General features: G+C 34.9%; 5 protein-coding genes across 9 annotated transcripts; 1 reads left to right on the forward strand and 4 right to left on the reverse strand.

The window, feature by feature from the left end:
• Positions 1-26,411: 26,411 nt before the first annotated feature.
• Positions 26,412-54,071, reverse strand: LOC128228302 (cathepsin O-like). The gene is made up of 9 exons (XM_052939538.1): positions 53,915-54,071; positions 53,581-53,680; positions 51,367-51,472; positions 34,388-34,453; positions 33,765-33,921; positions 32,573-32,691; positions 30,593-30,753; positions 28,357-28,449; positions 26,412-27,944 (listed from the first exon to the last, which is right to left on the reverse strand). Exons 1-9 carry the CDS (start codon positions 54,020-54,022, stop codon positions 27,904-27,906), a joined length of 951 nt encoding a protein of 316 aa, XP_052795498.1. The 5' UTR covers positions 54,023-54,071; the 3' UTR covers positions 26,412-27,903.
• Positions 38,084-41,911, reverse strand: LOC128228301 (uncharacterized). The gene is made up of 2 exons (XM_052939537.1): positions 41,371-41,911; positions 38,084-40,465 (listed from the first exon to the last, which is right to left on the reverse strand). Exons 1-2 carry the CDS (start codon positions 41,706-41,708, stop codon positions 39,121-39,123), a joined length of 1,683 nt encoding a protein of 560 aa, XP_052795497.1. The 5' UTR covers positions 41,709-41,911; the 3' UTR covers positions 38,084-39,120.
• LOC128228303 (40S ribosomal protein S3) lies at positions 54,066-62,621 on the forward strand. The gene is made up of 5 exons (XM_052939539.1): positions 54,066-54,151; positions 54,552-54,776; positions 54,959-55,053; positions 60,714-60,901; positions 62,390-62,621. Exons 1-5 carry the CDS (start codon positions 54,122-54,124, stop codon positions 62,581-62,583), a joined length of 732 nt encoding a protein of 243 aa, XP_052795499.1. The 5' UTR covers positions 54,066-54,121; the 3' UTR covers positions 62,584-62,621.
• Positions 62,622-64,181: 1,560 nt separating this feature from the next.
• Positions 64,182-110,180, reverse strand: LOC128228300 (rho guanine nucleotide exchange factor 17-like). Of its 4 annotated transcripts, none has more exons than XM_052939535.1 (23): positions 110,089-110,180; positions 106,224-108,398; positions 101,014-101,091; positions 96,984-97,160; positions 96,171-96,287; positions 86,757-86,849; positions 85,390-85,557; positions 85,033-85,083; positions 83,233-83,336; positions 81,921-82,009; positions 79,718-79,830; positions 77,929-78,044; positions 77,218-77,309; positions 76,196-76,269; positions 75,444-75,646; positions 73,675-73,919; positions 72,906-73,032; positions 72,437-72,523; positions 71,592-71,659; positions 70,981-71,129; positions 70,383-70,557; positions 69,795-69,968; positions 64,182-69,205 (listed from the first exon to the last, which is right to left on the reverse strand). In XM_052939535.1, exons 2-23 carry the CDS (start codon positions 108,342-108,344, stop codon positions 68,898-68,900), a joined length of 4,929 nt encoding a protein of 1,642 aa, XP_052795495.1. In that variant the 5' UTR covers positions 108,345-108,398; positions 110,089-110,180; the 3' UTR covers positions 64,182-68,897. The 4 variants fall into 4 exon arrangements, with proteins under 4 accessions (XP_052795495.1, XP_052795496.1, XP_052795493.1 ...); XM_052939536.1 differs by having other exon boundaries at positions 70,383-70,554; positions 110,032-110,176; XM_052939533.1 differs by having other exon boundaries at positions 110,032-110,176.
• Positions 110,181-123,178: 12,998 nt separating this feature from the next.
• LOC128225820 (neuroendocrine convertase 2-like) lies at positions 123,179-142,421 on the reverse strand. Of its 2 annotated transcripts, none has more exons than XM_052935717.1 (13): positions 142,162-142,421; positions 141,813-141,908; positions 140,154-140,240; positions 137,483-137,632; positions 136,525-136,604; positions 135,699-135,796; positions 132,916-133,103; positions 131,843-132,034; positions 131,638-131,741; positions 130,478-130,584; positions 130,121-130,238; positions 129,609-129,931; positions 123,179-129,355 (listed from the first exon to the last, which is right to left on the reverse strand). In XM_052935717.1, the coding sequence occupies exons 1-13, from the start codon at positions 142,342-142,344 to the stop codon at positions 129,054-129,056; spliced, it is 2,028 nt and encodes a 675-aa protein (XP_052791677.1). In that variant the 5' UTR covers positions 142,345-142,421; the 3' UTR covers positions 123,179-129,053. The 2 variants fall into 2 exon arrangements, with proteins under 2 accessions (XP_052791677.1, XP_052791676.1); XM_052935716.1 differs by having other exon boundaries at positions 140,154-140,258.
• Between the last annotated feature and the right edge of the window lie 1,758 nt (positions 142,422-144,179).

Consider the following 144,179-nt stretch of genomic DNA (forward strand, 5'->3'; position numbering starts at 1 on the left):
AATAAATAACATCTCACCATGATAATCATGAAAATGGTTTTAATTGTCTCTTTAATCTTGCATAAATTATACCTACAGAAAAAGTGATTTAATAGCTTGATCCTGTTATAATTAAGAGACTTAAAAATGATCAAGAAAATTGGGAATATTGGTGAAAATGCATGACAATTTCTGGGAATGTAAACAGTAAAAATTATTTATATTAACCTTAGTAGATAAAAACATAGCTAAAAAGGTAGGATATGACCCTAGGACCTTATGCATTAAACTTGGAACCTTTATTCCATAGAGCTCACGATCAACTTAAGATGAGGGGGAGGGTGGATTAGTGGTTTAGGTGTCCACCTATCACCCTAAAGGTCAAGGGTTGGATCCCCACCAAGAGGAACTTTCTGATGAGGGTGATCTAGTGGTTGAGGCACCCGCCTCTCGCCCTAAAGGTCAAGGGTTGGATCCCCACCAAGAGGAACTTTCTGATGAGGGTGATCTAGTGGTTGAGGCACCCGCCTCTCGCCCTAAAGGTCAAGGGTTGGATCCCCACCAAGAGGAACTTTCTGATGAGGGTGATCTAGTGGTTGAGGCACCCACCTCTCGCCCTAAAGGTCAAGGGTTGGATCCCCACCAAGAGGAACTTTCTGATGAGGGTGATCTAGTGGTTGAGGCACCCGGCTCTCGCCCTAAAGGTTAAGGGTTGGATCCCCACCAAGAGGAACTTTCTGATGAGGGTGATCTAGTGGCTGAGGCACCCGCCTCTCGCCCTAAAGGTCAAAGGTTTGATCTCCACCAAGAGGTTTTGGTTTCTTGGTTTTTCAAAATGAACATCAGAAATGGTTTCTACCAAACTAACAACTTGAGTATGCTCTAAATGCTTTCAGCTTTTGTCATAGTGAAGTTGGAAGAAATTAGTACATACTTGCTCAAGATAAACATGAGTTTGCGTAAATAACGGAAGTTGTTAAAATTTGACCTCTAAGTCCAAAGGCAAAGTGTGAACTTAAGCTAAACTTGAAATGTTTATTGCAAATGGACATTTTTATTGAATTTAAAAATGAATACTTCCAAAAATTACAAATATTCAGTATCGGACATAGTTGAGCACCATTGGCACTTGTGTTCAAACAGTGTTCTTTCAGCTTATTTCTTTAAACTGAATTCCTTCCATAATCTTGATTTTACTAAATAAAAATGTATTTATTGTGATTATGATAAACATGTTTTTTGTTTAAAGCCCAAAAAGTCTTTAAAATGTAAACATTTAAATACATAAACTAAACCAAAACAAAAATAGTGAGCTGCTTAATTCTGTAAAAAGGGATTTAAGATGTTTCAAGAAATTTGGACCTGGCCCCAATTTCTTGAAACTTCTTAATTCTCTTAAGGAGAACAGGATTAAGCTAAGCTCACTATTTATGTTTTTCAATAATTTGAGTAATATTTACTTCTTTAAGAGATTTTATACTTAAGATAGGAATTATCTTTATGAAAATCATAATAATCCATCTTTCATTCATCCAAATCCATTTTCAGTATGTATTTAGGCTAATTGAAATTAGCGAAACAGCTTAAGAAGTTTCGAAAAATTGGGGCCTGCGATGTTTAAAATTTCTTACCAAAACAATGCTTGCATTAAATCCACCTACGTACGAATTGTCATCTTTTAAACATCATCAGAGGCCTCTGAAAAAAATATTTCAAAACATATATTACAAATTTACATTACACATACTAAAACTTTCACCATGAAATCATAAAAACCGAATTGATCATCAAATATTTAACAGCAAACTTCCTTTAAAATTATTTACATGTAGAGACAGCTTAGTTGTAAGATTGACACTAAACTTCATAAAATTGACAAGCATCTATAATTAATTCTGATTTCTCATTAATTTTTAATTCCATCTTGACAAATTCTGATTGATTATTCAATATTTATGTATATACGTTTTGTAAGTATGATGATCATGCAAATCATCTTTCTAGGAATAATGAATATATAATCCGAGGATGGACACACCTGCGTTCAAAAATATCAAATATTCAACTTTTTTAAGTCAGCTAAAGTAAGAATCACATTTAAGCGTTTTAATTGACAGTTTGCTAAAAAAAGTTACTTATGGGTCTTATTCGATAACTTCTTCAGTCTGAGTTTCAGACTCAGGCTCTGAAAAATGAATTCTGAAATGCTTAAAAATACTAAAAAAAATAACTAGTTTTGAAAAAAGATTGTGCCTGATTTTAAGACTGATTAATTTAACAAATACAGCAGTTTGTACCATCTTGACTCCAATAAAAGCATGATAAAATTTTGCATTTCTGAATTTCAAACCCAGACTCAATAGGTAAGTGAATATGATGGACCCTTGGGCCATGATTACAGTCTCATGTCTGAGTTCAGATTCAAAAGGTAAAAATGCATATCTTAATTCCATTGTTAGTTAGTTCTACTTCAGTATTGATGATGGAATTTGATAAATTACATTATTTTTTGAGACTTATTCTATTTTTGTAATATGGATGGATTTAAGATGATTCTTTGTAATGTACATGTATGTGCTTTTCTGAGTCTTAGACTAGACTCAGACTTGAGACTGGTCATAGTCATGGCTCCTGGGCTCAGCACAAGTTGTTTGTAAGGCTAAAACTAGCAAATACTATCTTTACTTATAAACATGTAAAGGTTTGTTTAACTTCTACAATTTACCAGCATCACTAGCCGAACCCAATGTTTTTTCTGATTTTCTTGGTTGGTAAAGGGGGCATAACACAAGACATAATTTAACCAGAGTGAATGGAACTTGGTATATATATGATTGTAAGCATGTGTACCAAATTTGAAGCTACTTTCTTTAACAGAGATATGATTTTGTGCAATAGCCAACAAAGATTTTATTTTTATATGAAATATCCACCATTGCCACTGATAACAACATCAAGGCTATGACGCAAAAAAGAAAAATATGCCACACTTTATAAAATACTTAATATCACATGTCCAATGCAACCTAAGCATTTCCTAACATCTTCGATGTAAACTTTTTGTTCAGCTGCGTCTTTAACCTCCCGTCTTTAACCTCCTGTGTGGCCAGGTCTCCGTCATGGTGACAAAATACTGGCTCTAGATCTTCCCTGAAATGTAGTGAAATCATTACTGTCATACTTTTGGACCTAAAATATAGAACCAGAATGTAGAAGACGCAGACCAGTTTTTTTTATATTTAACCCATTAAACATTTATTTTTTTCATAACAATGACAGCACTGTTGCCATCATTGACAATGACAAACCAAATCTTTAACAATTCTAATTCCTTGATTTTTTTCAATTCCAAAAGCAACAACGAAAAGCCACAAATGATTATTCTACTGAAATGCATCACATTATTTAAAAAATAAAAAAAGGCCATTTGGACTCAACATTTTTCTGTTACAATAAAACTTCAGAAAGAAATTGTCAAGAAAATTTCAGCTTGGCAATAAATCTGAAAAGGCTTCAAAATCTACATTATAAAAATTCACATTACTTTAACAAAACATTTTTGACATGGACCATGTTTTGAAGAAAAAAAAATGTCACATTGAAAGATTAAAACATTTTCTTTTGCACTGTAGATGACATTGACAATAATAATGATAATTAGACAAGCAAAAAACCTTCAGTAAAACAATTAGAAGTTCACAAAAACTTGCAAGAAACATGTTCTTACATCTTTATTCAATTAATTACAAAACATTACAGTAATAATTACTACTTTATTTTTTGCTTATGAGATTGATGTTTATTTTCATGACATAAAGTTCCATACAGTTAGTGTTCACACCCATGCCTCCCAACCAAATTTGGGTGGGCGGGTGGGTGGGGGAAAAGGATACTCCCCCTAGAAAATTTTAACAATTTCTAGTCAGAAGTGGTGCATTTAGGGCTGTTTTCTCCTACATTGAAATACTGAAATGAAAAGTTAACTTAGACAATAATGTTTTGGGGGTGCTCACTGGGATCTGTTTTAACCATATATTGCTAGTGCCTCTGCCACTCGGCAATGGAATCATCGAAAGGATTCATGAGGAGAACAGCAACCAATTTTCCATTTCGTCTTTTATTTGTTTTATCAAGTGAGTTGGCAAGTATAAAGTCATTTGTAGTTACACTTGGCGAGTTAATAAATATTTTTATTTCACTACCGGCTTTAAACTTAGTTCAGCAGTTGGGCTGCGTTCTTCTAACATCAAAGTTATGGCTAGGTGAAGCAAAAATAAGCAAATACTCTTACATAGACTTAAAACTTTCACACTTACAAAAATCTTACACTTACATCACAAAATATTTCTGCTATAAAGAAGAGAGCTGAGGAGAGAACGCTGCGCAGGGCTCATCTTTAAGCTGAACAAGGGGCATAACTCAGTAATTATTAAGGCCAGAATAATAGGCCTTCCTACATATGTGCAAGTTGTCTCTTGCAAAATATGTACTAAGTTTCATTTCAATATCTCAAACCATTTTTGAGTTATGGCTAAGATGAAAGTTTTTGCAGGCCGATGACAACATATAACATCAAGGCTGTCACAATATGTCAACTTTTTTTCTTCAAAAAGGAACCCCAAAACAGACAAGTTCAAAAACAGGATCCTTTTATAATTTAACAGAACCCTGATTGTTAACATTTTGTGCTGATGAGGACATTTTTGATGTTTTGTCATCATCTGACACCTTTAATTTGAACAGCAAAAATTATTGTGATTGCCAAAATGAAAGATACCAGCATATCAGAAAACTCACACATAAAATAATCTAACATCTTGGTTTATGAACTCCTGTATAGAAGGAAGCTAAAAAAAAGGGTTCTTAAGTAAAGATAGAGCACTTCAAAGTGTCACCATTGTGTGTACATTGCAAGCAAAAACTTCTGAGAGATCGTACCAAAATCCATTACATTTGGATCAAATTGCAAACCCATCATAACAAATATCAACATTGACATAGGTCTACTTAATTTTAAAGTTCTATAGCTTCTATTATTAAATTTCAGATCAAAACGAAATCAGTTAATTTGCACTGCGGCAATATCAATATTTTGACAAGTTCACCATATTGTAAGGTGAGGCTTTAGGTCACCGTGGATTAAAGTGTCCATCCGGTAGAAACGAGGGGCAAGCAAACAAAATGTAATCCACGTTTTGTCACAGTTTATAATTAAACAATCTTAATGTGTTTAGATGACGATTAAAACACTCTGTGAAGAAAAATGGATTGAAGCGCTAAGATCTTTGATAAACAATTAATTTTCAAACTAATTGAAATGAACAATATCTGCTCTTTTTTCAGGGATTATTGAACATTTTCTTTCAGTAAATTAATTTTTAAAAGGATTCACAATTTTTAAGTGATTTACAAAAGACTAGAAAGTCTTTTTGTTATTGCGAGAAATTGCTGTTTTCACAAAGTATTATATTTGTCTAAATGGCAAAAAAATTAAACCTTGAAAGCTCAAAATCATACGGACATGCATGTTTTGCCCAATGAACCATAAAATGTGGTATACAGGATATAAAATAAATATCAAAAACCCCTAGATTACAGTACTAATTAAGTGTCATAAAAATTGGTCCCACAATGCACTGCGTTTTTGACTTATCCAATAACACAGACCAGATTGTATCAAAATTTATTCAAATTTATTTTGGCATTATTTTCGGAAGATATTCAAATGGATACAATCTCAATAAGGTTTGTTGAGTTTCGATGAGGAACAAATCGTCAATAATATTATCTGATCACGCTCTTTGCAGTTTTTCTATACATTCGGATTCAACAAGTTTGTGATGACTATCTTCAAATAATTGAATAGAGAATCGTCAAATCAACGCGGAACCGTTCTGCAATTCAGAGTCGATAATAACTTCGACCATGACAGATTTGTGATCGAGATTTAAAGTTTAGATTTTATGTGTTTAATGAATATGCTTTAAAGTCGTAAAAAACATTTTGAAACTGATTCAAGTATTATTAAGTATGTAATTATACTTCATTATCAAATAACCTTATCTTCCGACATTGATGGCCTTTCATAAATTATTAATAAAGTACCATAGTAAGTCAGCCAAGGTTTTCAATAATTTTCGCAATGCATTACAACAGTTAACAGTATGGCATTACCTTACAATAATAAAACTTCATGTCTGTAAGAAAGTATACAAAATCAAAATGACACTACAAGTAACGAATTGAGACAATTTTGAGCCGGTTTTTGCCACACGTCAAGTAAGAATTACAAGCGAGTGTGAATTTAAGCTGATGCCAAAGCTTGTTCATTTTAATTTGTTAGTCTCTGATATTCAGGTGCTATAACTTAAATAAAATCAAAGAAGGAGTTATGGCTGGTTACAGACATGTGTGTTTTTATTGGTAAGATGTGTACTAAGTTCCATATTCATATTGTAAACATTTAATAAATTATGGCCAAGTTTTTACGCAAAACCAAAGGTAATAAAAAACCCCACAAGATTTGTTCTTCCGATTTTCCTTCGGAAAGCAGACAAGCAAGAATTTTGATTGACCATGCGAATTTCTGAAATACAGCACCTTACATAAAACTTCTTCATACGGTTCATATACTACAGCTTAAGACCCAAACAGCTCAATGTAACCACACTTATTTATCAAATGATATCATTCAAAAATGACATTCGATCTTTTTCAAGGGTTTACCAGATTATTATGGAGTTTTTGTGGTCCCCGAGCCTAATTTATATTTGAAGAACACTCATGAGTTGTCGAAAAGGCTCTTTCCATCTAAAAGGTGTAAAATCTCTCTTTTTCATAAAGACTTCATTGTAACTTCCGACCAATGATTTATATCGAAAATTATTTTCGAGTGTTGTATTTCAGCGCTTCAAAGAGATAAGAGGCATTTCCCTGTAATCTAATTTGATAGAAAAAAATACAGTAATTCTGACTTTTACATACACTTTGTTGTTCGTCCTTCAATGATAGATTCAGTATGTGATATCACCCATTTGTAAATAAATTGAGTCAATTGACAAATTACATAAGGGTTATACTAAATTGCTTGTTTGAGTTCATTAAGGTCTGCCTGTGACAATTGGCTGTGTTATCGCTTGACAGCTAAATGACCATAATGGTGTTTTTAAATAAGGTAGAAGTGACTGTAATTTACAGCCACATCTTGATACTATCAGAATTAAAGAAACAAAGTGAGATATATAGAGAATAAATGTTTGTTGCAGTGTAAGATCGCAATATATTTCACTGAGTGAGCATAAAAAGCTATATTTCACAAGTGGCGAAACCACAAGTGAAACTGTACTTTTGTTGTTCATGAGGTGAAATTTTATTGAAATCTTTCTTTTTATTATATGCCATAAAAGGATATAAAAAGACAGTTCATTGTGGATTTGTGCCAATACTGTATGGAACTTGACACCATTTTGTTCATTGATATCTTTGAAAAAATTCTCCCAGCTCTGTGCATGCTGAAATTGATTTGGGATGTGAAAGCTAGCTTCAATTTCAAAACAGTGAAAAATATTAATTTGATATTTTAACTGTTTAAAACATTGAAATATCATCTTTATTTCACTGAAAAATCTCGATAAACCACCTGAAAAGCATATTAAAGAGGAGATCTAAGTGCCATACCCGAACTTTCACAAACAGATCACTTGGTTCTTTAATGTGCCCAGTGTAAAGCACAGATACATGGAATACAACTTTCCTGGATTTAAATAAGTACTGAGTATTCCAAATTTCCTAGTACTACTTTAAAAGCTGAGCTGGGACCAATTTTAAGCGTCTTTCAGTATAATGCCGTTTGGAATTGAACCCATGACCTTAGGCATTTGAAGTGAACGTTTAGCAACTAGGCACTCAGGGCAGTACAGTGCAAGAAAGAATTTTATTTATATGCCAGTGGGTGGCAGTGAACTAATGACAATGCTTCTCCATATTTACTCATATTATCAAGGGGTATAACTCAACAATTATTTTAACCAGAGTAATAGAGCTTGAATCACAAAAAATGTTCTTATAACATGTATCATAGTTAACATATGTACCAAGATCCATGCTTATTTCTTTTTAAAGATTTTCAAATTTAATATGACCAACACTATGACCATGTGAATGAGCAGATATCAAGGCTTTTTTTCTTCAAAAAAAGCAAACGAAAATTGAAGACAACCAAATTTCTTACTAGAAGCAACAACCCTAAACCAGCTAGAACATGTTCAAGAGCTTAATACATATTGTGCAACAGTCCATTAATATGTCCACTACTATCAGGCATAATAAAATTGTCAGGAAGATGCCAACAGTTTTACTCTCAAACACAGAAACATGATCAAATAAAAATCACACCTTGTAATTAAGCTCCATAATCTATTGGCAAATAGAAATAAGCGGAAATGAATTCTAGCAGACAGTTGCCAGAGGGCCAGAATTTGATAGTCCGGTGAGGGTATCAGTGATATTAACACATTTGTATTTGGTCAGTCAACATGATTTTGTGCCAATATCAAAGATTAGATGCTCATAACGGGGAGGTGTGTGACACATTGTAATATGGAGTTGAGTAAAATATCATATCATAGCAACACTGAAGTGGGGGAAACTGACCGCTGGCCCTTTCAGTTTGTGTTAACAATTGAGATGTGAAAGCCAAAAGCTCCTACCTGCTTCTACATTTAATGGCATTTAGAATCTTTTGCTTTCATCTTCGGAGATGGTCACTCTGGTGTCAGTCAGAATTAATTAAACTGAAGATTTGGAGATCTGTTGATAGTTTTTGACACTGTGAGCTAAAATGTAGTGTAAAGAGCTTCAGTCTGAGACTTTCTGGTCTTTTGATAAGGGGTATAAGCCAATGCAAACAATGCAAGAAAGCTGGGTACCAAGTTCTACATGATGAGAAGTCAAAACATGTATAAGCATTGACTGTCTGTCCACTCAGTAGAATCTGCTTGAGGAACATAAATCACTCTGGTTAGATTGTGCTCTACCGAGAAGGGAGGATAGAGCTTAGATGAGGCTGGAAGAGCTTTTCTGAGGTTTACCAATCAAAAGTGACAGCAGAGAAAAATACTTCTTATTAGATGAAATTTTATTTTAAGCAATTTTGGTACAAACAATTTATTAAAATCTGACCAAATATTGAAGCAAGGTGATCTTTTTATCAAATGTTCTAGGAGCAGAGATATTTTGAACAGTATGCACCACTACTGATAATCTCTTGAGATCTGCTCATTCTGGAAGCTTGGGGGCCCTTTCATCAAGAGTTCTAAAGGGGTTTCCCGACATTTCTGCACTGCTGAAAATGTCTCCTAGATACAAAACCATTCCAAGTAATCTTGATGAAACAGCCTCTCCTGATGTATTCCCATTTAAGTTGATGGGCTAGACATCAGATGGGGCAAAAATCAACTAATACAGTATTTCCTCAAAACGAGCCAAAATTGTCAATTTGAGCTAGTAGGATGCCGATAATACATCCTTATACATGGTTGAAATAATAAATGCAACAATCATGATGCTGTCCCATCTGTGTTTCCCCTTTTAAAATAGTGCATTATGGTTTCCCAGTTTAAATCATATCTGTTAATGAGTACAGATAAATATACGGACGATATTTCTAAATTACTGGGATTTATGTGGTAGACTACCCCAGTCAATTTCCAAATGGAGAAAAGCGCAAAAATTGCAAAAGATGCATGTGTCATAAGTGATGTGATACATCAGTAAGTAAGATTCAATTAAGGAATGAATTGCAGGGTTGATGTCATTATCGGGGTATGAAGGCAATTGGGCTGGTCAAAGTGTGTGGAGTCTGAAGGACTCCAGCCCAATTGTGTTCATATCCCCGATAATGACATCAACCCTGCAATTCATTCCTTATATTTACACCAATAGTTCATTATTTCATTCAAGAATTGTTAAAAACAAGAGCTGTCACAGTATGTGACGAATGCCCCCGAATGTGACATTGACCTATGAACAAGGTCAGTACATGAAAAGTTGATCTTGCCTTTACGTGTCAAATACATATGGCAAGTTATTTTAAATTGCCTCTGAACATAAAAAAATACCACCCATACTTGACAACCTACACTGTTATGTCCTTATATTCACCATTCCATTATGAATAAACACTAAGAGCATCTTTCACCTTAAAGGTAGGGACATGGGTCTTGTACCCGACATGTCGTCTTGGTATGTCAAACACATGTGGCAAATTATTTTAAAATCTGTTCATACAAGAGAAAGTTACAGCCCGGACACGACAAACTATACTCTGTGTCCTTATATGCAGCATTCCATTGTAAATAAACACTAAGTGTGACCTTCAACTTAGAGGTAGGGACATGGGTCTTGCACGCGACACATCGTCTTGGTATGTGGAACACATGTGGCAAGTTATTTTAAAATCTGTCCATAAAAGGGAAAAGTTACAGCCCCGACACGCCAACCTATACTCTATGTCCTTATATTCACCATTCCATTGTAAATAAACACTAAGTGTGACCTTGAACTTAGAGGTAGGGAAATGGGTCTTGCACGCGACACGTCGTCTTGGTATGTGGAACACATGTGGCAAGTTATTTTAAAATCTGTCCATAGAAGGGAAAGTTACAGCCCAGACACGACAACCTATACTCTATGTCCTTATATGCAGCACTCCATTGTGAATAAACACTTAAGTGTGACCTTAACTTTAGAGGTAAGGACACAGGTCTTGCACGCGACACGTCGTCTTGGTATGTGGAACGCATGTGGCAAGATATTTTAAAATCTGTTCATACAAGGGAAAGTTACAGCCCGGACACGAGTTATCGGACACATGGACGGACGGACAGACGGACGGTGTGATTTTAATATGCCCACCTTTGGGGGCATAAAAATACTTCATTTCATTTAAGAAATCTTTTCAGTAATGCTTTCTTACCCATTCTGTAAATAGAACGACCCAACTGTAACCCGTAACATTTTTTTCAAATGACGTCACAATAACACTGGAAAAGATGAACCACTTGAAATCACTTTTAAACGTAAAATTGAAACACTTTTGGCAACAATATGTTTAAAATATAATAAATTAACACATACTAAAATGTTGATTTATATTTTACTGGACCTGCTGACAAAATACAAACAATAACAAGACCAAAAGTGTTCATGTATATTGTTATGTGATGAATTGCCATTGATTGATAAATGCAATTGCCGAAACGCAGTTCATTTAAGGAATGGAAGTTGAGGTGTAAATATTGCGTTGTACACGATGTCAATTTTTACAATTTTCCCTTTTTCTTGCAATAGTATCATCTGGTGTCTAGCCCTTTTAAGATGAATAAGTGCAATCTACTAATTTACTATTTCCAAGTCCATACAAATATGTTTAAAGCTACTGGCAAGCCAAACAGACAGTATAATGCGTATGTTTTTGAAAGTTAATGACCATAAATGGCTACATCTGGCAAACACACCTTAGTGCAGAAAATCGATTTTAGAAGCTGATATGCAAATATAATCCCTGTAGACATGAATTAATATTCTGCCATTAGGTAAAACAAAGCCAAATGCAATTATAATTCAAAACGTCAAATCGTGGAGAACACCTGCAACATCAGATCATTTCGCTTCATTACTCGGGTAAAACCATTGACCGTGGTTATACTGTAAATGTTTATGACTTATTGCTTCCATACGAATTATCCTATTATGCCAAAGGCAAAAATCAAGATGACCATGATGGAACTTAGAGATAAAATCATTGACTCCGCAGAAACAATGGCCGCCAATGCCTTTGGGCGGTCATTAGAGAAAGCCTCCATTTTCAGCTCTTGACTAACAGTCTATTCAGACCTATATGACTGACCTACGTGACAATAAAACGACGGTCAACGAAGACATTAAAATTAAATGACCCAACCCCTATATGTCATGACCACACAATACTAAAACTTAATTAAAAGCTTCCTACTTTCATCATTTGATACGGTTAGATCTACAGCAAAATTTCAATTCACATTGAAATGTGTAAATTAAGTTTTTCAAGCTTTCAAAGACGTGGATTACAGGACACTTGTCTTAAACACCTGACGATGACAGATTCAAGTTCTTACTTTATTTTTGGAGATTTTGCGTATAAATTTCACTTTGATGTTGAAGGTTCTTCTTTTTCTGAAACAAATCCATGGTTTATTGGGGCTTTTGTCAACTTTCCGCAATGTCATCTCCTGCAATCCTTGATTAAAGAGTATAAACCAAAAAAATCAATTTGAACTTAGCGTAAGTAATACAATATCAGATACTTGCGAAGTTTGCATTTTTTTATGCACAGCTGCGATACAATAGTTTGTTCATGGCTTCCACTTTCCAAATATAACAATGTTTTAAATTACAAGTCACATTTGGACATTCAGTGAACTTTATTGGTACTCTTGACATGCATATGAATTTGGTGAATTTCTGTAACTCATGGCTTGAATAAATGTAAAAGAAGTATTGATAAAACAGCCTAAATCCTGTTCTGGGGTGATTGTCATCATGGGAGTCATTCTCCAGAATTGCAGACATTCAAATACTTCTTAGATTTACAGCAGAGGCTTTTAAGTCATCATGGACCTCAGAAAATCCTTCACCTTCATCAATGATGGCGCTATGCAAGGGCAAACAAACCGAAGTAGAATGTTACTGATACCTTAAATGTCATATTAAATGCACCATGTGCATGTCTTTTTAAGAACCCTGCGCTAAAAAAGAACCAATTTTCCCTATTCAGCAACTTTTTAAAATCCGTTAAATTTAAGTCAAAAACATGAAACAGATCAGTATCCGCTGCATGTTCATGTCACAGAATCAGAAGATTGACCTACGAAAAGACCCCTGGCACATCTATTAGGGCATGAGTGTTTAGAAGAACATTTACGGTACTCCCTTTTGTCCAATAAGACAATTCCATGAGCTGTGTTCAAAGAGCTAGCAAGATGACAGAAAACTAACCATTTTTGTTTCCAATTCTTTCAGAAAAAAGCAGGGCTTAAACTTTTAAGTTTTTGGCAATTTCCTCTTTAAATACAATATCTTGGCAATGTCAATGATTTCAAATCCTTGGTCACATCTTTCAGGATGGTCAAATCCAGTGTACAAAATGAGTCACTTCATTTCATTTCAAATAAATAATAAAACTGAGGCACAGACAATGCTAGATTACATCAGTGAAATGGACGAGTGACTCAAAATGTTACAACTTTTAGATTTTAATCTGACTTCTTAATAACCACAAGAAAGGAATCCGTTAGTTTGTAACGAATGTGACAATTTTGAACACTGACGGCACAAGTTATTCATTTCTAAAACAATACCCTACAAAAAATGATCAGTGAGAAACTGTGACAATTATCTAACAACAGATCGCTAAGCAGGTGTAAAAATGTTTTAAGGACAAACAAAAAATACTTTTTTTAACCAAAATACTTTTTAACCTTAAAGGGGTCACAATATAGGTGATGATTTTTTTTTTTTAAATTTGATGCATTTTTATGTTGATCTCATTAATGACTTTCATAATTTTCCAATAAATATAATATATTGTGCCCCTTAAATCATGGAGCAGTGTTATAAATATGCAGTATATAGGTCCTTGGATTATCTAATAAAATGAAGAAAACGCATTGAAAACAACCAACAGGTTGCGCCACATATCATAATACTTTTAAATATCATATGCAAAATTGACCTTGACCTTGAATTATCCTTGAAAAATACAGGAGCATAATGACAGCCAAAAATCAGAGATATAAGTGACCTTGACCTAGAACATGCATATGACCTTGACCATTAAGTGCTATTTATGATGAACAATTCAAGAAGTGCCTTAAAGCAAGTGCACACAATATATAAAAGTAATAGGTGGGAGTTGTTCTCAATAAATGTTAGCAATTGAAATTTTGAGACATTGTTGATATCTTTACAACTAAACATCTTCAAATATCTTAAACTTCAAATACATTAATGAACTGAAATAAAGACAGTTCAGATTCAGTTAATCTCCTACACATTCAGTTTTTAATAACAAAATGGTTATTGAAACAAGCTTGGGTTTGCAAAGACATTAAAAGTCTCCTGAAACAAATAAGATTAGTAAGCTTGGCTTTTTGAAGTGAAACATTACACTGTGAACACTATTACGATAATCATCATTTTGTAAGCAAATTATCGAGAGACCTTTATTGTCAAAATTCATCACTAAACAGCTAACGATTAAGTATCAATCACTGCGCAATATTGACATCTGATTAGGCGATGGGTTGAATTATCTGGGAAAATACAAATTTAGGCTTAAATTGGCATCAAGTCAAGCAGATGGCTAACACAGAATTCATAAAACCATCTACTTGTTTTCATCAAAGTTGTACGCGATATTATCATCTTCTTTTACAATAAACACGCATTTGCATGAAATGCACAGGGTACAAAATTTTTGAAATAATTAAGGGATTGATTACAATAGTGTTGAGCATAAATGATAAATTATTAACACTCGTTAGCATAAAATGAATGACCAGGCATTCAGCTATACAAAGCTATATTGTCAATTTGTGCATTAATCCAAAAGTGTGCAACGGGAATATAATTATGACATTAGGCTGCTGTTGGATGTTCCGTTAGGACAATGCCAGCACTGATTTTGTATACCAATGAAAATGGGAGCATTGCTCTGGCTCAACACTTATCGAAGGTCATATGTGAGAGTTGTTTACAGTTATCCTTTGAATTTATATTACAACCATGTCCTACTATTTATTGATGAAATATACTCCCTTTACTGGTCAAACTGCATGGTTAAATAATAACATGCCTCAAGTTATCTTTTCCGCTTCCTGGAAACAATTGAACTGCAACCACATGCCACAATGCTCGCTCATTTTTTTCTCAAATGGGAAAGGGGCATAACTCCAAAATTATTTTATTAAATGAGTCTAGCTAACATAATTATATGGCGGTGTAACCCCCATCCCCTCTTGCGTGTTAAATCGATCCTTCATTTTTTGTCTGAATCTTGTGTTGCAAATAATATTCACCATTCTTGAGTGTCTGCATAACAAATAATGCTAAATTTGAGTTTTTATGTACCGCATACTCTGTAAAAAGCGCATGAGTACAGTGGCAGTATCCCACTGTCACTGATTAATGTCATTGGAAACTTATGTACTAAGTTTCATTATCATGTATGCAAAGGTTTGTGTTATACACACAGGTAAATTTTTGCACAAGTTTGCCATGACTGACAATGACACAAAGGCTATGATACAAAATAAAATTCTTCAATTACTTTCAATCATTATTGAACGTCAGACAACCTTGCTGTTAGAAAGTATCAAAATTAAAACATACAATATAAATGAACTTGATTACTCATAAATTACACAAATAAAAGGGAAATAATGATGTTTTAAAAAGCTAAAAACTGATAAATTGGGCTGAAAATTGTTCATCAATCAATCGCTTTCCGACGGTCCTCTAATGAAAGCGGCCCTATCATTAGAAACTTATTACACTTGTAAAAACTTCACTTAGGATAGGTATAATGAATATCCCGATTTCAAATCTTCTCATCAAACAGAAAGACGATATCTCCAAATAGACATTTGAGACCAAATTTCAGCTGGCATCTCAAATTATTCTGACACGCTCTTTCGTTACTGAGATGACAAATAATTTTAATGAATCTGAGTTGTTTTTTTCACTTTTTGTGCATCAGTATCTCAATAATTTAAATAACTGTTTAATCTAATGATGTTATATTTAACAAAGGTTACCTTACATGGTATGTAGATGCAGTCCTTAGTTACCATTTTTCTCAGTTCATTACGGTTTTAGCACTTGGTTTTAAAAAAAATACTGGATGTTGCAGAAAAGCGACACGGTGCCATCAAAAGGAGAAAGGGCTTATTGTATTGGGCTGTTTAGGACTTGAAAACAGTTTGAACTTGAAAGAAATGTTAGGAACTGTATTTTATTGAGGTAATATTAGGTTTCAATTGGCGAATATGTAACGTTTGTATGTTTTTATAATAATATTACCGGGGGTATAAGTTTTAATCAGAACAAAAGATATATTTGACAATCTTAAGAATTTATTTCTATGAAAGCAGAAGGGTGCACATGCGGGTCTCCATGAGGGCAGAATGGTGCTACCCAAGAAGGGGCAGGGTGCAGCACCCTTATAGCCCAATAAAGATATCCTGGTATAAAAATAATCCTATTAATTGGTAATAATGTTAAATTTTGATGCCAGGTCACTGAATCCATATACTTTTGGTATCACTTGAGAGGATATTGCTTACTAATTACTATTTAATAATAAAAAATCGATGATTGAAAATACTTTACAAATCAATTATCGGTAATGGCAGTTTGTATGATTTGTTCCTTTTATCAACAGCAATCCGATGTGGAGTTACGGATTGTGCAATCTTTGTAGGCTATAAATGTGTATTTGTAATAGTTTTCTTCATATAACTCTTACATTTTCTTTCTCTACACCCTGCCAAATGCTAGGAAACCATACAAAAACACTGTAGCATCACCAGGCACCCAAAAGTCATGTTACTGTACATAGTACACCTTATGCCAAGGGACATAATTCAATGAGTAATTATCAAGAATGATAGCCCTTGCAAAATTTTATGTATATGTTTATTTCAATAAGGCAATGCCCTAGGCTTATCTGTACAGAAATGAACATTTATTTTGAAAAAAACTGGCCGGCAAAATGAATTGTCACTGTTAAACTTATTTGTGCATTTTGATTGGATGGGTGTGACATTATTTGACCAATGGTAAAGTTCAATTTATGGTATTTTATGAGTTGAATTTCAACCATTTTCACAGGAGAATAATGATAACAGAATTCTATGCTTAAATTTTACTTTGATACCTCATATCTTACAATTAAAATGGAGAAAAATGGAAACAAGGATAAGGATAAGTTCATATTTTTCATGAATTCATGCATTTATAGTATGATTCTTTAGACGCAATTTGCAAACGCGAAGAAGAGCTCCATGGATTTGCAAAAACGCATTTGAGCAAGAATGCACAAAAAAACATGAATGATTTGATCAATTCTTCAATAAACAAATAAGTGTTGTTACGTAATTTTTCGTATGTGTTTTGCGTGCGACAGCAAACGCCATTCACATCAAGGTCATGACAATACTTTAACAATTTTATCAATTTAAAGTGATAGTGTCAAATATTCTAAACAATTATTTATTGTCATCTTGATGGCACAGATGTGAGAGTACTTTACATCAACAAATCATTTTGCATTGAATCCTTAATATTAAAAATGAAATTAAAACTACATTGATAAAACAAAGAGAACAGACACTAATCCTTGAAAATCGCGCACTTCATAAGCTTATGATAAATGATGATAAAATATGAAAATTTGCCCAATAATTCCGCAGACGACCAATAACCCCCACTGTCGAAATTCTCCTTTAATCCGGATTTCCCATTACGGAGTGAAATTGACCCCAGATAGAGGCTACGGGGAAACGCACCGTCAGAAAAACATCCCAGTTTATCAGATTTGTATCAAAGTTGGCGTACCAAATCTTCGGGCTCAAAAATTAATCAATGTTTACTCATTTATCTTAATAGACTTAATTCTGCGTATCCTTTCTGTAAGGGATAGGGGATAACTTTTGCCACTCTTGCTTTTAAAACCGACCGATCGATTCCTTTTTATTAGCATAGCAAAAGAAGAATGCTTGCTGATAAGGTTCATTGTCGGAGGATCCATCGATAGAAGGTCCAACGGGGGATGGTGTGAAGTATATCTGAAATTACCACGGATAAATGTCATAACAGGTGTCAACATTGTCATAAGTACACTTATTACCTATCAATAAGCAAACAAAATAACCTTCCTAGTTTTGAAGGCAATATGGGCTTACTTTTTAAGTAAGACACATATTTTGTCACTTAATTGTCACCTTCAAACTATTACATAGGTCAAAGATAATAATTTATCTGAAAGGTCCTACCGGTACTTTATTTTGTACAGGAAACACAAACTGTCAGGTCTTCTGCCTTGCTGAGGAAATATTTCATTTTCCTCTCCGAGACATTTGGCCATTAGTGCAGAACTTTGTTAAAGTTAACAATATTGTTAGCGTCATCATTGATAACTTTCAAATCGTAACTGCACTGAAAGTTTAACAGATAGTTGTTATCTGCTGTATTTCTAACAAAACTTGAGATAACTGTTTCAGTTGAACTTACATTAAGATATGCAATTTCATTAGCAAATATTCCACGCGAACAAATTAACAACATGTTGTTAATCACATTGTTAACTTTGACAAGGTTCTAAAGACAGAGAGCCCATTGTCACATAGCGCTCTGTTAACCCAACTAACCCCTGGCTACCAAAAAGCAGCTTTGTTTTTAAGTCACATATAATGCAACTCATCCCTGGCCACCTAAAAGTAGCTTTTTTATAACACATATAATGCAAATCAACCGGGCTACCTAGAAGAACGGCAACTCACCCTTGGCTACCTAGAAGTAGCTCTTTTTAAGACACATAATTTTTATAATGCAACTCACCCCTGGCTACCTACAAGTAGCTTTTCTTAAGTCACATATAATGGAACTCACCCCTGGCTACCTAGAGGTACCGGTAGGTCTTTTTTAGTCACATATATAACTCAACTCACCCTAAGCTATCTAGAAGTAGCTCTTTTTAAGTCACATATATAACGCAACTCACCATTGGCTATCTAGAAGTAGCTCTTTTTAAGTCACATATAACACAACTGGCCCTTGGCTACCTAGAAGTAGCTTTTTTTAAGTCACATATATAACGCAACTCACCATTGGCTATCTAGAAGTAGCTCTTTTTAAGTCACATGTATAACGCAACTCACCATTGGCTATCTAAAAGTAGCTCTTTTTAAGTCACATGTATAACGCAACTCACCATTGGCTATCTAGAAGTAGCTCTTTTTAAGTCACATATATAACGCAACTCACCATTGGCTATCTAGAAGTAGCTCTTTTTAAGTCACATATAACACAACTGGCCCTTGGCTACCTAGAAGTAGCTTTTTTTAAGTCACATGTATAACGCAACTCACCATTGGCTATCTAAAAGTAGCTCTTTTTAAGTCACATGTATAACGCAACTCACCATTGGCTATCTAAAAGTAGCTCTTTTTAAGTCACATGTATAATGCAACTCACCATTGGCTATCTAGAAGTAGCTCTTTTTAAGTCACATATAACACAACTGGCCCTTGGCTACCTAGAAGTAGCTCTTTTTAAGTCACATGTATAACGCAACTCACCATTGGCTATCTAGAAGTAGCTCTTTTTAAGTCACATATATAACGCAACTCACCATTGGCTATCTAGAAGTAGCTCTTTTTAAGTCACATATAACACAACTGGCCCTTGGCTACCTAGAAGTAGCTTTTTTTAAGTCACATGTATAACGCAACTCACCATTGGCTATCTAAAAGTAGCTCTTTTTAAGTCACATGTATAACGCAACTCACCATTGGCTATCTAAAAGTAGCTCTTTTTAAGTCACATGTATAATGCAACTCACCATTGGCTATCTAGAAGTAGCTCTTTTTAAGTCACATATAACACAACTGGCCCTTGGCTACCTAGAAGTAGCTCTTTTTAAGTCACATGTATAACGCAACTCACCATTGTCTATCTAGAAGTAGCTCTTTTTAAGTCACATGTATAACGCAACTCACCATTGTCTACCTAGAAGTAGCTCTTTTTAAGTCACATGTATAACGCAACTCACCATTGGCTATCTAAAAGTAGCTCTTTTTAAGTCACATGTATAATGCAACTCACCATTGGCTATCTAGAAGTAGCTCTTTTTAAGTCACATATAACACAACTGGCCCTTGGCTACCTAGAAGTAGCTCTTTTTAAGTCACATGTATAACGCAACTCACCATTGGCTATCTAGAAGTAACTTGCCCTTGGAAACCTAAAAGTAGCTCAATTTAAGTCACATATAACACAACTTGCCCTTGACTATCAAGAAGCTAAGCTCTTTTTAAGTCACATATAGGCAACTTGCTCTTGGCTCCCTAGTAGTTAGGGTCTTTTTAAGTTACATATGACTCATTCTTGTTCTTTTATGAATTTCTACTGGCTATAATAAACAAATAAATAGCGCTGTTATAAAATATAATAACTTAAAAACAGGAAGGTTATGTCTCTGTTTTTATTGCCAGAAGATATTTTTTATGACATTCGACCTTTCAGTTTCCACTTGAATCTTCCTATAAACAAAATGAAGCAATTAAAAAACTTTAAATTGACAGCACTTTCAGTTCATTTTTAATCAAGGACGATAATTAATAGGTGACACGTCCCCCATTTTCTTCAGACCCTCATTAAACGGCAATTATCTACTGTGAAGTTCAATGAAGATTAATCGAAAAGTAACATGACTATTAAAAATTATCAACTTGAGCTGTCAAATTATCTACAAGGTCAATTAGTCAGAGGAAGACAGACCACAGGAAGAAAAACAGGTATGTAAAATGTTTTTCATTCGAAGCAATAATGGCTTATCAGTCAAAGTTTGTTATATGCTCATAAGGCATTTTAACTCTCAACTGACAATATGGAGAAACACATTGAAAGTAAGGATTTAAATGGTATTTAGTTAGTTAGTTAGCGGTCAGTTAATATAATATGGAATCAATTATTCAAGACATTAATAGGAATAAAAAATTCTTAAAACTGTTTGCTGGCAAATGCATATGGACAGTTTTCCAAAAATTGGTCTAAAGTTATGATTTTTTTTATTGGGCCTAGAAAATTATGTTTGTTTCTGGTTTTATGCCTTAAAATGGTAAGGTAGATACTTCTATGGTCGGGCAAACAAATAGGGTAGGTCGGGAAACTGGAAACAAATACATTTTTTTTTTATCAAACACCAACATATTATTTTGTCTTTTACGTCTGTAAAATAATAGTCAAAACATCAATAATTATACTAGTGTCATTTCATTATCATTATTATTTTTGACTGTTTAAAATTCAAGAAATCTAATAACATCGTAACTGTTCGCAGCCAGAAATATCTAAAAAATTGACATGAAAATCTACCATGGTCACTCCTTTAGAAAATGGTATATAAATCAACAATGGGAGTTTGATAAACTATAATCTTGCTACGGGGTGGCAACATTATTATTCATATGATTTTGATAGATCGTCCAAATTGATGAGCAGGATACATATTTTTCTCAGGATTTGCCGCAAAAGCCTCACAGTGATAAAAGTGTCAAGTGAATGAGATTTGATCACAATATGATCTCCGCATTAGTGCAAGATATTCATCATATTGTTTGATGGACAATGGGGAATGGACATTGCTATACTGCGACCTTTACCGATTTTAATTCACACCTAGATCAAATATGAGTGTATAATTTGGTATGAAATATGTAAATGTATCATATTATTGTTGCTGGGACTGTGAATTTAGCTGCAAGGAAGTTTGGCCAGTTCAAAGATGGGTCAGATATACTCGATAGGGTTGGTCTGCGTTACAATCAGTGACAATGTTTATACTCGCGGCGTTTTAATTTCAGGAAATGCATTCATCCAGTTCAGTTCTTTTTTAACTAGATTTTGCACCAATCAACAAAGACTACCGGTAATCATTTCTGCTTTTAAGCTGAACTATTATTTGAAACTATGAAGAGTAAAATGTGGCAAGAAGTGTTATCTGCAAAAAAACATACTATAGTAAAAGAAGGTCAGAAATCATGGCTATCACAATACCTCAACTTTAAAAAACTAAAAGGGGCATAACTTAGCAATTATTAGAGACAGAGTTATGGGCCTTACTAAATACTTGTATGAGTATTATCTTTAGGAACATGTGTACTAAGAAAGTTTCATTTGAATAACTTCAATAACATTTTTTGATTTTTGACAATGTTAAAGCTTTGAACTCTGACAACGACGCCCAAGCCGACAATCTCTTACAATATACTGACTTTTTTTCTTCAAGCTAGATGCCAACAAGTGACATGGCTGGCCTTGTTGAAAGAGTTTTGGACACAGACATATTTCAACCTCTGACCTCTAAGCATGACCTTGACCTTTGAGGTACCGACCTGAATCTTGTGCAGGACATGCCACATCATCTTGGTGAACCTTCTTAGCAATGGTCAAAAGACTGGTTCAGTCTGGACGGATGCACTACTGCACTGATCCAAGGATGCAGGCAGTACATTCACAGAACCACTATTGTGAAAACTATGTCTCGCTCACCTCAGAAGGGCTCTACAAAAACAGACGACCTAATAATTTTTCAGATCAATAATCTACACACAATATTAAACGGAAGCACGAGAATCGCAAAAATTAAACCACCACATAAATGAGCTTATAGTTATTGAGATCAATAATCTACACACAATATTAAGTGGGAGCATGCCATACGCAAATATTAAACCACCACATAAATGAACTATTTAGCGGTAAAAATGGTGAAAATGGTTAGAAACTGAGGACTGAAAGAAAACACATGCCGACAGTGTGCGGTCAAAGTGAGGGTGACGCTATGAATTGGACAACATGTGTACAGTTCAGTTTCTCAAACGAAGCATGCATGAGGCTAATAACTTCGAAAGGTAGCACATGCTCAAATTTGTTAAGAAAACAAAGTTTTGGTGTCCTTAAATGACCTTGAATATTGTGCTCATACAAAAAAAAAATACGATTCAAATATTAGCTTGAAATTAATGGAGTGTATATCTGTAAATGTTCTGGCCTACATTGATCTAAAAAACAAGAGAAAATAGAAACAATGTTGTTTTTCACTGAAATTTAACATGAATCTTCTGGGCAAAAAAAAAAATCATATAATTTTGCTTAATATTATTTTTACTCACAAAACCCTTTAAAGCTGTACTCTCATAGAATGAGTTTGTTTGTTTTTTAAATTTTTGTCTCAGAATCAGCTGATTTTGGCATCAATGCCTTCAATGCACTCATATGATAACTCACTATGGAACAGACCTCAACTGTTAGAAAAACGACCAAAAATTCCATTTTCCAAAAGCATTAGTAATGTTCAGCCAAACAACATCAATTCTTTCGCCATAAATATGAAAAACGGCGACGTTCCAGCCAAGTTCACAAAAATTGGCTCATCTCAAAACATTTTTTTTTTTTAAAACTCAATCTGTGAGAGTGCAACTTTAAAATAATACCACAGAAATACGGGGTCATAAGGCATAAAAAATTCACATAATTGTTCATTGGGTACCCGGTACTTAAACATTGTTTTTTTTAACCTGACACCTGAAGGCTACGACAACACCTTGGTACTGATTTTTTTTCTGAAAAACAAACAAGTAAAAAATACATCCTGTTCTTGTTTTTGGAATAAAAGATAAGCTAAGAATCCAAGTGTTTTATGGGATGCCTTTTGAATAGAATTGCTCTGGTAATGTCAAGTCCCTTAAAAAGATAAGTTTTTTACTTAAAACTCAAAATATGTTCATCCGAAGAATCAAGTTCTTGTATTCTTAAGATGAACTACTCTAATCAATTACAGAACCTGTTGATTTGTAAGGACACTTCAGAAATATGACACTAATGGCGATCACCTACATGCGCACGTTTTTACGGTTGGTCTTAACACCCGCCACCTTGAAAACGCATTAAATCTTGGCCTTCTTTGAAACCAATATGCAGTTTTGAAATTTAAATGACTGACAGAAAATGTCCAGTAATTTAAATTTGATATTCTAAGTTCAAAACACTGTATGTCATTCGAGTATTCAGTATTGTTGTGTCCAGCTTTGTGTCCATTCTTCAACAGGGATTTTCAATTAACGGCAAATCTTTGGATGGCAGTATCAATTTAAATGCATGTGATAAAAACTTGAATTTCACATTAAAGCTTCCCGTGGTTTACCTATATGTCAACTAAGGCCCCACATACATGTAATTATAGACCTGGGTCAGTATTCACAAATGTCTGAGTTTGCGACTTAAAGACGTAGAAAAGCAGAATCTTCACTATGTTGTAAAAATGCTAATATATCTAAAAAATATCTCAAAAACAACAATACTTTTAACCAAAATGCGCTTAAAATGCAGAAAAAAATGCAGAAAAAAATGCACTTAAAATGCAGAAAAAAATGCACTTAAAATGCAGAAAAAAATGCACTTAAAATATTTGGCAGGAAAAATGCACTAATAAAGCAGAAAAAGTGTGCTTGTAGTCTGAAATAAATACACTTTTAGTGCCGGATAAAAAATATCCTTCAGTCACAAAAAGTGCATTTTGTTTTTGTTTTTAATTTACACGGTTAGAAAATATATGCATAAAATATGGTGCAAATACTGCTGGTTTAATGCAACAATTCTTTGAGAATACTGGAGTGAAGATGCTATAAATTGTTGTACCTGTTACAATAATCTGTTCTTCGATCAAACAAACATCTTTTGTAAAATTTCTACCAGTATATAATAGATATTTTGAAACGACTCAATTTTCTGAGCCCAAGTCTCAAACTCAGACTCGAGACGTTTGTAAATACAGACCCAGAGTCTACATTTCCTATTTTAGGGTCTGTTGTTTTTTGTTCAAATTACCTCTCAAATTATTTGTTTCTGTTTAAGGCTAAAAGCTTTCTTAATAACTACATACATTTATTGTAGCGTTTATACATTTGTACATATATCTTTGCTCAAAGCAAATTCAATGAATTTGTAAGTCGCATAAACGCTGATAAATTGCTATTAAGCAAATGAACTCTAAATTTATGAATTTTCTTTATTATACTTACTTCATGCACTTGAACAAACTATGAAAGATTTTCGATTGTCTGGTTAGTGCAATGGTTAGCGTTCTCGCTTCTCACAAAGGGGACCCGGGTTCAAATCCCAGCCTGGGCGCATGTGAGTCTGGTTAGGTGTCACCAAGCAGGACAAGTGGGTTATCTCTGAGTACTGTGGTTTTCCCTCACAACACAAGATCACACTCTCGCCTAAAATCGTGCCAACGAGAGTGATTAATATAATGTTGTAATAACTTGTTCCACAATCGTTGTAAAGTAAATATGTTTAAACTAACATTCACTAATATCATGAATCTATGTTTGAGAAACAGACTAAGAACTGCAAATATTTCAATGTATTGGAAAATAGTTTAGATAATATTCTTCAATAAAAGATTTGTTATTTATGGTGTATCTGTTATTTTGAACATGTTCAGCAAATTTCACTTTAAATGATGACATAATAGGAATGCAACAATGCAAAAAAGATTTGAATTACTGTGTCAGAGGCTGAAACTAGTTTATTAGATTATAGTGTGATATCCCAGAAACTTTAGACATAAATTCCTAAAATAAATTCTTTAATTCCTAGAGGGAAAACTCAACCTCTCTGCATTTGACACAATAAAACCCTAATATTCTTCACCTGGTGTTATATATGCACATTTAATTGCAAATTGTGATGAAATTGCGCCTTTTAATTCTAAAATACAGGATACTCTTCCATTAAAGCACTAAAGCCATCATTTTAAACTGCAATTACCATGGTAATGTTAGGACAGAATAGACGTCATTTTCAGCCATCAGCGATTTCCGATGCACAACGAAGTCGTAAAATCAGCAACATAACACCAGCATTTGAACTTTTTCAGAAAGAATAACTGCAAAATGCGCATCATTTTAACAGCATCGGTATTAAAATGCGCTCCTACGAAAGAAAATTATTACAATCGTCTAAAAGGGATCATTACCATTAGCAGACATATGAAACTTTACAGTTGTTATTAAACAGATCGAATTTTGCTGACAAGAAATACAATATTATTCACTTGAAACAGATCAAAGAGCAGGTAAGGGTCATCCCTTTAAGAAAACAGTGTGCTTGATCAAGATTAGCCCCTAAAGTGACAGGGACCCTATGAATCTGATATCAATATCGATGTCTTAAAGGGTATCGCAGGGTTCAATATTGAAATGACCTTTGTGTCATCATCGTCTGAAGGAGATTTAAAGAAATTTATCTGCTTCACTTTTAACGGAAAGAGAGTTCACAGATTATGAATATTTTGAAAGAAAATAATCATGGTCAAGCCTTATTTTGTAGATAAATCAGTAAACCATGAAGAGCAAATACTGTGGTGGATCTGTGGTCTTGTGGTAAATGACCAGGGGACACAGGCGGTTTGATCACTCGCCTCAGCACTAAAAAAAACATCTCCTAGGAGGAGCTTTAAATGGGGGACCTGTGTGATATTGCTATACACTGGTGTACATCAAACAAACAGAGAAGTTCTCACCACAGGGGGCAGAAATAAATTATTTTTATTTCTTTAGCATATACAGTATATATATATATATATAGAGTGTTTCTCTAACCTGGGCCCATATTCACAAACATCTTGCGTCTGAGACTTTAACTAAGAAAACTGAATTCTTCAATGTATCAAAATATCTATAAAAAAAAACCTGATTTTGACAATATGTGTGCCCGATAGTTGAATGGATTCTTTGTAACAGATACAGTAATTTTGACCATATATGCTTCTGTAATAGCATTTTTACATCAAAATTAAAATCTTGGCCAAATATGCTTCTGTAATAGCATTTTTAAATCAAAATTAAAATCTTGGCCATAAATGCTTCTGTAATGGCATTTTTACATCAAAATTAAAATCTTGGCCATATATGCTTCTGTAATAGCATTTTTACATCAAAATTAAAATTTGTCTCAAACTCAAGATATTAGTGAATAAGGGTCCAGGCCAATATATAATAAAAATACTTAAGTTTAATCCCAATCTCAACTCATTTACAATACCAGTAAGTAAGTCAACATGAAAAGTTCTTATATATAGTTCTTATATGTTTTTACACCTTATAAGAGCACATTCTATTATAGAATGTTTTGATTAAAACCTAGAGTCATGATTCCAATGGTAAAATATGAAACAGCCAAAAAATTATTTGAATACTATGAACTAATTTTTAACTATGACTCAATTATATTTTTTGCTCTAGAATTGTTATTTTCTTTGAAAAAAAAATTATCAGCATATTTTTTCAAGTATGTTTTCAAAAAGTATAAAATTATGTAAAATTTGAATCAAACTATGTGGTAAATTGAGTTGAATCTGAGATTTAGATTTGACTTGAGTTTTTTCGTTATATTGGGGCTAAGGCTACACATCCTGTCTGCGTCCTATGCCCCATGACCCTACAAAACTGATACTCTCACTGGGGCCAACTCCAGTGGCTTCATAAAATATACGTACACACAACAAATATTGCCAACAAAAAAATGAAATGAATTAAAAAAATAAATAATTGAAAACCCCATTTATATTATTGTAATAGCTAAGAGACTATTCTGGGAACACAATATGGGTTGTAAGGAACTGAAGTCTTTGTTATTTCCAAAATTAGTATTTATTATGTAAAAATAGTTTTTTTTTAATTTTAGCAATTTCTTAAACAGTATCAATAGCACCAATTCATGATACCAAATATATTATGTCATACAATCACAAACACAAAAGCATTTTACATACACTCTTCCTGAGTGCATAAAATTCATAAATAGCATAATGTTCTTGTCATAAAAATATGACTATGTTTACAAGGCACTGTATGGTTAAAGTTTTGTTTATGTCTTAAAAACAAATCCAGCTGTTCCGCACACTATTACTTTTTATTCCCTATATGGTCACATCACCTTATCACAACTTATCTGAAGGGGAACAACTCCAGCTAACTCCATTGTATTGATTGAGCAAACCTTACAGAGTTACCTTCCTTGCATCTACACACTGGGTCAGAGGTACACAGACACTGTTGACACTTCTTCTGCTATTCCTATGAAAAAGAAAAGAATTACCTTATTTTGAAATGTTAAATTCTGCTGTATTATGAATGTCAGATAACACATGCAAAAAACGTTCATAATAATATTGTACATATTGTTTCAAAGAAAAGTTTATGTAACTATTTACTGTATAAACACTATTGAGTGCTTATAAACTGTTTGATTTTTGATATTATGCAAAACTATGCAGGGATCTTTTTATTTAAGAGGTTTTATATCAGTGAATTTATACATAGGGCGAAACCAACCCCCAGAAGTTACCCCACCCACCCCCACATCTATTTACTACACCATATTAGGTGCTTACAAACCATGCATGATTATATTATGCACAATTATTCAGGGATTTTTTCATTGAAGAGGTTTTAATCTAATTGACTTGATACATAGGGAGTTACAAACCACAGAGGTTATCCCCCACTTTGATATACAGATATCCAGAATGTCCGAAGTCTGTACCCCAGGAATTCCGCACAATGTAATAAGGCACTGGACCTGCAAGAATTTTTTTTTAAGGATATGTAATTTGAACAGACCAAGACACAATTACATACAAACCGATGTCATCGTTCATCATCACTCATCATCGTTCATCATCACTCATCATCGTTCATCATCACTCATCAATATTTTTCTCAGATAATCAAGGATCATTACTCAACAACAATTTAGCTAGAGTTATATGTCTTGCAACAATATTCCTACTGTCATAGAACAGAATAGACATTTTATCATAGTGAACATCTGTACTAAATGTCCTGTTAATGTTTTATTTTATCGAGTTATGGTCGATAATTAACCTCTATACAAGCCAATGATGGCAACAAGGCTATGACAAAAGCTTTGACCTTTATCTTTGAAAAGTAAAAAAACCTATCATGTTTTACATGTTAAACAAAAATATTTCACTAAACCAACTGTTGTTCAAGTACTTCGGTTTTTAAAATTAAATTTTGACCTTTAAATACAATAGAAAGATGTAAGAACCAAAATTGTACCATTGAAAAATACCATTAACCTTTAAAAAAAAAGAAAAACAAGAGCTGTCACAGTATGTGACGAATGCCCCCGAATGTGACATTGACCTACGAACAAGGTCAGTACATGAAAAGTTGATCTTGCCTTTATGTGTCAAATACATATGGCAAGTTATTTTAAATTGCCTCTGAACATAAAAAAATACCACCCGTACTTGACAACCTACACTGTTATGTCCTTATATTCAGAATTCCCTTGTGAATAAACACTTAGTGTATCTTTCACCTTAGAGGTAGGGACATGGGTCTTGCACAGGACACGTCGTCTTCGTATGTGGAACACATGTAGCAAGTTATTTTAAAATCTGTCCATACAAGGGAAAGTTACAGCCCGGACACGACAACCTATACCCTATGTCCTTGTATGCAGCACTCCATTGTGAATAAACCTTGACCTTGACCTTTGAGGTAGGGACACGGGTCTTGCACGCGACACCTTGTCTTGGTATGTGGAACACATGTGGCAAGTTATTTTAAAATCTGTCCATACAAGGGAAAGTTACAGCCCGGACACGACAACCTATACTCTATGTCCTTATATGCAGCACTCCATTGTGAATAAACACTATGTGTGACCTTGACCTTTGAGGTAGGGACACGGGTCTTGCACCCGACACGTCGTCTTGGTATGTGGAACACATGTGGCAAGTTATTTTAAAATCTGTCCATACAAGAGAAAGTTACAGCCCGGACACGACAACCTATGCTCTATGTCCTCATATGCAGCACTCCATTGTGAATAAACACTAAGTGTGACCTTGACCTTTAAGGTAGGGACAAGGGTTTTGCACGCGACACGTCATCTTGGTATATGGAACACATGTGGCAAGTGATTTTAAAATCTGTCCATACAAGGGAAAGTTACAGCCCGGACAGGACAACCTATACTCTATGTCCTTATAAGCAGCACTCCATTGTAAATAAACACTAAGTGTGACCTTGACCTTTGAGGTAGGGACACGGGTCTTGCACCCGACACATCTTCTTGGTATGTGGAACACATGTGGCAAGTTATTTTAAAATCTGTCCATACAAGAGAAAGTAACAGCCCGGACACGACAACCTATACTCTATGTCCTTATATGCAGCACTCCATTGTGAATAAACACTAAGTGTGACCTTGACCTTTGAGGTAGGGACATGGGTTTTGCACGCGACACGGCGTCTTGGTATGTGGAACACATTTGGCAAGTTATTTTAAAATCTGTCCATACAAGGGAAAGTTACAGCCCGGACACGACAACCTATACTCTATGTCCTTATATGCAGCACTCTATGGTGAATAAACACTAAGTGTGACCTTGACCTTTGAGGTAGGGACACGGGTCTTGCACGCGACACATCGTCTTGGTATGTGGTACCCATATGGCAAGTTATTTTAAAATCTGTCCATACAAGGGAAAGTTACAGAGCCGGACGGACGGACGGACGGACGGACGGACAGACGGACGGACGGACGGTGCGATTTTAATATGCCCACCTTCGCGGCATAAAAAGGCATACATGAAGTTTTCAAATTCCAAATCATACATGTACAAGTCATCATAATCATATGATGATCATATGAGACATTATGCCCTAATCATATTGTGATGTCTAACCTGTTAAATCATATCCTACAATCTGTACAGCATGGTTGATATGACTCTCGCAATGATACTGGATTATCCCCCCTTGGTAGTTCTGCCATGTTTTAGCATCTACCGCTGCAACGACTGGCCCGGACTGTAAAAGCTCCAGCAAGCGATCCTCTGGCAAGCCCCTGGAATGTTATAGAAAGGTAGTCTTAAGCTAAATAAAAAATTAACTCATAGTGTATTGAGTTATTTGCTCTTGTTAGTTCTGCCATGTTTAAGCATCTTGCACAGAAACGACTGACCCAGACTGTAAAAGCTCCAGCTATCAATCCTAAGACAAGACCCCGGAATAACAAAGAAGAGGTAAATGTAGTATGTAGTCTTACATAAAATAAATATTTAACTCATAGTGTACTGGATTATTCCCCCCTTCATAGTTCTGCCATATTTAAGCATCTAATGCAGAAAGAACTTGCCAAGACTGCAAGCAATCATCTGATAACCCCCTGGAGTAGAAAATAGAGGAATTTACAAAATAGGTCATAACCCACAATAGTGCCAAGCCCATATAAGGAACGCTTTGATTAAGTCTGAGTTACGGAATCAAGCCTCAAAACCACATGTTTTTATTTTTATTCTTTCCTAGTTTAATGAATCTTTGAAAGTACTTATATATAAATATTTAATCCGTGGTGATAAGCTAACATAAAATATGTTGTGCTTTTGCTTTTTGTTCGAAATTTTGCATTTAATGGTGAAAACAACCCTATGCCTAATTATCATGTCTACTGTATTTCTCCACTTATAAGATGGGGAAATTGGGTCCCAATTTTAACCCGAAAGTAGGAGGCCCGTCTTATAAGCGTGGTTGTAAGAACTTCAGACAGAATCGAGTCAGAATCACTAATATTCAACATAAGGTATTCGACTGACTGATTTTTTGTCTGTTGATGACACCCCAATAAAAGTGACAAGTTCACAACCATCGGACTATGGCGATCATCTGCTTTGTTTCGCTACGATGAACACTTGATATCTTCTAATTGGCAAACGCTTGTTATTGGTCCAAACATGTGGTTGATCACAAAGACACATTTTGCTGCCTTTTTAATGAAAATATTTTGGATATTGTTTGCCTTGTTTTTTTCTATGTCCGAAATAAAACTTATTTTTTAAATAAAACTCTGCTGTCTGGCTATAAAAACTTGCTCCATAGAAGCCTGTGTTAGAACTTGAATATATACCAAACAAGTGCACCCTGGATTGGACATCAACACTTGTCTGATTTTTATCAATGACAAAGAAGCATAACTCACAATATTTAAAGTCTGACTTATGGGCCTTGCTACAAATGTGCATTTTGTATCTTGCAAAATGTGTACCAATTATTATTTGAAAATTTTGGGCTTTTTTGGAGTTATGGCCAAGGTTATGGTTTTGCACTATAATGATGCTGACAAAATGATGATGATGCTGATGACTATGATGATAATGCTACGGACAATGATGATGACAACAATGACAATGATGATAATGATACGGACAATGATGATGACAACAATGATAATGATGATAATGCTACGGACAATGATGATGACAACAATGACAATGATGATAATGCTACGGACAATGATGATGACAACAATGACAATGATGATAATGCTACGGACAATGATGATGACAACAATGACAATGATGATAATGCTACGGATAATGATGATGACAACAATGACAATGATGATAATGCTACGGACAATGATGATGACAACAATGACAATGATGATAATTCTACGGACAATGATGATGACAACAATGATAATGATGATAATGCTATGGACAATGATGATGACAACAATGTCAATGATGATAATGCTACGGACAATGATGAAGAAGACAATGACGATGACGCTATGGATAATGATGGTGATGATGCTGATAACACCAAGGCTTTGACAATAACTCAAAATAGTTTCATCAATAACGTGACAAGTGAATATTTTATACCTATTGCAAGTGTAAGACTTGACAAACACTTTAATCCCCCTTGTCTTGTTGGTGATGATTGTACAAAAGTCTGATTCGTCCCTCAGTGGATACACAGCCTCTGATACTAATGGTGTCCCCTGTGACAGAGAAACAAAGTTTTAAATTTGTAATAAGTCTGTGAAAGGAATTATCGTAAGGCCACACTGAATAATTCATTGTTTAGGATTTCATGACCAACAAAAATACCCATAACCACAAGTACTTTTTTTGGTTGGTGGTCTATTTTTGTTTGTTTGTTGTTCAATACAATACAATTACTTCCTGTGAAAAATCAATAGAAAAAATATGTTGAAGGATGACAGCCAGTGGACAAGTTTATATTGTATCCATGTTTTTTTTAGCTTAGCTTTTAGCTCTAAATGCTTAAAAACATATCCTATGCATCAGTATGTTACCAGAGAGCTCTTCTTTATACTCCCATAGCTAGTATTTTGATGCCTCGCAGAGAGGATGAAAGTTAAGAATATTACACTTCCCTTAGGATCATATGATATTAAAAGGACCAGTCTGTCAGTCCCTGAAGGTGTATATGGACCAAGATGTTAGTCAAGGTCCATTCACCTTTGGGGACTGACTGACTGGTCCTTATAATGCCATATGGCCTGAAGTGGTGTGTTATATTTCTTATATTATACCAAACATTTTAAATAACCATTCACTAATTTTTAAAGCACTTTTGATATGTTTTATTGAACAAATCAAATAATTAAGGTGCTCATTTTTCTTAGTTGTGAAAATTGAATAGCAGCACTCAGCATTTTCATGCCGTCAGCAATCCATGTGATAGTTTTGGCGAGGTCTGGACCGACCAAAATTATGATATGGGCCGCGAATGTCTTAAAACTTATTTTTCATTACAATACACTGATATACCGACCAACCTACATACATAAACAATGAGGGACACATGTATGTATGGTATATTTTTGCATATTAAACAAAACAGTAAAAAACATGTGGACTATTGGGGTGGGGCTAAACCTTTCCTACTCTTTTCCTATTTGGTTCAATTCTTTTTAACTGAAAATGCTTTTTAAAATCAGGTCATTGCTCTGATGTTGACCTCTGAAGTAGTGCTGCCTACCCAACACACCCACATAGACAAAAATAACAATATCATACAAAGCAAACTATATCAAAGCTGAAATACTTTAGTCATCCAATCGAGGGCCACACAGGTATCACCGCCACTACAACCCCAGTTTGGGTATGCGCAGTCAATTACTTCCTGTACAGCCAATGGGGTCGGGGCCTTTCCTGTTGCTATGGCATACATGCTTTCCACCGTCTCAACTGTGCTGAATGCCCTGGTTATGGGATATATAAAAGTTTTTTTATTTAAAATATAAAGTATTACTATGAACTAAAGTTGTTTATACAGCAGGGTAAGAATTTTGATTTTTTAGGCAATAGCATGAATTTCATTCCTATGTAAAATGCCAAACAAACTAAGCGTAAATCATCAGACTAGGGCGAATTTTGATCACTGTTATAGCTCAATGTTTTAAATAAAAAGTAGGTCTCTGAAGCAAAATTTCATGTTTTCCGAATGCATTGAAAATGAAAAAATGACATTCAATCTTAAAAAGATTTCTTTGATAAGGTTAATAAACCTAAGCTTCGTAAGCCAATCCTTAGGTTATATATGAAAAGCAATTATTTGTAGCAGCTTTTTTATCATACAGGTTCTCTTAATATTTCCAGATCAAATTCCAAAGAACCTTTATCCTTACCCTACTATACTTAATCTAAATCAAAACAGTGCACATGTACCAGCATCCTCCACATTTGTTCTGGTTTTTCACAGGGGAGATAACATTGTAGCCAAGTTTGGTCCTCCTGGAAACAAAGAGTGTATAAATGGTATTGGGTCAATCTCACCTACGAGTGTGCATCAAAATATCGTACGATCAGACTTTTCAGTCAAACATCTAGCAATTGTCACAAATTCATTGTCATATAAGTTATCAATATCAAATACACTGTGCCTAAACTGACCACTAAAACTCTTAATTTCAAAGTTGATATTAGAAGTGCTCATATTTATAAAATTTGAAAAAAGTGCTTGTATAATACATGCATTGATTAAAGCTCCCACATTTACACAAGTTAAGATCATTGTTTTGTATAAGATGCAAATTATGAGCAACGCCGCATTAAAGCTGAATTTTTTATTTGACGATGCAATTTTGCAAACCTAGGATTTGAGTTAGTGAACTAGTATTTTTAACCAAAAAGACCAATATTTATACTTATCGGAGATATCGTTCATACATAAAACCTGATCAACAGAAACTATTCTATTTGTGTGAGGTAAAATGAACATTTTATAAATACATCAGCTTTTCCAATAAGATCTGTCCCAGAGACCTTGTTTTTGACCCCAGATGACACACTTTATCATCTAAGATTTCATGAACACAAATATTTTTAAAGTTAATTAAAATTTAAATTTTTGAAAAATATGGGTCGATATGAAATTCATGATTAGGATGTGCGTTTATAAAATAGCAATTGAATTTAGTTGTTGACTGATATTGATAGGTTTGGTAAGCACAGAAATTTTCTTATGACATATTTCCTAAGATTTGACCTTGTGACCTATTTTTTAATCTGAGGTGACCCATATTCACAAATGTTTAAGACAACATGAAGACAAACATTCTGACCAAGATTCATAAAGATCTGACAAAAAATAATGAATATTTATGACCGTGGAATTCTTTGTCTTAAGATTTGACCTTGTGACCTAGATTTTGACCGGGTATGACCATACTAAAGAAATTTCAAGATATTATGCAGACAAATATATTGACAAAGTTTCATAAAGATTTCAAAAAAATTGTTGAATTTATGACGTGGAAATATTTTTCCTAAGATTTGACCTAGTGACCTAGATTTTGACCTGGGTTGACCCATATTAAAAAATATGCAAGATATAATGCAGACAAGCATTCTGACCATGTTTCATCAAGATTTGATAAAAATTGTTGAATTTATTACCGTGAAATATATTTTTTAAAGATTTGACCTAGTGACCCAGTTTTTGACCTGAGATGACCCATATTCACGAATATTCAAGATAACATGCCGACAAATAGTCTGACCAAGGTTGATAAACATTGGATAAAAACTCTTTATTTTATTACATAAAATGAAAACTTTAACACAGAATTGTTAACGCCCGTCCGACCGCATGCCCGCCAGGGTTTTCGCCTTTCTATACACTGTAATTTTTCGATGAAAAATCAGGCTAAAAATGAAAATTATGGCCCTTTATTATTCAACTTAGAAGTTCTGTTTTATGTTTTGCATGTATCCACTTTTAACTCAATATCCCAGCAAATGCATCATGTATTGCATTGAAACTTTAGACAAACTATCCAACCTACTTAATTGATTAAATTCGATAACTCTCTCTTGCATATAATGCAAATTATTGCCCTTTATTACTCGACTTAGAAGTTTTGGTTAAGGTTTTCAATGTGAGCACACAGGTTAGTATCTCAGTAACTACTTGATGTTTTGCATACAACGCTGCTCAACCATCCATCCTACTTAAATAACCAAGTAAGGTTACTGTATTTTGCATATAATGCAGATTATAAACAAAGAGTGCACAGCTGTGTGCTCTAAGTGCACAGACCTGTACTCTTTCACACCATGTGCATTTTCCCATCTAAAACGCAAAAGATATAAACAAAGACTGCACAGCTGTGCGATATATGCACATATCTGTGTGCTTTCTATGTTAAAGTTGTCAACATTGACTGCACAGCTGCGCGCACAGGGTGCACAGAACTACGTACTTCTCATGTTAAATGCACAAGATGTAAATAAAGTTATGTCAACTAAATGTAGCCATAGCGGACATTTGTACCAGAAAAGTTATTTAATCTTAAAAGATACAAATTAAGACATCATTAGTTCTGAAATTTATCTCATGTAAACATTTTAAACTGGTTAAATAGGTTTCTAAGGTAAATGATAGCTCAATAAATTTATTGCAAAAATCAAAGCAGCAAGTAAATGACTTACAAATGAGCATCATCGCGCGATTTTGAGCCTTTGGCCATAATTTTTACAAATGAAATAGTCATTAATAAAAATTACCCAAAATAATGATTTTTTCTATGTATATTAATTTCTTCCAGACTTCTTTCTTTCAAAGGTTTGTCATAAGTGCATCATTTTCTCAAGGATTTATGACCATTGGCTTACTCATGTTTCCATAGCAACTGTGGATTCCGTCCCAACATAATTTGACTGCAATACTAGTCTGTGTTTAAAACGGCCACATGTATTAAAAACAATAATGATTCATCATTTTTATCTTAATTTATGTTCCTTAAAGATTCTGTGATAAGAAAATAATTTAAATTATAAGCTAGTTGTAATATTATATGTTAATTTTGCACGTAATTTGAGTAATGTGCTTTCGTAACGACGTCATGTGAATGACGTCAAATTTAGTACTCAAAATGCGCAATACATGGTCTCACTTGTAAAAACGTATCTATGCAATTAAAGTGATAACATCATGAAAATTTCAGAATTTCTTCCTGAAATATCACTTTATTCAAATACCTTAAAACATTATAATAGCAATTATATGACCGAAGGCCCAAAATCGCGCGATGTGGCTCAAATGATGTGACAGCAAAAAACAAAATAATTATGGATTAAACTCACAATATCACAGATGACAAGTAATTTTCAGTTTTATTTATTGATGAATATGTAAGAATATGTAATAGTATGAATACTTAAGTAGGTAAGATGCAACATAATGTTTTAAAATAATTGTTGCATGGTTCATGGCTCTTCTGTTAAACACAGCTTCATGATGTTTGTAAAATTTGATGATGTAGCACACTTCAGTACTCGAGCCAAGTAATGCAGAACAGAGGCATCATGATGAATGAAATAGAAGACTGATCTCATTATTATGAAGTTTATAAATCTTTAAAATCAGTCTAAAAAGTCATACAATTTATAACTACAGTCTGCTCAGTAGCCTGCATAGGTACTTCAGCAAATTAACCGTACACTCTCGACTCATGGCAGCATATTAGATTGTGTCATCACGCAATGTATCTGATAATTGCTTTTTCTCCTTGCTGCCCTATCAGCAAAATGACACATTCACACCCTATGAAGCCATTAACAAGTAGCTTTCGTATCATAGTTAGTCAATTTACAATTTTTCAAATGAAGTTAAGCATGAATAGTTCAATGGTGATATTTTAAAACAAGAGGGCCATGATGGCCCTAAAACGCTCACCTAAGGAAAGGGCCACAACTCCTTGATAAAGCACTAATACAAATGTTGCAATTTAAACATATCTTTACTGATGACGATGCATTGTTTTATATTTGTAAAGGGTCATGTAATGAAGCTTCCTGTAAATTTTCATTGAATTTTGCCGGATAGTTTCAAAGATTTTTTTTAAAGCAAAACAGTAAGTAAGAGAGTCACCCAAGGAGGCTTCCTGTAAAGTTTCATTGAATTTGGACTGGTAGTATTAGAGGAGATGTTTTTTTAAAGCAAAACAGGAAGTTGGCCATTTCGTTGTTGTTCCTGTTGTTGTTGTTGTTGCTGATCAATCGTGACCCCTTGTTGTATTTTTGTAGAGTGTCATCAAAGGAAGCTTCCAGTAAACTTTCATTGAATTTGGACTTGTAGTTTCAGAGGACTTGTTTTTTTAAGCAAAATAGGAAGTTGGCCATTTTGTTGTTGTTGCTGATCAATCGTGACCCCTTGTTGTATTTTTGTAGAGTGTCATCAAAGGAAGCTTCCTGTAAAGTTTCATTGAATTTGGACTTGTAGTTTCAGAGGACTTGTTTTTTTAAGCAAAATAGGAAGTTGGCCATTTTGTTGTTGTTGCTGTTCAATCGTGACCCCTTGTTGTATTTTTGTAGAGGGTCACCCCAGGAAGCTTCCTGTAAAGTTTCATTGAATTTGGACTGGTAGTTTCAGAGGAGATGGGTTTTTTAAAGCAAAACAGGAAGTCAGTCTTTTTGTTGTTGTTGCTGTTGTTGTTTTTTTGTTGATCAATCGTGACCCCTTGTTGTATTTTTTTAGAGGGTCACCCAAGGAAGCTTCCTGTAAAGTTTCATTGAATTTGGACTTGTAGTTTCAGAGGAGATGTCTTTTAAAGCAAAACAGGAAGTCAGCCATTTTGTTGTTGTTGATGTTGATCAACCATGACCCCTTGTATTTTTGTAGAGGGAAGATTCCTGTGAAGTTTCATTGAATTTGGCCAGGTAGTTTTAGAGGAGATGTATTTTAAGCAATTGTTGATGATTGTTGACGGATGAACGGAGGGATTGCCGGACAGATGCCGGACAAAGACTGATCACAATAGCTCACCTTGAGCACTTTGTGCTGTGGTGAGCTAAAAACTACTTAAGTATTTACAATGAATATATATTTCATAATTATGATAACTTATTCATGTTTATCACTTTCCACTGTGTACCAAATTATTAACAACTGACAGTCTCTACTGTAGGTCCACCACCAGAATGTCATTCTGCGCTCCCCCCACAATAAGACCACCAGCCTGACTGCTGTACAAGACTGCCTTTGGAAAGCTGATGCCATCTCTCTGTCTGACCAGTGTGGCCAGCTTCTTTTTACCTTCTTGGTCAACCTGCACGATTGTGTGGGACTTAGTTGAACACACAAACACATGCCCACCCTCACTCACGTAAACACTTTTGGGAAAGTTGAAGTCTTGGTCCTTCAGTGTGGCTAGAATGTTGCCCTTGTTGTCAATGGTGATAACCTTCTGGTGGCTGGAGGCTGGAATGATGATGTTTGTGCCATCTGTGCTTAAGGCAAAGTGGTTCACTGTACATCGCTTGGTTGTGTCCTCATATATCTTCTTTATCAGTTTACCTCCAGTGGTGTAGAGGTTCAGGGCAGTGAGAGAGCCCACATACAGCTGGCCCCTATGGTGCCTGATGGAGAAACACCTATGGTCAACTGAGATCTTCCTGGTCATCTTGATCGTGCCAGCTAACACAGTGAGAAAGTGGACCTCTTGTCTGCCAGTCGCATCGTCCACAGCTACTGCCACTTGATCGTTTGAGATATGGCAGATGTCCCATGGATACTCGGGGAGATTACAGTGGGATGTCACTTTGTATTTGCTGTTTAATACCTTTGCTCTGCAATTGTTATTGTCTAACAGAACAATCTCTCCACCTGGAAGCTCTGTAATAGCAAGAATATCACAGACAGTGTGGTCTGTGCTTAATTTGGCTTCAAATGTTTTCTTTCCTTTCACCTTAAAAACCTGGTTAGTATGAAACAGCTTAATGCTCCCCAGTGTCGTCAGGTCTGACAGAAGTTGATTAGCTTCTGTGTCGGGCTTTAACATGACAGTCATCTCTGGTTTGGTGGCCATCTCCAGGAATAGTTTGTTGGCCTCTTCCATCTTGTCCTGGCATTTTCTGTAGCCAATGTAAGAGTGTGACTCACTGTCATTGCCACATGCTTGGATGGTGTCCAGTAAGGCCTTGAGCTGGTCATGTAGGAGGTCACAATGGTCAATATCCTTCTGTAGTGACCCATCCAGCTCAGCCAGGACACTGTCCATCTGTTCCACTGTCCTCTTCTCTAGCTTATCTAACAGCTGGTTCAATGCCTTTCTCAGGGCTTTGATCTTTGTCAGCATGAACTTGCCTGAAGCCTTCAGGGAGTTCTGGTTCTTATTTCTAGTCTCTCTCATCTGGTTCAGGCTGGCTGTTATCTTCGTAATATTGGCTGGGAGCTGCTTGAAGTCGGCCAATTTGTATACACCCTTAGCCAGGTCAGATATCAAGCTGATGCTTCTGCACATCCTGTTAGAATTATTAAAGGGAAAACATTAACTGATTAGTACTCATTTGCAATCACAAAAATTAAACTATCGGTACCCCAAAATTGGATTGCATCTTCATGCCTCTTTTTATTAGTCAAAATTAGGGATGTAAATGAATGGTATAATATATATATAGAATATTCGGTATATTTTTTAATCGAATATCTATTTGGATTTTTGATCACCAATGAATTTTTTAGAAGTTGTAGTAAACTATTAACATTTGTTATATAACCAACAATTTCCTTATTATTGTATGTCAAATATTTCCATTGCTGTCAAAATACAATTATTCATTGCAGAGTGTTAAATATATTCAGTCGGAACCTAGAAATGATATGAATATGCGTTGGTCTAAATATAGACAGTCAGAATTTCAAATAAACTGAGTTGACAAACACTTTTTAAACAAGTAATAGGTAAAAAACTTCAACGTTTGCAGACAAGTGCATCTGTCAGAGTTTGTTGGCAGGAATGAGGCAAGTCATCACTTTAGTGTGAAGGCTGATTCCTTAAATCCTTAATTGGCATGGTAATTTTTGATGTGCCGAAAATCATTTAAACTTACAGAACGTCACTTGTCTTGTGGCTAGTTATTGTACAATTACAAGGTCTATTTATACAACCCAGCGATGGGTTGCTATTGACATATGACACATGTGCAGTGTATTGTCATCCCGTTCTAGCCTCTGCTAATCGTAAAAACAAGACGTAAGAACTTTACAAACAACAGCGCAGCTGCAAGCACTAGGTTTATTTGCTCAACTTTGATCGAATATTGGAATATTCGTTTGCATCCCAGAATAATATTGGTATGTGCCTTTTAGCCTTTTATTTCTTCATGCTTACAATAAATATTTATGAATGGTAAAACTAAGCACTCACCTATGGTTTAAGGACACACAGAGGGTACAACAGAGCTCAGCATGATCGTCACAAAGCAGTTCCAAGACCTTGAGAGGGTGAAGGTCGCACATAACCAACGTGTCACCCTGCCCCACCCACTTGTCCACATCTTTACGTCCCAACACATTATGGCGCTTGTGTAATTTAGTATGGAAGGTCAGGCACTTGTCACAGTAATATTTTGAGCAGTCCCCACAGAAATGCTTGGCCTCGATATTGAGATTATCATCTTTACAGGTGGAACAGGAAAAGTCATGTATCTCATCAGAGGCATTTAACACTGAATCTTTCAATGATGTCCTATGTTTTGAAGCCATTTTGAGATTTATTTAGTTGAAGTATTCCACTTTTTCAAGTGTTTTTTTAATGTGTTTAAATCATTTCAACTTTTTTTTTAACATTTATCAGAACGTTTTGATCTCATCGCCTATTGTGATTTGAATACTTTATATCACTTTAGTCTTTACTTCCTTGATTCATAAACAGGAAGTTTAATACCTTCAGATAGTTGAGACAGTCCATAAGAAAGCTGTAAGATTGGGTATTACATTAAGCATGCCATTTGCTTTTGAAATAGCAGTGAATTTATAAAACAACAAGAGGCCCAAAAGGGCCTATGCTCTACTGGCATGGCTTTTATGGTCATATCAATCCAGAGCATGTATGTATGAGCAAAAGGCAACAGACATATACTTTATGTTTTGTGTTTGGGTTACCTGAAAAAGTAGCACGTTCAACATCTGAGCCCAGAAAGTATTGTAAGCAGATTAGTTGCATGAACTATTTTAATATGTGCCAAGTAAAAGTCATCTGACAAAAAAAAAAAATGCTTTCAAAACTGTACTCATAGTAAAAATTTCTGTAGTTTTAGAAGTTAAAAAAAGTTGGTCAAAAGGTCAAAGTCAAGGGCATCCTAGGACAACATTGATCAATTTGAACAAACATTCACAATCAATTGTGCTGAGATGGATGCACGAACACACAAAAAGATTTTCAAACCTTTCCAGATTTATGTTTACCAAACCTGTGAACCCTGGGTGTGGCCAGTAATGACACCAGGTGCAGAACTTAAACATTCACAACCAATTTTGTTAAGATGAATGTGCAAACTACAGAACTTAAAGCTAAAAAATGGCCTTTGGGCTTTCAACAAGAACAAGGCAGAGTAATTCACAAAATCAGCTGCAGAAGCAAAAAGCAAATTGTCTCTCAAAATCCTAGACTTGCAAATTGTCTCCCTTAACTCTAGACTTGAATTTACATGTACATGTAAACTTGGCTAAAAATAGAATTCGCTCATGCAGACCTGGCTAAAAATAGAAAGCATTTCTTTAAAACTTTCATGGCCTATAATCTAGGCATTTATGGACGGATCTGGCTGGTTTTCGAAAGGAACCGAGCTCTAATGGATATCTATATACTGAACCGAGCTCTAATGGATATCTATATACTGTACAAGTTTCATCGAGATACAATCAAAACTGAAGACTGTATCGTGTTCACAAGCAATTGTTTACAGACGCACGACCGCACGGATGCACATACTACGTACACATTACCATCGCATAAGCTCTTCTGGCCTTTGGCCAGTAGAGCTAAAAATATATGAAACTTCAAGTTGGATCATTCTAATTTGCATATACCGGTAATTCAAATTATTAGACTTACAAATTCTGGTTACGGTTTTGCATGTTAGGTAGAATAAGTCAAATAGAATACAACATCAACAAATGTTTCAATAATATTATCTGTGCCACCCTGAATTACTGACTGCTTTATGTTTTATCTATTATCTACTGCAGTCTTAATTTGATAAAATATGTAACATGTTTGACAAAGCTATATCGTTACTGCTCATTAAACAAATAAATGAAATTTGATTTCTCTATACCAGTTATAAAGATCATGTTTATTCGTATTTCCTCATATTGTTTGCACTCAAAAAAGGCATGGAATTCATTTTCAATTACCTGAATGTTTAATTACCTGAAACAATGTGAACAAATTTGACTTTCACATTGAACATTATTGTGTCTACCTATTTCAATGTTTAACTTGTGGCTTGAGCATCTAAAGTGCGCGAGCACTCGTCTGATTTTAAAAGGTGTGTCCATTGCTAGATATTTCTCAAGGGTTAATAGTGATTTAAAACACTGATAAGTGTCGCCTCCCAGGAACTAGTAGCATCATTGTGCCAAGGGACATGCAATTGTTTAAACTTTGCTTGAATGTAATAGAAACATATTTATATCTGAACCCAACCTACTTAACTAATCAAGTCAGTTACTCTTGTTTTATATGTAATGCAAATTATATATGGCCTTTTATTATTCAACTTGGATAAGGTTTTGAATGTAAAGCACATATAAGTCATTATCTCAGCAACTACTTGATGCATTGCAGTAAAACTTGATACAATCAAGTAAAACTCTTTGCACATAATGCAAATTTTGCCCCATTTTTAATTCACTTAGAAATTCTGGTTACGGTTTTTGCATAATCTAATTTACTGTGATCCATGCAATTGTTTCACTTAAACTTTCCAATGCTAAACTTTAAAGGGGCAAAATAGTCAAGCAGGCTGTCTCCAAACTAAGATGCTGATTGAAGAATATGCTATTTGCCACTCATACATGTATATTTTTCAAAATATGAAGAAAAAGTCCACTTACAAGGCAAAAGTTTGTACCAGAATTGGTACTTTTCTTTATAAATCCGCCATTTTGTTTGCAACCAAACATTTTCCTCACTTAATGTTTGTATCAACACAAATTACACGTCCTCCTTACCTGTTTCGCAAGAAATTTACTTGAGTGGAAAAGCTTTGAAGTTGAACTACATTGTTTTTTGCATATAGTTAGTTATATTTAATGACTTCATTGAGATATTGTACCCATATTTTGGTTAAAAAATAATAAGAAGTATTATTATAAATCACAATATAAAATATCAAGAATTTCTTTTCTTTCCTTTTACATTATATACAGGAATTTTAAGAAAAGTGTCCTCAATTCAGTAAATACTTGAGAATTTTCAAAAACTGGGGCAAGTTTTTTTTTCCAGCTAGTGGTTTTTATGTCTCCCCAAATGCATTGGGAGATATATTGATTTTACCCTGTACATCAGTCAGTCAGACAGTCAGTCAGTCAGTCTGTACGTAACACTTTGTTTCTGCTCAATAACTTGAGAACACTAAGACCCAGGAACTTCATATTTTGTATGCAGGTTGGTCATGACCAGTATATGACCCCTAGTGATCTTGAGATCAGTAGGTCAAAGGTCAAGGTCTTATTCATTCAATAACTGTATAAGGTAATGCATCCAGAAACTTCATGTTTGACTAGTAGATGACCCCTATTTATTCTGTGATCAGTAGGTCAAAGGCCAAGGTTGCAGTGACATTGAGGTGAAAAAAAAGAGTTTCCGCTGAATAACTTAAGAATGCTTACACCTAGGAACTTCATAATTGGTATGTCAACTGGTCATGACTAGTTGATGACCCTGATTGATCTTGGGATTGGTAGGTCAAAGGTCAAGGTCGCAGTATAGGTCGCAGTGACCGTGAGGTTAAAAGATGGTTTCCGCTCAATAACTAAAGAATGCTTGCATCAAGGAACTTGGTATGCCAGTTGGTCATGATTAGTAGATTACCTATTTTTTTCAGGCCAGTAGGGTTGCAATGACCTTGAGGTAAAATAACAGTTTCCACTGAATAATTAAAAAATGCTTAGGCCGAGGAACTTCATACTCGGTTTGCTAGTTGGTCTTAATTAGCAGGCGACCCCTATTGATTTTTAGCTCAGTAGGTCGAGGTCACAGTGACCTTCAAGTGAAAAAACAAATTTGTCCGTATGTCACACTTCTTTCTGCTCAATAACTAAAGAACGCTTGGACACAGGAACTTCATACTTAGACCCAGGAACTTGGTATGCAGGCTGCTCATGACCAGTAGATGACCCCAATATTTTGTTTACATATGTATATATATCATTATTATAGATTTTTGTTCTTTTCCAGTCCAAAAGTACAAATTTCATGTCCATCATCGATTATTTTTCACCTACGACCACACAATGGGGGAGACAAGAGCTTTTTCAAAATGCAATTTCTAGGGGTTTTTTGGAATGCAATAAGTCAAGATATTGTTATAGGCTTGCCATAGCCTTGGTGTTGTTGTCTGCGTTAGCTTGATTTTAGGATTGATTGCATTTTTTCTTGCATTAATGCTGTATTAACGCATTAGGGTACACCAGCAAATTACATGAACGCTAGCACTTCTTAGACATTTGAATGCGCCCCCTACTGTGTTCATACAGCATAGACACAAGAAATCTTGTATTTTTATTTTAAATCATTATTCCTTACAATTACAAATTAGCAGTATTTTCTGCAATTGAGTATTTGTTCGTAAAAAAATTGTAACTGACAACATACGTTTGTATAAAGAATAGCTGATTTTTGTACATATGACATCGCACTTATCCAATCCGAGCACAATATTGAAGTAAACAATGATGTCATAACTCCTGGCATGTTATACAATATGAACATCAAGTTATGTCTATACAAAGGACTAGGCGAATGTAAATATTGTCATATGTTGCTAGAGACAATATGCGCATGTACAGCAAGGCACATTACTCTAGCTTCAATGATTGTCACATTAAATTATGCCTTTGTTTAACATGCAAATAAAACAGATAAGAGATTTCCACTGCAGTGCTCTTTTTCCCAAAACTGAGTGAAAACTGGAACTTGTTTCACAATACACAGTGTGGATAAGGCTCCCACGTTTTCAGATTTTTTTTTCAGAAGTAAATCCTGTCTGTACACAACTTATACAGTAGATATCTACATGTTTCATTGAGTCATTGTACAAGTTATACGGATGAATGAACATCATGCAGGTATTATTCTAGTCATGTATAAATAGTCAGTATCCAAATTGATCTAATTGTTTACCTGTGTAACGTGCCGGCTGTATGTTCAATCGGTGTCGTAGAGCTTATATGGATCGCTCTTATATAAATTTTCCTCAGACTACTTTGCCTTATGATTGAAACAAATGATTCGAAAAATGATTGGTAAGTTTAATGATGAATGGCTTTCTCTTACGGGAGCTTATTTTTTGGCGATGCAAAATACCTGAACCTTTGTCAAAGCACAGATCGCAATGCCCTGTGGTCAACGCAGATGCCAGGTATGAGGCTTACTAGAGTTTTCTAGCCACCAGCTCTGTTCACCAGACTAGATCGCAATGCTCTATGTATCTGGCTACTTGAACTGGAATGCTAGATTACTCTATAAATGTCAAGTTTCTGGTGCCTTTTTATCCCACAGATTGCAATGCTCTGTAAATACTAAACAGCCAGAAGGTCAAGAATCTAATTATTTGCCTTCAAAAATGACGGTGGTCAAACACAGAATAAATCTTTCAGCTAAGCGACGCGGTTATATACTCCCCGGGCTGACGAGTTCATTATTAATAAAATATGTGTAAAACAGGTATAATACACTTTGCGAAAACTTGAAGGGAGACAGCTCTATTTTTACTAATACTCTTTATGAAAACAACTACCAGTTAATAAATAATGTTTAACATGATTCCTTTAATTATTATTGTGGCTAATAAAATATTTGTATGCAATAAATAAGTCTCACTCTGAAATGTAAAACTAACCTTTGAAATACATCGCCAGACATTTAACTTTGTTAATGCAAATGACCAATTTATAACAAAGGGTGGTAATCGTGCAAATGTGCCTTTCAGCTACACCTGTATATCATAAATCTTTGCGTAAATTAATCCAACAAAAAAAAAATCCTATCTTTCATTCGTATTTTCACCTTTAACACACAAGTTTTCACATCTTGATTTTCTATTTTTATCAGGGGTTCCTGTCAAGGGGGTAAATGTCAAACAATAGTAAAAATATCATTATTTAGAAATTCATGTTTACTATAGTCTATTTAACTTCAGGAACAAAGCAAATTATGGTAAATCAGCATGTTATAAGGCAGAATTTTAGTGACTGTTCATATTTACAAATATTTGTAGACCTGTTGGTGTAGCTATTTTCCTATTTTAACATAACGTTACTAAATGTTAATCTACAAACACTACAATAATCAAAACAACTTTAGAATGTTTGCAGAAATATGAACAAAGCCGAGTCAACCGTTTGCCTGTTGAATCTGCCATCGCTAACTACACATGACACGGAGAATACTGGGAATATTGTCGTGCGTGCTGACCTTTATCGTTACTGTGACCGGTCTGCAAATTTGTAAACGTTTACGGTAAAAAAAAACATGACATACATGGTAGTGTTATCATACTTCATTAATTAAGTAGGTTTGGAACGAATATCTAAAGTTTCAATGCAATACTTGATGTATTTGCTGAGATATTTACTTTAAGGTGCTTAGATGCAAAACCTTAACCAAGCTGTGACGCTGACAGCGACACTAGGGTGAATGGTAAAGCTCTCCTTATTCTTCATTACAGTCTAGCTAAAAATAATAGACCCACGAGCCCCTCTGGTAAATAACACTTCCTCCAAATTTTTTACACTTCCTTCCAATTTTTTAATATTATAAATATTAACAAGACCTGTCACAGAGACAACATGCCGTAGTTTATACCGGAGTCATGCAAAACCTTCACCAGAACTTCCAAGACGAACAATAAAAGAACCTTTTAATATATGCATTTTATACAAAACAGGGTAATCTAACTTGATTAATGATGGTCGATATGTCAAGAAGTTGCGGAGATATTTACTTACCGGTTTGTGTGGTTACATGCAAAAACTTAACCAGAATTTTTAAGCTAAATAATACGGGGTCAAAAGAGCATTATATGCAAAAAAGAGTTATCTTAATGGATTATAAAGTACCGGTTGAGAACTATTGCATAAAGTCTCAATGCAATACATCATGTAGTTGCTGAGATATCGACATCAACAAGCTTACATGCAAACTCTTTACTAGAATTTTTCACTTGAATAATAAGGGGCCATAATTTGCATTACAGGCAAGGTAGAGTTATCTTATTTGATTTATTAAGAAGGTTGGATGGATGTAAACTTGTGTCTAAAATTTTAATGCGAAACCTGTTTTGGCAGTGGTATTGATTAAAAGAGTTTACATGCAAAACCTTAACCAAGGTGTTGTGCTGAGGCCAGGGTGAGTAGTATAGCTCTAATATCATTTGAATAGTCAAACTAGAAACAGTTTGTGAGTCTAATTTTAAAAAGACAACATTCAAACAAAAAATAGGATTTTTATTTTCACATTAGACCACACCAAATTAATGTTTAGTTCCTCGGATTTTTGCCAAAAAAAATTGGAGCGAGCGATATATATTTTTTTTTTTGTCAGTTTTCATAAAAACCGAAGCGAGCGAAGAGCGAAAAATATATTTTTCCTTATATTCAATATAAATAAGAAAGATTGTTCAAAATAATTGCCCTTAAAGCCATTTTAATGCCATCTTGAACTGAACCTCTAATGGACATTGGGAAAATGTCGGAAAACATACTTTTTATTCATCCATGTTTAGTACAAACATTATATGGATAAATCTAATTTCTTATATAATTAAAACATACTTTAATATGACGATCATTCATAATAATAAATAACCCTGCTTTTAGTAAAGTTTGAAACGACTTATATAAATCTACCTGAATCAGTTTAACATAATATGCAACTGTATTTAGACATAACTTAGGATTGATTTTGGATTTGTAAAAAATGATCACTTACACACTGGCATCATCAAACATCAGACTCCATATAACATAGACTAAATTTTGTTTTTATTATCACAGGAAATGCAATGACATGTGCTTATTAAAACAAAAAGAACAAGGGTATTTTTCAGAGTACTTATTTTGGTTATTTAGATGTTTTTATGCACCAGCCAATTGTATACGCCCCCCCCCCCCCAAGTCCAGAATAGCGGGGACTTTGACTTCCGGTCTCTCAAAACCCGGGTAAAATACCCGACCTGCAGGGACACACTGCTGGTAAAATCCCTGCCAAATGGCCCCGCAACCCCGAATACCTATGTGAGGCCCATTCCCGACTATTTTCAATATGCCTCTGCTGTCCCTGGTATACCCCTGGAACAAGGGCGAGGGGTGGGCGGGGCAGTGGTTACAATTGACAAGTGCATTACAATCCCGGATTATGTTGCAAATAAAAACAAAATAAAGGTGATAAATTTAGGCTTACTTATGTTGAGGTATATCCAGACCAGTGTTTATATCGCTATTTGTGAAAAGATATTTGTTCAAAACTGTTGCTTTGTCAGAATATGATCAAAAATGAGCTTGATACATCAATTTGGACCATACAATGACTCATGTTCCAGTTGAGTTCACCTGTGACATCTTCAGCATCGTCGTAACGAGGTATGATGTTGGTCCCTTGTATTATGACTTGAATAAAATGGTACTAAGTTGATCATTCCGATTTCCATTTAAAACGAGTCACTAATTACGCAATATAATCGCTACCAGTCTCAGATACATATGCTTTATTGCATAATGATTGCTTTAAATAATGATCCTTTAGTGCATGAGACGATCAACAATGACTTCAAGCATGCTCAAAACATATTTATTGTCAAAAATAAGATTTAATTTCCAAACTTCGAGCCACATTGTTTATACCGGAAGCGGCCATTTTGATTGAATTTATTGAACCCATGCTAAACCGATCGATATACAGTATAAAAACACTACGCATCGGTAACTTCCCTTTACAAAAAGCGTAGAAAAATTAAACTTGATTATTTTTAGCCTTTTAATAAATTATTACCTGAAAAAAATCTGCTTGGCGATCAAAATGGAGGTGCGGGCGCACAAAAAAAATAAAAATATTTTTTTTACATTTTCAAAACTAGAGGCCCAAAAGGGCCTATGCTCTACTGGCATAGCTTTTGTGGTCATATCAATCCAGAGCATGTATGTATGGGTAAAAGGCAACTGACATATAGTTTATGTTTTGTGTTTGGGTTACCTGAAAACGTAGCACGTTCAACATCTGAGCCCAGAAAGTATTGTAAGCAGATTAGCTGCATGAACTATTTTAATACGTGCAAAGTAAAAGTCATCCGACAAAAAAAAATGCTTTCAAAACTGTACTCATAGTAAAAATTTCTGTAGTTTTAAAAGTTAAAAAAAGTTGGTCAAAGTCAAGGGCACCCTAGGACAACATTGATCAATTTGAACAAACATTCACAATCAGTTGTGCTGAGATGGATGCACGAACACACAAAAAGATCTTCAAACCTTTCCAGATTTATGTTTACCAAACTTGTGAACCCTGGGTGTGGCCAGTAATGACACCAGGTGCATAAATTAAACATTCACAACCAATTTTGTTAAGATGAATGCGCAAACTACAGAACTTAAAGCTAAAAAATGGCCTTTGGGCTGTCAACAAGAACAAGGCAGAGTAATTCACATAATCAACTGCAGAAGCAAAAAGCAAATTGTCTCTCAAAATCCTAGTCTTGCAAATTGTCTCCCTAATTCTAGACTTGAATTTACATGTACATGTAAACTTGGCTAAAAATAGAATTCGCTCATGCAGACCTGGCTAAAAATAGAAAGCATTTCTTTAAAACTTTCATGGCCCATAATCAAGGCGTTCATGGGCGGATCTTGCTGGTTTTCGAAAGGAACCGAGCTCTAATGGATATCTAACTACTGTACAAGTTTCATCGAGATACAATCAAAAATGAAGACTGTATCGTGTTCACAAGCAATTGTTTACAGACGCACGAATGCACGACCGCACGGATGCACATACTACGTACACATTACCATCGCATAACCTCTTCTGGCCTTTGGCCAGTAGAGCTAAAAATAGGAGTGGTAAATCCGCGGAACGAAATATCAATTTGGTGTGGCCTTAGGGAAAAAAGCATATGTTTTAGCATTGCTCAGAAAAAAATGGTACCAGTCAAGTTTCTGTGGAATGTTTAGCTGTTTCAAATGTTCTGGTGTCAGGGGTTTTCTTTTGACTGTATTTCTGCTAACTGGTCTCAGGTCACTCAAGAATAGCTCTGTTAAAACATAATTTACATGCTTGTTATAATTTGACAAAGCACAAAATTAATGGTGAATACTATGTTTTTATTGCAATCAAAAGTAAAATATTCCTGAAAGCAAATAAAACATTTGTAGGTAAGACAGTAAGAATTAAATATATAAATATAACAAAGAAAAATAGAGTAAAAAAAAAAAAGTGTTTGTCTTAAGTAAACAAATCTTAACCTTCACATTGTTGGTTCTTTTACAATGCAGGGTGCGATACTGAGACACGCAGTTTTCTGACAGGATTACAACAGCTAATTTGCTAGTGAACCTGCCGGGTCACCAGATAAAAACACTTTGCCAATGTGGTAATATCATATATATTTTAATTTTTTGTCCAATGACAAACAAAAATAATACAAAACTATGCTTTATTGAGAAATAAACAATCTTTTCATGTATATAGCAGATGCGCCTGGTGCAACGTCATTGAATGTATTTCAGGTTGGCATTCTCTGCACTGTTTGGTAAATAAGGTCATGGACCTATAAACCATGGATTGGCAACTGCCCCATATCGGTGAAACGATAAGAAATAATAATTTCAGGGTTTGAATTTAACTTTGAGGAGCACTCGCAAAATTTTGCGAGTGCATTTTGAGGCAACTCGCAAAATGTCAAATCAACTTGCAATTTTATTATTTGCTTTATTCCCTTATAATATTGTATAATTAAAGTAGAAATTAACACGTAAGACATATTATGAATATTAAAAAGTATCAATCTTGAGTGACTCGACTACAAGAACTTGTTGATGGCTTATTCTATTTGGGGGGTATGGAAAGACTCGTCTGATGCTGGCAGCTTTTTGATAACAAAGCTGTCCAATAATTTGACATTGTTCACTTTGTATATTTACCCTCGCCATCGGGTAATTTAATTCCCATTCGACAAGCACGCTACAAATTTCATTAAGTCTATAAGTATTAAAAACAATAAAATAATAAATTTAAAATAAAAAAGCAACAGTAAATGTAGCGTGGATACTTTGGACCATGAAATATATCGATCAACGAAGTCTATTCATTTTGACAGGATGATGGGGTTTACATATAGTGCGCAAAAGCGCTAAATTTAGCCAATGATTGAGCTAGGTGATTACGTCATTCGTATTTACTTTGTATTATGCACGCCTCGGAGCATCCCGGAATGATTCGAGATAAAACTCGGCCTTTTCCGTATTTGTTCTATTTTTGAAAACCTACTAGAGCGTGACTCCGTACTGTCTTCTTTATACCGGTAGTGTAAACATGCCACTAATAGGCTGTTTACACTCGACTACATAGCGGAATTAAGTTCATGTTTATTCTTCTTTCCTTTTAACATTTTGTGGTCTAGAAAAAGCCACTTGCAGAATTTTGCGAGCTTGAATAAAAGTCACTCGCAATTTCCAAATGTCGCTCGCATTTTGCGAGTATGCGAGTCTAAATTCGAACCCTGAATTTACCCACAATCCTTAGGGCGCGCTCGGAAAATTCCGCCTAATCTCCGATCGGTGATAAACGGCGATCTTCGGTTATTTCCGCCAACTCTGCTAATAATGCCTTGTTCGTTATAGATTTAATTATAATTAATAACTGTGATTTTAATCAGTTTCAATTGGACTATTATCAACTCAAATGAAAATACCGCGCATTTGAGTCAATTTTAATTAATGTTTTCCTACATGTATATATTCGGCCGATGTCGGACGTCTCGAAAATGACCACACAGTAAGATCTCGGAATGAAATCCCGCTGCACGCGTGAGTTTGAGAGTATCGCATTAACACAGATGAGAGTTGCCAATGCATGGTTTAAAGGTCCGTGATAAGGTACATATAGAGAAGCCAGTCTCATGACTATATAGTTACCCTTCAAAATACTTTTGCATTGCTTTTACAGTTAAACATAGCCACAATTATGCGTGAATAGAGAACGTTTTTAACATTCGGACATTCATTATAAGTTATGTTCTCTTAACGTAGAGTCGCAAAAACAAAAATTGTTCTAAGACTCTGAAGCGGCTGTTTCTATGGACTACAATTAAACAAACAACATTCTCTGGCTAAAAGCTACCTGATCCACTGAATTCTTTACCTTTAAACTGATCATCTGTCAATTGTGAAAACTTGGTATGACCATATTTAGCCTCACTGACACTGGTGCCAGTGGTGGTGCCTTTTGTTGTAAAATTTATCTGTAATAAAAAATACTTAGAACAATTAAGATTATATATAGTATAGAAATAAAACTTTCACATTTCACATTTCTATCAAGACAAAAAAAGTAATTTGACTATCTGTAAACTTTCAAACCTTAAATGTACATAGATCAAAGATTTAACTTCAATATATATAAATAATAGTGGTGTGTAACCCTGTAAATGTCAAAAAGCAATATTGAGGAATACACAGGCTTAAATTGTACGAACGTAGTAATCATGAATGCCTCCAATATCTTCATGATGTTGTCTTACAAACGCCAGGTTATAGTTGAAATGCCAAAGAGAAATGGTGACATAAACTAAAGTGGTCTGCATTTTGTTAACAACACGGATGAAGAGCGACCATAGAAGGTTTTCCGCGAAAATTCTGTTGCGCACGCCGCATGTACTTCCTTTTCCGGTAGTTGTTTCAAGATGACAACAAATATCAGCAAGAAGCGAAAGGTTTTAAGCTTAAACACTCATATGTTCGAATAAATGTTCTTATTAGTCAGTTATTAAATTAGTATACATATTTAACTAGACTGTCATACATCACAAAGAAGACATTTCATCCCAGATTTTGTGATTGCAACCGATATATCTTGGGCATGAACTATTCGTACTTTTATACATCCTCCATTTTCTGACAGCCAGTGCACTCATTTATTTAAGTTTTTGGCCTATAATGTAAACATCGGTATGACTCGTCAATGAGTATTATCTTGATTTGCTTCTTCATTTCCGTCTTTGATTTTCTCTCTAATGTTGACATTTCTTGTTCCACTTGTTAATTTTGATTTTTGTTATGTTTTTATTAATCATACAAGTTCTATCGAAGTAACGCAGTATACATAATTTTCAGTTCGTTGCGGACGGAGTGTTCAAGGCCGAATTGAACAACTTCCTGACCAGAGAACTTGCTGAAGATGGATACAGTGGTGTGGAAGTGCGCGTCACCCCAACCCGTACTGAAATCATTATTCTAGCCACACGCACACAGAATGTGCTCGGAGAGAAGGGCAGGAGAATCAGAGAACTCACATCTGTTGTACAGAAGAGATTCGGCTTCCCAGAGGGCACTGTTGAGGTAATGTCAAACTCGTCAGAACCTTGCATGTAACATAGTGCTGTGTAATGTTACAACATTAGAGCCCTTTTACCTAAGCAATGATTTTCTGTTTTTTAAAGATATATCTAACTGAACCAGTCCTCAGCAAATAATTTTTCAAGTCACTTGACAGCTTTGCTGAAAATACTGTTCTATTGCAGCTGTACGCTGAGAAGGTTGCCACCAGAGGTCTGTGTGCCATCGCTCAGTGCGAGTCCCTCAGATACAAACTTATCGGAGGCCTTGCTGTCAGAAGGTATATATATTTAAGGATAATCACAAGGACGAAAGTTTTCCATGATGTATCTAATTTTCCGGTATCTTAATGACTCAAAGTCAAAAAGCGTCGTTAATTTTTTTTGTACATCCATTGGGATTTCAGCGGGTGGTTGAAGTGTTGTTAATTCAAATAGAAGCCTACGAGTCTTAGTACATATTTTGTGATGATATTAAGGACATGTATGAATATTGGTCAATTGGGTCAAAAACTAGGTCAGATCTAGCTAAAGAACTTCAGTGAACATGTTATATATTACCTTTTTGGACGTGTTAGCTGAAGAGAATGCCGTAGTAAAATCCCATTATATGCATTCCTTAATTTAGGTCATAGTTGTGTTCAAATTTAATCACGTGACACCAAGATTTTCAGAAAATACCCATGTGACCTACATTTGACCTCACAAATGTAGTGTTTATTTTTTCAATTTTGAATAATTAGTAAATAACTAATTACAAATTTGGAATAAATCAATTGTTTTTACTTCTCAAAAGGTATTTTCAGCCTTACTGCAATTGGATTCAACTAAATGGACAATGTGAATCCGATACTATAAATAGAATCCATCTACGTCATCATGGTCATGTGATTGCATTGCATCATTGCACTCAATTGATTCTGGTTGACTTTACTATGGGGGTTACGCCATAACTTTAATGTGTTGTAAACATCAAAAAAAAAAATATCAACATTAAAGTTATGGAAGCCAGAACTAGGTCAGATCAGACAAGAGTAAATATTGATCAGCAATCCCTTACTTACTTGGTCTGTAAGGGCAATTTTATAGCCCCGAAGGCTAAATAGATACCCTTGCATCTTCTTCAGTAAACTGTCTCCACTTCCGGGTTTGTATCTCAGTAACTTTGTCTTAGTATATTGATGATATGTCAAAGCGGTTGGGTCGCCAAAGCTTATCGAGATTTGTTTTAAATGTAAGCAATGTTGTGCTGTTAACCAGTTCTCCTGGTAAATTATTCCAAGTAGAAACTGTTCTTATTCCAAATGCATTCATTCTTCTTCCTTTCTTGGCTTGTCTCTGATTCAGTTTTAGATTATGTCCTCTGGTACCAACATTTTCAGCAAATGTGAAGAAATTATTTATATCAATGTTGTCAATATTGTGCACTATTTTGTAAACCTGGATTATATCATATCTTTTACGTCGGTATTCGAGAGTTGTAAGATTTAATTCACACAAACGTTCCTCATACGTCAACCCTTTTAGCTCAGGAACAAGTCTTGTAGCTCTGCGTTGGACATTCTCTATGATCTGCTTACACTTCTTTGTTGTAGGGTAATAAACTAAATTTCCATAATCCAAATGTGATCTTATCAGTGCCTTGTACAGAGTTAAGAATAGGTCCTTGTTCATGTACGTAAACTTTCTTCTAACTAGACCAATTATACTATTTGCTTTGTTAGCTATATTGTTTATGTGTTGATCAAAGTTCAAATTTGATGTGAATAATATTCCCAAGTCTCTCTCTTGATTATCTCTAGTCAGTTCGTGAGTCTCACCATTTGTATCACTCATTGTATAAGTATTTATCAATTTTTCATTACCATATGTCACTACTTTACACTTATCTATGTTGAATTTAAGCAGCCACTTGCTACTCCACTCACACAAATTGTCAATGTCATTTTGAAGTTGGTCTTGATCCTTTTTGGATCTTATCTCACTATAAACCTTGCAATCATCTGCAAAAAGCTTACACAGTCCTCTTAAAACTTCTGGTATATCATTAACGAAGATAATAAACAATATCGGACCTAAAATAGATCCTTGTGGAATACCAGATAGTACTTTACTCCATTTTGAGGTACATCCATTTACATTGACACGCTGCAGTCTATTTGATAGAAAATTTCCTAGCCACTTCAATAGATTTCCTGATATACCGTAAGCTTCAACTTTCTGTAACAGTCTTCTGTGTGGTACTGAATCGAAGGCTTTCTGGAAGTCTAAATATATTGTATCAACTTGAATATCATTGTCTATTGCTTCTGTCCACTCTTCAAGCACCGACAAGAGCTGCAACACTGTATTTCTATTCTTCCTAAAACCGAACTGACAGTCAGACAGCAAGTTATTATAATCCAAATGCGCAACAAGCTTTTCTCTTACAAGCCTTTCTAAAATTTTACAGATACAGGATGTCAAAGAAACTGGTCTATAATTTCCAGGGATAGACTTATCTCCTTTTTTAAATATACAAGTAACGTTTGCCTTTTTCCAATCGTTTGGTACGTCTCCCGTAGACATCGACTTCACAAACAAGTCATACAATGGTAAATACAGTTCCTCAGCACATTCTTTCAAAAAGTAAGGATGGCAACTATCTGGGCCGCATGATTTGGAAGTATTCAATGTTTTCAAAATCTTTAACACATTGTCTGCACTAAAGTGTACATCATGAATAAAATTTTCTTTATCAACCTTCCGACTGAAATTGGGCATTTCTTCATTCCCTTCTGTAGTAAACACAGATGAAAAAAAGTCATTTAATACTCTAGCTTTCTCTGCATCACCAGTTATAGTATTCCCTTCCTTATCTTTTAAATCTGCAATTGAGGTTTTACTTTTAGTCTCTCCTTTAATAAAACTCCAAAACGACTTTGGAGACTTTTTGGTACTTTCCACAACACCTTTCTGGTACTTTCTCTTTGAAAAACGAATGGCTGTAGTTACCTGATTTCTAGCTCTACAATATTCCTGATAGTCTACATAACTACGTGAAAATGTAAATCTTTTCCATAAATGGTATTTCTTTTTAAGTTTCCTAAGACAATAATAGTCCATCCATTTGGGCTTGATTATTCCTTTCTTAATACTTGATTTTGGTATGTATGTATCTATACAGTGACCTATATGTCCTAGAATAAATTGCCATGCATCATCCACATTCATGTCCTTTATATCTTGCCACGAAACTTCTGACAAATATTTACGTATTTCTTCATAACTTCCTTTATAAAATTTTGGATAATTTGACTCTTCTCGTCTTCTTTCAATTTCACATGGTAATTTAAAGATCATACCAATATGGTCACTAGCACCCAAGCTATTACAATACTTGATGTCTTCAACCACCGACAGATTATCCGTAAAAATTAGGTCTAAACAGCTGGGCTCTTGTCCATCTCTGTACCGGGTGAAATTGTCAACATGTTGTGCTAGGAAGTTATCTCTAATACACTCCAAAAACAGAAAAGACGGATGGGTTTCACTCTTATTAACTGTCCAGTCACTCCAATCAATTTCTGGAAAATTGAAATCTCCAAGTATCATCAGCTTTTTGTAGTTTAAATTTGCTGCAGTTGATATAAGATCATTCAATTTCTTATAATTGTCCACACTACAATTTGGTGATTTGTAAACTGCACCTATGAGTATTTTGTCCATATTTTGCAATCTTATTTCACACCAAACAGATTCTAAGAAGTCACAATTTTTCAATACTTGACAATAGTCTGTTGGAATGTCATTTCTAATGTAGATAAAAACTCCCCGACTGTTTTCTTTAATATTACTGGTAAAACACTGGAAACCTCTCAGTTGATATTGACTTCTGTGAATGCTTGTTGCCATCATTGACTTTGGAAAAGTTTCTGTAATAACAATTATGTCTATATTTCCTTCAACCACAATTGTCTCCAATTCATCAATCTTGTTCAGTAAACTGTCAGCATTTGTATAATATATTCGAAACTCTTCTCCACTTTTCTTCTGATCAAGGTCATCAAATAAGTCTGCATCAAAAGATAGGTCAATGGAGTCATCATCCTGAACAGTATCCGCAGAAAACAGTACAGTTGAGTCAGAATCAGAATTGGAACTAGACACCTGACAAGCCTCAGCCTCAGAATACAAAAAAGTCGATTCAGATTCATAATTAGGAGTGTCACTCACCTCAATACTTTGATCTACATCCACTTCAATGTTCATCAGCTTTGTTTTATCAACAGTACTATTTTCAATTCTATTACCACTCTTTCTCTTTGAAGAAATTAAAGCGTTATCATGAAAGCATGATTTTTCATCTCTCTGACTAGAATTATCACTATTAGAACACAATTTCTTGTCTCTTGTTGAACTTATATTGTAACTTATAACACTTGAACTTTTAGAACAATTAACTGGAACATATTTACATATATATTTCTCTCCATCATGGTCATTGTCCGCCACCCCCGCCTCTCCCAGACTGGGAGGGGGGAAAGATTCTACCACCCTGACTTGCAGAATAACTGTGATCTCTGCCAGGCAACTTCACAATTCTCCCCTTTCTTATCGCCAAATTCCTCTCCTTCTTTTTCCCGTCTTCTCTTTTCTTGTCGCAAATGAAACGCTTCCTTCCTCTGCACTTGAGTAAGGTCAGGCGTGATAAAGACTCTTGAGTATTTCTCATTGTTTTTAAGCCCACTAGCTCTGCTCAGTACTTTCCTCTTTACATCAAAATCTCCGACAGTAAATCTAACAGGTCTGGGTTTGTCCCTATCCTCTGACATCTTCCCCAGTCTCACTACATTTTCAACTTCAATCCCCAAGTTTAACGTACCATTAAGGATGTCCAACACAGTGTCCAGGTCTTCTTCTTTCTTTTCACTTTCCTTCAGTTGATGGATCACAATATTTAATTTCTTCTCCTCAATCTCTTTTTCTTCAAACTTCATCTCATTAAGCACTTGTCTAATCATTTCCTTATCACATCCATTTGTTTCTTTCTCAAGGTTCTCCATTCTAATTTCCATGTCCGAGAGTTTTGCCATGATTCTAGTGGCTGTCGGCATGGCTATCCTGCAATGCGAGCAATGCCAGAGAACACTAGATTCCTTCCCTATGTCATTGAATAGAGATGACTTCAATTTAGAACACTTCAGGCAGAATGAGTTTTCACAGAAGTTGCAGTTTATGCACTTAAATTTTGGTCCAAACTCGGCTTGGCAATCTAAACATGCGCTCGGCTGCGACGACATGACGATATTTCAAGTAATTTACCCAAAATAAAATTAATCCAGAAAATTTTGATTAAGTAAACACAAAAATAGATGATTCTTCTTCAATATTACAGAGTTACTTATAAACATTCATCCTGCTACATCTTCACTTCTTTCATAATATTTTTTTTAACTCCAGCTTAAATGCGATTTCCGCTTCTATTGATTGTTTCTGAAATTCAAATAGAATTAAAGCTTAAACAAAACTTGTATATTTTTTGCAGGATATTTACAGTTAAGAGTTGTGGCATTGCTGGAATGCATAAACATGTTCAAATCATTATAAAGATCATACGCCAAACCACCCTGATATAAATATTCTTTACCTTTAAACCAATAGGAACGTTTAAAAGTCATATGATAACCTATGCAGTGCAATCACACATAGTCTTCAAATCATTTTATTCTTTTTTTAAGCAAAGTGCATAGTTATTAAAGGCAGTCGTTATCTGATATAAGCGTCAAATTAATTTGCACCTCTGACAATAAATTGCATAATAGGTTCACAAGTAACATGTGTCTTGTCTGCTTGTACCAGGCAGTGTCCAGAAAGGTGTGCTGACTGTTTTTGCATGAAAATGCCGCATTTTTCATAGATGACAATGATGCTGAAATTATTCATTAATTCTTGTTTGCAGGGCCTGTTATGGTGTTCTTCGGTTCATCATGGAGTCTGGAGCCAAGGGCTGCGAGGTTGTCGTGTCTGGCAAGCTGCGTGGACAGAGAGCCAAGTCCATGAAATTTGTGGACGGTCTCATGATCCACTCTGGTGACCCAATCAATGACTACGTTGATACCGCCGTCAGACACGTACTGCTTAGGCAGGGTAAGAAATGGTTTCTATTTATAATTACTTATTATTAGGACTATATGAAATGTAACAAGCAGAAATTGGTCTCAACAATTTTTTGAATTGTCAGTTTTTGGCATATCATATAACAGTGTGGTTTCAATAACTTTTGGGCTGATATTGGGTCCCATACACCAAGCTGAGGAATATGCTCAGTCATCGAAATTTGACTTGAATCAACAAGCCCGAATTATTATACTATTGCTTGGCATCAAATTTTTGAACAAGCCCTGCTATATAAAATTCAGAATTTGAGCAAGCCCGAAAGACATTTTACCATTGTAGGGCTTGCGGGCTTGTGCTAATTTCGACCACTGTATGCTGTTTTTCCCCAAAAAAATCCCCTTATTTCCAACAAAAAATTGAAGCTTTGATAAAATGAATGCAGGTCAAATGTAAATAAAAAAAGTAGTTAATTATTGACACTTCATTGTGTACTGTATTTTGATGCATGTATATTAGATCAATTTTCTCTGTCAACATTTGCAAAATCGCACCCACTCTCCAAATGAAAAAAACCAGCTCTGCATGTTTACCAAAAACAAACTTTAAATTATGTGGAAAGTACCGAAGACCTTTTAAACAACACACAATGGAAACCTCAGTTCTATTTTCAGGAAAAATAACATGACATCAATGATTTTTTGTTTGCTTTAGACATATTTACTGTAAGACCCTTATTAAAACTGGAATGGAGTTGCACATTTGCCAAGAAGAGTTATATTTTCTATGTATATTATTTGTGCTCTGCTATCATGATGATGTGGAATAGTTTTGTTCTCAATATCATGAAAGAATAAATAGCATCTATTTTAATATAGACTGGTGTAACTTAGTTGCGTAGCATGGCATGATTCTACTGATACGGTACTTTCAACACCATCTCAGTCTTTACTGTGAATGACGAAAATGTAATTTTTCTCTTCGTGAAAACCTGTGCAATCTGCAATAATTGCTTAGGAACCCAATTTTCTCCTTAAAACTGGCGCAATCTTTGCAGTAAATTACTATATCAAACCAAAAACTGGCATCGTTTTTTGCTTGTTTAATCCCAAAAGCGTAAATTTTTATTTAAATGTTCACTTATATGTTTCACAAGGCTGATTTGATCAGAATTCTTTTTTTTCACGCTCTTAGTTACTATGTAATAGTTAGATGACATGAAGTAACATTCAAATTATGCATGTGAGGAGTGAGTGCAGCGAACAAGTCCTTCTTAATCATTCAAATATTACTTCAGGTCATCTTACTGTCTTTGAATACTGCTTCATTGGCTGACACATTGTCAACGCAAATTCTGACGCAGGGAGTGTGTATCTGATGAGAGTCATTAAGCGGACCTTTTAATACCTGGGAAAGTTGAAATTCTTAATGATTAAGTCTAGTGCTTAATGATAGCATATCTGCAATTTCATTGGCTGAAAAGTAGATTGTATTTTAAATATTTATCAAATGTATTTCCAGGTGTGTTGGGCATCAAGGTTAAAATCATGTTGCCATGGGACGCTACTGGCAAGATCGGGCCCAAGAAGCCACTACCTGACCACGTCAGCATTGTGGAGCCCAAGGACGAAGTGGTGCCTGCCCAGCCCTACAGCGAACAGAAGGGCGCCAAGCCCCAGGATCCGGCCCAGCCGCCTCCACAACCCATCATGTAGACTGTACTTGTTATGTGATAAATCCTGACAAAGAGAAATTGGTGTTGTTGTTTTTAGATTAATTAAATGAAGCTGTGTAGAATGTTCCAAGGCATGAAAGAGAACTTTTTGGGGGTCAAATGAATATAAATTGGCTGTGTCATCATTAAGTCAAATGTGTAACATTATGAACATGCTTGAAGTGTCACTGCAGAGATTATGTTGAGACTATTAGTTAAGTATCCTATGTGTTGTTAAATATATCTTGCAAGACCTTTGACCATAGATATACATTTACCTTGAAGGTATGTGGCTGGAGCATATGCTTAGCATTTCTCTACTACTTGTGCCCTGTATTTTCAAAATCTTTCAAACAATACTCTTTGTCAAGTTATGGAGCTGGCACAAAAAAAATGCAATCTGACCTTTGAATCCTTGGTATGGCTTTTACCTTAGCAAGTGTATGTTGAAAAGTCGCACTGATATGAAGAGTATTTGTGCTCAAGTTGTTTCTAAATTCTAAAAGCAGTTCTGTTGCATTGACCTTAATATGTTCGAACAGAATGTGAACATTTGTGGAATCAACACAATAATGGCTCTGATATCTGACATTTGACACATCTGGAAGCATCGACTAGGTTTTACCTTTATATAGGGGAGTAAATCGATTTGTAGGTAGTTGTAACATTGACCTGTAGATAATTGCAATTAAGTTAAAGGTCAGTTGGTTAAAATCATAATTCTAGGGCAATTGCAAGAGGTATGGATTGATGAGAGCTCGAGATTTGGTAATTAACCTTTTTAACCAGGTTTTCATCTTACTCGCTTGGGATTGCTCTTGAGTGGGTGGAGTCAAGGTCACTGTTACTAAAAATAGAAATGGGTTTCCCAATGACTGCAGTTATAATTGATGAATAGTAATGAATGTTGGTGTGTAGGTAGCTATTGTGAAGAGCCAGTTTGGGATTGCTTTTGAGGCTATGTGGTCAAGGTCACTGTTACTAAAAATTTAAAGATACGTTTCCACCCAACAACTTGAGATAGAATTGATGGAAACTAAACAAATAAGGTATTTTAAGTCGAGTAAATTTCAGTTCCATCTCTTTTTGATAAAGGTAAAGGCTGCTACTTTTTCCCCGACTTCTACAATAAGAAATAAGTTGACTGTTCTGTTTGATTGTCCAAATTAAAAACCAGGATTCGTTGCATTGCGGTGCTTCTAGTCTTTATCTGAGAGAATAAATACATAAAATAGGTATTTGCTATCAGATGTGCTGTACCTACAAGAGGGGCCAGATGTGTAGGCATATTGCGATATGCGAGTACGGCCTACTAGCACACTACTTGTGCAACGATCTCAATCAAAATAGAACTATCTGTGACATTAAAATTCTAGCCACAGGTAACTTCGCAATTTTTAATTTGTTTCAAGGTTCTTATGAATAACAACAAATATATCGTATAGAACTGGAGTATTGTCTAATCATATATACCCCCGGTTACACAGGTTTATCATCTAACTAGTAAAGTCTCTCCATTGCTTTAACAGTTATAGCTATTTATATCGGGGGTGTTTTGGCATCATGTCAGTTGAAGGGTAAATATAAAGACTAGACCGGTGAACAATGTGGTATTTATTTCTGACATTGTGTAGTTCACAATACTTACGGTAACAATACATGTATAGGGACAGGGGGTATGTCTGGCACAAGAGAAACATGATCACAGAGAAACAGGCAGTTAAAACACTACACATTGAGGTACATTGAAACATATAAGATATAAAGGCCCGAGTATTCAGAACTTTGTTAAAATTAAAAATGGGCTTTTTGTTAAAGCTGCACTCTCACAGATTTACCATTTTTACAACCTTTCATTTTTTGTCTTGAAAAGAGCAAATTTTCGCGTAAATATCTGCAAATCAATAATTTAAGATTGCTGACAAAAGATCAGATTATAGCAGATTTTCATATTTCCGTTCGAAAATTAATGTATTATGGCTTAAACCATTACGGTTTGAGGAAAATGCATAAAACATCAATTTTTTAACTTAAATATAAAAATCTGCGATCTAATTTTTTGTCAGCAGTCTTATATAACTTGTTTCCATGGATTTTCGCAAAGATTGGCTCGTTCCCAGACAAAAAATGAAAAAGTTGTCAAAACGTTCAATCTGTGAGAATGCAGCTTTAAAGGTGAAAATTTTGATAATGTGTTCATATATTTACATAAAAAAACAGGTGAAACAGTTGTCTCAAGATATTCTTATAAATACTACAGATTAGAAGGGTATCCATTAAACTTCCAGTGCAGTAAAGATTTGAAAGTTAACAACAATAATTTAAACAAAGTTGTTAACTTTAACAAGGTTCTGAACAATCAGCACATGCAGTTTACATCATCATTGTTCACTTTCAAATCTTGACTTTACTGACCCGTTTCTAGGACACATTTGCGATCTGCAGTACTTTTCATACTCTTCAGCCATGCTTGTTTTATTCAAATATATCAGCACATAATGAAATATTTCACTTCTTAAACTTAATATTGATGCTGTTAACAATAACAAAGCTCTATAACATCTGCCCATTGTTTGTATTATGGCGTAAAAGTGATTGCAATTCTATATTATAAATATTAAATAGCTTTATAAACCATGAAAAAGTTTCCAATACAAATAGGGCTATGTTAAAAAAAAATATTAATCACTCCAAGAGTTAGTACAGCATGTCTGACGCTGATGTGATAGAAACACAATGGTCACTTTTAAAGATTGTATTATATTGACCTTTTAATTATTTTTTGTATTTTTATCCGGTGGACATTTACAAAAATACAACACAAAAGTGATATCAAAATGCCATCATTATAAAGTCATTCTTTTTAATGCTTGCTTATTTGCACCTTGGTAACTGTTAGTTTGAATTTTACATTCTAAAAAATCTAAAATGTTAATCATGTCATTTTAAAAGTGAAAAAATGTTGCATTTTTTTTTTTTTTATCTATTTGCATAAGTAGTTGAATTTTGCTATTAAAACATATGTAATAATACTAAAGGTTTCCTTGTATTATGAAAGAGATACAAATAAGAATCGTTTAAAACAAAAATACTTTAGGTGCATATAAAATGTATAAAAAACACTGTTCAGTTGATCAAAATCGAAATTGTTGTACATAAAAATACAGCAGCGAATAATTATAATGTCCTAATATGAAATGTTTCCTTTTAACACTATGGTTGAATAACAGGAGGTGCTTATAAAGCCCATATAAATTATGTAACCAGTAATTTGATAAAATACAAAGGCACCGTCTTTCAGAAATAACGCACAGTTGGACACAAATCATGGTACCATGAAAAGAAGCATGAAATTGATTAATAATTTAAAGAAAAACTGGTGAATTTGTTATAGAGATAGTGACAAAAATAAATTCTTAATAAAATGGCTCATTATCATTTTTTATACAAAGCAAGAGGTGAACTTTTGAGACAAATCTTAAACAATGCTGCAAAGTGAAACCCAAGCTCATTGCTGCAGTTTTTTAGTCACAAAGGGGCCAAATTCAAGAATCATTTGTCAGTCTTGCTTTACAAAAAAATTGGCCTAAAGGCCTCTGGGAACATGTGTACCAAGTTTCATCCAAATATCATTAACGCTTTTGTTTGAGCAACAGCCAAGGTTCAAGTTTTTGACAATGATGACAATGCCGACGAGACTGCAACCAACACAAAATCTATGACAATACATCAACATCTTATTCTTTGAAAAACAAATGAACTAAAAACCAACACTAAGGCAGTAAATTGAGACTTTAATTTTTTTTCTTCGCAAATCATCCTTTGCATTAGAGATTCCTTATACAGCACGGCTCAACTTAATCTACCTTCAGGTATTTTAAAATTAACAATTTTCGTCACTTAAAAGGTAATCAATTTTATGATATATTATTGCAGGCCACCGCCTGTTTTGTTTCAATAAAGACAGAACACGTAACAACAGTCGTAAACTCAAGACAAACTTAAGACAAAAATCACAGAGAAGAGAGCAACAACGTGAATATGGCTTCGTAAATAGTAAATGATTATAAATATCTGATCTACAATATATATAAATACGCAAAAAACCTGTATGTAAAACTCAACTGATTCGAGTCTAGGCTAGCTAGATTCATATATTTACAGTAAAATGTACATAATAAGTATATATAATTATGTTTAGAACTGTAAAAACTACACAAGGGCGCAGTACGGTACAAAAAACCATAACATATGTCAGTGACTGATTTATACATGTATTTTACATGTATTTCATAAAATACAAACATGTATATGTATTACGATATTCTACAAAACGAAATGCACAGAATATATTCACACATCACATCAAAAAAACTTGATATGACAGATTTTATGACATCGAAACAGGAAGGTAAATCGGCATTGACTAAAGGCATTATAGTTTTTTACATTTATCATTTAAGGACATTTAGTTAAATAACAGATCAAACAAGACTGCCGCGGTGTGAACAACAACGCTCGTCTGGTTAACAATGTCTAATAAGGGGCTTAACATGACAATTACTAAGGCAAGAGTCATGGGCAGGGTCAATCATGTGGATATTGTCTCTGGCAACGTAAGTACCAAGTTTCAGTTGAATATCCTGAACAGTTCTTGTGCATGCCCAAGGTCAAAGTCTTGTGGTAACCCCACAACACCAAGGCTATAACAATACCCCAACTTTTTTCAATGAAAATTTAAAAAAGACGAGTGTATAAAATGGCATACATAAAAACATTTTATATTCTTTAATTTCGTAAAATAAATGTAAGATTGCATAGAAAATCCTGTAGCACCATTTCACAGACTCATATTTATGATATAAAAATAATATAAATTAACATTAAAACCATCAAAATGTTTGAAGTATAACATATAATATAGCACCTAGATTCAAAATACTAGTTACAACCACAGGAGACAGTATCAGTCAGAAATGGTGAAAAAAATATGTTTTGGATATATATTCCAAATCATTTTTCAACCATCTCCGACTAAAACTGGCACCTATGGTTAACATGAGACAGATTATATAAAAATGGATTTAATTTTCTTGGTTACCACAGAATAAAGAGTAAAATACTGAAGAAGGATTTTTATGTGTATGCTTAATTCCAGGAACTAAACTCTTTTATGGATATCTCATTGTCGGCAACCATGGTACTTCTGCCATTACACTTCATACATACCGTGGGGAAATTGACTAACAAAATCTCCTTTATATGAATATGCATGAACCAATAAAACGGCATGTTACAATTAAATACTCTTCAATAACCCTTTACTGTCAGTTATCTCCACAGGCGAGTGGTCTAAATTGCTATAACTTGTAGTGATCAGGCGGACTCAGTTCAATTCGAGCTTTCACCAGAATACTTTTTCTACGGGAAAACATTAGTACAAGTGTCTGTGCATCAGAAGATTTCAAGAGCGGTTTCCTTGCAGAACCAATAAAATTGCCACATAAATTATTTCTGATTACAAAATTTTCCAAGACATATCTCCCACAGTACACAACAAAGCATAGCTCAGTAGTGTTACAGAGGTATTTGACAATGGGGATATCTTAAAAAACATTCTTAAACCATCTCTGACTGACACTGCCACCTATGATTAAAATGAGACAGATAATACATAAATGATCTTTTTGACATCAACATTTAAATGCAAAATTACTGTTAACACATGTATGTTATAACTTTACCATGTTTAAACAATATTTTTTTATATATAATTGCACGAACAATATTATTTTCAAACAGATATATGAAGGCTTCAGTAAATTTTTAGATGGCAATGAAACATGCATATTGCTATTTAAAGAAATCTTAGGTAAAGACTTTTATGTACATTATCAGAATTTGACTTAAAATACAATCATGACATATAATCTAAATTCATATAAAAAAGCAGTCATTTTTAAGAGTTAGTAAGTTGTATAAATATTAAAAATCAGATGGGTCATTCAATATCATAAGAGTTATTCAGATCTCCTAGTGAACAATTTTATTGTAAAAATTATCAAAAACAAACATCAACATTTAACAACAGTAAACAGTACAACAGGCGCTTTACTCTTCATGAAAGAGTATTTCTTATAAACATCTTAACCACGACTAGTTACAGCTAAACTTGATTACATTTCTTACAAAGTATCACCGACAATCAGTCAACCAAACAGGTGAACACTGCACATTACCACTTGCACCAATATATTTAATTTTATCATCTCATTTTCACCAAATTATTCCATACAGTCCCACAAGAAATTCTCATCAAACTTGCCACAAAAGTAAATGATTTGTACTATCATCCTTTCCTGCTGACTCGTTCACAACGTTCGTTCGAAAATCTTCGTAACCATCCCCACCACTTATAACCAACATCCTTGTCGCCAGTGCCGCGGTCATAGTAGCGACTGACGATCTACGCTTGCTGATATCATGTGGGGACGGGGGGTCTCGATTGTTATTTGCTGTGTCAGCACGGGTTTTCCCGCTGCCCAATATTGGTGGCATGTTGATAGGGGACATTTCGACGCATGTTAGGAATCGTACGTGACCTGTGTGACCATGAACACGACCTACAATAAAACAGAAATTGTAAAATTACAAAACTGACAAGTAACAAGAAATATTTTTCTTGCATATTGTAGTATCATAAAAACTTGTATTGGTTTGTTCAGTTTAAACTCATTGCATACTTATTTCTTTTAACTCAATTGTGAAGAAAGCTGACATCTTCTAAAATCACACTTGATTCCAAATCCTGGGTAGAAACCAGTTGTGATGTCCATTTTGAGAGGCCATGAGAAGATACCTCTTGTCATGATCAAACCGTTTGGGTGAGAGGCCGACATCTTTACCACTAGACCACCCTAAACTTGTGTTGAACTTGTACTTACTATTATGAAGCCAAGCAACCACTACTGAACTTTTTGCCCTCATTTGATGTAGTAGTATTGAAGAATTCTAAGTAAATTTTTGTTGAACTCAAAATCTAAAAGTTACTTGCTTTAGGATCTAAGGGCATGCCCCTACCCCCTGATTTTTTTTTTATTAAATTGAGCCTCTGTGGGTTCAAGATTGACAATTACAATTTAAGGAAACAATTGTTAGGAGCACTGTATTCTTATATAAGCCAAAGCCCACTTGAACCCATACAATACTTACCGGTGACTGTGGGTGCTGTAAGACTGCCCTTACTCGTTGTAGAGGTTATTTTTGGCACAGGGACAGTAAGAATGACCCCTGCACTCGTGCCAATCCACAACAGGTCCTTACACACCAGCAGCGCCGTGATTCTCAGGCAAGCTGCTTTGTGTTGACGGATTATGTCATCAGCAGCTATAAAAGAAATTAATTTAAAAAGTTTATTTTAACATGGATGTGCTTGACCTGGGCCAGCATTCAATATTGATCTTATCCTTATCTTTAGACATGCCTCAGAAATTTCACTCAGCATATTGGTCAGCTAAATATACAGGTCAATCAAAACACTTAAGATTCTAATGTTAAATTAAAGTTCAATTAAAGTTGGTTATTGAATACAGCTTCTGGCAGCTGAAGGGCTGAAATCATTTAGGCGATGGGTTTTGGGGACGCTTAAGATCGACAAAGGGGATAAAGCACTATGCCGCAGAAACAAAACTGGCTTTTTAAAAGCCCTTTTGAGGACTCTCCTGACTTCAAATTTAAAGCATACTAGAGTGTTAATACTAACAACAAATAAAGAAACAACCATATGTTAGCAATTCTTACATTGTAGTTTCTGATTGACAGCCAGCGCAATATTGACTTCTAGTAGAAACTCGAACGACGTCGCATGATACAGTAGCACCTTGGAACTCTGCTGGGCTGCTATCCACACTCCCTGGCCGGAGTTCACAATACACTGCACGCTGCGATTACTGTCCTGGTGCATTTGGAACGTCTTCTGAAATATCAAATTTTTTAGCTGGGCATAATTCACAGACACAGTATCTAATTTAAGTTTTTCGCAACCAACTGAAAACTGACTCCAAATTTTCTTAGGTTATCTTCAGTCAGTTGAGGCAACATATTTCATCTTTCATAATATTTATGTCGAAAAACAGCCTTTATATTTCACACATTTCACACTTGATAGTCAATTCCATTGTCTTGAAGTTGAACAGAGTAATTATGACAGACTGAAAATCATCAATCCTGAAATATTTGTTTGAATATGTTCTTATCAGGTTTATGGTCTTAAGACCCCTATTGAAATTGCTTAAGACATTTATACACATTTCAATGCAATTTGTACACATTCATACATTCAAGATATTATCCCTTCTAACAAACACATTCAATTCACTTCAACTATTTGGAGCCTCACCTCGATACTAAGTGTAAGTGGGTTTATCACACAGATGGAGTTTTGTCGACCACACCAGAGTTTTCCTGCCACAGCCAACATTCGCACTATAGGGCCCGTTACACTGCCGATCGCCCGTGTGTAGGGATTCTCTGTATCCCAAAGACCATCTAAAAAGAAAAAGGATGGTTTAATAGATTTTCGTTTAATTAATCATGTAGAGCTTAGTTCCAGTATTTCTCTGTCATATAAAAAATGATATTCAGTTTTCTGCAAGCATATTGATGGCTAGCTCGGCGTGTGGAAATGGAAGTTTGACCAATTGCATTTTAGACTGCTAGATTGAAATACTCTTACAAAAATTAGTTTTTTTAGCATTTTACAATGGAAAGTTTTGTTAACCATAATGAAATGTTTTGTTTTTGTTCTTCAAATCTTTCGTTCCACAAATACTTTATTATATTTTTTAGTATTCTTCAAAAACTTTTATGCCACAAATATTTTACTCATTCTCTCTCAACTTTAAACAAAAATGTGTTAGGCCCATGGGAGAAGTTTGAACTTCATGGATTTTTTAATTTTTTTTTTTCAGCTGCTTATGTAGAATTGTATCAAATAAATACATATCTGACCCGAGTCCCGTCTGTACACAATGAGATCACCGTTGGACAAGGAAACGAACACTTTGTTGTCCAGATAGCTGAAATACCAAATGGTCAATGGTTATTGCTAAAAAAACAATTCTTATTTTTTTATGAACAACCTACTGGTACCATTATGGACAATTATGCTCTGCAGCTCAAATTATGACTTTTATTCTCATTCATTGAATGGCATTAATTTTGTTTAAAGTTTTTTTCCATTTGACCAGGGGTTCTAACAGCTGATCAATGTCAATCCTGTAAAATAGCCGAGGGTCTGTTTGAGTATGAGAGATTCATACCCAAAGGAGGGTAAATGGGCTTAGACCACTTTGAACTTGTTTCCAAAGACATTTATATTCATTACTTATTCAGAGGTACTTCCTACTGTTCTTGATGCGAAATGTTTCAGCAATAACAACTTTAAAAGGGTCTGAAGTTAAAAGCACCCAATCCGGATTTCAGGATTGATCTTAAAATCTTCAAACACCTGTTTTGCTGAAGTTAGTATGCGCCTATTCTCCAAGAGCATGATTGAAATTCTTGCCTGCATACTATGAATCATATGAAGTTTTTGACAATTTTCTCAAGTTCATTTTAGACTGATTTCATAAATATCTTCAAACTCATATTTTGAAAAAATGGATCGGATTTTACTCTGATGTTTTTCACAATTCGTATTATCTATCATAAAGTTCCGTAAACACTTCATTTTATATATATCATAATAAACTGTTTCGTTCAAAAAATCTGACCAACACTTATAAATGCTATTAATTTGTTTGTGAAGTAATAATCATGCTCATAATGCAATCAAAATTATGTTTGCTACTCACAGTATACAGTAGACAGGGTAGCCCAGCTGGATCTTCAACTTGTTCTTTGTTGTTTTGATATTGTCTGTACATTGGAATATGTGAATGCTGGAATGAGAAAGAAATCTATTCAATAAACCAAGATTTTGTTTTTGTACAATTTTTAGCACAATAGTTTATGTATACACTAGTCTAAAAATGGCTTCGGCAAATTAGATTTCATATCATTTTGTAATATCTATTAGTGGAATACAATAATATTATTAAATTTCCTTCAAGTTTAACCTCTACAGATTTGCTTTCACTTTTTTGTTCAGTATATTGAGAATTGTTGACAGTAGAAACATGTATCGAGGGGTGAACATGAAATGATTCTATTAAAGTTAATTTAATAGTAGACATATCTTTTCACTCCACCTATCTGTATGTAGGCTCGAGTTTTTGGTGTGATGATTTTAGCTCATTTAAGACATTTCATAACTATACTCACCATCCATCCTCGGTCCCCAGCCACATAGTAGACTTGTTTCTATCCTGGTGCCAGGCACCGGTCGTTGTTATGGAGTCTGGCCCTCCCGTACTGCCAGATGATGTGGATGGACGCTTAGCATCAAAGTCTACAATAAAAAATAAAGTGAGTTAGCAAAACATTAACAAGATTTCTCAAATCTTAGTTCTGAGCAAAAAAATAGACTTGTTCCTATCCTATTGTCAGGCACCAGAACCACTAGAAGATGTGAATGTACTCTTTGAGTCAAAAGTCAGCAATGAAAAATATGGTGAGCTAATAATATACAGATTATTTTTTTTATATGAACCACGTGGTAGACTTGATCTTATATTGACTCCAAGTACCTGGCTGTGTTATCAAGGCTGGCCCTCCTGGACCAAAGTGAGTTGGGGATGGACTCTTGTAGTGGATGCGACAACAAATATGGCCAATTTACAACACACATTATTTATTCATGTCTTGACCTTCTGGACCATTTGACAATGTAGATGGACACTTTGAGTAAAAGTTTGCTATGAAAATTACTAGTTATGGTTATTTTGCCTGCCTCTTACAACAAAATTCACAGTAATGACTGTCTTTTTACAGCAAACAAAACATTTGATAAAGTAAAAGTTTGATTCATTACAGGTTTTAGTAGAACTTGCAACAAGCCAATTCAGCAGTACATTATTTCTACAAGAATACATTATCAAGAACATTACCACAGCTACCATCTCTAAAGTGCTTCCAATTTCATTTCACATACCTTCAACATATAGTTTACGAGTGGCAATATAATCATCGTCAGTCTCATCATCGCTAGAGCTCGAATCAGACTGGTACCCTTCCTCGCTGACCTCATCTACGGGGAAATCAGACGGGAAGAATTCATCAGGCCGCGGATCCTCCTCAGTGATTGCAGAGTCCACCTCTTCTACAGAGATCCGCGGACCACATTCACCCATGGGTGACGGAGGGCCATGCTTACTGTAACGTTTGCAGCTGCTTTTCCTGAGACGATATCAGAATATAAATGTTTAGATTTGAAATTTAAGAGTATTTGTTTTCAAAATATTTTTCGTCCCATTGTCAATTAAAATCTTCACTAAATTCAACAAATTTGGAACAACTGCATTGCTGCATTCAGAAAATGCTGTCATAATGGTATGGCCATGACCATATTGGTAACATAAGAGCTGTCGTAAGACAGCGCGCTCGACTTCCCCGCTTTGACTTAGAAGTGAATACAATAACAATGTAATATTACCAAGTTCGGTCGATTTATGTCAAACCTAACTAAAATTATTCAATACATTAGGTGACGTTGATGCTGCCCTCCCACCACCCGAAAAATGATGCAAGTCATTCAAATAATTTGATTTCCCATTATGAAAATGTGGTAAAGAAAATACAAATATGCCTTTCAAAAGAAATTAAAATAAAATTTAAAAAAAAATCAAGGGCCGTATAGTATAGCCCTCCTTGTTTTCCCTTGGTAAAAAAATTGGTTAAGAATGTAAAAATGTGCCTGTCAAAAGAAATTAAAAAAAATGATATTCAAGGGACATAATTTGTATTTAGGGTTAAAATGGAGTTATGTTTCTTGTTGTAAGATGGTCGTAAATAATTTTGAATTTTATTAAGTGCATTTAATGAATAGGTATAGAAGTTTTTTATTAAAATCCCAACTTGCCCTTAACTTTTACTTGCCTAAAACTTTAACCTTAGTCATTCAGGGGCCATAACTTGTATTAAGGATATGGAGTTATGTAACCTCATTGGGTGTTGGTCCTGAACAATTGTGTGAAGTATTAAGTCAATTGAATGAAGGGTATAGAAGTTATTAATAAATATCCCAACCTGCCCTAAAACTTTAACCTAAGTTCCATTGTCAATCAGGGGCCATAATTTGTATAAAAGATAATATGGAGTTATCTAACCTCATTGTGTGATGGCTCTGAACAACTGTGTGAAGTATTAAGTCAATTGAATGAATGGTATTGTAGTTTTAAATGAAAATCCCAACTTGCCCTAAAACTTTAACCTGCCCTAAAACTTTAACCTAAGTCAATCAGGGGCCATAACTTGTATTAAGGATAATATAGAGTTATGTAACCTCATTGTGTGATGGTCCTGAACAACTGTGTGAAGTATTAAGTCAATTGAACAAAGGGTATAGAAGTATAAATATCCCAACATGCCCTAAAACTTTAACCTAAGTTTCATAGTCAATCAGGGGCCATAATCTTTGTAAAGAATAATATGGAGTTATCTAACCTCATCATGTGATGGCCCTGAACAACTGTGTGAAGTATTAACTCAATTGAATGAAAGGTATTGGACTTATAAGTGAAAATCCCAATTTGGCCTAAAACTTTAACCGGACGCCGACGCCGGGGCGAGTAGTATAGCCCACCAATTCTTCGAATAGTCGAGCTAAAAAATAATAACAGTATTTCAAGGAGCTAAAACTGAAATAATCTCTGGCTTAGTTCCTGAACTCTGACATTTTATGAATAAATGACAAATTCTCACCTCCTTAGGCTAGCCAAAGCAGGCACAGCAGATATACACAATATACGGGCATTACACCCAGGCACAGGTGTGTTCAGAGTGACTATGGGCTCGGGCTGCAGGCTCAATAAGCACATGTGGCCCACGTAACCATCGCTGTTACACACCCAGACATCTCGATGCCCGCTGGAGTTCACGCCATCAATTGGGGCAGCACAGGAGAACTGGAATTACGTTAATGAAGGAACGATTATAACAAAATATATACTCTCAGTAACTGAATTATCACTTTGTAGCATATCAGTACATAATTGGCACCTGAGAACAGATTTCACTTCAGAGAAAGAAACAAGTATCAGCTTATTTCAATCATTGGTATCTTAGACATATTTTTAATTTTAATTTGACATATCTGATTTGTATTTGTTTTTATACTGAAATCCTTTGTATATTTTTAATTTCATTTCAGACATACAGTTGAAACCTGTTGACTCAATATGCCATGCATCGGCCAAATTGTTCGAGCCTCGTGATTATCTGACCAAGCAGGAATGCTTGCAAAAAGGTTAAAAAAATATATCAGGCCTTTACATCCAGTTCGAGCCAACGAGAATTGAGCCAAGCAATATCGAGCCATCATGCTTTGACAGTATTTGATTTTTATACATTCTTTTGGTATAATGGATATATTTTTCTTTCTAATTTTGAAATATCTGTTAAAAAAGATATTTTTAAAGTTAGGCCCAACTAAAAGTATTTCTTAATCATTATACCTGCATCCCAGCTCGGGTCTTGGTGATCTGTAGGGGCTGTAAGAATTCTGCTGCCCTTCTGTCAGACAGCTGGGCTGTAAGTAAGGACAACAAATATTTTAAACTATGTATGAAGCTTTAGTAAATAGAAATCAGAACAACAGTGCCAACTGTCGCAAAAAAGGCCTGTCCTATTTTTAGGACACCAAGTATGGTGATAGCTGGTTGTACATTATCCATGTTTAGAGAGCGGTCACTGTAAATACAGTTCTTGCAAATTCAGGGATCAATACTCTGCAATGACTGAGGCGACATGGCTGGTTCTATGAACGGGCACATAAATATGGATTTTTGTCACAAGCTTTGAAGTAAGTAGAGTTATACTTATTGACAATTGGCTACTGTCTAAAATTACAATATACCTACAATGAAAATTCTGAACACAAGTTTCAAATATGGAACCCATCAATAATATAGGCCTGGACCAGTATTCATAAAACATCTTAATTCATTTTCCTAAGTTAAGTAGCTCACAGGTCACATCATTTTATAACTTTAATAGTAATATCTAAAAAACTTTATTGTCATTAATGTTATGTAATAAACATACATTTATGTTAAAAACACTTGTACTTTTCTTTAAATATAACCATGATTTTTTCAGGAAATTGACTTAAGTTAAGAAATTACTTAAGATGTTTTATGAATATAGACCCTGGACAACAAATACATGTACACTAGAAATATCTTATAACTAAAATATACCAACTACAGAATAGTATAGGGCTGGTATTCATTTAACATCTGAATTCATTTCCTAATTTAGCCATTTTTTTAGTTCATTTTCTCACTTATCAAATGATATTAATGCTTCATAATATCTGAAACACTTTATTTTCATTGATTTGATTCAAATTCATACTTTTATTAAGAAAAAAACAACACAAATGCTTTTCTTTTTTTTGACTACGAAAACTTCAGGAAATTGACTTAAGTTAAGAAATGACTCAATATATTTTATGAATACGGCCCCAGCTCCTTACATAGTTTCTGTTTTGCATCAAGGAATGTAGATTCCCAGCTGGTGCGCTTTTCCACAGACACAAAGTTCACTTCAAGGTTTGTAACTCCTTCCCTGAAAACACACAAGGTTTTGAGGTCTAATTAGAGCTTGCGTCAACTGACCATAAAAAAACACCATGGAGCAAACACCAACACTCATCTGGGTTTTTTTAGTTGAAAAAGGGGCATAACTTTTACGATAACAATTATTAGAGCCAGGATTATTGGCATTGCTATACATGTACGTTTTGTCTCTTGCAACATGTGTACCAAGTTTCATTTAAATATCTTTGAAAGGTTTCTGAATTATGGCCAAGGCAACATGTATACCAAGTTTCATTAAAATATCTTGGAAAGGTTTTTGAGTTATGGCCAAGGAATTCATTCATGCATGCTGACACGGACTGCAACAAAATTAAGGCTATCACAAAGCTTCGAGAAACAGACGAGCTAAGAAATGGTATGAAACATCGAATTTGTCTGAGCTCTTATGCCCATACATATTCTGACCAAATTTGGTGATGATTGGACAAATGAATCTTAAGTTATTGATTGGAAAGTATTATTGGAAGCCGCCCGCCCGCAAGTCCACTCAACCTTACAGCTCAGGTGAAACTGTAACATGTCACATTCTGTGAACGGGCATTTAAAAACCCTTTAATGTAAATAAAAATTTAATGTACTCTACATACTGTGTCGTGACAAGCAGCTCCATCTTGCTGGCATCAAGGAGCGAGGATCTCATGTCATGTTCCACCAGCTGCTTGTTGAGATTCTGGGTCAGCTCTTTCATGCAGTCATCTAGGGCCTGGAGTATATGATGATGTTGTTTAAAGTATAGTTCTTATCTCTCCATAAAAATCTGTATTAATTGGCTAGTAGGTCTTATCTATTCAGTTTGCTTGTGTTTGAATGATGTTTGATCCTATGGTCCTCAAACTTTATTACAACTAATTGACACTGATGCAAGATTTACATTGACGAAGTTGAGAATATAATTATCAGTGTCAAGGAGAGGTTTTACATAGACTGAAAAGAAAATGTATTTAACAGTGTTGTTTTGTAACTAAAAAGTCAAAATATAATGATAAATGCTTATTTGGCTTGTCAAAACTTTAATGGCCGCAGGTGTATTTGTTCTACGTAATAATTCAGTGTAATATTTTATGCAAGTAAGTCAAAGCCTTATGGGTTGAGGTCAGTTACTTATGGGGTGAGGTCAGTTACTTATGGGTTGAGGTCAGTTACTTATGGGGTGAGGTCAGTTACTTATGGGGTGAGGTCAGTTACTTATGGGATGAGGTCAGTTACTTATAGGGTGTGGTCAGTTACTTATGGGGTGAGGTCAGTTCCCTATGGGTTGAGGTCAGTTACTTATAGGGTGAGGTCAGTTACTTATGGGGTGAGGTCAGTTACTTATGGGGTGAGGTCAGTTACTTATAGGGTGAGGTCAGTTACTTATGGGGTGAGGTCAGTTACTTATGGGTTGAGGTCAGTTCCTTATGGGTTGAGGTCAGTTACTTATAGGGTGAGGTCAGTTACTTATGGGGTGAGGTCAGTTACTTATAGGGTGAGGTCAGTTACTTATGGGGTGAGGTCAGTTACTTATGGGGTGAGGTCAGTTACTTATGGGGTGAGGTCAGTTACTTATGGGGTGAGATCAGTTACTTATAGGGTGAGATCAGTTACTTATGGGGTGAGGTCAGTTACTTATGGGGTGAGGTCAGTTACTTATGGGATGAGGTCAGTTACTTATAGGGTGTGGTCAGTTACTTATGGGGTGAGGTCAGTTCCTTATGGGTTGAGGTCAGTTACTTATAGGGTGAGGTCAGTTACATATGGGGTGAGGTCAGTTACTTATGGGTTGAGGTCAGTTCCTTATGGGTTGAGGTCAGTTACTTATAGGGTGAGGTCAGTTACTTATGGGGTGAGGTCAGTTACTTATAGGGTGAGGTCAGTTACTTATGGGGTGAAGTCAGTTACTTATGGGGTGAGGTCAGTTACTTATGGGTTGAGGTCAGTTACTTATGGGGTGAGGTCAGTTACTTATGGGGTGAGATCAGTTACTTATAGGGTGAGATCAGTTACTTATGGGGTGAGGTCAGTTAATTATGGGGCGAGGTCAGTTACTTATGGGGTGAGGTCAGTTACTTATGGGGTACTTATGGGGTGAGGTCAGTTACTTATGGGTTGAGGTCAGTTACTTATGGAGTGAGATCAGTTACTTATGGGATGAGGTCAGTTACTTATGGGGTGAGGTCAGTTACTTATGGGGTGTGGTCAGTTACTTATGGGGTGAGGTCAGTTCCTTATGGGTTGAGGTCAGTTCCTTATGGGTTGAGGTCAGTTACTTATGGGGTGAGGTCAGTTACTTATGGGGTGAGGTCAGTTACTTATAGGGTAAGATCAGATACTTATAGGGTGAGGTCAGTTTCTTATGGGTTGAGGTCAGTTCCTTATGGGGTGAGGTCAGTTACTTACAGCATGCTGACAGTTGAGTTTAGAGGCAACATCCTGGATCATGGACAGAAGGTCAAGGTCTTCTTCCACCTGTTCACGGTCCAACGACGCCTCACGCTTCAATGTTCTTGCACCTATAAAACAAACAGCAGATATGAAACCTACATGTTTTCGTAACAATTTTTGGAACAAAGGAGCCATTCCTTGAAACATGACCACCTATTATTCCATCATGTATACAACCTTCAAGTTATCTGCTAACAAAATACGACTTTTTAGCCTCATAATTGGCATATTTCAACTACTTTCAAACATAATTTCTATCAGAACACGTAATCAAAACAAATAAATACAACCTGCACCTTTGCACGTAGGCAAAAAAAACAACAACATGAAGCAAAGTCAGGATATTAATTTGAAAGTCGGTAAAAGTTGAAATAAAAATCTGAGCGTTAATGAAATTATAAGTGTTCCTCAAAATCTAGAGCATATATCGATTATTCTTTAAGCATTAAAACTCATCTTTAGAATAATTTGCACCTGCTAGTAAAATATTAATGTGCATCGTTCTAATTATTAAACCAATTCTGTTTTACATTTTTACTCACAACCACTTTCACTGAAAGAACTTGCTTGTTCACCGATCATAATATTTTCATCATTTATTTGAATGAATATTAATAAAGTAACCGAGATTACTTCAATTTTATATTTTTAAAGAGTGTTATACACATGTATCTTAGCGATTGCCGACTCGAAAAGATAGTTCTGGGCTTGTCAACTGGTTTAGATCTTCAAGTGGTTATGGTCATTTGGAGGTATTTTGAATGCCCAAATCTAGGCAACCAAAGTGTTTATTAGTAAATAAGAATAATTTCTTCGGAAGACTAGTAATTTATTCAATATTAATAAATCAAATTATTTGCAGGAAATTTTTTGTATTCTTGCAAATTCTAGCTTAAAGCACCTCCTTGGTCTTGCTATGAAGTTTGTTTATATTTATGAATAATTGTATAAAAAGCAGGTTTTATTTCATGATTTCTGATTGTTTACTGAAATATAACAGTGGATTATATCTTGAGTTTATCAAAATATATGTTCACCAATTTCTCAGATTTTACCTGTTTGTAAAAATGGTAACATAAATGAATACAGTGCCAGGAAGAAAATGCAATGACATCAGTTAATTCTGTTTCTAGTATGACGTCAATGGGTTGAATTTTGCACTATTTTCCAATTAAATATCAATTAAATATTGTTTTTGTTAAATTAAAAGCATGAGATAAAAATAAAAATTGTTTGTTTCATTGTAAAATTGCAATATAAATCACCTCGTGAACAAAGCCACTCGTGAAATATTACTTTTGATGCTCACTGGGTGAAATATATCTCATATCTTAAATAGAAACAAAAACCATTATTTTCTATAAATAAGGCCTCTTGAAAGCCTCACATTACCGTACTATCATATTGCAAAAAACTGTCAACAAAGAACGATAGCTTTGTTCTATTAAAGGTATGTTTAAACTATCATAAAACAAGAGGCCCATGAGGGCCTTTGCTTTACTGGCATGACATTTTTAGTATTTCTTTTTATCCAAAGCATCTCATACTAGCAACAGGCAATATAACGAACCCACATTCAAAGGAAAGCAATAAGTGAACCATATGTTACACGAAGGGCAAAGGGAAAAAACCGGAGCACTTTATCATGTTCACAAGCAATTGTTTTTGAATGCAAGCAAGACAGACATTGTCATGGCATACGCTCTACTAAACAAAGGCCAGAAGAGCTAAAAATAACATCAAGCATTCAAATGTTTGCAACTTTCGTTTAAATGTAAACACATTATGCCAGAATTTATAACTTCGTCTATATTTTATATATAGCTCGCTAGTTTTATCTGTCTACCAGGGTGTAATGGATACGGTCACTGACTGCAGACCTAAACAACCTAGATACGAATCCTGCTGCCAGCAGAACCTTTTTTCGGTTTTTCCAGTTTTTTTCTTATATCTTTTTTATCATTATATCTATAAAATTAATTTCATGTCTTAACTCCTCATCTTGATAGGTTTTCTCCTTTTTTTTAAGGAAAGTTTCATATTTAATTACAGTACGTTAACATGTTTTTTTGCAAATTGAAGCATTTATAAATATTTACATACATGTGTCAATTATCTGACAATATAAAAAATTAGGAAGTCCATTTACGGTACCTACTTTTGACAATTTCAATGTCGTCCAAACCGACTTTCAGCCAAACTTTGTGCTTCACATTTTCAGCAAAATCTTGCCCTGTCGGAGATTTTCTGAAATATCAAACAGTTATCAAAGTTTCAAAATAATCTTGAATATCAAGCAAAAATTAATGCTGGGATTTTCATGAACTTCCTGATACACCCATAAGAAAAAATAACTTGACAGTTTTTGACATTTTCACCCCAAAATACCCATTTTCAAGTCGTAAATGTCAGTTACAATGAATTGAAGCTATAACTTATTTCTATATCATGGAAATTAAATATCAATTTGCACCTACAAAACAATTAGGAGTCTGTTTTGTTTCAAAATTACTCAGAAGAGAAACTCAATAGTCAGAGTTAATTATCACAAATGAGAAGAAAATGATAAATTTCAGTAAGTCTGCATAGATGAATATTTTCCTCCTATAAATATATTCGACATTTTATGATTAAGACAAATGACATCACTTTACTTATAGAGTTAATTTCATTTAAACCATCTTGCTTAATTGGTGTTGCTCATGTTTTAGGACAAAAAATCGTAATTTGCAGAAAAAAAGACAATTAAAGTATGAAAAAAACTTTTAGTGTGGAGCGAGCCGACACCGGAACAGACAAGAAAAAAATACAAAACTGACAACAAAATCACATATTTCAGCACATCTCAACATTTGTTGAAGGGTTCCAGCCTTCAGTATCTTAGTCTTAACAATCCTTATGATTTGCAACACTTTATTTCGTCATGAAAAAAGAGTGTATTTTACAAAATATGAGCAAGTCCCTTTAAAGTATTGCTTTAAATTAATGTTTAAAGGCCAATATCCCTGAGTCTATTTTTTCTTCTATATCTAATGAAAACAGCATTCACACAGTTTTCACTGTTAGATGTACATATCCCATGACCATTAATGCAGCACAATTCGTGAGGCCCTAATAAATTATAGATGTAGATTATTTTGCTTGAATGTCTGGTCAATACAGGGCTGTCTTTCCCCTGTAGGGGAATGGGGCTGGGCCCTTCCAAACGGGAATTTTGCCGACAAAAGGGAATTTGAATGCAGGCAGTATTACTTATTCATATGATAAAATCAAATTAATGTATTGTTGCACCATATATTAATCAGATTCACTTCATACAACTTGATTCTAACATGTGACAGCATATTGCAAAAAAGAAAATTGCCTCTATCTCTATTTTTTTCTTCATAAAAAAGGGGAATTAATTAAATATTGCAAAATCTGTTCATTCTTATCGCATTGCATCAAGATGTACAATCTAGGATACATACAATATAATCGAGACTTTTCTGGTAACGGGTCCGCTTTTCCGTTTCACGCTGCTGATGATCAACACATCCGAGAACATCCAAATGCAACACTGGTCCTTCTTGTTCTGCAAGATATGACAGTAAAAGTAATAATTTCCTAGTACAGAACAAGATGATGTATATTTTTCTGGTGATAGGCTGCTCTTTCATTTTATTCTGCGGATAATCAACAGATTGGAGAACATTCAAATCAAACACTGGTCTTTCTTGTTCTGTAAGATACGACAATAACAGTATTAAACTAACGTCCATGTGTAGTCCAACATAATGGAGACTTTTCCAGTGACATGCACACTATTCAGTACCAGTGCTTTGACAAATCATAGAAAACAAGAAAGGCCGCAATGCAATGAAACACGGTTTTCAATGATTGACAGAAGAACTTCAGCCTGTGTCTGTTTTTCTATTTTTAGTACCAGTGACCTTGACCCTAGGGACCCCAAACACAATCCCATGAAAGGACTCCATAAACTCTTCCTTTATACTAAGTTTGGTCAAGATATCTGAACCCTGACTAAAGTTATTCAGTTTCAACTGTTTTTCTACTTTTAGTAACAGTGACCTTGACCATGACCATAGGGACCCCAAACACTATCCCATGAAAGGTCTCCATAAACTCTTGCTTTATACCAAGGTTGGTTAAGATGTGTCAACGCTAACTAAAGTTACTCAGTTTCAACCATTTTTCTATTTTAGTAACAGTGACCTTGACCTTGACCCTAGGGAACCCGAAACGCAATCCCGTTAAAGGTATTTATAAACTCTTCCTTTATACCAAGTCGGGTCAAGATATGTCAACCCTAACTAATTCAGTTTCAAACATTTTTCTATTTTTAGTGACAGTGACTTTGACCTTGACCTTAGGGACCCCAAACACAATCCAATGAAAGGTTTCCATAAACTCTTCCTTTATACCAAGTTGGGTCAAGATATGTTAACCCTAACTTAAGTTATTCAGTTTCAACCGTTTTTCTATTTTAGTATTTTTGACCTTGACACTAGGGACCCCAAACGCAATCCCATGAAAGGTCTCCATAAACTCTTCCTTTATATCAAGTCGGGTCAACCCAGACGCCCGCCCGCCCAGCCACCTGCCTGAACAACGACGTTCGTCATTATAATAACCAGATTTCACTATGTGAAAACCTGGTTAATAAAATTCCCTGACCAAATCCCAATTTTCCCTGATGACCAAACAAACTGTGTTCATAGGAACTAAATTGGGCATCTAGGAGCATAATTTATAATGTTGGCCTGGGAAATACAATTTAATATATAGTGCCAATAAAAGGTTTGTGCAAGTATTTAGATTAACCAGAAAGGAATAAACTACCATAACCTTATTTTTTACTTTCTGCTATTTTACAAATTGTTTCCACAGCCTTCAGTCTCCGGTTCCAATTTTCCCTGACATTTCCCTGACATTTCCCTGACATTTCCCTGACATTTTCCCATTTCCCAAATATCCCTGACCAATTCAAATTTCCTGACCTTGATAAAAACATTTTCCTGGACTTTTCCCTGACCATGGGAATCCAGTTGACACTGCTGATTAAAACCAACAGACCCGACTAAAGGTCTTGAACGGACTTAAAATACTTAAAATCACAATATCACTATAAAGCGGTTCTCCTGGCATATCATGAAGAACTCTTGTACTAAAAAAAAAAATGGATAAACTTAATCGCTGTGTTTCTATAACAATTTATAATTATTAGGGTGGCACTCTGTCAATCTATTTTGAGAAAACTGCCTACTTACCATAATGTTGACCATATCATGTCTGAGGTAGGCTCTGTCTGGTACCGCAAGCTGCAAGTACAAATGAACATCTATTTAGCTTGTTAAATTATTAAAGCTAGATTTCTGGCCCTTGCTGTATATGTGCGTATTGTCTCTGGCAATGGAAAAGTTTGAATGTCACATTTGAATACATTGAAAGCTTGAGTCATGGTGAAGGTCATTTTTTTTGCAAATAACAAATATGCTGAAACCAAGTAAATAATGACAATAATTCAACTATTTTTTTTATAAACAGATGAGCTTAATACTGACTATTTCGGAAACAAAGAAATCGACAAAATAGAACCTAATTTCATGTATTAGTATGATACTTACATCTGTTATGAGAAGTAGCTCTAGTTTTTTCAGCGTCTCTTGCTGCCCATCCTCCGTGTTTGTTTCCGAGAGGGAGCCAATTTTACGTGCGAATTCGTGCATAACTTTTTCTGCATCTTGGAGTAGGGCATAATCTGGATGGTCTGGTGGGGTGTTTACTAACAGCCTCTGAAAGGTGGGGGAATAAGAGTAGGAATTTTAAAGAGTTTTGAAAATAAATAAAGGAGATTTTTATAGCATACTCATGCATAACTCTTTCTACTTTCTGGATAAGGTTGTTATCTGGATTACCACCTGGGGTGAAAACAAGTAACTTCTGAAAAAGGGAGAAAGTATTAATTTTGGGACATTTTGCATTTTGACCCGATTTGTAGGAAAACATTGTGAATAACTCACTACAATTTCTGGAAAAGGCATTTGGTCCCAATTATGGTCATAGGTATGATGTTTAAACTAGTTCACCAACTAAACTTCTGTAAGTCTTTATGTGGGGCCATGATACCTGTTTGCATACACAGGAGACTATATTTGGGTATGCTCTACATTGGTCTCACAATGAAGAGGGAAGTCAAAACCCATACAATATATTTATGTGACACACTCTATACCTGATATCCACTGTATGGGCCTCATTTTACAGAGGCAATCCCCATCTCACCCTCTAAAATTGAATCAATAAGAATTTTATTTAATATATGGCCAATCAGTTCATGTAGAAGGAGCTTATATCTGAGTATCCTCTTGATGGGCCTCACTAAGAGGTACTTTAAAGACAGCAACATCAATAAATCAACTCATCCTCTAAAATCCACTTTAAGCTCTTAAGTGTGGCCCGTTATTAACTGTAAAATGAGCTCATATCTGGGTTTTCTCTGGATGGGCCTCACATTCAATTCCTTCAAGGACAGTTACCCCAATAAAGCACCTCATCCTCTAAAATCAACTTGTAAAGTCTTAAGTGAGGACCGTTATTACCAGTATAATGAGGTCATATATGGGTGTTCTCTGGATGGGCCTCACTATCAGGTTTTTCACTATCAGGTTTTTAAGTGACAGGTACTCCTATAAATTACCTTAATCTCTAAAAACAAATTAATAAGATTTTATATGAGGCCCATCATTCCCTGAATATTATATCCACTGTATGAGTTTAACTATCAAGTCCTTCAAGGACTGCTGCACCTATGAGCCGCCTGAACCTCAATACCCAATTAAGTTTTTATTAAGGCCCTCCATTACCTGTATAAGGAGCTCAGTTCTTAGTATCCTCTTGATGGGTCTCACTATCAGGTCATTCAAGGACAGCTACAATTATAGATCACACTCTAAAATCAACTTAATAAATATTTATTGAGGCCCTCCATTACCTGTATAAGGAGCTCATATCTGGGTATCCTCTGGATGGGCCTCACTATCAGGTCCTTCAAGGACAGCTTGCTCCCACTCTCCTTCTGACATTGCTGAAAATATTCAATATTACCTTTGTATTTTTAATTTGCTTCATATAGCATGAACAGAAATATAAACAAAATCAGTGGCATCGTCTGCAACCATGGTACTTTCTTCCATTACACTTCATACTGTGGGACAATTGACTGACAAACTCTCGTTTTAATGAATATGCATGAAGCAGGAGAGATAACTCTTCTTCCAATAAATTTGCATGTTACACTCAAATATTTTTAAAGAACATTACAGTGTCAGTAGCCTTTGTGGCCATGTGGTCTTGACTACTGCCAAATATTATTGAACTGAGCAATTGGACCCGGTTCAACTCCGGTAATCGTGAGAATATTTTTCAACCGTAAAGCATCTGGTACTTTGCAAAACCAATGAAACTGCCTCATTAATTATTCATGATTACGAGATTTTCCATGCCAAATTGCCCACAGAACACAAAGAAGCATAGCTATCTGACAATGAATCAGTGGAAACATAAAAAATCCCATACCCCTACTTCTTCAAAAACAAGAGCCGTCGTAAGACAGCGCGCTCGACTACGCCGTTTTGTCTTAGAATACAAAAATGATGTAATAATACCAAGTTTGGTCTCTTTATGTCAAACCTAACTAAAATTATTCAATACATAAGGTGACTTTGATGCTGCCCTCCCACCAGCCCGCCCAAACAATGACGCAAGTCATTTAAATAACTTGATTTCCCATTATGAAAATGTGATTAAGAATATACAAATATGCCTTTCAAAGGAAATTAAAAAAAAACAAGGGCCTTAATTTGTATTTAGGCTTAAAACGGAGTTATGTTTCTTGTTGTAAGATGGTCGTAAATAATTTTGAATTTTATTAAGTGCATTAAATGAACGGTATAACAGTTTTTTATTAAAATCCAAACTTGCCATTAACTTTTACTTGCCTAAAACTTTAACCTAAGTCAATCAGGGGCTATAACTTGTATTAAGGATATGGAGTTATGTAACCTCATTGGGTGATGGTCCTGAACAATTGTGTGAAGTATTAAGTCAATTGAATGAAGGGTATAGAAGTTATTAAACAATATCCCAACCTGCCCTAAAACTTTAACCTAAGTTCCATAGTCAATCAGGGGCCATAATTTATATAAAAGATAATATGGAGTTATCTAACCTCATTATGTGATGGCTCTGAACATCTGTGTGAAGTATTAAGTCTATTGAATGAATGGTATTGGAGTTTTAAGTGAAAATCCCAACTTGCCCTAAAACTTTAACCTGCCCTAAAACTTTAACCTAAGTCAATCAGGGGCCATAACTTGTATTTAGGATAATATGGAGTCATGTAACCTCATTGTGTGATGGTCCTGAACAACTGTGTGAAGTATTAAGTCAATTGAACAAAGGATATAGAAGTTATTAAAAAAATATTCCAACTTGCCCTAAAACTTTAACCTAAGTTCCATAGTCAATCAGGGGCCATAATCTGTGTAAAGAATGATATGGAGTTATCTAACCTCATCATGTGATGGCCCTGAACAACCGCGTGAAGTATTAAGTCAATTGAATGTAGGGTATTGGACTTATAAGTGAAAATCCCAACTTGCCAAAAAACTTTAACCGGACGCCGACGCTGGGGCGAGTAGTATAGCCCACCTATTCTTCGAATAATCGAGCTAAAAATTAAAATCAAGCAAGGGGCATAACTACATAATCATTAAAGCCAGAGTTATGCACCTTGCTTCACATGTCTATATCATCCCTGACAAAATTTATACCAAGTTTCATTTAAATATCTAGAACAATTTTTGTATTATGGCCAACTTGTTAAAGTCAGGGATGATAACAGAGCCAAACTGCCAATCCTGAAAAAATCTGCCGGGGGTTCAGGGGGCCGCCGAAGGCCCCCGATGGGTCCAGGGCAAAGCCCTGGTGGGGGGACAAGGGGGGCGAAGCCCCCCGAAGCTTTCAGTATTTCAGGGTTTCTAATTCCATTTTTGCCTTAGAATAGTGTTCAAGAAGTACACCTTTCAGTCTGGTAGATATAATTATGTTCAATAGGAGACATCCACAACCAGAACAATTACCATGAATCTACACATGTAAGCAGTAAAGTTTTACACCTTTGTCTTTGAACATAGTCAAATTTACTTTTTTTTTACCTGAAGTCACAGGCATAAGACATGTACCTGACGTTCTGTGTATGAGTAGTCTACACTGTAGGATGTTTGATTAAGAAATAATGTACAACATCAATCATCAAGCTTGCAAATGTTTATTGAAAAAGTGTTACCTACTCAATTTTAATATCTGAGAGTGTTTATTCCATTATCTGCACATTTATTGAGAATATAATATCATAAATTATTATTTATATTACTGATACATTTAAAAAAATTGAAAACAACACATTTGGAAGAAAAAAATAATATTGCAATAAATACATAATAATTGCAGGCAAGAGTCATATCCACATCCCATGTTATAAGCATTAATATCAATGTCATGATAAATGAATCACATGAAAGCACTATACATGTAAATTTGTATATATATTAATTTGTCAACATTTGCCTTGGCCTCCTGTAAATAAATATTGTATCTTCAATCATATCAAGATTCTAAAATCTATTACATTTCAATTGCTTGAATTATTACACAGTATTTACATATTTCAATTAAATAAATAGAACAAGGACTAGAAGATAACAATTATCCATGACACAAACATTTGAGTATGCATGTAACTATCAAATTCAATCCAACTCTAAATGTTTGAGTACATGTAATTCTGAACATTTGAGTTGTACAATCAAGTTTAACTAAAAACAGAATCATAATTCAAGTACTGCAGCAAATTGTACAAAACTTGGATAAGTTGTCAAAAGGTTACCTTAAGTCTAGTTTGCACATATAAATGATTTGATTGGTTAATATTTATTTTTTGTATAAATATTGACCAATCAACAAATAGCTTGGTCAAATTCAACCTAACCAAAGACTTTACCAGTTTTATACAATTCACTGCTGAAGAATAAATTATAGCACATGATCATTTTCACCTAAAGCAGTTCAATGTGAGAGTCACCCAGTGCATGTGTAAATGAGAACCATGTTAATGAGTACATGATATATTTTAGGGAGAAACTTATACAATGACAAGGAATTGTATACAACATACATACAGAACAAAACAACATTTTAGAATGTCTATACTTTCAGCACATTTATAAATAAAAGCAAAGTTAACTAGCACACATTTAACCATGTTACAAAACATTTCATCTGGTTTTCATCCCTCTTTTTATGTATTTGGAGTGCTCATTTCTTGACCTTTTCACATTTTCTGACACGATTTCTCTTGCTTTGGTTTTGGTCACAATCTCTCGTTCCATAATGTCAAGCCGTGCATGTCTTGAAGCTGCAATCTCTCGTTTTTTTTTAAGTTCAATGTTTCGCATCTTTCCAGCCTTGCTCATTTTACCAACAAGGCCTTGAACAACTGGAGTGTACAGAGTATCTTCTCTCTCGAAGTATTTAACAGAAGTGGTGCTCTTTGATTTTAAGGCAGACTTAATGTTCTGTATTGCATTTACACTCTGTATGTCTAATCTACTCGACTTGCTGTCTATAATATCACCCATGATATTAAAAACACCTTCAACCATTGGCCCATGAAAACAACACAAAACTGTCAGTGCCACCTTTTTCATAACAGGGTAGTCAGTTAAAGATCCCCACCAATGATCTATTCTGGTAGTTGCCTCAGTGAATTCTGGCAGTGTTGGGTCAAGCTGGTACTTGTAGATCTCCTTCATGTACTGCTCATTTTCATCATCTGTAAGAACCTTCAATTGGTTTGGTAGTTCCTTGAGGTGACGGATGGCAAGGCTGTGTCCTCGCACCTTTGGATCAATTGCAGATACATTCCTCAGAAGTGGTGTTGTGATGGGCATTTTTTTCAAAAGCACTGCCCCACATTTCATGAACCCTTCTTGCAATGATTCCAACACTTCCACAACCACATGGTCTTTCTGTTTCTTTTTTGCTATCTGATGGGCAACAAAGCCCATGAACATGTCCATCTTTGGTAGAAATACAGAAGAAGCTAGTTCAAATTCCTTAAGCAATTTCACTGATTCAGGAATCTTCTCTGGCTTGACAAAAAAACCCAGAAACTGCTTAAGCAGGCTCACCTGGCAGTCATGGAGCTTATGGACCATTGGCTGTTTTCCTTGAAAGAGAACAGAATACTCTTTGAGGCATTCCAAGGCTGACATATAGATGCCAAGAAGCATTTTTGTCTTTTTTCGCTGGTCGAACAGCTTGTTGATGGCTTTCTGTTTCCGTTCTTTACCATCTTTGGTCATTTTCTTCTTGCGAAGGCGAGCCCCAATCAAATCCATTTCTTCTTTGCTCTGTTCAGATGCACGTCTCTTCTCCAAAATAGCACTATAAACAGCGGAGTTTACCTTCCTTTCCTCCTTAGATAGGAACTGGAAGTAAAACAGTGTGTAAGCGTCAAACAGCCTTGCTGTATCCACTGCTAGGTTGTACGCATAAAGAAATCTATGGCTAGTGAATCGCTCTGGCATCGTGAACTTCACCCCAATCAACTCACAGATTGTTTCAAGTTCCTCGCGCAGGTCAGTGGACCAGTGAAAATCACTGTGGATTGTATTGAACAGTGATTCCAAGTAATATCCAAATGGGCCTGTGAATGCTTTGGCAGCGTTGTGGACATGGTGGACAGTGTCACCATCAATGTCTATGAGGTGAGGGACAAGTTTAAAAGTGTTTGCATGATGCCAACAACACATGAATGCTATAAATACCCAGACTTTTTCCTCGAAAAATGGATGAGCTAAAAAAGTGTAGCAGAAGACATATTTTACTTAAAAAAAAACAAAAACAGATTTGCTATGAAGTACTGAATAGATTATATATAACACAAACACATAAACATAAGTGATTTTTCAAGTCGTCAGCAGGTTCCATCATAAAAACAGAAATTGGGAAGAAACCTTGATCTAGTTTTAGGACGGATATCATTTATTGTAGCAAATATCATTAATGAAACGATGTAGTTATTGGCAATATCAAATAAAACACGGCAATGTATATGTTGTTATTTTTATCCATAGGAGCCAACTGGATTAACAATAGGAATGGCGCATTATCATGCAGATCGAGCCCTCCCACTTGAGTTCTTAATACTCCTTAAAGCTGCACTCTCACAGATTCAACGCTTTGAACCCTTTTTCATTTTTTGTCTTGGAACGTGCCAATTTTTGCGAAAATGCATTAAAACCAGTGATATAAGACTGCTGACAAAAAACGGATCGCAGATTTTAAAATCCAAGTTCAAAATTGTATGTTTTATGAATTTTTCTTAAACCATTAGTAACGCTTTTAGCCATAAAACACCTTTTTTTTAACGGAAATATGAAAATCTGTGATCTGATCTTTTGTCAGCAGTGTTATATCACTGGTTTGCAGATATTTACTCAAAAATTGGCTCATTCAAAGACAAAAAAAACAACAACAGTTGTCAAAATGGTAAATCTGTGAGAGTGCAGCTTCAAGATTCTATCCAAATTCTGCAACAATGCCAAATTTTTGAGTTTGTGTGTAACATCCCCTGAAATCATGAGTACACTGTAAAACACCCTAAAAACCATATACAATACCCAAAATTGGGTTCATGGGGCTCAAATTATCAACATTTTTAATGTTTGCCGGTTTTTCAAGGGGAATTTCATTGTTTGCCGGTTTTTCAAGGGGAATTTCATTGTTTGCCAGTTTTTCAAGGGGAATTACTGTGTTTGCTGGTTTATGGGGAATTACTGTATTTGCTGGTTTATGGGCAATTACTGTGTTTGCTGGTTTATGGGCAATCACTGTATTTGCCAGGAACAGGACACCTTAAGTGTAAGACCCACTTTTCTTGACCAAAACAATGAATTTACTGTCAGTTCTGAGTCCAAAGAATTATGATTGCTGTGTTCCTCCTAGGAAACCCGAAGAGAATCCCATTTTAGTGGTCGAAATTAACACAAGCCCACAACCCCTGCACTGGTTTATGGTCTCCCAGGCTTGCTCAAATTCAGAATTTTAAAGAACAGGGCTTGTTTAAATATTTGATGCCAAGTTATAGTATAAGAATTCAGGCATGTTCGTCCAAAAGTCTAATTTCGATGACAGCCATTCAAAATTAATTTTGTATAAATTACAATGTAAATGCTACGATGGTAATAAAGAATCACTTTCAAACTGCTACATTGTGAAAAATTATTGACAAATTTCACATCGCAAAAACGTGTACCAGAATTCTTGACGGGCCGGGACCAATTGAGATTTCAAAATTTTAGATATCTGCTCATGTGTATGAAACATTTGCCCCATTTCTCATGTGTATGAAACATTTGCCACATATCTCCTTTCACTTATTAGAACATTTAAACTTATGTTTGCCTTCATTCGAATTATGATAACAAATATATATTCACATTTAAACCTATTCAATCACATCTTTGATGTTGTGCATCACAGTTTGTCTTGTTCTTATAATTTTATCACCATATATAAAATGGTGCTGTAAACGATGGAAAAATGTGAAAAATTCTGCATATGACTCAAGGCATTTTATTCTTCTTTTGCACATAAAATAAGTTGGCAAATACTACAGCACCTATTACAATAAGAGAACAATCAAATCTTATTACAGAAATGATTGCCCATGATTTCTTTTGTTTTCTGCAAACTACTGCACCTAATGTTACGCACAAGACTTTGTGTATCAACTGCCAGACAATACAAAACAGATATATAAGTCTGAAATGTCTTGTGATTAAAGCTTATCGCTGCAGGGAGTGACATAAAGTAACAGTGCTTTCTGTGCAATTTTTATTACCATGACACACTCAGTAACACTGATACTTCTTCCATAATAATATAGCTTATTAAGTCAGGGGCATAGCTAGCCCTCTATTCATGTGGATTCATAATTGTGCTAGTGGGGTTTGGGGGAATGCCCCCTACGGAAATTTTGAAAACAATGGTGCAATCTGGTGCATTCTGGGCAGTCCATGGTGCTTTATTTAGTACTGGAAACTGGACAGTTTTAGGATCATGTAGTCAAGTACGCATACTGCAACTCTGGCTGTTTTATTTTTATTTATTTTTTGTCAGAATCATGTGGATTCAGCCGCATACTCGCGTATAAGTAGCTACGCACCTGTAAGAACTTTTCACATAACTTCAAGGTCAAAGAATAGCAAACATTTCTTAGTCTGTGTTCTGAAAGGGGCAGACAAAATCATGTTACCATGTTCCACAGAACAGATAATTTATAAACAGGAAAAATATTGTTCAACCATTCAAATATACTACACTAATGTTGGCAATTAAGAATAATAGTTCATCTACTAATTTCATAGCTCACTTGTGACGAAAGCTCAGACAGGTTATAGAATCACCATCCAGTTCCTGGGCAGAAACCAGTACTGGTTATTGGTCTTAATTGGATCTAACAATGATGTAGCTAATAGGATTACTTGTTATTAATAACTCAGACCAGTAGAGTGAATGAAGTCAATGAGGTATGACCATAAGATTAACTTAAGTTGCATATTGCCAAAAAAACCTGGTGTCCATTTTGAAGTCATGAGAAAGTTACAATGGTTGGGCTTGAATCAACAATCAACATGGTTGCGACGGAAGGTGTTATTTTAATATGCCCACCTTCGGGGGCATAAAAAATATAATGACATTATTTCATGATTGTGACATCATTAATTATATATTAATATGGATATAATTATACAATTATATTCTTATATTTTGGGCTCATCTTTTCAACGAGGTTACGATATTATTTTTTTTCTTAAAATCAAAATTTTCATTACAAACATATCAATTTGAAATAAAATCTTATCATGAAAAGCACGAAAAAAGAATACGAAAAATTGATCCTACAACTCAATCAATTGTAATGGCATCAATATGTATATGAATTTTTTATACCATCCCGCAGATACTGCCACCTATGGAAACCTGATTGAGCTATAATGTACATTAGTTAACAGGTAAGTGGCTATCAGGAAAACAATTATGTACACTGTGCTTGGAATATTATTTTCTGGTAATGATATAATCATGTATAAACTACCTAGAACTGACCTTCATGAAATAAGAGAAGAAATGGAAAATGAATTAATTCATGAAACAGAGCCAAGTGGAATTATGTTAGAATCTCCAGGGGCCTGTTTAAATAATGATTTTAGATGTGAAATGAAATTATCTTAGGGTCATAGTTTTGTTATATTTGTATTTTATTTGTAATACTGAACTTTTAGTAGAATGGCCATAAATGAAATTGCCACTGTGCTTAGCCTCCACGGATGAATAGGTTTTGGGCTTCCTGATCGAAAAAAACAACAACATTTTATATGATAAATGATCTTGCCGTTAAATATTTTTAATTTCTTTTTGCTATAATTCCAACTACAGAACACCAGTGTAAACATCATGCTTCATCCTTTGTATAAACATTCTTGGCATTTGATATCAGAAAAATAAATAATGCATTCTGTGTGATTCCCATGATCAACACACTTAAATACAAATTTTATTTGAACTCATTTTGCAGTGGAAATCTATCTAACAATTGAGAATGGTCCAGAGCAGACTAAGGATGGAGGCTCTGATATGTCTATATTCTACATAGGATGTCGCTCATGGATTGCCAAACACTAGAAATAACACTTAACTAACAATATTCATGTACCACATACGCACCTCAACAAACTTTTGGACAGAAGATTTAGTCTGCAGTGCATTCGAAAATGAAATAGCCCTTAACTAACAGTATTTGTGTACCACCTACGCACCTCAACAAATTTTTGGGACGGAAAATTTAGGCTACCGATTGGTAGATAGAATTCAAGTGAAATAACACTTAAAGGGGCTAGAATCAAGATGGTTTAAAAATCGGCAATAACAGTATTTCCTCAAAACAAGCTTAAAATTGTCAATGCCAGCTAGTGGGAGGCCAATTATACATCAGATTAATTGGTTAATAAGTAAAGATAAATATACAACGCTATTTTTAAACTTACTGGGATTTACGTGGTAGCCAACCCTTGCTAATTTTTTCATAGAAATATGCACAAAAACTGCTTAAGGTGTATGTGTCGTAAGCGATGTAATACATCAGTAAGTAAGATTCAATGCGTTGTTCACAACAATGTCAATTTTATGCAAGTTATGGACGATTTTCTTTTTTTATTGCAATTTTATCACCTGGTGTCTAGCCCCTTAAAACAACAGTATTCATCTACCGAATACGCACCTCAACAAACTTTTGGACGGAAGATTTAGTTTGCAGCGCATTTTCGATGACTTTCCCTGATGTCTTGTAGTTCTCCACGAAGGACAGATAACTGTCTTGGACCGTCTGACCAGAAAACTGAAACAGAAACACACATTATTGTTATAGAGCAATATCGAAAATCCAACTTCTTAAAATTCTGAGCATTTAATTTTATGTGTGAGCTATTCAGGCCAAATGCCATGTAATGAAGGGCTGAGACCCTTTTGGGTTTTATTCAAAGCTATTTATATCCATTTTCATGTACATTTTTTGTTTTTTTAATAAAAAATAAACACACATAACTGCAGCTAATAGTATTATACTGCTTATACATTTGGCTTGGTTAAAGTTAGCCCAAAATGTTTTTGACCGGTCAATATTTATCTAAATTATTAAGTCATTTCTTCGGGAAAAAGAAACCACGGTGTCTTTACTCCCTTACACAACAACTTACATTTTTAGCCTACTGCCAATCATTCAATACACTATCCCTGCTTCAGATTTTACGTAGACAATGTATCAGCCAATGAGTTTGTATTCTAAGTAAGTTTTATAAATGAAGTGAATTCTTAATGATTAAGAAGGACTCATTCGCTACACTCACTCAGACCATTCTTAATCATTAAGAATTATCTTCATGTCATCTAACTATTACTTAAAGTTGTAAAACTATAAAACTTAATGGTGCAGTACTTAATGGAGGCCTATACAAGATTTATAGGTAATAATCTAAATTTAGATTGCAGAGCAATAGCTCTGGATAATCAACAAAATAAGACTTTTTCTTCTTACAGTTTTCTGTATAAGGTCGCCGACAGTGGAGGTGTCGGTGTTCCAGCGTGTCCAGATCTGGTTTAGAAACTCCAGGTATATCTGGTGGTGTGTCAAAATCTCTGGAATCATGTAGAATATGTTGTCAACCACTCGCTCGTCTATACCCGACACAGTCTTTAGGGGGTCCATGTATCGCTGAAATCGATAGAACATACAGTAAGCTTCAAAATCTCAGAAGTCATGTTGAATATATAAATCAACCACCTGCTCGACTATACCCGACACCATCTTTAGGGGGGGCCATGCATCGCTGAAATCGATAGAACATACAGTAAGCTTCAAAATCTCTGGAATTATGTAGAATATTATGGTCAACCACCCCCGCGTCAATACTCATTGCGGTTTTTAGAGGGTCCATTTATTGATCGAATAGAAATTTTATGAAGTATATGTTGTGGTCTTAATTAATGTAATTTTTGGACCTTTGCTGTGGAAGAATGTTATTGACCAATATATTTATGTGCAGCATTGATAAAAGACTTTATAACATTGTGTGCCTATCCAGATCCGAAATAATAAAAATACAGCACGCTGTATTGAAAACCCATATGACTGTCATTTTCTGAAACGGTATCAGCACAGAAATTTTAGCAGGTGTTGAGTGCTGCCTTTTACACACTGAAGTTTATTTTAGTTTTAAAGATATTTACTAATGATTCACATTGCTGCAGCTTCTTATGTCTTAATAAGTTCACTCTGGTGGGCAACAATATCACTCCCTCTAACAGGAGAGCTGCGGAGCAATTATCAGTTAATTGGTTATTTAATCTTTCGTTTGGTCAAAATTATCCAGAATGACTATTGATTGGTCAATATTTATCCAATAAGAACTGCTTACCAATCAAATCAGTTTAATGAGTCAAACGTGAACTGTTTCCAAAATTTCTTTTGATTATTCTTTAAACATTATTTGAAATTTGTGCCATATTATGGCCAAGGTTTAAATTTTTGCACGTTGATGACAAAAGCTCCATAGCTATAAAAAACCTTGACAGAATAGCTAAAATTAAATGTTAAAGAAATTCTTTGAGTATTTAACAAAAGAGAAAAGAAATGCAAGGCCTAGTTTGCATACAATTTAATTAATTCATTTATTTATTTACATGTACTGTCAAAAGCAGTGTAAAAAAATAAGAAATCAACTCGCAAAACTATATTTAATTCATGTATCAATCAATTGGAGCAGATACCTTTCATGCACGACCTAAAAATAGCATTTCATTTCCTGATTTATTTCTAGCACACGCTTTGAATTTAATGTCTAGGTTACCAAATAAAACTGACAAGATACAATCAAAACAGTTATGCACGCTTCTGTTTTATTCTGCAATATTTTGGCATATGAAGATAGTTTATCTCCTGCCGCAAGATTCCAAAATAAATGGTGTCAAAATTTACCTATCAGGTATCAATGTATGAAATATCGACATTTCTGCAGGTAGCTATTTCATTTCTCGGTAGTGGTGTTAAAATTTAATGAGAGTATACAGTTCTCAAGGTGTTTTAATTGTTATCTCCGATATTTCAAATCAAACTGTGAGAGGCTGAACAATTAATGATATATTTACTGAAATTTTGGCAAAGGAATCTCTGCTGAATTCGTGAAAACATTAGCATCTAAAACTAACATTCTTTCTTCTAACAATTTCTCTGTGTTAGATTTAAAGTTAAAACCATGTATCATTTAAACTTGTGGTTTGAAAACCCCTTTTTTCAATCTTTGAAAATCAGAATTGATAATAGCTGACCTTTGGGGCAAACTAGTGATTTTCTACAATTCTTGTACAGCATTATGAGCTTTTGTGTAATCTGTTAACAAATGATTACATAACCACATGTTCCAGTTTCTTCACATTAAGAGTACTGCCAAGCAAACTGGAACGCTCTTCTGTTGTTTTTCATTCAAAAAGGGGCATAACTCTACACTTAGCAAACTGGAATGCTCTTCTATTGTTTTTCATTCAAAAAAAGGGCATAACTCTACACTTAGCAAACTGGAATGCTCTTCTATTGTTTTTTCATTCAAAAAAGGGGCATAACTCTACACATAGGAAACTGGAATGCTCTTGTTGTTTTTCATTCAAAAAAGGGGCATAACTCTACACTTAGCAAACTGGAACGCTCTTCTATTGTTTTTCATTCAAAAAAGGGGCATAACTCTACACATAGGAAACTGGAATGCTCTTGTTGTTTTTCATTCAAAAAAGGGGCATAACTCTACACTTAGCAAACTGGAATGCTCTTCTATTGTTTTTCATTCAAAAAAGGGGCATAACTCTACACATAGGAAACTGGAATGCTCTTGTTGTTTTTCATTCAAAAAAGGGGCATAACTCTACACTTAGCAAACTGGAATGCTCTTCTATTGTTTTTCATTCAAAAAAAGGGGCATAACTCTACACATAGGAAACTGGAATGCTCTTGTTGTTTTTCATTCAAAAAAGGGGCATAACTCTACACTAAGCAATCTGGAATGCTCCTCTGTTGTTTTTCATTCAAAAAAGGTGCATAACTCTACACATATTTAAACTAGAGTTATTGGCATTTCTGTAAATATGCGTGTTTTCTCTGGGAACATGTATACCAAGTTCCATTACAATATGATACACTCAAACAGTTTTTGAGTAATGGCCAATGGTAAATCTATACCCTCATGGAGACCAGCATGTGCACCCACCCTCTTGCTTTCATAGAATTAAATGCTGAAGACATTCAACTATTTCTATTGTTTTGACTAAAACTTAAAATATATATTTATGAATTCAAACATTCTGGACATATTTGGCAGTTGAAACTTCAAACAATATAGCACAATTCCTAATATTTACTGTGAAATTCTTATATGTATGAACTCTTCCTAGCTCAACACAAACTGTGCCCTATGCTCCTTTAGAATTTTGTTCCTTTTCTGCAGAACCCTGTCCTTTTTTTAAATCCTAGCTAAAACCCTTTATACAATCATGTCAAAAAACAAAACAATGGAATAAAATTGTGTCACTATGTGTGGCAAAAATTCTCAACATGTCGACAATATGTCATGCACAACTTTTCGTGTGATGTAAGAGTGTCGAGCTATGACATAAAATACCCATCTCCGACTACAAACCAGAATTAACAATGGCAGAAACATGGGTAATAATCTTGAACAAAAAGAAATCTCTTGCCAGGAATGTATTTTAAGAAATTCAGAATCATTGCTTTTTTCTCCAAACATACTTTCACAGCCAAGACATTTGTTCAAAACAGAGGCTCTATATACATGAGTTCCAGAAAAATGTTTCATTGACATACAGTACATATACATTGTATATAAAATTATTGTATCACCAGTGTTCAATTTTGAGTATGAATACATCATTATTATTTGCTTTCCAGAGGTAAAATAAACTTATCAGAGATATATAATTGATATCCCACAGTTTTCAAACAGCAAAACATTTTGTAATCAGTCACTGTTTTGGAACAAAAATGCTATCAAAATCAATTGTCAGAGTGGAGAAAAAATTATGACCTCATTTTCCGAAATTACTTGATGTGTCCTTCTCTAATATTCAGAAAGTTTTTGTTTTGATCTGTCTCATTAGGCAATCAAGCCAAAATGATTTGGGGATTAAGTAGTTTTGTAGAGTTTATAAAGGTTAAACCTGAGTACTGAGTACTCCAACTTTTCCAGTACTTTCCTCAAATGTCCAGCGCCACACAAGGTAGCTACCGGTAGCTATTTTTTAACGTCTTTCTGTCTGTCTGAAGCTGTCCAGCTTTCAGTCTGTACGGAATTGAACCCAAAACTTTCCACGCACGAAGCAGACACTCTACCACTGAGCTTTCGGGGCGTTGATTTTTGGGGTAGCATTCCGAAAGGCATATAAACTTGAATGTACAAATTACTGAATATAAGTTGGTCATGGTGGATCCCTTTCATGATGGGATCATTGTATAATTGACAACCATCACAATAAAAACTAATTAATTCATCAAATTTTCTTACCTCTTTAAGCATTTTTAGGGCATCCACATATTCCCGCTCATTTCGGAACAGCTCTTCTGTAATGTGGTAGCGTTTGTCCTGAAACATAGGCAAACTCTCGCTTAAATTCTGGTACCTTTGGCAAACATAATTTTAAACCAAAATTCTATCAATCAATCAATTTTTTCCATATCTGATACAGCCTGTAAATATAAATATAAATTCCTGTGAACAAAATGTGTATATAATTATTATGAATATAATATAAATAAAATTAAAATATGAAAATCTTAATTATCAACCTGACAAAGAAAAACTATATCATCCATGTGAAATGCTTTTTTTAACGATTATTCAGCACTGGACAAGTTTTAACAATTTAACAATTATGAACGTCTTAAATTGTCCTGAATAGTTGAAAATGAAATTCTTTTATAATTGGCTGACCCAAACCTATTTCATTATAAATATAGCAGTGGTTTTTATGACACAATACGAAATATCATCATTTGATTCAATACAGCTTATGTCATAAGTATTAAAAATGTACTGGTTTTGAACAAATGAATATTTTAAGAGTTCGGTCAAACAGATATTGATATATAGCACTTCAATAATGAAGTACAATTTTGTATATCTAAGAAATAATCACATGTAATTAATATAAAACTAATTATAATATATCTTAGATGTTTAAAGTATAATCATTATTATGTATATTGTTTTCATTGTGTATATAATTGATTATTTAGTTTACATTAATTTTGTACTTACTGTTCAGAATTCTTGTTATGTTTAGAACACAATATAACAAAACTAATTATAAATCAACAACATTCAAGGTATATTTCAGTGAAATTTCAGTTTAGCACATTTGTTTACTTCAAACTAGAATTCCAAGAATTGAATGCATCACCCCCCCATCAGGATAAGGCGCCAATTTTTTTTTCTAAAAAAGGTCAGCATAACCTTGACCTTTGACATACTTACACTAAAATCAGTAGGAGTCATCTACTGACGATAACAAACGTGCATACCAAGTTTGAAGACTCCACTACAAGTAATTTAAAACTAATTGATCAGCAACAAAAGTGTGAAGATGACGGCACCACCAGACAACTTTATTAATCCCTTCAAAGCATGTGTGCGCCGTGCCTCGAAAGCACCGCAATGACACCGCAACTATGGCAAAGAAGTTTATAACGACTATAATCAGCTGCATTCTAGAGGTATTAATATTGCACCGCAAAATTCATCAGATGCCACTTTGTGTGTGTTTTGTTTATTTTCTGGTAAAACAATGCTCTTTAGTCCTATAAATAAAGGAAACAATGATTCATAAGAAGAAACTAGCATAGTGATTTATGGCAGTATTGATGACGTCAGATTGTAAGTATGTGCAATATGTGTGCAAAAATCTGCCCAAGTAATCAATGAGTTCATGATCTGCTAAATACTTGCGGTTCAAAGCTACCTGAATTAAGATGAAAACCACAGCATTATTTGAGTACCAGGGATTTTATATGCATCTGAAAACCCCAAAGTATTGAAATATCTATGGAGATGAGATTGGTGGGGACATGACACTGCTTCTGCTGTTAATGATGATTCTGTTGCTGTTGGGTGGGGCAGAGTTGTTGTTGATGATGATGATGATGGTGGTGGTGGTGGTGGTGGTGGTGGTGGTGGTGGTGGTGGTGGTGGTGATGATGATGATGATGATGATGATGATGATGATGATGGTGGTGGTGGTGGTGGTGGTGGTGGTGAAGGTGGTGGAGGAGGAGCTGCTGTTGCTGCTGATAATGGTCAAAGTGCTGCTGCTGCTGTTGCTGATCATGATGATGATGATAATAATAAAAAGATGGTTTTGATGAATTCTGCTGCTGCGGCTGCTACTGCTGCTGCTGATGATGTTGTTGATGATAATGTCATGATGATAATGATCATGAAATGCATCTGTAGACATATTGTTGCTGCATACTAGTTTGAACTAGTGGACTAGAACATTTACCGTTTTCCACCTTTTCATGATTCAAGCACAAAGCAAGATGCTAATTACACACGTTTGACCTTCACAACTGATGGAACATTGAGTACATGGAAGTACCTAAAGATTGGCAGATTGTTTTTCTGAGGCCTCCCACCAGAAAACAGACACCAGTCATGGAAACACAGTAAATAGTTCATAATAAGCTTCCTGTAAATCAAACAGCAAGAAACTCAAATCATAGAAAACATCGTTCTTGTAGATCAAAATCATACTTAAAAAAGGAGTTATCCCCATTTTTAAAAGAATAACATACAAAAGGTACAGAAAGAGTAAAAAGACCTTTAGAAATTTTACCGGATATGAACCTGATCATTTGCAAATTCTTCAGATTTTCTGATAAAATACAGATTGATGTTTATCAGCCATTTCTTTTTGCTAGTAATTGTTTGTAATATGAACACAGGCACAGTACAGTAATTATTTCAGAAACAGCAGTTCAATTATAGAACAAAGGGGGTTAAAATTATTATTCCGAGAAGAATTATTAGTACATTTTCAGAGCATTATTTGAGAATTTGCCACCAACATTCATAAAATGGGTTATGAGGTTTATGTTCCATTTGATTTCAATTTGTGAGAAAATGACTGCATCATTTTGTGGGAAATATTTCATATATTTGTAAATAGTATAAGCCGACAGGCCTGATTTTTTTTTTTTTTGGGGGGGGGGGGTATTATGTAACACTAACATTTAATATCTTTGGGTTTTAGCTAACGAGTTATAGGAGAGTAATGTTGCCTGTTGACCGCATTCACAATCCCTAAAATCCCTTTTTCGCATAAATTGGACTCAAATTCAAGTCAAGTAGTACAGTTAAGTTTAAATGTATCTAAATTGCCTTTGTCTTGTTTAACTTGTCTGAAAAACACAATGTACATAAAATTGTATACTAGCGTGAATTTAAAATTTTAGGCATTTTGTTGCTATTTTTACTATTCTTAAGGCCCATGAACCATTCACAAAAAGGTGGAGAGAACAACTGGACGGTGCTGCACCCGCGTCCCTCTGCACTATTAATGAACAGGATGCGCACCCTTCTGCCTTCTTTGAATTGAATTAAATATATAATATATTGATAATCAAATATTTTCTTTCTTTTGTTTTAAAAGCTTTTTATACATGTATGATTATAATTACATCCATCCTATGATACTTGGCAGTTGAAGCCTTTAATTTACTTCAAATAAACACATTTCTCACATATTTTGTTAAATTTGTAATGCACCAGTCAATTGTAACCATGGCCCCCTCCAGGTCCAGGGGTATACAGGGGATAGCCGGGGAAATGAAATGTGTTTTTACCTTCCAAGTGGCCCCGCAGTGCCAGGTGAATGCGGTGGTATTGTCTTTGCGCAAAAAATAGCGGGGAATGGTCCTTACCTATGGTCCCTGGGGTGCGGGGGCATTTGGTGGGGATTAAAACAGCAGTTCGTCCCCGCAGGGTAGGGATTTTACCCGGGCTTGGCTGGACCGAAAGTCAAAGTCCCCGCTATTCCCCGGACCTGGGGGAGCCGTGGTTACAATTGACTGGTGGATATTATTTAAGTCAGTGCTCTAGCCATGATTTGAAAAGGGCAGAGTTCTAGGTTTTGATGCGCATTGAATGAGCACTTGCAAGGGCCAATATTCAATTAATAATGTGTTTGTCATGAAAACCTTTACTGTTACTTTAGTGTCAAAATTATGCCTATCTATTATTTCATACTTATTTCTAAAAAGTGACTTGACAATATGTCCAATAAATATCTTTTTTTTTTAATGTAGTTCAAAATTGGAAGAGAAACCAGGTTGTATGCAATTGCTTTCAGTACCTGTTGTGAAAATCTAAAAATCATTGAAGGCGGCTCTGTCAAACAAAAGGGCACAGAGGGGCAGCAGGGTGCTGAAAAAAGGGCTATTTAAGCATTACAGGAGCACTATTAAGGCCTTTACTGTACCCTAAAACCATTGGGTTAGAACCCTATCCCTTTTTGCACCACCCTGCCCCTTTTCATACCTGGCTAAAACCCTAATACAAGGTACATGTGCAGTAATGGTCAGAAAATTAACATTAGAAGCAAAATGTAGCAATTAGATTTAATAATATAAACTTATAGGTTAACGGTTGTTCGGCTAGCATTATGATAGAACACTAACTTGCATATCTCAAACCAAGGCATCACATGTTTGGGTCAATATCATATTAAAATTCAGTGAGTGGACAAGCCAAAAGCTATGAAATCCTGTTTAATTTCAAATTTGTTTTAAGGAGTTTTGTTGTTAAGACGGTTGACTTATTTTCACTACTCTAAGAAACATTTTATATACATGTTAAAATAATTAATAAGTTCATACGAAAAACTGCTGCAATTCAGATTGCCCAACTTATCAAACTAATTTAATTGTTCTTCCATTCATCATTACCAAAAAAACCCACATCAATTGAGTGAGTATGAACAATATCATTTCTGATTTCCGGGGCATTTTGCAGCCCACCAAAAATCAGTTCCAGGCTCTCTGAGAGTTTATAGTGTAAGTTTTAAGTAGTTCTGGCATAGTTCCAGTTTGCTTTATATTTTGGATAGGTAGCATCTGCCTGGCTGGATGGAAGAAACATCATTTTCTGCCTACCCTTCTTCTCTATCTATATACCTGTACACTTGAAATCAATGGGGCGCCCAACGGGGAAATGATAAAATAATAAATTCTCAGATAATCCACCAATAGCTAGTTCTGTGAGATGTGATTTTAAGCTATATGGGTAAATAGCTCATCAACATGAATGGAACACTTTTGGAATGATCACATCTTCATTATTTTGCAAAAATGCCATTCATAACCTGCCTTAAGGTCTGAAAATTTGCCTCAGTTTAAAAGGAGTTTTGTCTCAGTCTCCTTACTAAGAATTACATAAATGTACAATTATTTTTATTACTTTTGTCATGAATAGTTTCTGTCTGTATGCTGATAAGATTGTAGAAATGAAATCATCCGGCTGGACTTAGAGATCAATTCCTATGAGGTTTATGTGATATTGTACATGATTATTTCCTTATTAAGCTTAAAGTGGGTAATAGGGGTCAGCCAATATATAATTATCAAGTTGATTTCAAAATTGACCAACCATATAATTTGGGCACATTGACATATATCTCTATTTTACATATAACAATAAATAAAATTTCTGACTCTACCTACCTTCACATACTGTGTTTCCCTTTCTGGGGACATAGATGGTAATCGGTCCATATTCCAAACTGCCGGCATGCTGCTTGCCAAGACGTTTCCAGCATCGCCGATAGGCAGAAAATCCATGGGTGGCCCTTCAATTGGGACCGTATCATCGCCTGTTGTTAACGAATGCTTTCGATGATTCTCTTTGTCTTTGTTATTTCCAGATAATTTCCGCTCTCTTTGTAAAACACTTGCGGAACTAACACTTCTCAATATTGGACGTTTTGGTGACGGGACATTTAATAAATTATGCTGGCGTTCCAAAGTTCCAGTCGGAGAGTAACTTACTGGTGTTGAGGTTGAACTTTCCGACCCACACGAGTTTGTGAGCGCATCTTCATCACCATCTTCCTGCAATGGCGCCATTCCTTCCGAAAATGGTCTTGGGAACCCTTCAAGGATCAAAGTTTTACACGACGGGTCATCAAAGGGTTCAGATATGTTGCTTTGTGAAGAAAATAAACTTGTATCATCTGACACAGAATCGTTCTCGAATCTATCAGTATCTGAAAATGATACAGATGCACCAGATGATTGTCTTTGTTCCTCTAGAGTTGGATTTTCATTATTGTTCAAAATATCCAGTTCAGTCGGATCTGGTCTTTCCAGATTGTCTGTCACAGTTTCTGTACCAGAATCTTCCACTTCAGAAATCTCTTCAATAGAACCTGGTGGATATTCTTTATCGAGTAATGGAAAACTCTTAGACTGACTCGAGTTTATAACTCCTGCTGTTTCAAAGTCGAATGTTTTGTTTCCACTAGGGTCACTCTTGGATTTCTGTTTCGGTGATCTGCTAATTCTCTTTTCAGGTTTATCATCGACCACTATTTCTTGTTCACTTTCAACATTAAAATTATCACTAAAAGCACCTTGTGGTTCACTTCTATCACCATCTAAACTCTTTGAATCTGATGGAGATTCTATTGCATTCTCTTCTCCAATAAAAGAAGGTGGGCTATCAGTGCTTGGTGTTCTGAACAAATTATGTCCTGATATATCCAGAGCACCAAATTCTTCTTTTGATTTTAATAAGGGTAAACACTTAGGTGTTGAAAGCTTGCGCATGCTGGAAAATCCTGGTAAATCCAGCTTTGTTGGTTTCTTTATTACACTATCATCCATAGAGCGAGCTGGCTCTTGCGAACTGTCATCAGGTTGCTTTTTAAACATGGAAATCTTTGGTCTTGGTAAAGATAAACCGGCATAACCGGGTCTTCGTTTAGGAGGTGCAGTTTGTCTTAATCTTAAAAACTGAGAATTTCTGTCAATTGGATGCAAAGTAAATGAACTAACATGTGTAACAGGTGAGTCACCATCAGACATAGCTGCAGTTTCTTCATCAATGTTTTGTCCTACATACTTTACTTTGGGTTTTACCACATCTGTTTTTAAAAAACTAACATTTTTGTCAAATGACCGGTCATAATCAGGTTTTGTTTCATTATCCCTTTCCTTATCATCTTCTTCAATTCTCTCATCATGTTCTGGAATGGGTTCAACAATGGATGTTCTTTCTTTATCACTTTCTTGCATTGGCCTCATTTCTTGTTCCGTTTCACCATCACCAGTATCTACCACAAAAATGGGTGCATCTAAACCCACTGTATTATTACTTTTAGAAAACATATCAGTACCTGGAGGAGTGCTTTGAGACATGACTACGCCTGGACTAGATGGTGCATCTTTAGTAGATCCACCTTTAGGACTTTTCAGTTTGTCAGTTAATAATTTCAAGCTTTTACTCCTGTTTCTGTTCAGACTAGAGCTCCTTTTTCCTGACCCTGGGGAGCCTGGGGGAGGAGAGCTCCTGGGTGAGGTTTGTGTTGAATGTGCCTTTGGGATCATTTGTTGCGGCTTGATCATTTTTGTTCGAATTGGAGTCTTATCAAATATACTCCCTTCCTTCCATTTCTTTATTTCTTCCATAAGATTTTTAATCTCACTGGCCTGACCGGGATCAGTCTTGTGTCTGAAATGATGCCCCAAGGTCTGGCTTCCAAATTTTGGAAGTTTTGGCCTTGCAACCTTTGGAGAAACTCTCTTACTTTTCTCATCATCACTTGGTGTTACATTTTCTTCCATGTTGGATTAATCAGACTTGTTATCAAAACTCAGTTCCATAACTAAATTTCAAACCTGAAATAAACGAAAAAAAATTATTGCATTTGTATAAACATGGCTGTCTCATTTTCAGGGGAATGGAATGTGAGCTATTTTCGCAAATAAAATCTTTACATGGAATTTCAATCAAGAGCACCTCAAACGGATATTACGCTCATTTGAATTTGATGTTCTTACTCAATCGATAATTAAGCATAATTTGACTATCGTTGAATTAAACTTGTCCATTTTAGCCCAAAAGTAAGGTTTAAAACCTATAGTAGTAAGACTGTTTTAGGGCTAATATAAAATATCTTATACATGTACCTAGTATGATACAAAGTCGGGCATGTACGCTTTTTATGTGCTTTCACCTTCTTGATTGAAAATCTGATTTTTCATAATTAGAATATTATTAAAGCAAGAGCATATTGATACACATTAGCAAATTGCTACATGTGTGCTAAGTAATAACATCTGAACTATTTTTTTTTTTCGAAAAAAAACTCATATTACAGTTGAAAATTATTATGGATTACTTCTGAAAAATAGGGGTTATTACCATTAAAAATACAATTATAAAAAGTTTGAATGTCTAATTTTGATTTTTAGAATTGAAAAATACTGCATGTAAACTGTATACTGTATGCACCTAAGTACCTAATATATAAAATAAATCATTCTTATCTTTGCCAGAAATGGAGAAAAAAATCCTTACATTGTTGTATGGTTGAGATTTGGCGATTTGGAAATAGATTTTTTTGTAATATTACATAGTAATGATACAGAAATCCTTTATGATATTTAAAAAAAATGCAGTAATAGTTCATTTAGTTGGCTGTTTTTAACATAAAAGGAGTTCTATGAAAGTTATAACAATACAGCATCATAATGCATACGCTAAACATGTACCAGTAAGGAAGTTTAGATCTCAGACAGGAGTAGGTCTTGGACAGTCCGGACTTTTCCAATGTTTTTAATATAAAGTGCCTGTGAAAAAATAACTGGGTATTTTATATGTATTATTTGTTCCGGATGAGTCGTTCTTTCATCTAATTTTCTATTATTGTTCATTTGTAACAACATGGTACTTCTGACATTATCAAGTCAGACTGTTAGGACAAAAAGGACATGGTTTAATATATAGGAGCCATATTATTTTCTGGACAATATCATTTTAATAACAATCGAAATAGATCAAATTAACTACTGTATTAATATGCAATTAGCAAACAGAATCTCTGAGAACTACTACTGTCAGTTGAGAATTTGAAAACATCAGTAAAGTCATATAAGACATATTTACCAAAAAGCTACAAAAAATATACAAAATGAAATGATTTTATTAAAAATTTAGAGCAAAATAAAACAAAAATGTTTCTCATAAGATTTTCATAACAAAATTTCTCATTTGTCTTTAGGAAATGAAAACAACATCCTGTCAAAATCTGACAAGAAAATATAAACAACAGAATGGCAACACGTTCTTAAAGTTTATTTCCTTTTTTATATCATAAAATCAAAATTGCTTAGTAGTAAGTGAAGTAAATCAACAATGAAATCATATGATAGAAAGGTATAAACAGTTCTTGAAAATGACGGATTTTCCCCCAAGTGCGCCCCTCGAAAAGTCACGAAAGTTTTGTTCTTGGAAAACTTCAACATTTACCATTTTGAACGCTTTATCCATTTCAAAAATATCAAATATCCATATAAGATTATTTACAATCCAAACATGTCCAGTAACTAGTCCTTTTATAACAAAACTCCTAAAAGTTTTCATTTCATTCAGCAAAACTTGACAGACGTCGCCATTTTTGTTTGGAGAAGGCAAGGTTTATAACGCGGAGCACTGCGGTCCGATTTGCTTTTGTAGATTAACAAAGTTTAAAATCCGGCCTCCTGCCTCATTTTCTCGAAACATCTTAAGCCCCTTATAACAGGCTTAAAGGCATAGTTTAAGGAAAGTTTGGCATGATAATCCCCTGGCCCCAATTTCTCGAAACTTCTTAAGCTTAATAGGCTTAAGTCGTTTATTTCAATTAGCCAAAATACATACTAAAATGGATTTTGATAAATAAAAAATGGTTTCTTCTCATTAGCATACAGATTTTTCTTATATAATTCCTAAAAACTCTTAAAGTAGTAAATATAACGCATTTTATAAAACAACAAAAACAGTGAGTTAAGCTTAATCCTGTTATAAGGGACTTAAGAAGTTTCAAGATTCAACAAATTTGACTGAATTAAATGAGCTTCTTAAGGTTGTTATGCTTATGAATTTTCGAAAAATGGGACCTTGTTGACATATTTAATCAAATTTTATTTTTGATGATTAATGTTTTTGAAAAATTGTCTAAAGTCATTGTGCACCATTCCAAATACATGTTGGTGAAATTAATATAATTTCACTTGAGGAAGAATACTTTTAATAATATTACCGTATAACTGTTTTAGTTTGGAGCATTGTTCCTTGGAAGATTTTTAAACTCCTTTAAAAGCTGTCCTAGTGGGGTGTTTTTAATAGTTTAATAACACAGCGTTGTAATTCCTCAAAAATGGAACATAAAAATGATCTAGATACGAAGGTAGACAAAGCATAGAACGTAGAACATATGTTTCAAATTGTAATTTAATATTGATCACTATCAATGTATTAATTTAGTTGCACTAACATGACTCGTGAACTAATTGCACTTTCCAGTGCTTATCAATAGATTGAGGTAACCAAATGCTCGACAGTTTTAAAAGAACAATATATTGTTGATTGGATAGTTTGAAGCATTTTGGTACACAGACATACTCATGTAGTATTTTAGGAGTTTCATCATAATTATTCCTTGGTAAATTTGCTCAAATCCGTAACATACCAAAACACAACGTTTTGCATGTTAAAACACGTTAAAGAGCCAGTGTAGCTCTAACCAGGGTTACATTCTGTCTTTGCACTATACCCCCAAAACCTAATATGACCATGTCGTTTCGGAGCATTCGCCGATTTGGGTGCGAGTATAAATAAGCTTACACACCACCACCTCGTATTTCGACCCGATTATTGATATTGTGCTGCAAGTTGACGTTTTAGTTGTCGTTTATTTTCTTGAAAATGACAGACCTGTTTGCTTTTTCTTTTTTGCACGGCATGATCAAGTGTTATCAAAAGGCGTATGAAGGACATGTTGTAGTCCAAAGTGATCACAAACTACTTGTGAGTAAAACATGTCCCTCCCTTACTCATATTGTTAAAGTTTGGTAATGATCGGTCAAAAGCTCATCGAGTAACCGAGAGGACAACCTAAAGCTTGTGTACTTTAAGCAACTCAAGGGCCATTACTCTGTGGACATGGCTTGCTATCGACGTTGGCTTAGATACTAGTATTCTGCCAATACGCTTATTGTACAAATTTGGAGATTGATCAGGCAAATGTACTAGTAACTCGAGTTACAGCGCGGACAACATAAACTTTGCGTATTTGTTGCAATTCGAGGGCAACAACTTTGAAGTGTCAAAGGCGACATAGTTTGTCATCGATAAGATCGAATATTTTGCCAATAAACATACTGTACAATTTGGTGATGATGCGACATATGCACCTCGAGTTACAGCGTGGACAACATAACTTTAGTATACCAGGTTGAGGAATCACGTGAATCCAAAAGGGTTCTCACATGGGTCACCACGGGTCACAACTGATGTAAAGAAAACAAGGAAGTTTAGTTCTAAATTTTTTTTTTACAGAAAAGATATGAAAATCCTTAGCATACAAAAGACTAAAGATCTTATTTACTGCTCTTACACGTGTGAACTATTTTAGTTTTGCTTGTATTTTAATGATGCAATCCTTGGGCAAAAATTTCAGCGTTGCATCTTTCTACAAATTTCGTAAAAAAATTGAAATATGAAACAATAGTGACTCAATAATAGCCGAAAAGAGCCATACTAGCTGAACAACATTGTCATGCATATTGCAGATTTGAAATAATTGTTGTTGTTGTTGTTGTTCATGTTGTTGCTGTTCATGTTGTTGTTGTTCTTGTTGTATAATATTAGTATTATCATTAATAATCATCATCATTCAATTTTGTTGAAGTTTATGTGAATGTTATCGTCAGAACGGGGAGTATTGAACAGGTGGTAAGATGATAGAGAAGGAGAAGGGAGGGTAGAAGAGGGGTAGAAGGTGGAGGGAGAATATAAGAGGGGAGGGAGGATAAAGAGGAGATAAGGAGGAGACCGGGTTGGAAGGACGGGGAGGATAGAAGAGCGGACGAGGGGGAGAAGGGAGGGAGGATAGAAGACGGGATAAGGGGGCGAGGGGAGAAGGGAGGGAGGATAGAAGAGGGGATAAGGTGGACGAGGGGGGAGGGGGAGGATATAAGAGGGGATAAGGGGGGCGAGGTGGAGAAGGGAGGGAGGATAGAAGAGGAGATAAGGGGGACGAGATGGAGAAGGAAGGGTGATTAGAAGAGGGCATACGGGGGGGGGGGGGGGCGAGGGGGAGAAGGGAGTGAGGATATAAGATCTGCAAAGGGGGGCGAGGGGGAGAAGGGAGGAGGATAGAAGAGGGGAAGAAGGGGGTAGTATAGGTGAAGGACGTGAGAAGGGAGGAATGATAGAGTAGGGAATATTGGGATATAAGAGGACAATAATAAAGAATGGGTGATAGAAGAGGTGGGATAGAAAAGGATAAGAGGGGGATTGCAGAATGCAAGAATAGCGGATGTCAGAGGTAAGAACGTATGATAGAAGAGGAAGGGAGAATAGAAAGGGTAATAGAAAAGAGAAAACGGGTATGAAATATGGGAGATGATAGAAAGGAAAAGGACAATATTAAGGGAATAGTGGGAAACTAGTATAAGAGAACAGCAATTAAAGAATGGATGATAGAAAAAGAGGATAGAAGAGGAGAAGAGGGAAGATAAAATAGGGCAAGAATGGCGGATATAGGGGAGAAGAAGATTTGTTAAAAGGGGCAGGTAGAATAGAAGAGAGGAAAAAAGGGAGATGATAGATAGGAAAAGGGAGATATTAAGGTAAGAGGTAGGTTGAGGTGGAAAAAAAACACGAGGATGAGTATGATGACAAAGAAAGGGACGATGGGATAAGAAAAAGAGGAAACAGACCCTTAGTGCTAGTAGTAACGAAGAAAGTTGGATAGTTCTCGCAACATGCGCGATCACATACGCATGTACAATAGTGACCCTGAGAGTCGATGGAAAGACAGAAGAGAAGACAGATCTCGTATCATGAAAGACCAGTCCACACGTACGAGTGGTGGCTCTGAGAGTCAGGCTCGGAATCCCAGCACCGCTAGTTCCCGTACAAAGTCCAGGATTTGTCCTGGGAGATATTCTTTTGATATAAAATTTGGAGATTTAAATGGCTATTTCCATTCCCGTGTTGATATTATTTGAAAAAATATTTGCAGGTGTGTACAGAAACCCTTTATAGATGATAAAAAGTAAAATGTTAAAGTATGATATTTTAGAACATTATTCTGAAGTGATAATTTTACAAAGTTGAGGATTTTGTCCTATTTAAACGTGTTTTTATGCCTTCCGGTTTTGTTTTTCTTCAGTCTAAATATATTGTAAATAAAGTTAATAAATATTCTATTAATAAATGTATTATCATAGCAACAAGGCAGTCCAAAGGACGGCTATATCCCCCGCCGTTGTTTTTAGTATATTTTGTTTTTCTAGCAACCTGACTGGTACGTTGAATCTGACCAAAATTGTACACAACCACTGGTCAAGAGTGGGAATATAGGAAATACAAGTTGCTTGATCGGTAACCTAAATATTCTTGGATATTTGAAGTTTTTTATATTGTGTAGTTTAGGTAAGATCAATGACAAGGTTATTTTGGCTGAAAATAGAAAGGATAATGAGTCCTTTATTTATAACATCGATGAAATAGCAAGCCTTAAGTAAGTTTGCGATAAAGTGATACACATATACTGTGGTGACGTCATAACATTGTTTTACTGCTTTTGAAGAGAAAACACATGTTATAAATATATTATCACATTTGTTTCCATTTTTTTTTTTAATATTAAGCTTGTTTCACATAATGATAACGCTTGGTAGAATGCGCTTAGCATAGGCGGATCCAGGGGGGGGGGGCGTACCCGGCGCGGCCCCCCCCCCCAATTTTTTTTCCAAGTATATGTATAAATTATTAATATCGTTCCATCATTGTAGATAGCTTTTAAGGTTATGATTTGCGCCACACAAAAAAAATAGATCTCGATTTACCGTGGTTGTATCGAACATCTATTTGGCCACATTGGACTCTTACGAAATATAATTGGTCCGAGACGTTGTGGAACGCTCTTATCGATTAAATTATCTATTATGACGTATTCAGTAGAATGTGTTAGCGTTTGGCTATCCTCCGTTTTTACGGCTATATGCAGGAAGTAAAACGCCGTTCAATCGGACACATGCGTAGTTTTGTAGTGAATATCGGACGGCTGAAATACATGCGGGGAATATCGGACACAACAGTTATTTTAATAAAATATGTTCTGGTTTTATTCGACATTGTGTTGAATGTATTAACCCTGAGAAGTCAGTGAAACAGACGTTTGCTCGTCTGTTTCACTTTTCGGATCGTTCGTCATAATGACTAAATACAAAGTACAGAATAGCACCCAGCAGACTACGTTCTGTGCAAATATTTTTTTTATTTGTCTTCACATTTCTATGACTTTGGAAGTATTTTAAAGTTTATTACTATAAGCGACTGTCTTATGCTAAACAAATCTGTTCGAAAGATTGATATGGCGGGAGTGTCAAACAGCTTTGAATCATATCAGACGCCGAGAAGCTTGTCATCTTATATGGATCCAAGCTGTTTCCATATTAATTATATCATCAGCCGGAAAGGAGTTAATATTTCACCTTCTCTGAATATATTCGCAGAAGTCAGTATAAAGCGACTTAAAACAATACACTAGAAATGAATGGCAGTAAATTTAGAATAAGATCAGACGCTGCTTCTGGAATTCGAGTAATCCGAGTTCGAATAATCAAGGTTGGATTTTTCATGATTATGTTATCTATACAAATAACCATGTACTTGATTGTGATCCAAGCTTTTAACACTCAAACTACATGAAAATTAAAAAAAAAAGGAAACATGTATTTTGGGCAGGCGACACTTTTCGATGTAGACTACGGGAAACAGTTGGGAATTGGAACTGATTCGACTGCTAAGGATGTGCTCGAAGAGATATGCCGTTAGATTTAAAGCCTGAACACGGTAATGTCGTTTTTTGTGCTCGATTCAGATCCGATTCCGGTTTCCATAGCTCCCAAACTGTAATGGTTTAACCCTCATCCTGCCTTCAAAGAAATAGTCCGCTGAATTATCATGTGTTTGGTCATTAAAACTTGTTTGGTCCGTCTGAAAACTGGTAAAACAGTTGACTGAGTGTAAAACAGCTTGGATCCAGATTAGACGCCGAGTTAGTTCGTCCAAGCTGGTTAACTTTAAAATTACTATGGTCGCGATCGGTATGATAAGGGTCAACACTGTTTATAGCGGTAAGGGACAATTTACGAGAGGCAATTCATTTAAACTCATAAAAAAAACAATTTCCCACTATGGCGTCAATTTCTATCTGCTCGAGATGCTAATACATGCGTATCTATGAAGTAAATGGGTAATTTCGATAAAGTTTTGTTTGTAACCCTAAGCATACCGATAGCGACCGTAGTGATGTCGTCAACCAGATTGGATCCGGATCAGACGCCGAGTAACTCGGCGTCTAATCCAGATCCAAACCGTTTAGCAATCCAGTAACATTTTTACCAAATCCGATAATATGAAACAAGATTAACTTAAGAGATCAAATACACGATAATTCAGCGGACTACTTGCTTAAAGCAGACACTTTCACTCGGTGTCACTGAACAAACATTATAGTTTGCCCAATAACTGTATGAATTACTGTTTCAATTTTACCAAGGTCTTTCAATTTAAGCGGGGGAAAAAACTTGATCTATAGGGAGGTGACGATCAGCTTAACGGCGTTACTACGTTACAAAGTGTCTCTCGCAGTTCATGCATTGTAAAAACAGTGTAAACTATGGAACGCCGGGGCGCAATGCTTCTTGCGAAATGCGAAATACTTCATGCTTTTTGCATAATGCTTAATGTTTTTTGCAAAACGCTTAATGCTTTATGCGAAATGCTTTTTGCGAATTGCTTAATGCGAAATTCTTTTTGCGAAATGCAAAATGCGAAAAGCTTCGATTCAATATTTTTTACCGTTGTAAGCATAAATTGAGCAGAATCATTTTGTTTGAAATGAAAAAAGGAACACATTAATTTGAAAAATACTTTTATCTGCATGTAATAGAGGTGAAAAATAATACGTTTGTTGTGTCTATTCATTAGAATAACATATATATACACACCAATACAATATAATATTCAGAAACGGTAAAGTAAAGAGGTGTCCTAGAGAAAATATGCCAGAAAGTCAGTTAGATTGCGAATAGCAAGATGTGCAACTCTGTATATTGCTGTAAACGCGTTAGGTTAGAAAGAGTATCGTTTCTTTCACCGTATAATAATATTTCTGTAGCAGTATCAGTAGCCTATGTCTTACATCCCCTTCACTGCCGGGAGCAGTTCGGAACGTGCACAATATTTCGTCCGATTCAATTTGATTGTGTTATGCCATATGCGAAATGCTTTTTGAGAAATGATTTTTGTGCAAAATGCGAGATGCTAAATGCTTTTAAAATGCTTCATGCGAAATGCGAGATGCGAAGGAAATCCGTTATTCAGGAGGTGTTACTATATTTAGATTTCACATAGCAAGAGCTTCCGTAATTCCGTACTCGGCCATTCGATTGGTCGAAAATTAAACTATTGTTCTAAATATAGCATTTGCATAACGCATTTCGCAAAAAGCATTGAGCCCCGGTGTTCCATAGTAAACACATGCAATAGTTTAAGAGCTTTGGCCGTCGCGAAGGCCTCCGACCCCCCTGAATTACCATGAAAACACATGGGGGCCTTAGCGGCCAACAGAAGTCAATTTCAGAAGTTACGCCCCCCCCCCCCCCAACTGAGAAACCTGGATCCGCCACTGCTTAGTATCAATCTGTGCAACTTGTTTAACACTTTCAATTAACATTTATATTTTATCCTCTATTTAGCATTGTCATAATATGGACACACAACTGAATGATGGATTTATGGCCCAAATTGCAATTGGTTCGAGTTCTTGGATCAGTTATTGTTGCTAAAAGTACATGAAATGTATAAGGTCAATAAATCCAGTAAGAATTGACATGCCTACACTTCTAAATGTAAAAAGCCCGGACACAAGACTGTGTTCTATGACCTTTAAATGTCATATGTGAACTCTAACCTTTAAAGTATGGACCTGGGTCAAGGTCACTACACATCGTCTCAATAAGGACAAGATTTGTACCAAGTAATATGGTAATCCATCAATGCATAAGTAAGTTATAGCGCGAACACGAGCATTTGTACTCTGACCTTTAAATATCTCGTTTGACCTTGACCTTTGAGGTATGGACCCGTGTCAAGGTCACTGCACATCGTCTCAATGAGGACAACATTTGAACCAAGTTATATGGTAATCAATCAATGCATAAGTAAGTTATAGCGCGGACGCGAGCATGTGTACTCTGACCTTTAAATGTATCGTATGACCTTGACCTTTAAGGAATGGACCCGGGTCAAGGTCACTGTACATCGTCTCAATGAGGACAACATTTGTACCAAGAAATATGGTAATCCATCAATGCAAAAATAAGTTATAGCGCGGACACGAGCATATGTACTCTGACCTTTAAATGTCTTGTGTGACCTTGACCTTTGAGGTATGGACCCGGGTCAAGGTCGCTGCGTATCGTCTCAATGAGGACAACATTTGTACCAAATAGTATGGTAATCAATCAATGCATACGTAAGTTAAAGCCGGGACACGAAATGTTACAGCCAGACGGACGGACGGACGGACATACGGACGGACGGACGGACTGACAGACGGATGAAGCGCATTTTTATAATCCCCTCCCCACTCCGTGGCGGGGGATTAACAATAATTTACTGTAGCACGTTTGGCCATTATATAATGAAAGGTGCGAGCCTTTAGGTAAACGTCATAAGTAACAGACCGCTAAATAAAACACAAAACTAATTGAACATTATACACATGCATTGCCATTGGAATTGCCATTGAATGGCATGATAGTTTTGTCTCAATATTACCAAAGTACATGGGGAGGTTAAAGACGGCGACGGCTGTGTTGCTGCTGACGAGCCTATTGGACATGGCCGACGTTGCGGTGGTGGCGGATACCGCACAGTGGTACTTCTTGGACATGGGCTGTGCCGACTGCCTGTCGGTGGAGGATATACTAGGGGTCATGTACTTCCCGTTAGAACTTTGCGTAAGTAATTACGTTAATACACTAATACAAATAAGTTGATAATAAATATGCGTTTTAATATTTAACCATTTAATGCAACTTCGTGGGTCCAAGCTCTTGAAAAGTTTCAAGGTTCAAGGGTGCGTCAAAGCATTTATTACGATCTATACGATATAAGTTTAACTTCCCATTCTTTTACAAACAATGCGTAATCTATGAAAATAGTGAAGGCAAATAAAAAGCTGTTCACATCTCGTACAAGTCTTGCAACGTTGGCGAGATTCCTTTTTTACCTTGACCCTATTCTTATTTTATAATATCCAAGGGCAGTAATGTCAGGTGCGTCCATGCTTCCCGGTTCATTGTTTTGAGTGGAAAACGTCCTCGATTCGGTGAATATTACCACTGTTTTCTATATGCTTCAACGATAATTTTTAGAAACGACCTTGTGCACCGAATGAAGAGCAATTGCTCGTTTACGAAGACGCTTGTTTTAGATCAAAATAATGTCTGTATTAAAATATCTCGTTAAAACAATGCACGTTCTTACTATGCTTCCCGACTCACTCAATGCATTTTTTGCTTTAAAACAACTATTTAATATCGTTCTCTTGCGTACAAACCCCACCCGATGCTTTGTTTTGGTCAATAACAGTATTGCTATTGTTTTACGAATGCAGACAGCCAATTTTCGAGTTACATCGGCTCATTTACTAAAATGCTTGCTGGTTCATTCTGTACATTTTTAGAACCTAGGTTCATCCCAAATCTGAAAGATCTATGGCACATTAAAATAACGAATAAAAGGCGGCATTTTTTTAAAAAAGTCTTGTATATGTTCTAACGCACGTCTAAGAAGGGTAATTTTGTACAGGCAGTGTGTTTATACCTCGTGATAAATTAAGTCATAAATGCTACGTCCGACGGCAACTTTTTGCTTAAAATGAAGACTTAAATCGAAGATAATTTTTCAATCACTACACCATTTTAAATGAAGCAAAGGGCAGCCTATGTCACCTAAGGAGTCCCGCCTTCGTTGTTGTACTTGAATTTTTTTTCAATTAAAAAAGATTACTAGGTATGTCTTCCTAGTGGAATTCATTCCCGTAATGCGTGATTCGCTAGTCGATGCCATCAGGTGATATAACCAAGTTAGGTATATAGCTTAAATATTCCAAACGTTTAGGGTAAGCCTTCGTAGCACAGTGGATACCACACTGGACTGCAATTTTGGCGACACCAGTTCCAACCCGGTCTCCGACTCGTTTTTTTTTCTACATTAATGATATGAAAGAGTAAAACATTTCTTTAAATACTTGTCCTGAATTTCTTTACAGAAAAAAAACTTTTTTGGTGCCAATCTAGAGTATAGTGCCTTTAATATATAAAGAATCTCTATTTTTATTATATCATCAAGTATGCAGAGTTCATTTATTATGTCGTTTATATTGACTTCCTTAAAGCGTCTTGTTTTTTGTCTATTTAGATTCAGGTTTGATCTCTTCTTTCGTTTCATCTTTTATTCCTTTAAGATATAAATTATATATCTGTACACCCTCTTATTTAATAAAATGATTAACCAAATTAATTTTTGTGAAAAACTAAAACAAAACGACTGGTAATTCGGGTAAATACAGTGTGCCATAGATCTTCCAGATTTGGGATGAACCTAGGTTCTAAAAATGTACAGAATGAACCAGCAAGCATTTTCGTAAATGAGCCGATTTAACTCCAAAATTGGCTGTCTGCATTCGGAAAACAATAGCAATACTGTTATTGTCCAAAACAAAGCATCGGGTGGGGTTTGTACGCAAGAAAACGGTATTGAATAGTTGTTTTAAAGCAAAAAATGCATTGAGTGAGTCGGGAAGCATAGTAAGAACGTGCATTGTTTTCACGAGATATTTTAATACAAACATTATTTTGATCTAAAACAAGCGTTTTCATAAACGAGCAATTGCTCTTCATTCGGTGCACAAGGTCGTTTCTAAAAATTATCGTTGAAACATATAGAAAACAGTGGTAATACTCACCGAATCGAGGACGTTTTCCACTTATAACAATGAACCGGGAAGCATGGACGCACCTGACATTACTGCCCTTGATATCTTCTATAATGAAAACAACTCCTTAACTAAGATATAATTACTGGCCTTATTATTTGATAAAAAGATGCATCAGATCTGACTGTAGTCACTTTTTAATTATCCCCCACCTTAAAAAGGCGATGGGATATAGTAATGGTAGGCGCGATTCCGTGTGTGTGTGTGTGTGCGTGCGTGCGTGCGTGCGTGTGTGCGTGCGTCCGTTCGTCCGTCCCACATTCATTTCTTTGCAATTCCTCTTACATTTCTCATGCGATTTCTACCAAACTTTCACAGATTGATGATCATAAAGTGAAGTAGCGCATATTGTCGGGCTTTTGGGATTCGACCATTTATGAAAGAGTTATAGCCCTTTGTTTAGTTTACATTTAAAATTGGTTTGTTCGCAACTCCTCTTACGTTTTTCATGCGATTTCTACCAAACTTTCACAGATTGATAATCATTAAGTGAAGCAGCGCATATTGTCGGGCTTTCCTGATTTGACCATTTTTGAAAGAGTAATTGCCCTTTGCTTATTTTACATTTAAAATTGGTTTCTTCGCAACTCCTCTTACGTTTTTCATGCGATTTCTACCAAACTTTTACAGATTGATGATCATAAAGTGAAGCAGCGCAAATTGTCGGGCTTTCCTGATTTGACCATTTGTGAAAGAGTTCTTGCCCTTTGATTATTTTACATTTAAAATTGGTTTCTTCGCAACTCCTCGTACGTTTTTCATGCGATTTCTTCCAAACTTTTACAGATTGATGATCATAAAGTGAAGCAGCGCACATTGTCGGGCTTTCCTGATTCGACCATTTTTAAAAGAGTTATTGCCCTTTGCTTATTTTATATTTAAAATTGGTTTCTTCGCAACTCCTCTTACGTTTTCATACGATTTCTACCAAACTTTCAAATATTAATGATCATAAAGTGAAGCAGCGCATATTGTCGGGCTTTCCTGATTTGACCATTTTTGAAAGAACTATTGCCCTTTGCTTATTTTACATTTAAAATTGGTTTCTTCGCAACTCCTCTTACGTCTTTCATGCGATTTCTACCAAACTTTTACAGATTGATGATTATAAAGTGAAGCAGCGCATAATGTCGGGCTTTCCCGATTCGACCATTTTTGAAAGAGTAATTGACCTTTGCTTATTTTACATTTAAAATTGGTTTCTTCGCAACTCCCTCCTCTTACTTTTTTCATGCGATTTCTACCAAACTTTCACAGATTGATGATCATAAAGTGAAGCAGCGCATATTTTCTGGCTTTTGCGATTTGACCATTTGTGAAAGTGTTATTGCCATTTATTATTTTACATTTAAAATTGGTTTCTTCGCAAATCCTCTTACGTTTTTCATGCGATTTCTACCAAACTTTCACAGATTGATAAAGTGGCACAGCGCGTATTGTCAGGCTTTCGTGATTCGGCCATTTTTGAAAGAGTTATTGCCCTTTTTTACATTTAAAATTGGTTTCTTCCCAACTCCTCTTACGTTTTTCATGCAATTTCTACTAAACTTTCACTGATTGATGACTATATAGTGACGCAGCGCATATTGTTGGGCTTTCGAGATTTGACCATTTTTGAAAGAGTTATTGCCCTTTCTTTATTTTACATTTAAAATTGGTTTCTTCGCAACTCCTCTTACGTTTATGACTATATAGTGACGCAGCGCATATTGTTGGGCTTTCGAGATTTGACCTTTTTTGAAAGAGTTATTGCCCTTTCTTAATTTTACGCATTTTTTATGTTCCTGAGAAACTACCCTTACCATTGATTGGCTTTCATTACAAAAAATGTCCACATGAGGCGGGGGATATAGCTGTCTGTGACCGCTCTTGTTCTATATTGGGGAAGTTGTTATTTATACTTAACTAACAGTGCCATACCACTTAAATTCAGTTAAACTGTACTACATAATTTTATTATAGTATGTATTCTGTTTTATAAAGATGCATGGCATGAGGGATCTTCTTTTTCTTAAACCATCATTCCGACTCGATGACAACTTTAATGCCCCCCCTCCCCTCTCTCTCTCTCTCTCTCTCTCTCTCTCTCACTCTCCAAGTAACTCCTCGCAACCTTATTTATTTTGTCCCTCTATTTTCTCCGCTTCATGTTATATCTCACCTCCCCATATTCTATTCCTCTTTCTCCTCACCCGTCTCCCCTCTTTTCAATCTCTCCTGCTCACTCCACTCTTTCACTGCATCACGTTCCTGAATCCACTCACTCTTGCCACCAAGCAACGAGAGTTTGACATAATTGTGTAAGATCAAGAATTTCAAACAACATTATGTACAGATACTTTATTAAGACTTATACAAAGTGTCTCAATATAATAATTTAACACCAGGTGAAAACACGGGTAATTCAATAATAAGTCAATAAGAATACAAATTTATAGACATATTCAAAGTATTTGAGGATGTACCAAAAACAAAGAACAAACAAAAACCAATCCTTATTTTAATTCAATATTTAAAATTGTTCGTTTTGTACATTACGCTTCTTTGACAAATAAAGATAGTTTTATGAGTTCTTGTCTATTTTTTTTGTATTTAACAATTCAATAAATTTTAGTACAGATGGACAAATATAATGATGACGTGTTATTTGATGTATTTCTTTCTAATAAGATCAAAGCATCGACAATTTCAAATACAAGAGCTATTGTAAGACAGCACAAATGATTATATGCTGCCTTGTCTTAGAAATGAATATAGTAATGATGTAATATATGCCTGTCAAAAGCAATAAAAAAAGAAAGACAAGCATTCGGTGTGAGATCCAGTTTTAACTGGGGTTTTTTTGCAAGTAACAGTGATCTTGACCAAATATTGCATGCCTACATAAGCTCTTCCTACATACCGAGTTTGGTCACCATATGGCAAACCTAACTAAAATTATTCGAGACCATAGGTGAGTGATTACACGAGCGACTATGAAGAAATGAATATTGAGACTGTTTCAGCTAAAATACCTACTACTAAAAAGCATAAGAAGGATTCGAGTCATAAAAAGAACGCGACAAAAACAATGTTAAAATGTTTGTCCGTTATGCTGTGTCTTATGACAAAGTTGTGCTATGTAAAAGCTGTCTACGATTTGCTATGAGAATGTTGACATAGAACAGAACAGAACAGAATTTATTACACGTATACTATACAGTTTTTGTGTTTCATATACATATTAAATAAAAAAATATATTACAATTACACTTAAATTGATTATAATATGTATTATATACGTTTAAGGATGAACTGGAATTGTAAATCACAAATCTATCAAACTATAATAGTATACAGAACAGAAAAGAACATATTTTATTACACGTAAATTTTACAGTTTTTTTGTGTTATGTTTTCATATAAATATATCAACATTACAACTAAACTATGCAGATAGCGTCTAGTATTATTGACATATAAAGGATGAACTGAAAAAGTACTATTGCAATTATCAAAGTTAGTAGAAGAATATTATTTGACTTTCGCATATGTATACATGTTCACATACATAGAGGCTTCGCACGGTATTAGTGCATTGTTTGTAAATACTGTAAATATCTCTATATCGATTGTTACTGATTGATTGTTAACAATTATATTAATAATCTATTTTCAGAAAAAAAACAAGGATGAATAATCTTGATTACCTTGTACTCTTGTACGCAGAACAGAACAGAACAGAAAATTTATTTTTGACTTAAGCATATACAGCTCATCGTCACATTACACAAAATATAAACATACATATAGAATACACACACATATAAACAATCAAAATATATAAAGTTTCATGTATAACACATTTTAAATGAGTTTTGCATCATTGACAGATTTTCCAGTAAATACTCAAAAATGGATAGAACAAAAGAAAAAAAGGAAAACATCAACCAAGTTACACACAAATCAGCGTGCATGATGGTTGATATGGAAGTGAGAATGTTAAATATATTCTTTAACACATAAACCTTGAAAATTGTGGAAAGAAATCGAATAAGACATGAAAATAGAAGCAGTATTGCCGTTTATAGAGGAACCTAATACCAATAGATTGGAGATACATCAGGTGTGATAAAACAACAACAGGAAACAAAACAAACAAACATGTAGAAAGGAAATACAAATACATATACAGCTCGTCTAGTTTTTGGTGACAATTTATGAATAAAACCAAACGCAATTGGCATGATCGTTGCTTTTGAAATATACGATAATGTAATATGTCAAAAACTAAAAGATATTTCTGTCACCTAGTGATACTGGCAATTAGCTCTGGTTATCGACACTAATGTGTTTGCGAATTTTCTTGATCAAGTTGATCAATGATTAACAAATAGTACCGAAATGGCTAATCAAGTTATAATGCATGTTGAGAAGAATGAAAGGTATACTGATAAAGACGCATTCATTGAAACCATCGAAAACATTTAGTTAGATTTGGGAAACGTGCAGGACACTTACGCAAAAATATTATTTAGCTATAAAGATCTACGAACTTTAGGCCAACGATCTAAACGGTCTATATTGCCTTTGGTAGGCATATTCAAATTTCTATTCGGGGTAACAGACGATTCTGACGTTCAAGCCTTGAGACATAACGTTGCTAAGATAGCGCATACACAACAAACGGTGATACATATTCTCGAAAGTAGTTTAACCGTTTTAAACGTTTTTCTTTTTCTTTTTGGAACTGCTAAAGTATAACAGTCCGTTTATTAGATCATAAAAGCAACAATGTCACAGGTAATAAAGTATTACATAAACAAAGATTTAAAAAATATATATATACTCAAAGTATCTATTGAATGTACTTAAGGTTTTTTATAAAGTCATTCAGGAATCGGTAATTGACATTTTTTATTCGTAGGTATGTTTCTAAAGCAATCAGATCGTAATATAAATAAGAAAATATATTTATGGGCTTCATTCTCCGGTCGCATATGAAGTATGTTTTAAATATACAGTAAAATATTTGACTTTAAACAATATTAACACAGTTGTATTCTTTTTGGTATATCTTATATCCCAATACAATATATTTGATGTCATTAAACATTTTCTTTATACCACATTTTTTAAATAAGGCATTTATCGTCGACCAAAATTGGATAATGAAGAACAATCAAATGCTGATAATCTTCAACTTTCAGAACAACACATACACAGGGGACTGTCTCACAATCCATGTAAATAAATTTAAGTTAGTCGCCACTAAACTATTTAATAATTTAATTTTGAATTGTTTAACTTTGTTGTCAACGATAGATTCATGAACTATATAATACCATGATTTCCACTAGATACTTTCTTGTACACGTTTATTCCAGTAACTATGGATATACGGTTTTTCGAAAATTTGCCGGACAAAGAGCTGATATATTTCCTTATTTGTCATTTCGTTGATTAGTTTGTTCCGAAACCTTATTAAAAGTTTTGAATTGACATTATTATTATTTTCCATTGGATCGGAATGGCTTTTTAACTATATTAATTTCCGCTATCCAATTAGTTTTGTTTTTAAGTTTATTTAGAATCAGATTGGTGTCTATAGTGCCAGTATTTGAAAGAATGTCGTTTACGAATATTATATCCGATTCAATCCAATTCTTAAACAGTATGCTTTTATTATTATGTTTTATAAATTTATTGCCCCAGATTATTTCTTTTCTAATATCAATTAATATATATTTTAAACGTATCCCAGTCTCATATATCCGAAAACAGGCAATCAATCAATTAATTAATCGAAGCATTAAAGATGGTTAATATTAAAATGACTCGTTGGCAAGGTATGTTGGAGAAACAAATCGAAATGGTGCAAGGATACGCCATCAACTACAATAATTTTAACTTATTGTTGAAGAAATAAAAACAATTAGTAATGTACGCGACGATGTATCTGGATGAATTTCCCTTTTAATTAGATATGCTTAGTATATATAATATTCCCAAGCCTTGCAATAACATTTGAAACAAACAAACAAACAAAAAACACTCGTGTGACGTAATGCCATGTAACTCTCCAGAACTTTATAGAACTCTTAAGTGTCTAACCAGCAGAACTCTAACTCATCAAACCAACAATTGTTCAAATGTTTTTTCTTTATCAAAATGTTCATTTTTAACATAATAACAAATTTTTAGATAAAATATAATATTCTCTATGTCTCTGCCATAACCTAACAGACATGTGAGTCCATCACAACTTCCGGACTCAACCTGGATTCTCTTACACAAAGAAATGTTCCAACTTAAATACTAAGAATACGAGGCAAATGTGACAGCTTAACGTCCCAAAGCACACACGTTTTTGTAATTAACATGACAACTTATGCATGACTGTGCATTTGTACCAAGTCGGCTGTCAAGATTTAAAAAAAAAATCTGTGCTTGAACCCCAAACAGTGGTGATTAAAATGTATAGATATATAATACCAACGCCCCCTTATGCCGTTCCGCCCATACAACGGCATAAGCCATTCTTATAACCTGGTTTCACTTTGGTTAAAATATAAAAAAAATGTGCCCGTCAAAAGCAAAAAAACATAAATAAAAAAAGTCAATGGAGGGCTAAAATATGTATTGAGGGTTAATATGGAGTTATGTAACCTAATTGTGTGATAGCAGTAATCAAATGTGTGAAGTATTAAGTCAAATGAATGAAGGGTATAAAAGTAATGAGTGAAAATACCGACTTGCCCTTAAACTTTAACTTGACACAATGAGCTTAAAATTTTAACTTAAGTCCCTAAGTCAATCAGGGGCCACAATCTGTATTTAGGATGAAATGGTGTAATGTAACATAATTGTAAGATGTCGTCGATAACAGTGTGATGTATTAAGTCAATTGAATGAAGGGTATAGAAGTTATTAGGAAAACTCCCAACTTGCTCTAAAACTTTAACCTGATAATATGAAGTTATCTAACCTCATTGTGTTATGGCCCTGAACAACTCTGTGAAGTATTAAGTGAATTAAATGAAAGGTATTGAAGTTATAAGTGAAAATGCCTTAAAACTTTAACCGGTCTCCGACGCCGGGACGAGTAGTAAAGCCTCATTTTTCTTCGAATAGTCGAGCTAAAAGTGGAATTCGTCTTTCATATGTTTTCTATTACAACATAAACAATATATGTCATCACGTTGAATACGATTACGGTTAGATCTACCCGTTTGGATTCTTAAAGGGTGAACAAAACGTCTAAATCTACAAAAGAAAAGGCGTACGCTTTTAGGTAATATGTCTAAATAATGCTCAAAACCAAAAGCGTTTTTAATTGCTTTATACAAAAAAAATACTGGACTATCACGGGATCGATACCACTATTGCCTAAAACAATAATTTATTCTAGTTTTTAACTCACACAAAAAGTACTTTCCATGTGGTACACTGGCGTTATCAAATACATATCCAAAGCCATACTTTTTTAAACGCTTTTAATATTTGATACCCAGTTATTCTTACCTATTACCTATTACACATTCTGATAGTGCATACCTATATACAGTCCGTAGTATGACATTATCATATATTTTAACCTTAAGCTTATACTGGATAATTCTAACAAATCTATGTATATAAAGAGGATATGGCAAGCTCACCATAAACAATTGCTGTACATGTATTTTTTTCTAACATTTAACAGACGTTTACAAAATTTTAAATGAGTTCTTTTAATTTCTTTAGACATGATATAACCCTATATTTCCGAAGCATAACTAAGAACAGGTGCTACAAAAGCATCAAATACTTGACATAAATCTTTGGTTTAAGTTCATATGAAAGGTATCCATAAACTATTCTTTTATACCAAGTTTGGTCAATATATGTGGATCCTGACTAAAGTTATTAAGGTTCAACCATTTTTCTATTTCTAGTAACAGTGACCTTGACCTTGACCCTAGGGATCCCAAACGCAATCCCATGAAAGGTCTCCATAAACTCTTCCTATAGACCAAGTTTAGTTAAGATATGTCAACCTTAAATAAAGTTATTCGGTTTCAACCGTTTTTCTATTTTTAATAACTGTGACCTTGACCTTGACCCTAGGGACCCCAAACACAATCCCATGAAAGGTATCCATAAACTCTTTCTATAGACCAAGTTTGGTCAAGATATGTCAACCCTTACTAAAGTCATTCAGTTTCATAGGTGAGTTTGACGCCGATTAGACCCAGGTGTCAGCATGCGACGGGTGAGGACAACTACCTGTTTTCAAACTAAAGAAAAACAAACATAAAGCAATGACAATAACTACTCCCAAGATAACCCCAAATCCTGTATAATACCTCAAATCAGAACTCACAGTGCCTTTTTTTACTGTTACATGAAAAAATACTTGGTTGGATGAATCATTGTTCCCCATGCTAGATGTAACATGTGCATTTATCAGGGAATATTGACCAGCATATTCTGTATTCACAGTTCCATATATCGTCAAACGCGTCTTGGCAATATGACAGCTATAATCTGAAAGTAAGTTAGGGATTAACAGGATCCTTAAAAATGATTTAGTGTTCAATCGCATGCAAAAACTTAAATACTTTAACTAAAGTTTAACTTGCAATTTAGACTTTAGTATAACTTACTATGTTTACTGTGTGAACAACAATTTTAGTTACCCTATGTTAATAATGGGATGAGAATTAAACCATTCTAATAGAAGGCAAATCATTATAGGCTAAATGTAGAAGTTGTATCAAGGAAAAAAATGGGTACTTACACAAAAAAGGGGTAATATTCGACAAGTCACATCCAAGATATACACGCCAGAGACCTTGACTTTTTTCTCCCCAAAAGTTGTTCGACCGAAACCTTGTATTTATAATCCCTTCCCGTCCCAATTTCTGATTGCGATCGGGCTCGGCTAAGGTCGATACAGTCCCAGTTGGCGACACAACCCAAAGCCTCATGCCATGTTGTTTTGAATACACAAAGTCCACTTCAATTATAACTTCTTCCATCTCGTCTATACATGGCGTGTTCGTGTCGCAACTAACGTTATTATACGATTCGCGAACGTACATATCCGTTGACTTGATTGGACTGCAAAGTAAATGTCACACAGTTATTGGGTTACACAAAGCCACGATGACCTCGTAAAGTTTTACATTTATATGTAGATTATGACAATTTTCAACCATTTGCTCTCATGTACGAAAATGAATACTACATAAAAACGTTCTCGGAAATGTTACAAACATCTTACTGAATAGGGTTGAACGACGTACGTACCGTGAATTCGTTGAGATGTCGACTGTTCTTGTACATAAAGGTCGCAACTGTTGCCACTCCATACCAAGGTCAATCATTGCCGAAATGTCTGGATAGCCAAATCCCAATTTGGGGTGGTCTAAGTATATTGAGCATTGTTTATTAAAACATGTTTATGCATTTACACACAACCAACAATGTACGTGTGAAAGTTTTCTTTTGTAAATAAATATAACTTATTGTTTACGTTAAATCACAAATGTCAAACTATGTTATTTAAAATATTAAATATTTTTCACCTACGTATTTTGTGCCATTTCTATGCATTATCAATGAATTAAACGATAAATATTATAAATGACTCAACGATAAACATACAATGTTTCCCAGCACCGTTTCGTTGAAATTCAGATGTTGACTCTAGCCCAAGATGGCTACAGGACCGTATCAAAATATGTTTTATGTCTCGAACAGTCAAATGGGGCCTAAAAGAGTAATAATCCGTACTGCACATTCTTAACAAGGTGCAATATACATATAAGATGGACACACATGTATTCATTGGCTACACTTAAGGTTCGACAATGTTGCACAATATACCCGCCCGCGGTATGCCAATGTTCATAAAAACGAATTCCTCTCCTCATTTAATCTGTATACCGCTACCAGTTGCCGGTGTGATCTGCATTTATAACTGTGTAATTTTTGTTTACACGTACGTATATGTGTCAGAGCAACTAGGGTGAATAGCTACCCGGAATATACGGCATATTTATACACCATTGAAAAACTCGGCGACCTTTAAAATCACTTTTGGTTTAACCACTGTTACTTGTGGCTGTCAGATACATGTATATTGCATTTTATTTGAATATTCAGGACGGTAAATATGGATTAATTGACGAATAGACGGAATTGAGCTATTCTTTTAAAGATGCTACACTAGACACCAGATAATACAGTTGTAAGAAAAAAAGAAAATGGTAAAGATCTTGACATCGTTATGTACAACGCATTGAATCGTACTTACTGGTGTATCACATCGCTTAAGACACATGCATCTTTTGAATTGCGCAATTTCCCAAATCGAAGTTGACTGGGGTTGTCTACCACGTAAATCCCAGTAAGTTTAAAAATATCGTTTGTTTACTTAGCTGTACTCATAAACAGATATGACTGAAACTGGGGAACCATTGCGCTCTATTTTTAACGGGGAACACAGATGAGACAGCAACATGATTGTTGCGTTTATTATTATTATCATGTAAAATGATTATCGGCCTCCTATTAGCTCTAATTGACAATTCTAGGCTTGTTTTGTTGAAATAATGTATTTGCCGATTGTTGGACTATCTGGTGTCTGCCCCTTTTTCTGGTAGGCGAATATCGATAAGAAATGGGCTTTCGAAACTATTAGAAGGCAAGTATACCGTATTGTTACTTAAATGTTACATGCATTTTATATCTTTAAAAAAGGTATACAGTGTTTTAAAGAACACACTGTACTTTATGTTACTGTACAACATAAATTGTTTTACGTGGACTCTAATAGGAGTGCAATCATTCCGGAAACAATGGCGGTGCTGATCAATTCACCGTCGTGTGTTGTTTCACACTTTCTGTTTTTATAGCCAGAGGTCACCTGCAGAAACATGATTTTAACGAAATTAGCATAGGTCATAAATCAATCATATCTGAAAAAATCATTAATACATTAACGGGGAGGGGAATAATAGAATATACCATTCTAGTATCTGTTTTTCTTCGTCCATTACAAAAGACAGACACAAGGGTAGCTGCATTGACCGAGCTAACATCAGCAACAGTTCCATTGACACCCAAACACGTGACGGTGATGCTACCGATGTGATTAGCCAAACCTGATCCAGGCTGTCCAGCAGGAAAAACGTACACAGACCCAAGACCATGCCTACCCTGAGCAAGAGGACCATAAAGCGGTAAGAGATATATACACCACTATCCAGTACCATTGTATAACCGGTTCAAAGAAATTTAAGATTTTTCTGCCCAGACGATGTGTTGTTTATGTTAGTTTTAAACAATTGTGAACTTCTTTAATTTTCACAATCGTTTTAAACATCACGGTTAAATAGGACCCAGTGATTTGCTCATGTTGAGAAGAAGTTACCCTGATGGACTCTTCCACCTGCATACATGTGTAAATAAATAATTACAGACTAGTGAATACAAGCTAATGTTCTTGTCTTCCAAGTCAATGAATTTAATTTTATAATACAACAATATATCGAAATTCATGATGAACACTCAAGAACAAAACCTAAGCTATAATTACGTCAAGGCAAAACACGCGAGTCAATAATAGGTTCCTTTGATGACGTCGTTTTCCAAATAAGTCAGAGATGACGTCACTAGATTTGTCCTACCTACTTCCTGGAGTTTTCTAATAAAACGGGTACGAATTTGGTGTAACTTTAGTGTAGGGAAAAAACTTAACTCATCAAACACGATATCTATTTGGCATGGCCTATCATGCTCTGAACCAACCAGGAACTGTTTATTTATAGGACATTAAATAAAATAAACTAATAAATTATGCAAGTGTTTGAATTGAAAGTATTGTGATATTCATCGAGCTATTTAAGCAAAGAATACCATTTTCCCTTGATTATCAACTGCCTCAGAGATGGGTTAAATTGCACTAAATTGGTGTTATCTAGGTTCTTCGGGCATTAGTTCCTTTAATGGGGTGTTATCCTCGATGTGTAAAATACTGCAATTTGATATTAATGATGTTACAAGGAAAATTAATTGAAATGAAGTAGCAATTGGATTACTTGTCGCAGGCCTTCCGTTAAAACGTCATCTTCATAAAAGTCAGACTTTTTAAACGGCTCTCTCAGCACCCATCGGTTGGAAAGAATATGAATAGCATCCCGTCGGTGTGAAAGAGCACGTGCGTAAATTGCGGAATCTATATATGGAAACATCCTTTGGTTTCCTTTGCTTTTTGCGAACTGTAAATCTGCAAGGTAATTTGAATATCAAACGGTATATACATTATATTCATTGTAACTTCTTACGGGACAAATAGAAAGGAATACTTGTAAAGATATGCAACATACCGGTCACAGGACAGTTGATCCATTTTGAACCTATTGGAATTGAGCACCGCGAAATGTAGTAAATTCACAAATGTATCAACTATCCTGCGACCTTCATAATTGACTTGCTACTATGGCATTCTATTCATTTGTAACTTTACTAATGTTGCGCTTATACACTAGTATACTCAACATGGATCAACTCCCCTGTTACCGATATATTGCATACTACTTTCCATTCAGAGCTCCTCGGCCAATTTTATCGAAAACAACCTGGGATGTATGCCGGTACATCAGTAGAAGTAGTACGTTAATTTTTGAATTATATCATTAATTAAATGTTGTGTTTTAGCTTGTATTTATTGATCTAAGGTTAAATTGATTACCAATGAAGTGTATTATTGCAAACACAATTAAGATTCCCAAGAGTAAACTCATTAAGTTAAACTGCTAAAATAAATTACTACGCGATCTACTTGCAGCGGACTGAAACATACAGATTTCTTTGTATATTAACCGTCCATAAACATCCGAGGTTGTTTTCGATAAAAATGTCCGAGGAGTTCCGAATGACTACTTTCACGCATTTTATCGTACTTTAACCTTTAACCTCCCCGGTCACTTATCAATTTGGCCACTGCCAAGTTGTCAGGACAGTACATAACAGTTACTTCTTAAACGTCTTTGCTATATGGAATGATTTTTCTCGAGTTGGGTAAATGTATGATTTCCAGTACAATTCAATTTACGTAATGGTAAAAGCGAATGTAAGCCTACTTTTTACAGAAACTGACAACAACAAAAGATGCACATGCGGATTTACATGCCGATAAACGTCTTTTTGATAACAGTGATTACCCCAAAGATAGTCCCAAGTTATTGGAAAAATGAAAGATGACGCAGTTGGTTCTCCTATTACTGAATTGTTGGATTACATAGTAAAAAGTATTCCTTTACATTAAATGACAAATGTATCAACATATGTAAAGGAGTTGAAAACTATTTATAACATTTGAAAATCACAATGCAACACTCTCCAAACATTAACAGAGAAACATAATATGCAAACCATTAGCTTAAGCAAACACAATGTAAAAAGATGCTCTATAACAAAGACTTGTTTGTCTTGTTTTAACAATTAGAGATTTATTTTGGATAGTGGGATAAAGACAATACCATATGGACATTATTTAATTCAATCCCTAAGTGGTACTCAAAAAGTACAGCCATCTGAATAGCCGAATTTAACAAGGGAACCAGAAAGAAGTTGATTTTTTCTTTCTGATAGTTTGGTCTAGTAGGTTTGTGCAATGTTTTGTTTTATCATTTCATTAGTTTATCCTCCGTTGGCTTTGCTTGTACTCCTGTTGTCTTTGCTTGAACTGCTTTACATTACCCCGGAGAATGGATCCTTGGGTCCCTAATATTTTTTTATTATATTATAATGCATGTCAATATTAATTTGTAAAATCATTATCTGTTTTTTTTTCCTTTGTAAATAAGATTAACTAACCTTTTAATCGTTTTAACATAGTCTGATAGCACAACGTCGTATCTAAAAAATACGTCAGTAAGTGTGTTGTTAGATGAATGTTAAAAATAACAAACACAATGATTTGTATGCCAGCCCTGAATAGAGTTATAAATTATGTCGTTTGATTTTTGTCCAAACCGTTATCGTCAAATATTTTTACTTTCTGGTGAACAGAAACCATTTCTGTAACAGGTATTATGTCACCGCTTGAGGTATATGTAAGATGTCTTCTAGTAATAATTTATTCATTATTTCTTGCAATCTTGTTCACTTTATTAATTCAGTGTTAATATTTTGATTGCTTCAAATTCTTTGCATTCATATAAATTTTATCATGATAAATTATTTGCTCTAGTAACATATTAAGGAGCATGTTTGATTCACCAGAATCCGTATATCCAGATATAAAATATCTAAAGCAATACTGTGGCATGTATTCATATTTTTTTTAAACTAATTATGTTTTGTTAAGTGTCATACATCGGGATTTTTATCGTATAAATTTCTTCAATAAGAACAAGAAATGTATTAACAACTTTCAACGAATTAATTAATCTTGGATGATCAGAGGTCATAGATTCTTAATGACCGGTTAGGTTAAAGGTTACGGTACGATAATGCACTTAAAAGTAGTATGCAATATACCGGTAACAGGGGAGTTGATCCATGTTGAGTATACTAGTGTGTAAGCGCAACAGTAGTAAAGTTACTATGTATCACATGGCATAGTAGCAAGTCAATTCATGCAGGTCACAGGACAGTTGATACATTTGTGAATTTACTTTTTCGCAGTGATCAATTCTAGAAGGTTCAAAATGGATCACTTGTCCTACGACCGGTATATAGCATACTTCTACTGATACTGGTTTTTATGCATATAAAATTGTTTTGACGTTTCTATATTTTTTGTTACTGATTTGAGTTACCCTTTAGGTCTGAAGTTCACATCAATGTTTAAAATGAGCATAGATCATCAACGAACCTGCCACTTTCGCTCCGTAGGCCACACCTTGTCCACACTTAATGCATGCATCACCAGCTTTTTTTCCAACGATAAGGCCGACAGAAGCAGCGGCTTGGCTTTAATACATCAACATTCAATAACAAAAAAGTATGTGTATAAGTTATATCTGAGTTGTTTTCCCCTTGTGTACCTCTGGTCTTGTGTCTGTAATGCCTTTATCTTGTGCTTTCGTTTGGCTTCTGGGCCTGTCGCTGTACTTGCCATTTTATTAGTTATGTGTGTGTACAAACCTAACCAGGTGAGAGTACATTAAAATTTTGGAAATGCGTACTTTTCAAACTAACGTAGTACAAGAGTCTATGCAATTTTGAAAATATTTAAGTATATCTCTTTAAAGAGGAAATGACTATGCTGGACATTATTTTCACCTATTGGACATTTAATTGCAGATATAATCTACCATAATCTATCTTGTTTCATTGGTCAGTTCAAACTTGAAACCCCACACTTAAGTTGATAAACAAATGATGCAGATGTTGTATTGTATCCTGTTTGTTTGTCTGTGTCTCCTGGACTTTGTTGTCTTCCACCATGCTTTCATTTAACTTTATATGTCATTGTGACCTGACGTCACGTGAAAACTAGTTCAGGTAAAATTGATAAAGTAATTTTGACGTGTGGTCTATTAGTGTGTTTGTATATTTCGTTCAGAGTCGGGCCTTACCCTGTGCCTCCATGTGCCTCTAAATATGGTTTAAATTTCATGTTTTGACGTATGTGCCTTCCTTGAAGTTTTCATTGTATTATTTAAAATATGATTAACAACAAAATAATCCTGTGTTACCTTTTTCTGCCAAGATATGCATTTATCGATGAAAAGTCTCCAGGAACACCGGTCAAAAAGTCACAAGACAGCTCTTTATTCTGAAAAAGATTTTCAAAATAAAAAGCAACAACATATCAGCCATTATAAAAAAAAATGAAATTAGACTAACGTACAATGTATTTCAATATATAACACTTACTAAAGATATCAAACCCGTGGCTTTGTCAGTAATAAAAAAATATTTAAATTAATAAGTGTCCGTAACAATTCTGTTAAATTACAACGTTTGAAGAAACATTGTTAATAGTAAAACAAGAATTCTACTTAACTCGTACCATGGAGGAAAGTTTCACTTAAGTCATCGTATATCCATTTTAATATTATTACCTGACAATACTTAGGTGGTAGAGCTAAATTTGATACAGCAACGCTTTAAATAGTTAACGATTCTACATCAAAGAAAAACATCAGGATCCAAAATACAACGGAACAATGACGAGATTTGACTTTTGGTGATCCGGCCGATTTAAAATATCTTTGATCACATCAAATACAAAAATACGTTTAGAATATGTTCGTTAATCATGTGATCATGACATCCCCTGGAAGTATGTGTCATAGATGAGCTCCCTTATCGTCGAACTTTATAAAAACCTAAAAATAATTCTGCTATAATTCTTTATTCAGGATTGTTGGGATAAGAGTGAGGTTTGTGCCCGTAAACTGGTTTAACTCCCCCCCCCCCCCCCCCCCACGCACACTCAGTAAATGTTTACCCTGTGCCATTAAGCGGGGTTTATGTTTAAACTTTTGTTTACTGAGCTTGTTTCTGTAGTTTTTCACATAAGTAAAGTAATGCTGGTGATACTTATATACTTACCCTACGCCTATTTATATTGTAAATATGTAACGCTTGTTTAAAATTTAGATAAATACACGACCGTATCGTAATAATCTAAACAAAAACGAAACTCACTACAATATTCGTTATATCCATTTCCTCTGAATTAAGACCGACGTCTGTAATCCCTACCACTACTCCTCTTCCACTGACGCCATGCTTAGCCCATGCCTTGTCAATTCCCAGAGCGGTGTCGAAAAACGGTGCACAAACATTTGCAAAACCCTGAAGTATCGTAAAAAGATATTACAAAATGAAACTTATATATAGGAAATATTAATAAAACAAACAATTAACGAAGACTCAATCATGGTTTCTGTTGAGTGATGTATTACAGAAGTATCGTGAGAAAGTTTTAAAATAATTAAAATCAAGCGTTTATTTGTATATGATATCCATATCAATTTAACAAAATAATTCGTTTAAATTGCTTTATACTGTTTTTTTTTCAACTTAAGTAATCATGTACTGTATTTTAGACCATATTCATTAAGCATAATCATATCTGCCTGCAGACTAAAACGATTACGGAAATGCTGAATTTGGGGATGTGTTTCATAAACATGTTCTTGCATTGGCTTTGGTTTCATTTATTCAATTAATAATTTTAAAATTGTAAACAAACTGAACGTATTCACATTTCGCAACAAGTACCTAAGGCCAGAGTTTTTATATCTTTAGATTTACGGGAGCGCCGTACCTAAATATTGCAAAACCCAAATAAAAATAAAATTAATTTTCGTAGTTTTATTTTTATTTTTTCCGACGAACGTTGCTCCAAGGTTAAAAAATAAATAAAATTAGTGTTCTATAACCCATATCTCAGAACCAACTGGTGTACTAATTGTCATTCATTATCGGTCTTTTTACTGCACAAACCACGTAAACCAGTCGGAAATACGCGGGGAAACAGAACAGGTACCCGTTACCATAACAACGTCCTGTCAAAAGTGAAAGTACTTTTTGTCATACCCCTTATTTCTCACAATTTCTGCAGCTATATAGAAATGTTTTACTACAAAAACGTTCCGATGTTTATGTTTCATTATTTAAATAAAACCGTGGTGAACTCAGAGCGTGTTTATTGTGATTTTTTTGTAGATTCAGTATGTTGTTCGCGTTTCGTGGAATGATTGCGAAACTTCCGGTCCAAATAAGGAGACAGAAATTCGTGGGTTGTATTGTCTATTAAAAGTCGTTGGCGCACGTCGTATATTAACAAGGATGAATTGGATTACAGCGCAAAAATGTATAGCTTCTGACAAACACAAACTGCAAAATGATATCGTGTTCATCATAGTCAAAATGGATATTTTTGTCTGAATTTGACTCTGGGGAGCATTGAACACACTGCTTCACGATCACATATTTGAAGAGAAAAACACAAGGTATCGTGATATTCGTAGTTGTTAATTAGTTTAATAATGATTTAGAATTTAAATCGTTATAGAATACTGAAAATGATGTAATAATACCATAGTGTGTGTTTCCGATAAAACAGAAAAAAATCTGAACATAAGATATCTGGCAGTCAGTGCAAGAAGTCAAACTTATCTGTTGCTTATTGCCAACGGGCATACTGTGAAATCATTAATGTTCGTGGGGCATTAATGTTCGTGGTTTTCGTGGGTTGGGTGATCCACGAATTCAAGATCCCACGAAATATAAACCCTTTATTCACTTTTTCAATTGCCTTGTTACGTACATACTCTAGTATATTATTTACAGAGGTGGCAGTATACAGTGTTAAAAACTGTCTCACTGTATAACTTACGATCATAGCTGGAATTAGAAGGATATTTTTCAGGACTGATTCTAAAATCAGTTCTTAGACCTGGTTTTTTGAAACATATAACACTTGTAAAATTTATCTTAATGCTCCCGAATTTTCTTTGGTGAAGTACATAAATGTAGATTTTGACTGTCTGTGTATCCGTAAGCCCTGTCAAACTTTGAAGTGAAGAGGAATTTCCATCAGGGCTTCTACTTTTTTTGGTTATATTTTCTATATAAAAACCACATCACGGTAAATTGTCACGGTGCTATTTCGTTAAAGACAGAAAAACACATTTGACCTCCTTATTATACCGTGTCTGAAACTGTGTTCAATGTTTGGTTACTTCACAATGGAAAGGATATGCTTATATTGTGGGCAAAAGGTTAGAATTGGCCATTTAAACTTCTTTATTACACTGACATGTTTCATAAAATCCATGGGTTGATAATATATGCACCTCATATGCATAGATGCATTCGAACAAATATATACAATTAATTTCAATGAGCCCTTGAACTCACAGTGTTGAGGTCAATATTTTCAGTCATTAAAAGGATCTTTTAATTATGCTTTTGAAACTTTATGGTGATCTATCACCATTTTTTCAGCCTATGAAATAGCTGACACAAGTAAGGTGTGTTTTGTCTTCATGATATAAGAAGATTTAAAAAATCAAAAAAATCGGAGAAAAATCCGTTTTATTTTTATTTATTTCTCCTTTGGGACATTTTATGCATTTTATTTTTATTTTTATTTCCTCCTCCTTACCCAACTTTTTGAAAAATCTCCCGTAAATCTAAAGATAAAAAAAACTCTGGCCTAAGATGACGTCAGCGTCATTTGCTCGAAATTAGACACAAACATGTTTCTAATATTTAATAAGTATTAAGCAATCATAGTATACTCAGAATCTATACTTATCAAAGTTGTATACATATAGTTGTAGACATATCTACACCGAGTACTTACATCATCATCGATTTCAAGGTCGTCATTCTCAGAATTGCTTTCTGTCGTTTCCTCTTCTCTTTCGATGTCGGAATAAAGACTGTAGCTCTGGGATAGTTTTTGTATCTAAATGTAATATAATGACTAACTTTTTTCGGACCAGTGGAATAATGCAAACTCATGAAAGATCGGAACTATGTCTTGTTTTCGTATGTTCATTGATTCAAACGGCGTAAAATAACGAGAAATGAAAATGTTTCGGTATCAAAACCACGAAAACTATTTGTGTTTTTAATTTTGGCTATGCTATGAGTAAAGGTTATATGAATCGCACTTCTCTTTTTATTGAATTATTTAAAGATTGATCATGATTTAGTGACATAACATTATGGTGGCTTTAATGGTGGCAGGTAATGACTATGCGATGATTAAAAATGATTAAACAATCGTTAATACGCATTCTCGCCGTGGTCATATGGATGACAGAGCAGAACAGACCCTGGGATACCGAGAGATCCAATTCTCCCAACTCAGATAAGTAGATAAAAAATTTGGCTATGCTGGAAATCCTTATCTTGCCCAAGGGCAAAGATAAAACAAGTACCCGTATGGAACTCCCTTTTAATAATTTAAATTGTCATCACACAATTACCACCCTTGTTGGTTACCGTCGTCTGTAGCATCATGGAAACCTTGTCTTGATGACAATCATGAATGATCACACATATATTTATACGCAAATTATTTTCACTACGCACCAAAGAGTTTCAGCGAAAATATACATTTATACTTTATTTTGTTTAACTGCGGTGGGAGAAAAAGCATGTACCATAGCCGCTCGTGTAAGATAGGTCCATCTCAACCCTCGTGCAAGGTGTTTTACGGAAACTCGGTAAACTTCGTTTCCGCAAAACACCCTACGCTCGGGTTGGGATGAACCTGTCTTACCCTCTCTACCATGGAATATACTTCTATATCTATAGTGTGATACCTATGGTTTCAAAGTGTTGTATGATCGGTATATAACATCGTTACACGGATTTCTAATTTTCAGACGCAATTGAGTATTAAATATTAAAAAAAATAAAAATACAAATATTACAATTTTGCATATGCTTTAGACGCGATTACACCATGATTAATTACGTCAAGCACAGTAGCCAATTGTAAACAACTGCAACCACATGTATTAAACTGGTTAAGTCTTTGGTTTGGCAAAACGTTTTACTGATTGATCAATCTTTTTCTATTAATTACTGCGGACCAATGAAATTGCTTTTATGAGCATACTAGCCAAAATATGACCTTTGGATAACTTATCCAGTTTTATACAATTGGCTGTTGGTCATTTGTGTGTTTGGTCAACGTTTGCTATTATTTATTGATTGGTCAATATTTATCCAATATTCACTTTTGACCAATCAAATTATGTTGTTTTTAGGAACAAGGAACAAGACAAATCTAGCATTTTTTTTTAAAATATCACAATATCGTCATTGGTCAATGTATGGTAAACAAGGGACGCTACTCCATTAATCCTGACAGTGGGAATTTTCAGTTTCAGTTATTTTTCTTTACGTGTGACAACATATGAGGCAAATGACGAAGACATAAATGCACAGTATCGGGTAACTTTAAAAAAAATAAGAGATAACATTATGAAAAGGCATGCATACATACTTGACTGTTCGAATGCTGAAGAATTTCTAATTCGTACGAACTCAGTCGATGTGAACCAAAACTATTTGTTTTAAATATGACCAAGTTGTTACTGATCTGAAAAAAACAACACCCAAACTAAACCATTATAGTTCACTGGTAAGTGTCAACGACTAAGTACTACTAAGAGTATAGATAATGCCTTACTTCAGCTCTAAATAAAGTTAAAGTTCTGAGTTACATTTACATTAATAGTACTCTTATCAATTTACATAAAACATTTGACAATTTATTGTAGTGTTACCTACAACACACATGTATAATTAATAATAGAAGTGTATTTAATACATAAATGATGTTCTGTTGTTACCTTTCCATCAAAACGAAAGTTATATGTTTCAAATGATTCCTTTATGCTATTTAAATGTATTTCTTCTGACTTCACAACGATGCGTATAGCATGGGAATCGATTTCTACTGTCCTCACACAGTTACAAATAAGAATGGATAAAACAAAATAATCATATTTCCATATCAGTTTCATCACTAACATTAATGTGGAGCAGTATATTATCAATAGCTCCTCAAGGTCAAACACCGATTGAAACGTTTTGCGTTGTATTTGTTAACAAAGCACACACACTTTATTTGTATTGCTTGAGATAAGGTTTAAATCAAAACTGGTTCAAAACGCAGCAATGTACTTTCGATTTACTAGATACACTATCGATTGAAACCTAAACGGGGAGGGGGGATACACAATTAATTTATCGCTTAATTATCCATTATTTATAGATGCTTGTCAAGTATTCAGCTCAGATGCCCAAACGTGGTTTAACTGTTATCAGCACACATTTAGGTGGTTAAACAAAAGCAATTTGACCATGAAAACTATTGTACAGCAAAGAAGGCGTTAGGAAATTAAAATACCACATTTGTATACGTTGAAGGAGAAAACATTCCAAAAAAGTATGTATCTTGAGCTGTATACTGATCTCTTAAGTATCATAATCTCGCTTCCAATATTTGTAAACATCAAACTGGTCGACGGTTTTCCTTCAATAACTGTTTTATTCCGTAACTTAATCGCTTGAAATAAGAAGTCGAGAGAAGCATGGAGACTGTAGAGCCGAACGCGCGATTTTATGTTTTGAAAAAAATATACTTTATAATACTAAACAGGCGAAAACAGGTTCCAAACATTCTATTTTTCACCGTTTTGCCGCCATCTTGCAGCTCAGATTCTAAAACCTCACTTAAACCGTTGCAGATTTGGAATACGTGTACTCCCGTGTTTAGGTTTCGATCGATAGTGCAGTGTATAACGTTACATGTCAATAGGAATGCTAGACATGAAAACATCAGGCAGCATCCGGTCTGCGATTGCATCTGAAATTTGAGGACAGTTAATATAAATTGAGCTTGACATTTGATCGACTAGTACAGGCAAATTTTCATTAGTTCTTGGCCGTGACATTGACCCACTGACTTCACAAACGAAAAGGGTCATCTGCTGGTCCTAGGTAATATTCAATTAAGGTTGCATGCTACCACTGGAGTGAGTGTGTTTGCGAGGTATATAATACAGTTGACTTAGACTGGGTATACATTTGCAAGCAATTAAATGCCCTTTTGTTTATGCACAGACAAAATAGAAATAACTGCACCCTTTTTGCACACACTGTTACTAGCTGAAAGCATTAGCTATATTTGAAAGTTCGTTTTGATCAATATTAACAAAGAAAGCCATTACAATGTTTTTATTCATACCTCAACCAAGTGTCCACCACTGATTGACTATTCAATGTATGATGCAACTCTCTGTAGACATATGACGCCTCAATGTTTGACTGGGTTGAGAGGATAACCAACAACGTGCAGTCAATGGCACCCATTACCCAAGGGAATCGGCTGAGCCTATAAAATGCCCTAACTGTATCCGTGTTCTCGACAACTATTTTGGGGAACTAAAATGGAAGAACAATAATGCATTTGTTGCTTTTCTGCATTAGATCCTAGGTTAAAACTAATATATGTATAATATATACAGTCTCCAGCTATTTCCAAAACAAGTCCAGATTATTTCACGAGATTTCATAACATATCTTTGCCTCGTTAATTTAAGAAAACAATTGTAGGACTAACAGTGTATATACGGACTTATCTTGAGAAACACGTATAACCAATATCTGCAAGAAAGCAAACTCAACTCTTGGATGTTTAAAGAGAAACTTTAAAGATTGTCATGCAGCAAATTAGAATATATTTCACTTATACGTTCATTGTTCGGATATTGGGCTATACTTTGGGATCCATACCAAAGCTATTAATGCACTATAAATAATAAAACAACTTGCAGCTAGCTTTATACAAAATGGCTATTCCTCA

Source organism: Mya arenaria, chromosome 3 (assembly GCF_026914265.1).
Source record: "Mya arenaria isolate MELC-2E11 chromosome 3, ASM2691426v1".
Lineage (NCBI taxonomy): Eukaryota > Metazoa > Mollusca > Bivalvia > Myida > Myidae > Mya > Mya arenaria.

What these genes read in the sequence shown, in the direction of transcription:
- LOC128228301 (XM_052939537.1), bottom strand. Translation starts at nt 41,708, where the DNA reads ATGGCTTCAAAACATAGGACATCATTGAAAGATTCAGTGTTAAATGCC. An exon ending in TGTGTGTCCTTAAACCATAG is followed by an intron (nt 40,466 to 41,370) that starts GTGAGTGCTTAG and finishes TAATTCTAACAG; the next exon opens with GATGTGCAGAAGCATCAGCT.
- LOC128228302 (XM_052939538.1), bottom strand. Translation starts at nt 54,022, where the DNA reads ATGCAGACCACTTTAGTTTATGTCACCATTTCTCTTTGGCATTTCAAC. An exon ending in GACAGATGATCAGTTTAAAG is followed by an intron (nt 51,473 to 53,580) that starts GTAAAGAATTCA and finishes ATGTTTTAACAG; the next exon opens with AGCTATTCTTGAGTGACCTG. An exon ending in AGTGGGGGATAACCTCTGTG is followed by an intron (nt 27,945 to 28,356) that starts GTTTGTAACTCC and finishes TCTTTTTCATAG; the next exon opens with GAATAGCAGAAGAAGTGTCA.
- LOC128228303 (XM_052939539.1), top strand. Translation starts at nt 54,122, where the DNA reads ATGACAACAAATATCAGCAAGAAGCGAAAG. An exon ending in ATATCAGCAAGAAGCGAAAG is followed by an intron (nt 54,152 to 54,551) that starts GTTTTAAGCTTA and finishes CATAATTTTCAG; the next exon opens with TTCGTTGCGGACGGAGTGTT. An exon ending in GGAGGCCTTGCTGTCAGAAG is followed by an intron (nt 55,054 to 60,713) that starts GTATATATATTT and finishes TCTTGTTTGCAG; the next exon opens with GGCCTGTTATGGTGTTCTTC.
- LOC128228300 (XM_052939535.1), bottom strand. Translation starts at nt 108,344, where the DNA reads ATGGAAGAAAATGTAACACCAAGTGATGATGAGAAAAGTAAGAGAGTT. An exon ending in AGCTACTTCTCATAACAGAT is followed by an intron (nt 85,084 to 85,389) that starts GTAAGTATCATA and finishes TTGTACTTGCAG; the next exon opens with CTTGCGGTACCAGACAGAGC. An exon ending in AGAAAAGTCTCGATTATATT is followed by an intron (nt 82,010 to 83,232) that starts GTATGTATCCTA and finishes TTGATATTTCAG; the next exon opens with AAAATCTCCGACAGGGCAAG.
- LOC128225820 (XM_052935716.1), bottom strand. Translation starts at nt 142,344, where the DNA reads ATGTTAGTGATGAAACTGATATGGAAATATGATTATTTTGTTTTATCC. An exon ending in GCATATCTTGGCAGAAAAAG is followed by an intron (nt 135,797 to 136,524) that starts GTAACACAGGAT and finishes GATGTATTAAAG; the next exon opens with CCAAGCCGCTGCTTCTGTCG. An exon ending in GAATATTACCCCTTTTTTGT is followed by an intron (nt 129,356 to 129,608) that starts GTAAGTACCCAT and finishes ACTTACTTTCAG; the next exon opens with ATTATAGCTGTCATATTGCC.